We start from the raw sequence: 144,179 nt of genomic DNA on the forward strand, positions 1-144,179 counted from the left end.
GTGTGTGTGTGTGTGTGTGTGTGTGTGTGAGACACATGCATGCTAAACAAATGAGGTTACAGTATGCATATTATTGTAGTTTAGTGACATCACCTCAGTTACATTTGCTCAGTTAGTCAGCTTGTGTTGAAATCACTCAAGGGTAAATGTGGAAGGAATTGGCCCTTGCTAAGTCATAGATCAGTGGTTCTCTTTTATCATGCTTCCTTGTAGAAATACATTTTGATAATTTACATTTATTCACGTCATCCTTTTTTTCCAAAGCTACTTACAAAGGAGGAAAAATGCAATAATCTTACATAAGCCAGCAATATTTGCAGTGCTGTTCTGTCAAAGGCTTCATGTGACAGACAACTTTAGCCATGTTGTTTTCTGAAAAATATCAGTTGCATTATATAAAGTGGCATCTTCAACTATAAATGAACACCCAAAAATGAAAAGATGCTAAAAATGTACTCTCATGCCATGTCAAGTTTGTTTGTTCATCAGAACAGATGTGGACAAATTTTGCATTACATCACTCACTCACCAATGGATCCTCTGCAGTGAATGGGTGCCGTCAGAATGAGAGTCCAAACAGCTAATAAAAACATCACAATAATCCACAAGTAATCCACTGGACAATTGTGATAATTTATAATTTCATTAATAGAAATATTTTAAGGGTTACAAAATTAAATTTTTAACCCTTAAAAACTTTTTATTCATAAAATATAAAAGAAGAAGATGAGCAGGTGGTGATTATGACTTTTAATTTGTTTAAAAAAAACAAACACATAATAATATCATAAAATATATACAAATAGGAATTTGTGGTTTTGTTGAAAGACTCCATGACTGTCATAAAGATGCCCTTTCTTGAATGTTTTCTGGTTAGGAAACAAATGAACTAAATGAGCCTCACGTAACTTTCAAAATCCCCTATGGAGCATGTTAACTACCTGCGGCTAAAGCATAAGACACAATCACCGTGTATAAACAAAGATAACACGATAATCTGCTTAGACAGACTGACCTAATGCACTATTCATATGCAAACATACAGCATGAAAAGGGACATAATCAAGCTTAAGCGATCAGTTGGATAAATAAAATGTATTTACTTGGGTTAGGGGGTTAAAATAAATTATTTATTACATACTCAAAGCAAAGAGTCCAAACACAAACAATACAAAAAAATCATAATAAACAACAACGTTATGGAAAAAGTGTCATAAGCTCACAAGAAAACTCTGTGGATGCTCTTTTAAAGTGGGTTTACGTACCAAATTTGCATTAGATGTAATTTTTATAGTCTCAGAAATAAAAACAGAAAAAAATAAGACTAAAAGTATAATGATATCAAAGGAAAGGAATAGTAACCCCAAAATTAAAAGTTACTGAAAATTTACTCCCCCACTTCATTGTAACATATTTGGACAATTTTTGTATTGCATCACTTGCTCACCAATGGATCCTCTGCAGTGAATGGGTGCCGTCAGAATGAGAGTCCAAACAGCTGCTAAAAACATCACAATAATCCACATGACTCCAGTCCAACAATTAATGTGTGTTGATGGTGGTGTGTGTACGATTGGATGGGTTAAATGCAGAGCACCAATTCTGAGTATGGGTTACCATCAGTGCTTTAAGTGGCCCAAAAGAGGTGCCGGTACTCTATTATAGCCAATTTTTTTTCTTTTCTGTTTTTTTTTTTTTTTTTTTTGATGACTCCCCTCATCCCCTGAGGTAACAACAACTATACTGAAGGGGTTTTATATACAGCAGTCAACAGGCAACCTTAATAATAAATCCTTTTATTAGTTTGTGGATTTGCTTGAGCTAGAAAGAACTACTGAACATAAATAAAATGTGCATAAAGGATTTTGAAAAAATACCCTTTAAAAAAAAAAAAAATACCCTACAGCTACTGCATTACTGCATTCAAACTCCCGAATTGACTCAAACGATTCACGCTCCGACCTCCCAAACTGACTCAAATGATTCGCGAACCCGCTTTGAACTCACGAACTGACTCATATGATTCGTAAACCCGCTACGAACTCCTGAACTGACTCAGATGATTCGCGAACCCGCTACGAATTCCCGTACTGTTTCAAATGATTCGCGATCCCGCTCCGAACTCCCGAACTGTGTAAAATAATAAAATATGTTGTGAAAATGAAACAGACTGATGTATTTGTACAATTGAGAAATAGATATTTCTGAAGATAAATCGCAGACCACGTCTCACGAGGTAAATATTTAATATAAAAATAATAATAATAATGCAAACATTTTCGAGAAATAAGTAATTTGTACATTTACATATTTGGTAAGATAAAATACATTATATAGCTGTGTATACACGCCATGAGTTCAACTTTAATTTCGTGAACAGTAGTGAACATTAGTGTATTTAATTCATTCACCTGACCCAAACATACACAAGTTTCAAATCCACTGGCTCAGTTAACATTTGTAGTATAGTGATAATAGCAGTGTATATCTTATTTGCATATGAAGTGATATTATAAATCCTGTAAACATATAGAAGGTAATATTTGGACTTCTCCAGTTTTCTGCACTGACTTTAAGCACAACCGGAAATATCTACGCACACACTCGCAAGACTGGAAATCCAAGATGGCGGAGATATGCAACTAGCCCATTAGGATGCGTGCATTGTGAAAGGCGCTCTGAAACGCGGCAGCGAAGGCAAAGGATTAAAACCTCTATTAAAACAGATGTCCAAATGAACATACCAGTACGATAAAAGCACGTTCTGGGTGCACGGAGAGGTGGCGGTAAGCTCAAGAGCTATATTTGGAAGTGCATACCAGCCCACTTACAGCACTGGTTACCATACTTGGCAAACGTCACGACTTGAAGCGAAAAGCTACATGTTTGTTAGAAACAATTCCATCAATACATTTTTCATTTCAAACCGTTTGACTCTATTCATATTATTGCTTTCTTCAGTGAAAAAGTTTCCATATCGGAATCAAGATACATAACTGCATTTTGTAATATACCTGCCTACAATTGTCATTTGTATATTGTCATTCACTATCTACTTATTTGTATTTTTTATTCTTTTATTATGTGTTTTATGTTCTGTCGCTGTCATTCTGTTGTACTGCGGAGCTTCTGTCACGAAAACAAATTCCTCGTATGTGTAAACATACCTGGCAATAAAGCTCATTCTTCTTCTTCTTCTGAAGAGAGAAATATGCACAGATCAAGCACAGTTTACAAGAAAAAACAGTCCAGAACCATTCTAAACAACATTTTTTTGTAGATTTTGTTAGGAAAGAACAGCAGGGAATTGACTTTTTCTCACTTTAGGAAGCATGATTATGAATTATGTATTTTGGCCCAAAATAAATGTAATTAAATCAAAACCCAGCATACTTACCCTCATTCAACAGACGACAGTATGTGTATGGCTGGATAATATTCAGGATGCTGAAACATGCTAGACCTGATCAAACATAACACCATATTTAACATATATTTACTTCAAGATGAAAAGCTTTTATTCATGAGTATGCAGACGCTAAGAACATGGTGTTTTTTAAAAGTATAATTGCACTGAACAATTGCATAATTGTGCATACTAAAGTTCTTTACACGATTAGTGCTCTGATCAAACTGAACATAACTGCAATCTCTTTTAATATCTTCATAAAGTTACATTTAGCTTGGTTAAAACTGTTGAGCATCTGGTGAGATTTACTCAAGGTTATCATTGGTACTTTATCATTCAGGACAAATAAGCAAGGCAGGCACCATTTTCATAATTTTCAGTGTAAATTTCCATTTGAATGGTCAACTACTGTCAGGATTTTCAACAGAAAAATCAGAAACAAAGTAGATATTTAAACAAAACAGAACTGATTTATCTCCATGAAGTCTCCACAGCTAAAATAGCAACCTCCCAGCATAAAAATGCTATTACATTTTCAACCATTAAGCATTTAGCATAGTCTTATCACACAGGAAAGTACAAAACTATCTGAAGCAGTCTTGTGTTCCTGTTTATTTCACAAAGGCATTTGAGATGATGAACTGTTGTATAACAGCTGTTAAAAGGTTCATTATGTTCAAATAAGCAATCTCTGTATTAGATTAATAGTGTTTTCTTCCTAATGGACACCGTTCAGCGGTGTGAACAGAACTAGTGTGGGATGACTGATTCATGAGGCCAATGTGTGTCACCATCACTCTTCAAACCGACTGGCTGCTGCAATCATCTAATGCATGCACAAAACACTTAGCAATGTGATGTGATTGAGTTACGCCAGTTTTATCTCATTAGTTTTCTTTTTAGGTATACAAACTGTGTGGCATACTATAAGATAACATTATACAGTATATTAAATAGATATTAATCAATTGTGTGTGTGTGTGTGTGTGTATACATAGATATAACCCTTCCTACAGACATCAGCTCTGCTGTGGTGAATTCTACAGGTAAACATCACAAGACACCTGGTAAAACATTTTCAGTTGCACTGCTACACATCATTGAAGTAATTCTTATCACCTTCTCAGAACTAGATTCTTGTTGCAGAAACCCAAACCTCTGCCCACACCCAAACAGTTTCAAGAGAATGTAAAGCCAAGTTCCTCATATCAGTGAGAGCGTCATTTGAACATCCTGTTTCAAATCGCTTGTTCATTCTCCTCGCGTTATCGCCAATGGCCATTTCTTGCCAAACACCCAGCAGCTCTTTAACAAATGATACGTGTACAAATTAACCCAAGGGGTTTCCGTCCAAATTCAGGACAGACCTTTGACTGAACATAGCCTACTGGATGAGTCCAGATAACTAGAGCCGTGAAATAAATTCAGACACTTTAAATAACAGCTCTTAAACTTAATCTGCTCAGAAAGCTCCATTCTGCGACTCTGATCCTGTAAACACCACCTGAGAGAGAGAGTGATCGTGGACTGCATTTGCTCAGCACAGCTCCCTAATTAACTCACAGCAAGATGCTTCCAGACAATCTCAAGTGATAAGACATTGAAAAGACCATGGAGTGTATGGAGTGTTTTTCATAAATTTAATTCTCAAGACTGAACATAAATAAAATGTGCAAAAATATTTTGAAAAAATACTCTTAGAAAGAGCTACTGCACTATGCATTCAAACTCCCGAAATGACTCAAATGATTCACGCTCCTGAACTGACTCAAATGATTCACGCTCCGAATTCGCAAACTGACTCAAATGATTCACGCTCCGAATTCGCAAACTGACTCAAATGATTCACGCTCCGAACTCCCAAACTGACTCAAATGATTCGCGAACCCCCTTTGAACTCACGAACTGACTCAAATGATTCGCGAACCCGCTACGAACTCCCGAACTGACTCAAATGATTCGCGAACCCGCTACGAATTCCCGAACTGTTTCAAATGATTCGCGATCCCGCTCCAAACTCCCGAACTGACTCAAATGATTTGCGATCCCCAAACTGACTCAAATGATTTGTGAACCCGCTCCGAACTCCCAAACTGACTCAAATGATTCGCGAACCCCCTTTGAACTCACGAACTGACTCAAATGATTCGCGAACCCGCTACGAACTCCCGAACTGACTCAAATGATTCGCGAACCCGCTACGAATTCCTGAACTGTTTCAAATGATTCGCGATCCCGCTCCAAACTCCCGAACTGACTCAAATGATTTGCGATCCCCAAACTGACTCAAATGATTTGTGAACCCGCTCCGAACTCCCAAACTGACTCAAATGATTCGCGAACTCGCTTTGAACTCACGAACTGACTCAAATGATTTGCGAACCCGCTACGAACTCCCGAATTGACTCAAATGATTCGCGAACCCGCTACGAACTCTCAAATTTATTCAAATGATCCGCGAAGCCGCTCCGAACTACCGAACTGATTCAAATAATTTGCGATCCCCAAACTGACTCAAATGATTTGTGAACCCGCTCCGAACTCCCAAACTGACTGAAATGATTCGCGAACCCGCTTTGAACTCACGAACTGACTCAAATGATTTGCGAACCCGCTACGAACTCCCGAATTGACTCAAATGATTCGCGAACCCGCTACGAACTCTCAAATTTATTCAAATGATCCGCGAAGCCGCTCCGAACTACCGAACTGATTCAAATAATTTGCGATCCCCAAACTGACTCAAATGATTTGTGAACCCGCTCCGAACTCCCAAACTGACTCAAATGATAAGACATTGAAAAGACCATGGAGTGTATGGAGTGCTTTTCATAAATTTTATTATGTAAAGCCTGACATATGAAATAATTAGAAATGGAACAGGTTATAAAACCTTTAAAGACAATAATCTAAATGATTTTGTTGAGTAGGCCTATATTTGATATTTAAGCCCTGCATGGCTCATATAGCCTATTATAGTGATTATATGGAGTTTTTGTAAATGAGGAAACACCTCCAATTAATTTCAGAGACCCAAATATCAAAGCAAAAATATCAAATTTAGTGCAGTTGCTGATATTTACAATGGCCAAAACATCATTCTGTGTCTCCCAGTAATATGTCTTTAGTTGATAGTTTATGATGAAAGCTTTTGTAGTTTTTATGGTTGGGGGAAAACTTACAATGCAGTGTCATGGTGGCTGAGAGATGAACAAATAAATGTTGCTCAAAATCCCGATGCATTATATTTTATACATTTTAACGTGAGCATATTTAAAAATAGCAACAACAAAGCAACATGATGTGATAATCAATTAAGTTGCTTTAGTCCATTAAGTGTTCATCTAGAAATAGTGCTAACAGTATACGTATATAGTATCATTGTTATGTGTACTTCATAAAAAAACTAGTAAAGAATTCACAGGAAAAAGACGTGAACCACAGCATTTCTCGAATTATAATAAAAGGAATTTACTTGCTAAAAAAGTATAAACTGTTAATCAGATGAGAGACAGCATGTACAGTATAAGTTGGGATAATTTAGATGCCTTAGAAATGTGCATATCAAATATAAGTAGGCTTTATAATATGATCAAGAACAAAGAACATTTTGAGGACAACTACAAATTATATGTGACCCAGGACCACAAAACCAGTCTTAAGTCACTGGGGTATATTTGTAGCAATAGCCAAGAATTACATTGTATGGGTCAAAACGAAGGATTTTTCTTTTATGTAAAAAAAAAAAAAACTACATCTAGTAAAAGTCATGTTCCATGAAGATATTTTGTCAATTTCCTACTGTAAAAATATCAAAACGTAATTTCTGATTAGTAATATGCATCGCTAAGTATTCATTTGGACAAATTTTCTCAGTATTTCCATACATCAATGGAAAGCTTATCTTGGGGAGTATGTCCTCACTTCTCATAGGTACGGTGAAAAGTAGTCAGACATACGCATGATGTGTGTATGTATATATATATGTATATGTATATATATATATATATATATATATATATATATATATATATATATATATATATATATATATATATATACATATACATATACATATACATATATATATATATATATATATATATATATATATATATATATTTTTTTTTTTTTTTTTTTTTTTTTTGGACAAAGCAGCCCTCATAATCAGCATCTTTGCTTCTTGAAGTCATGTACAAATACATCCCACCTCGACCCGCTTGGCAGCATCTGTTCCTGCTGCTTCAAAAAGAGGAAGGGATACTTGAGATTGCAGAGGGAAGCGCTGCTTCACAATATTAACATACGTCTGGAAGGATGAAAATATGAACCGCTGCAAACAGTAGATTTTGCCCTAGTAACGAAGGGATTCAAAGTATCATAGAGATTCAGATCATTGTGTGTTAGGACCTCAGATGACCTAGGTTTGAATAAGCATTAATACAATGTTGCACTAACAACAACAGAATATCACCATGCATGCATATCTCTCATACATAAAATGTCAAATTTGATAAAGGATGGTTAGTTTTGAGAGCTGTGATCAAGGTCTGTGGTCATGAGAGAAAGTCATCGATCTTAGGAAACCAAATAAAGTAGCAAACAACTTATCGTGGAAACCAAGAGACTTTATAAGGTCACCAAGAACAAAAGAAAAAGAAAAAAAGAAAGAAAAGGAGAAAAAGAAAGAAACAAATTTCAAATATACTTGCAGGCTAAATACAGGTTAGGTGAAAATTTTAGTTTTTAAACAATTACAAATTATATAAAATAGATCAATTCAAAATAATTTTATGTATTTACATTAAAATCCACTGACTGTTAACTGGGCAAAAAACTGCTTAGATAATGCAAGTAAAAAGTACAAAAATAAATAAAATATAAATAAATAATTTAACATTATTGTTATTAATAAATATTTTTTATTTATTTATGTTAAAAAGCCATGTAAATATAAAATAATAGGTAAACGTATTTATTTATTTGTGTAAATACAATTTTAATTGAACTGAAAAAAAAAAACTTGGAAAAAAAAGTGGTAGTGATAGTGCCACATCTATGAATGGATAAAAAAATCATTGAATGTGTGAGCAATATTAAATTACATCCAAATATCTAATGGACACATAAGTGATCAGCTGTGTCCTTTTGCATTAATTGTTCAGATATTAAAAGCAGGGAATGTGCTGTATCAATTATAGCCATTGTTTCTGCATTCCGACTCTTGCATCTGATGAAGATGAAGTGTCTGTAAAATCACCAACAACCTCCAGAAAGCTGGAGTGACGGTCTGACAAAGATGAGCTATTATTTAAGTGATGGGAAAGCAAAAAGTGTGGAGAAAAAGAAAGGAACTGCAAATGATCCCAAGCACACATCCTCATCTGTGAAGCACGCAGGAGATGGTGTCATGGCATGGGCATGCATGGAACAGGCTCTTTTTTTCTTTATTGATGACCTAAAGGATGACGGTGACAGCAGAATGAATGCAGAAGTGTACAAAAACATCTTGGCTACCAATGTTCAAGAAAATGCCACAAGTCTCATCAGAAAGTTCTTCATATTGCAACAGGACAGTGACCCAAAACACCCTCCTAGCCCAGTCGAGGAGTTTATCAGAGCAATGAAATGCAACGTCTTAGATTGGTCAAGTCAGTCTCCCGATTTAAATCCAGTTAAACATGAATTTCACCAGCTGAAGAGGAGACTAAAGACAGAAACTCCTCAAACCAAGCAACAGCTGAATCTGACTAAAAGCTGGGAAAAGCATTGTGATTGCATGCAATCACAACTAAAACTTCTTCATTTGCTTTAACTTCAACTGTCCCAATACTTACACTCACATTAGATTATTAGGGAATGAAACTCTATAAGTGCTGTCCTTTTTATTTGGCAAAACATGTTTATATGTATATATGTTGTGTCTCCTATTCATCTTTTAATAATATTTGTAGATGTCTTGACTCCACAGCAAAGCAATTTTTTCTTTACTGTTCCAAAACATATGGAGGGCACTGTATATATTAATAACCATAACATCATATAAATGAACTATATATATCTGATATTTGAACACAGTCTGCGATGATACATTAGCAACTTCCACACCTGTCGCCGAAAAAGCAAAAGATGCAGATGACTCACATTTTCACAAGTATATTTGCTTTACATCAGCTTGTTTCAACAGGACGCTTAATGGAACCAAATTTGGAGAAGCAGTTTTATTGTCAAAGACATGCTGGAAACAAGCCTAGCCTCACTTATCTGCACTCACACAATCACAGATATCATTAAGAAGCCAAATTAAACTGCACAAGCCTTCTTATGACAGCTCCAAAAATAATACAATCTTATCAAGAGGCATTAATAAATGCACAATTCATTTACTGGGACAGGTTCTGATGACCCAAAGCATCAGCCTGCATACACATCGCATTACTTCTATCAGAACCCATCAAATGAAATGATCACAGAGACCAAGTAGACTCTTATCCAGGAAATGCATACCATTCAGTTGGTTGAAATCTGAAATCCAGCAAGAATGTCAGTCAAAACCATGCTTTTAATCTAAACAGAGGGTGTTCGGATTCCATTTTAAAGCTAGGTAAAACTGTACATCTATGCATTTGCTTTATTCTCTCTCACCCCAGAGAGAGAAACGCCTCTCCTGGGCTTTAAGAGTTCTGGCACTTTCCCACAGACGTGAAGCTCTCGGAAATCTTCTCATATCCAGCTCTGTAATCTCACAATGAAGCGGAGCCAGAGGTGTCTCTGAGAAAGAACCACACGGTCTTTGAAAGTACACTGGAAAGGTCACAACATCCTGGAGGCCAGAGTCTCTGCAGAGACACCGGCACAATCTTACGAGAGTTTGATGTGGCACCTCAGCTGAAGAAACAAAAATGAATAGAATGTGTGCCAATATATCCACTCAGTTCAGGAACTGCTGATTAAAACAAATCATCAAATGCTCAAGAGAATAGTGAATAGCAGTTATTTAAAAGTCTGTACACAGAGGAAACACGATTTTCAGCGATTTTCAGATATGTGTTTATCCTTAAAGAATTTCAAATCCTCTCAAAAAAGTGTCTAGGTCTTTTTTTTTTTTTTTGACATGACAATTAAGGGCAAAAATAAAATAACTAAGCATGCATTTCCAAAACACTGCCTTACAAACACATTTATGAACAAAGGCAATATTGAACATGCAATAACGAACATATATTTACATGAAAAATGGCTGGTTTCTTTGGCAAGAAAAACAAATTATCATATCTGTGCAATTTCCCATCTTCTAATTTATATAGAAAAAGTACAGAAAATTGTGGTGTATTATTATTATTATTATAATCATAAATTCTCAGAAGTAAATATTGCAGAAAACACAATTATGTTCATCTGGGATAAAAGGCAATTTTTATCACGAAAATGTCTCATTAAAATACTGGAGTGAAATTAGCCCTGACAGTTTTTGTAAGCTTCCCCATCGGAAGAAACAAATGTCACTTTATGGTATAAAACTTTTTCTGGGTTGTCCGCTTTCAAAAAGAACAGTCATTATACTTTTTACACAGAATCTTTTTGAAGGCTTTACGAAAGTCCCTGTTAAAGATGGTGTAGATGAGTGGGTTCAGGGCACTGTTGCAGTAGCCAATCCAGAAGAAGAACTTAAAAAGCGGCTTTGGCAGTTCACAAGCCTTTGGACAGATGGCCTGCAAGCTATAGCTAAAGAAGAACGGGAACCAGCAGACGACAAAAACCCCAATAACGACCGCAAGGACGAATGTGAAACGCTTCTCACGGACGATCAGGGTTTTCCTCCTGGCGTTCAGTGTTCCTGTTGGTTTCATGATGGAAGAGGCCAGCTGGCTGCCCTTTGATGTTGCGATGAAGTTGTGGTATGTTTGGGTTGGAGAGGATGTCTGGTAGCCAGGCTCCAGTGCCCTCATGTTAGAGGCTGTCCTGTTAGAATGATGTCCCCCAACTACCCCAACATCAGAGCCAGAGCTCGAACTGTCCTCGTTGTCCTTGCACCTCCTTGAGTGAGACATCTTTTGCCCGCTCTCTCCTGGTGGTTGAAACTGGTTTATGCTGTCAGATCTGGAAGCAGCCGCACTGGGAACATTCGGGACATTTTCAGGGATATCTCCTCTTTGGTTTTTCCCATTCTGCAGCTCCCGTCCCAGAGAATCGCAGCCTGCGCAGTCTTTCCTTGGCTCTCCTGGAGGACATCTACTGTGCCTCTTGGCAATCTGATAGATACGAATGTACACCAGGATCATTATGAGGCACGGGGCGAAGAATGACCCGATGGAGGAGTACAGGATGTACCAGCGGTGCTCATTGAGTTTACACTGCGGCTCGGGCCCATACTCTGACTGCTTGGTCTTGTTCATGGAGACCAGCGGGGGGAAAGAGATGGCTGCAGAGATGAGCCACACCACAAATATGGCCCACTTGATCTTGTAAGGGGTGCGTTGGGATGCATACTTCACCGGCCGGGAGATGGACAGGTAGCGGTCCAGGCTGATGGCGCACAGGTGTATGATGGAAGATGTGCAGAAGAACACATCCAGAGCTAAGATGATGTCACACCAAAAGGCCTCGAAGTACCAGCAGCCCATCAGCTCATTGGCCAAGGAGAAAGGGATGATCAATGTGGCCACCAGGATGTCCGCCGCAGCCAGGGACACCAGAAACAGGTTCTGAGGTCCACGCAAAGAGCGGCATTTCAGGACAGCAATGATCACCAGGATGTTCCCAAAGATGGTGAAGAGCATGATGAGTGTCATCACGGTGGCAAACGCAGCCGTGGCTTCAGAGGAATAAGTAGGACTGGAATTACAAAAGGTTACATCTGAAGGCGGCATCGTAGTCATATTGAAGTTCCAGGTTAGACAGAGAAGAGCAAAGCAGTCTTTGATGTAGACTTAAATCCGAGCGTAATCCTTCATAAACAGTCTTTCTTTTAGAAAATTGTTGAAATTGACATTAATAAAAGGAATCTTTACAGCAACGAATGACATCCTCCTTGTACTTCCTTTGGCAAATCAATAAGTTTCATTTGCTTTTAAAAGAGGTGGCGTGCAGTCAGTCAACTTCACAAGTGAATCATTTGATATCAAGTAAAACGTAACATGCTTAAATACAAAACCGGTCACTATTAATAAAAACGCGGTATTAAATTGTCACAGCATAAGCCAAACAGTTTTTAGTCACTCAAACTAAATAAAAAAGCTCGTTTATCGCTATATCGGTTCAAATATCAGTCCAAAAAAATGAGGTAGCGCGCATTTGCAGTATTGGAACAAACACGCGCTTGGTGCGCAAAGATGCGCAAGGATCCAAATAAAGAAAAGAAAAGAAAACACACCCACACACACTACGTTTATGTAGTAAAATCTATGGAATACATAAATACAAAAATTATTCAAACATGGTAGTTCCGTGGGTATATGCGTTTTTCCAAACAGCTGTGAAATTGTCAAGGTGCGTAAAAAGGCTCAACGTCTCCATGCGCGCACAAGCAAAGCCAAAACTATAGTTTGTCACACTTTGAAGACGACCGATCTTTGCAGAAACAGTTCCTTGTCAGAGAAAGAAAGAAAAAAAATCCAGTAGCTAAGGAAAGCTCCAGTTTTTTTTAAAAAAATAAACTTCCTCAGCATCAATGGAATAAAGAAACTTGGAATGTTTAATCCTTCAGCTCATTTCTCATTTAAGTCTTACACAAACTTGTTTTCCTAGACGTTTCCAAGAACTTTGTGCATCAACCGAAATGAACTGACTCCGGTCTAACCGAGCGCGTCTAGGTCTCCCCGTCATGACGTCACTTCAGAGAAACACTCCTTCTCATGGTCAAGTTTCGAAATTTATATTTCTGCATTTTTTCTACATTCATATGAAAGTGGTTCCAAATGTAACCTCGTCGATCTATGCAAATAAGTAAAAATAAATTAACTTTAAACAGCCACTCGCGTTAAAAAAAAAAAAAAAAAAAAAAAAAAAATCATGGAACTTTAAATGCAAAAAGGTGTCTGGCGAATGAAACTAAACTTACAACCTATCTACTACCTACAAGGCCACAATTAAATGTACTGAAGTATACAATTGACTAGAAATCACCGCTCATATTAAGACTGCTTTTACCAAATTCAATAAGAAAACAATATTTAAAAAAAAAAGAATGATTGTGATTAGCAAGTGCTGGTGGAATTAAACTCAAAACTATTTAAGAATTCAAAAGAGAAACACTACACTACAATGTCATAGAACTGATTAAATTAAATTGTACTGCAAACTTTTTGGCAACATACTCCGTTCACCTTATCCAACTAAAAGTGCACCGTGACTACCACCTACTGGACAAAATATAAAAATGACAATAAGGACCAGAACAGGCGAATGTAGGATCTGTAAATGAATTTCTTTCAAATCAGACAACATTGACAAATTCAGAATGACCCATACATATTTTGATCAGACATTTATTTTTTTCCTCTTAGATTCAGAATTCCTGTCATCAAGCATCCATACCAAAAAAATCCAGTCAGATCAGCTGTGAGGTTGGACAAGATTTAGCTTGATCCTGATTTTGTCTCATCTGAAATGGAGAAAGCACCAATTAAAAAAATTGGTCAAGGTAAAAATAAATAAATAAATAAATATTCACAGAACAATGGTAAAGCACAAATAAAATCAATAAATAGCACTCTCTCCGAAATACCTAATGCAGTTATTGATTTGGGAAGTCGTGGCCTAATGGTTAGAGGGTTGGACTCCCAATCGAAGGGTTGTGGGTTCTAGTCTCGGGCCGGACGGAATTGTGGGTGGGGGTAGTGCATGTACAGTTCTCTCTCCACCTTCAATACCACGACTTAGGTGCCCTTGAGCAAGGCATCGAACCCCCAACTGCTCCCCGGGCGCCGCAGCATAAATGGCTGCCCACTGCTCCGGGTGTGTGCTCACAGTGTGTGTGTGTGTTCACTGCTCTGTGTGTGTGCATTTCGGATGGGTTAAATGCAGAGCACAAATTCTGAGTATGGGTCACCATACTTGGCTGAATGTCACTTCACTTGATTGTTCACTTCCTTTACATAGGGATTTCCATTTTTATACTGCAAATCCTGATTTTTTTGTAGTTTGACATTGGATCAATTTCTCTCTTCATAACGGATTTGGAAAACTGTAGCATTGAATCACTTGCTCACCAGTGGATCCTCTGAAGTGAATGGGTGCCGGCAGAATGAGAGTCCAAACAGTGGATTAAAACATCACAATAATCCACACCACTCCAATCTATCAATTAATGTCATGTGAAGCAAAACATTCTAGAAGTTTAGAATAAATGATGCTTTTAACTTAAATAAGAGTCCATGATATGGCCTTCTCCACTGAAACGTCATGTCTGAATCAGGAGGGAAACAGTTCTAAACATATGTTGGTGGATTTTGATGAGAGGACAGATGTGTTTATAACATGATGGATTTCTTGCAAACACAGCTTTTCACTTCACAAGATTGTAACTGATGGATTCAAGTGGTGTGGTTTACTTGTGGATTATTGTGTTGTTTGGAGTCTCATTCTGACGGCACCCATTCACTGCAGAGGATCCATTGGTGAACAAATGATGGAATGCTACATTTCTCAACCATCTACATCTTGGATGGGTGAATACATTTTCAACAAATGTTCCTTTTTGGATGAAATATTGCTTTAAGTGTATATTTCCTTTAGTTAACAGTTTATTTCAAGTAACAACTATTCTATGGTTTTAGGTCAAACTAACTATAATAACCCTGGTATGACAAGTGCACATGACGTACCACAGTGGTAGAGCTTCCTGATCCTTTGCACATCCAGATCAGACAAGTGAGTCCTCTGGCCAATAGTTATATTGCTCTCTTTGGGCTGAATTGTGGGTTGTCCATTGCGAGAGAAATAGTTACTGCAAAACAGAACAAAAACATAACTCAGGAAATTTGACTTCTTGCACTCAGACAGCCATGCACACTATTCCCATACCTTCCATAATGCAAAATTGAATCCAGGTCATACTTCAGACCAAGTGTGTTTCCCTTTTTCTTCAAAAAATTTCCCTCTTTCCCTGTAAAATAAGAAGTGGACAGTATTACCAGTAACTGATGTACTGATACTCCACAAGCCTTACTGGCTGCCTACTCGATCATATTTGATACTCAAATTTCTAAATTATCAACATGAACAAAACAAGTAAAACTTGTCTACTGCATGTCTGCTGTCGTCTGATTTAGTATCATTGTGAACCCATTCAGGTCATGGTACACACACTTTTGAAGTAAAATCTTTACAGATTTTCATAAAGTAAACAAAATATTTTTTATTTAGTTATCAATATTTTAAGATGAATACTAAAGACTGAATTAAATTATTTGACTTGATCATTCATTGTTTTTTTTGGCATTTGTTTTTTAAATCATGTTTTTTTTTTAATCCCGTTAATTGGGAGTCTCAAACATGATCAAATCAAACTTTTGAGGATGGTTTGTTAATTTCTCACTCCCTGTATTGCACTGCATTATGTTTTCCCCTCCACAATAATAATAATAATAATAATAATAATGAGATCATAAAATGAATTATTTAAATATCTTTCTAAGCCTATATTAGAAGACAATACCTCTTCTTCTGACTATTACAGTATGTGAAAATTATTAATTGTTTTCTAATGGTGCAAAATACCAATATTTCAATAATAGACTAAATTCCAGTTTGAAAGGGAGCGTGCGCATTCTATTCAAGGGCATTAAATTGTGCGAGATGTCAATTTAAGAAGAGAGCAAAAAAACAGTCATGAATTAGAAGTACAAAATAAAGATTTGGAAAGAAAAAATTCAGAGGATTTTGATACAAGTCAAGGGGAGACTGCTCCTTTACTGCAAACAAAACTTGTCTCTATATGATACTAGCATATTGTCACTGGGGCTTATGCTATGCTGAAATGGCACTTTCTCGTATAAAAATGTATGTGGTTTTAAATATGGATATTTAAAAAAGAAAATAAAAAAAATATGTCTGAGTTTTTAAATGATGGATGAATGCACTTTATATTGCTTGAAAATCTCAAGCCCCATTCACTGCCATTATAGGGCTTAGACATTTTTTTTTTCCATATATATGATTCCGAGTGTAATTGTCTGAAAGAAGAAAGTCATATACACCTACAGTACAGTATAGGATACTATACTGGGTGGATACTAATGGAACATCAGTATAATTAGGAACCAACCCCAGTGGGATCGAAAAAGTGACCTTAAAATCAAATAAAATGCTACCAGAAATCTGAGATTCCCATTTGAATTTCAGTGCATCTATAGAATGTGACCTTTAGAGGATCCCACTTTGAGCTCTTTAGTATTACAAATTATGACAGGACTTCCATTAGCAACATGCTGAAAGGCTGAATTAATGTAATAGTATGCATACTGTGATGTACCAGAGACAATGTTTTCATCAAGTACAGTGATATGATCACCACGGTCATAGCGGGAATGCTCATGGTAAAAGCCGAGGGAATGAAAGATCTCGTGGCAGATGTTCCCAACTGTACATTTTGGCCCAGTCAGAAGAGGCTGCTCACCCCTCTACATCCGACATAAGATGCACACCTTTAGGAAACCGCAATCTAGATTAGACGGCACTAGATGGAACATTTTTCAGACATCTTCCAAGACAGAAATATACTGTAAAAGTGTTGTGACAAAGACTGAATTCAAATCTGTGACTCACCCATCTGCATATATAAAGTGCAAATAGTCTGTTTCATTATTATGTGGATGGAATCTGATGCAGGTCTTCTCGGAGATCATATTTAAGGCATCAAGAATGTCTTCAGTCCTGTTTTCTGAAAACCATGCACATTTACAAAAACAAACAAATTCTCTGAATATTAAGTGCATCTTCACCTGTTATCACTTAAACAATTTAAATTGTGTCTATAATACAAGAGCACATTAAAGGGTAATAATCTGCAGGAAACATACCACCAAACACACAGAAAAACTCACCAATAACAGAATCAATTTCATAAGGCACTGACACATTCCCATTCTGCTCGGCCCATAGCGAACTTACTGCGTTCCTGTCAGTCTAAAAGACCAAAAATTACCAGAAGCAACTGTTTTTTGCATAACAAGCGTTCTGAAATGTGACCCTGGAAAAACAAAACTAGTATTAAGTCACTGGGGTATATTTGTAGCAATAGCCAAAAATACATGATATGGGTCCAAATTATTGATTTTTCTGTTATGCTAAAAATAATTAGGATATTAAATTAAAAAAATAAATAAACCTTAATTTTGTATTAGTAATATGCATTGCTAAGAACTTCATTAGGACAACTTTAAAGATGATTTTCTCAGTATTTCGATTTTTTGCACCCTCAGATTCCAGAGTTGCATCTCGATCGAATATTTTCCGATCCTAACAAACCACACATCAATGGAAAGCTTATTTATTCAGCTCTCAGATGATGTATAAACTTCAAGTTTTAAAAATTGACCATCATGACTGGTTTTGTGGTACATGGTCACAAATGTTGTTTAAATCTGCAAATTAGGTATTATGTAAATTAAATAAGCACTGGTGAGTATTTTTGAATGGTCTTTTTACCACTCCGTAAACCAGAAAACACTAGAATATAGATCGGTTTGATGCTACTTAAAGGGATGGTTCATCCAAAAAAATGAAAATTGTGTCATCATTTACCTACCATCCACATAAAGATATTCTAGTGCTGGTAACCAAACACTTCCATATGGTATTTTTTTCCATGCTATGGAAGTCAATGGCTACCATCAATTGTTTGCTTACCAGCACTTTATTTAAATCTCTCTCTTCTTTCATTCTCAACAACACAACTCATACAGGTTTTGAACAACTTGAGTGTGAGAAAATAATCAATTTAATTTTTTAAGTGAACTAACCCTTTATATGTGGATTTTTGGCTCAGCTAATGAGAAAAAAAATTGAGAAAGTGTTAAAGATACATACTGTAATCGAAATTTATAGAAACAAATCAGATAAAGAGTAATAAACACTTAAAATGCATAAATTAGAGGTATTTTGGAATCAAAATAGCCCAAAATTGACCAGTGCATGCGAGGTCAATTGAAATAGCTCTAGTCTCAATTGTGAATGTAAAAAGCATAATTTTGGCTTACTGGTATTATGATATCCCCCTCATTTACAGCATAGTCTCCCTCAAGATCTGTTAAAGTTAGTTATTGAGAGACATTTAATCAGGTCTAAAGTCTCTGATGGGTCAAGCTGTCATGTAGACAAACTTCTTACCCAGCAGTGTTTCACTTGTCTTAACCAGATGAGGTTGTCCAATATTTAAGGAGTATCCTGTGGATAAAATAAAGTGTCATACAAATTTCGTTAAACGTTTAGTTCATTAAAAAAGCAGCCAAGTTTTACCTTCATCATTCTGGATATCAGTGGCGTTCAATGTATCCACAGGAGTTCTCCATGCTTAAACATAAAAACAGCTTTATTTTAATCTAGATGCTATAACTACAGATTTAAACTTAGAATATAATTCATTTCTGACAGATATGTCTGATCAGTGTACCTTCACAAAAAAACGCAACTATTAAAATTAACCCCAGCATTTTAAATATTTGCTAACTTGTGGGAACAGTGACAGTATTAAATGTAACGACTAGACGGACGTGTCCTTTCAAACACGTCCTGGATTCGCTAATTATTTGACCACCTGGGGATCTTGATTAACTTCAACCAGGGCCCGCTGGGAACCAAAACGCTCATGTTGTAATTTCATTCCGGACGGATTTATTGGTGGGACAAAAAAAAAAAAAACACACGTGAACTGCGAACTGTTTTGATGTTGACTGGTGATATTCTTTTGAGGTGAGCGTGTAAAATTAATTTATTAATTATATTTTTTATTACGAGAGATAGATTTCCACTAACCAGAAATGTCTTAAATAGATTTATCTGTCGTATGTTCGCCCATTTTTCTAAAAAAAATGTTTTTGATTATGATTATTCATGCTATCTGCGAAGAAAACATAATCCAAATTAATATACTGAATCTGAAATATCCCTTATGACATGTGGTATAATTTGTTTTCTGCCAAATTACCATAGAATCAAAAGTGATTGTTACTGTAAATTACAAACATTTCGGTTTAAAGATGTATAAGAGTTATGTTCTTTATATATGTATTTCTTTATGTATATGTATTATGTATATGCAGTTCTTTATATATATATATATATATATATATATATATGTATATATGTATGTATATGTGTGTGTGTTTTGTGTTGTAAAATATACTTATTGCTGTATACTATGGTAAAGAATGTTTACCACATTCACCAAAGTATTTCAAAGCACTTTCATGGTATGTTGTCATGGCACTTTAATAGTACATGGATTTTTTGTTAGTATGTGGACTCTGGTATATTGGCAGAAATATGGTTGTAATAGTTTATGTTATAGCATATAGTAAATAAGTTATTTATTTGATAATGAACAACTTCTCTCATTCTAACAGAAGTCAAAATGACGAGGTGGGCCCGAGCGAACAACGTCCATAAACACAAAGCAGCGGACGCCACACCATGGAAGCAGCTGAAGGCGAGCGGGAACGCTGGAGAAGCAGGAGCCAGAGCCGCTGGCCGACACATCCAGCAGGGGCCAGGTGTAAAAAAACACAACCCGAAAAGGAAGAAACGAGAACATGACTGTGATGACGTGAATGGGTTTCTGGAGTATTTAAAGCAGAGCGGTCAGACAACCCCAGACCGGGATCTGAGGGGAGAAGTGGCAACGGCACTGAAGAAAGACGAGAGACGAGAGAACAGACGCATAAAGAGACAAAACAACAAAAAGAACGATATGGTGAGGAAGCGTTTAAAAAAAAATAAAACAGATTGTGGGATAGCCTATATACTCAAAAATTTTATAAATAAACTCAAGAATTGTGAGATATACACTTGCAAACACAAGATAGAAATTCATTATTCTGAGGAAAGTCTGAATTGTGAGAGAAACTCGTGAGAACAGCCAAGGAACAAAAAATTAAGGTTATTGTAACTTTTCATCTCACAATTCTGACCTCTTTTTTTCTACCAGTTTTGTAACAAAATAATCTCATTTGCCTGAAAAACAATCTGAATTATGAGATGGAAAAAGTTGCAATTCAATTATTTACTTTATTATTCCAAAGTGGAAATAAGCTTCCATAGACTTAAAATGAAATATCTGACACGTTTTCTCATATTTTTCCATTTAGATTTGCTTCAACTGCCGGAAGCCTGGTCACGGTCTCGCTGACTGCCCAGAGGCGGATAACGATGAAGAGATGGGCCGCGGGATCTGTTATCGGTGTGGGTCCACTGAACATGAGATCCAGAGATGTCGTGCTAAAGTAGATCCTGCCATGGGTACGAGCTGAATGATACTTTTGGACACTTAAAGTGAAAAAAAAAAACAATGCTATGACTTATCATATTAATGCAGCTCTCTTCTAGGTAATTACCCATATGCCAAGTGTTTTATCTGCGGTCAGACTGGACATCTGTCCAAAGCCTGTCCTGATAACCCGAAGGGACTGTATGCTGCAGGTCAGCGATTTACCTGTTTAAGCACTAAATATCTGAAGAATTTGAACATTCATGTTGTGGTGATTTGCTCCTCTCCTTTAGGCGGTTGCTGTCGGGTTTGTGGTTCAGTGGAACACTTTCAGAAAGATTGTCCAGAACACCAGAACTCAAGTGAGTTGAAGAGTTAATAATGTGACCATGTCCACTGGAAATCTGGTATCTGACATACAAACATCTAAGTTCACTTCTTTTTTGCAGCTAATTCCATCACCCTCGGCCGGCTGTCCAACAGAATCAGCGCCGACCACGAGGACGTCCATGTGCCTGTGAAGAAAGCACAACCCAAAAAAGACAAGGTGGTGGTGTTCTGATCCACAGCTTTTGGAGGGGATAGAAATGGACTATCTTAACCGATCATTGCAATTTAGATTTGCTTTCTGCAGTTATGGACTGAAGTGTTTTTAGAGACAAACTAAAGCAACTCTTCATGTTTTGAGACCATTTACTTGCTATTAAACGTCCTCATGATGAAATTGCCTGAGATGTGTGAACATCACATTTTTGCCTGACTTAGAAATCTAAGTTTTAATTATGAATCCTGTTTGTCTTCATTGATATGCTCAAAAAAGAGAAGATCATTTGAATATGAAAAGCAGCATTTATTTATAAGACACTTTGTACAAATATACTCTATGAAAGAGTGTTGTTAAGTGTGGGGGCCATATTCCTTCATGTAACCTTTGGCCCTTTAGAGGTTAAGAATACAACTGCACGCGTCTTGCAGAAGAACATTATTTTAGTTGTGCTTTGCTGCTGTTCTTCTGCCTGGATTATTTTTTTGGTTGTATTTTTGCTTGCCATATAGTAGGGAAGTATGTGGTTTCAGGTGAAGCCATTGCGTGGAAAACAGTATCCCATAATGCAATGTGCAGGTTTCACAATGATTTGTTGTGAATTTTCTATACAGAAAATACCTGGCCATGCAAATTCCTTTCCTTGCTATATATGCATAAATATGCTAAATATGCTAGTAGGTTTATCAAAAAAATTTTTTACTCATAAATCTTAGTAGATTTAAAAAAAACAACAACTTTTTTTTCAGCTGAACATTGAAATAATTAACATCCATTTAGATTCCTCTTGACTCTACAGAGAATGAACATTTAAAGTGACAGGCACATACCTGGAGCATATGCTTATAATAAATAATTGTATTGTCCACTGGTGTGGATGCTAATATAGATATCATTATAGTTGGCTTTACAGTTATCGTTACTGGCTTTTTGAACAACATGCTATAGCTGAACATTTTTATGATTACTTCATCATGGCAGTTAATTGAAACTTAATATTATAATTGTCCAAATGTTTCAAATCAGAACTGTGTGGTCAGCAAATCTTGCTCTAGAAATGAAATGCAGGACATTGCCGTCTCTTCCATAGATTTGGACCAGCCGGCTATATTTCCCTCCACGTAGGGCAGCACTCCAGAGGTCACCTGGTTGAAGTATGACACCTGGAACAGCAGCCAGAACTGATCAGATTGAGCATGAGCGTGATGCTTTCATTGATTTTCAGATGTTATAGTTGGTACCTTGCAGGTTGAATAGCCTATTTCATGAACCAGGAATCCTGCACATTTAACTTCACTCCGAATAGAGTTCTCCTCCGGTGGAACTGTTGCCATGGTGACGGACCGGAGTGCTATGACATACGGGTCTCTGATGATAAAAATACAGTCTGAGCCTCACATTAAAGCAATAGTTCACTCAAAAAATGTAACATTTGTTAAAAAAGTACTTATCCTCAGGCCATTCAAGATGTAGATGAGTTTGTTTCTTGGAAGAGATTTGGAGAAATGTAACATTCCATCACTCTGGAGTGAATGGGTGCCGTCAGAATGAGAGTCTAAACAGCTGATAAAAACCTCACAATATTTCATAAAGTTCAAGTAATCAATAGGACTCCAGTCCATTGTTGTGTTGTGCAGAATACTTGTGGATTTCTGTAATGTTTTTATCAGCTGTTTGGACTCTCATTCTGACGGCACCCATTCACTACAGAGGATCCATTGGTGAGCAAGTGATGTAATGCTGCATTTCAAATCTCTTCCAATAAGAAACTCATCTACATTCTGGACAGCTTGAGGGTGAGTAAAGTTTATTACAGTTTTTTTCAATCGCTAACAAGCGCTTAACCATACTTCAGATACTTTTTCTAAACTCTTAACACAGACTAACACCTACAAAACACAATTGGCCAAATGGATAATTTTCTTCTCAAAAACACATTTTGTTAAATATATAATAAATCTTCATTTCAAAATAGAACACATCTTTCTCTGCACACACCAACTTTACCAAAACACTGGAAATCTGACTCAAAATTAAATTATTCTGTCAAAGAATAACACTTGTTTTCACCTCACAAGGTACATGCAGTCAATCAAAGTACACCAGGTTTCAAAATACTGGCTATTGTTGACATTACAAAAACTGCATAGACTTTTCAGTCTCAGTTTTACAGGTATTTACATGCAAAACATGCAATTCACTGTTTTACACTAAATTTCTTGGTTAGGAACTGTATGTCCAAATGTACAGTAATGTTCACATTCAAAAGCATTCCAGTAAAAAGCTATTTTTTTCCTTTACTGTTTACTGCAGGAGGTACAGAAGAAACACAGTATGATAGAACAGAAAAGTTTTGACAGTATTGCTTACAGTGAACAAAATATCCATGAAACACATAAGAGCATTCTGAACCAAAAAAAACAAACAACAGCAAAAAGCCCAGATAAAAAGGGAGGGGGGGGGGGGGTAAATAAAAACAATCTCTCACTGCTCCTGCTCCTCTCACTGCATCTCTCACTGCTCCTGCTCCTCTCACTGCTCCTGCTCCTCTCACTGCTCCTGCTCCTCTCACTGCTCCTGCTCCTCTCACTGCTCCTCTCACTGCTCCTCTCACTGCTCCTCTCACTGCATCTCTCACTGTTCCTCTCACTGCTCCTGCTCCTCTCACTGCTCCTGCTCCTCTCACTGCTCCTGCTCCTCTCACTGCTCCTCTCACTGCTCCTGCTTCTCTCACTGCATCTATCACTGCTCCTGCTCCTCTCACTGCTCCTGCTCCTCTCACTGCTCCTGCTCCTCTCACTGCTCCTCTCACTGCTACTGCTCCTCTCACTGCTCATCTCACTGCTCCTGCTCCTCTCACTGCTCCTGCTTCTCTCACTGCTCCTGCTCCTCTCACTGCTCCTCTCACTGCTACTGCTCCTCTCACTGCTCATCTCACTGCTCCTGCTTCTCTCACTGCTCCTCTCACTGCTACTGCTCCTCTCACTGCTCATCTCACTGCTCCTGCTCCTCTCACTGCTCCTCTCACTGCTACTGCTCCTCTCACTGCTCATCTCACTGCTCCTGCTTCTCTCACTGCTCCTGCTCCTCTCACTGCTCCTCTCACTGCTCCTCTCACTGCTCCTCTCACTGCTCCTCTCACTGCTCCTCTCACTGCATCTCTCACTGATCCTCTCACTGCTCCTGCTCCTCTCACTGCTCCTCTCACTGCTCCTGCTTCTCTCACTGCATCTATCACTGCTCCTGCTCCTCTCACTGCTCCTGCTCCTCTCACTGCTCCTGCTCCTCTCACTGCTCCTGCTCCTCTCACTGCTCCTGCATCTCTCACTGCTCCTGCATCTCTCACTGGGCCTGCTTCTCTCACTGGGCCCTCTTCCTCGTCCATACATTACAGTGTTTGTCTTTTTCTGTTTCTGTTTCCAAAAACATCACTCTTCAAAGTCCTCCTTTTATTGTATAAGTGTCAATGTAATAGAAAAAAATAAGCCCTGCCATTGAGTCTAAGCCAGTTAGGAATCAGCTGTGGTTGGCTCAATTTACACAACATAAATCAGCTAAGATATATTGTTTTTGAACTGATATCGTCGCAGAAGCAGAGGTTTTTATACTGTCTCTAAGGTTTGGAACATTGTTTTTGCTATTGTGGGATGTTGTGTGTTAACATTTGTAAATACTACAAAAACGATCCATAATTTTGTTGGGAGGTATAGCTTGTCTGTTCAGAAAATGTAAGCATTGTGGAAATGTATTTAATGACCCCATATTGTGTGAAAACGACATGAAATGTGTGAATGGTATGGCCACAATAGACAGATGCTGTGCTAATTGTGTTTAGAGTTTTGAAAATGAGACAACTGCTCGGACAAATACTTGTTAGCGACTGAAAAAAACTGTAATTTATTTATTTTTAATCATTTTTGGGTGAACTATTCCTTTAATAACATCAAAGATTTGTTTATCCAAAACAGAATCACTCATGTTAGCAGTGAATTCATACCCATCTTTGCAGGATTGCCTTTTAGACAAAAGAACCACGAAGTCCCGACTTTTGCTTCCATTGACAGTGGTGCATTTAATGTGATAAATGGTTTCCTCCTCGTCTGCTTTCTCGACCTCTTCACAACTCCTGGAGGACATATGGAAGGATGTAGATGCTGAAAAACTATTTAATGTAATTGCAAAACTTTTAGCACAATAAATGTAATACAGAGGGATGTAACAAAGCCTTATTAGCCTACAAATAGTTATTGTCCCACTGTGGCCGTAACCGCAGGTCAGCGAGCAGCGAGAAAGCATAAAAAGCCGTAGTTTTGACCTTCATCTCAACTTTTAAACTCAGCTTATCTTCCTCCTCAAGCACGTAGACTCCTACCTGCAGAACACAAGTCAATTCAGCATTCTAGCCACATACTAGACATAATAAATAAATAAAATAAATCAAATGCTGACCTTATCATTGATATTACTGGCCTCCCAGCCTCGCTTCCCAGCTAAGACTGTGAGAGCTGCCACGTTGTTATAGCCCAAGAACACCTGCAGAGGGCAGAGATGTTGTACAATGTTATAACAATGTTTGGAAAAAGCAGTATGTAGTATGCAGCATGTATACTGTTAAGGGAGCTTTCTCTTTTTCTAGAGCACATTGGTTGCATCCAAAATCTCTACTCTAATCTGTACTTTTGAATAAGTAATTCCTTTGCAACCAATCAAGGTTACGATATGGTATGAATGTGTAGTATGAATATAGTCTGGGTGTAAGTGTGACCTTATATTGTCATTTGCGTCGCTTTGAATCACTGACATTCACAAATCCTCTCCTGTGGCCTCATGGGATAGTAAAATGTCCATTATAAGCACACTTCAGAATCTCACAGAAAGTATTAAGTCATCCTGGAACTTCTCGCCTACTGTTTTATGAATACTGTGCATTTGGACACACTATGCTTTTCACATGCTGTTTTTGCATACTATATTTCAGATGCAGCCACTGTGTGAACAACAGTATATTATAATGCAATGCTCTCAACTTAACCGTCCATTTCATGTGACTATTTAACTGGTAATGATATCAATAATGATCTGTAGTCTTTTTCATTTGATCACACTTCTAGAAGAGACATTTTTTGCACAAAATCTACAGTCTCACATTAAACGCCCACTAGTGTTTGAAACAACATTTGAAACATTTATAATTTATAAAACCTCAATATGATTACAAAAACATATTACAAAAACATATTTTTTAAATACGCAAAATTATTCAGTGTATTATTTAAAGTTAATTATTTTAATTGTTTTTAAAATATGAATTTAGGCATTGACTATATATACAAATATATATATATATATATATATATATATATATATATATATATATATATATATATATATATATATATATATATATATATATATATCCTTCTTTTTATGATTATGTTATTTTATTTTTTGTGGTACCTGATTACTTCTGTCCCAAGGCACAGAAATTGGTCCCTCATTTCCTGAGTACAGAATGTGTTTCCTGGAAAGATACATTTGGTATGTTTCTTAAACAATGAGCAATTTTACGATTTTTTGAGATTTTTTTCTACAAAAAGTACCTGGCCATGCGAATTCTCTTCCTGACAATTGAACCAATAAATCGTCTTTCTCCATCCTTAAAATAACAAAATGATACAATTAATGTACTTTAAGTGAGGCTCAGAACGGTTATATACTGTATAATGACTACTCTTGTGTTGTTGGACATGTAAATAACTCACAAGAGTTGTGTAGGTGACTTCAGGAAACGTCTGTCTCTCCCCATCACGTCCCGGGATGTAATAAATCATGGAGGCGCTGTTGATATGTCTTGGTGTTCCCTCATTCCACTCCTCACAGTTATACGCCTCCACCCGAACACCCACCTCCACACTGATGCACAGAATAAGAAAACAATGTATTTATAATATTCCTCAGTTTATTAGATATTAGTATTAAAGTCAATACAAAATCTAAATGTACCCCATTTAAATCCTTAATATATCTACTTGGTGTTATTGTGAGTGACCAAATATGTCATATTACAAATGAATGCTGTATTTAACAGTCCTGACAGTTAATGGTTCTAAAGAAGGTTGTTTTGTTTATGATTGCACATCTATTGTTATATAGCTACTGTACCTGGTCTGAAAGGCATTATTGACCATCGCTTTGAACACTAGTCTGTCACCGACACTGGACGGACCTCGGAATCGAAACATGTCCACAGCTCCGAGAGAAGGATAGCAGCCACACAAACGACTAGGAGACACAGAAACACACAGAAGATGAAATGCAGATTTATTACTTCCAGTAAAAGAACTACAGTACCCATAATCCCAAGGAGCGATCTAGCCTGGATCCACCATGTAGAAATGCTGTTAGACCTAAGAAACATAAAACTGGCAATGCATGAATACGCATGTTTCTGGATCTGGTACCTGGCTGCTACTGTAGCCACGTTCTCCATCCAAGCCATGATTTGTCCTCCAAATGTGTTTCCATGATGATTGGCGTGTGGAGGCAGCACCAGCTCAATGCTCTCGACCCGTGTGAGTTCGGTCGACACCACGGGCGCAATGGGCTTCCTGCTACACAGTCCTGAAATGTCAACAAGTCCTGTTCTGCATGAACTTTATCAGCGGCAGTTTTTTAGATTGATGCTGTCATGAATGTGTGCGCATTGACTCATGACTGGAACTTTTGATTCCACTGCCAAGTTATGGTTGTGGTGGCTCTTGTTAAGTCTCATGTCTGTCCTCTGGCTGACTCCATCATGGGATTCTTTCCACTGGAGACACCGAGTGTGTTTGGAGAATGATTTTAATAGCAAATGTTGCACCATTTGATTTATTGCCAATAAACAACCAATGAAGTTTGTTTCCATGACTCGGTGAAGTTTTTAGAAGTACGATCTCCTGGAGTACACTCAATACACCACCCACCTCAGAACCTCGTAAGCAGACACAAGTACATACTAATTAAATGACAGCGTTTAAGTAAAGTGCTAACCCTTGTCCTGAAGGTTGTAATAGTCCTTCATGAGGTTCTTGAAGGCCTCTTCGTTGTAGAGACGGAGTCGTCGTCTCTCTGAAGCTAGTGAATATTCCAGCATTTCCTCTACCGAGCCGTGAATGTCCAAAGGTTTCAGAGACACCTGCAGAAATCAGTGAATATTTTGGAACAATTATATAATTTTTTATACATAAAGTTAAAGAAAGAGAGAAGTTATATGTCACACGTGTTCCTGTGGCTCAGTGGTAGAGCATTGTATTAGCAGCGCAAAAGGTTGTGGGTTCAATTCCCAGGGAACACATGTTAGTTAAAAAATGTTAGTCTGAATGCACTGTAAGTTGCTTTGGATAAAAGCGTCTGCTAAATGCATAAATTCAATTGAACTGAAATTGATATTTGTCCTGGTATCAAATGTCACTGCTCTCTGATTGTCGTTATAAATTTAGCTGTTTCAGACATCCTACAAAGGTGCTATTTTAATAGTATCCTGCAACTGAAATGTTTAATATTGATCATTAAAATTAATAAGTCTAATGTGCCGTTAAGATTTGTACTTGATATTTTAAAGTAATATTCTGGATTTTAAAGATGGATTTAATGAGTACCTGCTGCCACCATTGCACATGACAGTAATGTTCCTAAAAAAATCATGATTGATATCCATATTACATGAAAATATTGAAACATCTTCTTAAGCCATACATTTTCATTCTCTGTCTGTAATTATAATCAATGCTGGTTGCAGCATTTACATCAAACAACACATATTGGGCTTATATAACCAATATAAACCAAACTGTCTCTTCTGCTCACCAAGGCTGCATTTATTTGATCAAATACAGTAAAACCATTAATATTGTGAAATGTTATTACAATGTAAAATGATTGGTTTCTATTTGAAATATATTTTGAAATGTAGTTTATTCCTGATGACAAAGCTGAATTTTCAGCATCATTCCTCCAGTGTCACATGATCGTTCAGAAATCATTCTGATAGCTGATTTGCTGCTCAAGAAACATCTCATTATTATTATGTTAAAAACAGTCGTGCTGCTTAATATTTATGTGTAAACTGTGATTCCAGGGTTTTTCGATGAATATACATTTCAAAAGGTTGGAATCTATTGGAAATAGAACACTTTTGTTATATTGTAAAAAATTTTTTACAGTCACCTTTGATCAATTTAACACACCCTTGCTCTTAGACCCAAAACTTTTCATCGGTAGTGTACCATTTAGATTTGAGTGGGCTTAATAGAGTAAATGTACCCCAAATTCTAGTGTGCCATCTTGACAGAGATGTTTTCTCACCTTGTGTGTTCCTGTTGGTTTGGCGACAAACGTGGAGAAGGCCACGCAAACCCTCTTCATCACTCCACTGAGCACCTCCTGTACTGTTACATAGATGCCTACCTGATCAAACAGTGACCGGATCAGACAGGGATGCATTATAGTTCTTTTCTCAATATTTAATACTCTAAATCTGTTTGGTCTTGTATTACCTCCATGCTCGTGTTGAAAGCCCTGTTCACTCTGGCTTTGATACTGATAACCTGCCCAACCCTGAAATACAGAGAGATATGATATGATAACACATCAATTTATCACACAACACGGCGTACTCCAGAAGGACTTGATCCAGTATTCGCTACACCTTTTTGCAAAAATTTTACATTCCATCCCTTGCTCACCAATGGATCCTCTGAAGTGAATGGGTGCCGTCAGAATGAGAGTACAAAAAGCTGATAAAAACATCACAATAATCCACACCAAATCATCGGTTAACATGTTACTGCATGCATGTAAACAAAATATATCATGAAGATGTTTTAACCATTGCTTCTGGCCAAAATATGTGTTGTTTGTGTATTATTATAATTTTGTTATCATCTGTTTGGACTCTCATATTGATGGCACCCATTCACTGTAGAGGATCCATTGGTGAGCATGTAATGGAATGCTACATTTCTCCAAATCTGAAAACAAACTCATCTACATCTTGAATAGCAAGACAGTAAACTACTGTGATAAAGGACAGATTCTAGTACCTTACTGTCTCTTCGAACTGGATATCATCCATGGAAGCCGTTACACACGCCATTCCTGCATGTCTTTCAGCTTGAAAGAAGAAATGAAAGAAATAGAGATTTATAGCATGAACTATCAAAGATGGGTACACACTTATTGTTCATATTTGCTTGTCAACGTTATTTATATTTCATGTGTCTAACTGGAGCAGAAACGGGAAGGAGATGGAGCGTCTTCTATCAGAGAGGACACATGTAAATCATTGATGTGTGCCGTCCTCAAGCCTCTTTTCTTCAGTGGCGGAGAATGGATGCTAGTTACCTTCCTCCGTCATAGTCCAAAGGAGACTGCTTATCTGAACCTGCTCTGATGGGCTGATAACACACTAGGTTGTTTTGGAAATAGGACATTTTTACTGCTTCTGCAGGTCAGTCGAGGTTTCTGCGTTCTTGTTTATCACCGTGTCACTGGCAAGACTAAGTAATCATGTAGAAGACTCTTTCATCCAAATGGATTTACAGCATAGGATATTTAAACAATTTATCATTTATGGCTCAATGGTTACATATTTTAATCTTCAGTATGTACAGGATGATGATGCATCATATTAGTTTATTTAACCGAACACTTTTTCATTTGAAATAAATCTTACAAATGTTAATGTGGCAGATGAAAGGTCATGATGTAACCTTTCAATAAATCTGCATCTACTACAGCACAGTCCCACTCACCTGCCAGACAGGCGGTAGTGTCCATCCACTTCAGCAGCTGTCCCGCTCCCAGCTCTCCCTGGGGGTTTGCATGCATGGGCAGGACGGACTGGCACATCTGCACCTCTACCGGACCGGACTCTTTCTTCCGTCCCTTGTCACAGGATCCGTCCATGTCTGATGTTCCTCTTGAACAGTTCTGATCCATGAGGGCTCGCTCAGAGATGTGGAGAGTAGAAATAACGGGAGGTCAGCTCGTTCCTGGACTCTTATCAAGGCAGATGCCAGGTGACCTCAACTCTGGCCAACTTGGACGTTCTGTGGGACCATGTGACGTTCGCCCAACAGCCAAGCTGAATACCTGAACTATACTGCTATAGTTGCAGGACACACACACACACACACACATGTGCTGCAGTTGCTGTTACGACACATGGATTGTGATGTAATTGCTGTGTGTGTTTTATTAACTTGTTTTATGTGAGAGAGCCATAAAGCTGCGGAGTGTTGACGGACGTTGTAAGGTGGCAGAATTGAGGAGTTCTGGTTCATAATTACTGTATTTGCATTACTGTAAGGGTATAGGTTTATGGTTGTGGTAGTTATAGACATTAATAAACCATTACTACTACTACCCTCTATTTAATGGGAGGTTGCAAAATCTGACAGTCCTGCTGAAAAAAAAAAACAGCATATGCTGGTTAGGTATGTTTTGATGCTGGGATACTAGTTTAAACTGGTCCTTGCCAGCACATGTCCAGCATAAACCAGCATCAAAACATACCTCACCAGCATATGCTGTTTTTTCACACAAGGAGGGTAGGCCAAATCTACAGAACACCATCAATATTTTTAGCATCCTGATAAATTCGCCGTGAATGTTTTGGACTTTCGCTATTTAGAGTTAAGGTCTTTTTTTACACCAACACCAAGTGTTATGAAAAAAAGTTATGAAAAGGCTCGTTCACACCAAAGACGATAACTATAAAGATTTAATAATCATTATAATTCTCTGAGAATAGGAAAACTGTAAGGAGAACAACACATAGGAACGATACCGCGATAATCACTTTAACATGAGACTCCACTATTCTCACAGAATAAAAACAATGATCGTAGTGGGTGAGAATGGGCTATTGAGCTATTTCTTTTAACTGAATGGTAGGAGTGAGAGCCTGAACTGATCTAAAATTGTAGGTATGACTAGTAACCAATTAGAAAAAATATATAATACACAAATAAATTCTACCGAACAGATAAAATCAAATCAACAAAATAGCATCAATCACACCAACTTGGTTTCCATTTAACGAAAGTCAAAACATAAGGTGGTGTCTATACAGTAATATATATATATATATATATATATATATATATATATATAATCGAGTTGTCTTTTCACCCAGAAAACAGAGCAGTTAATAGTATTTAAGAGGTCAGCAAACAAAAAGGAGGTTAATTAGTTTCCATAAGGATATCAGTTATTTTAGTGTAAATTGTATTTTATAATATTTCTTATAGATAATTGACTAATAATCTGGCTTACTTGCTAAACCTTAAAGGGATACTCCACCCCAAAATTACATTTTTTTGTCATTAATCGCTTACTCCCATGTTTTTCCAAATCCATACGGTGATATGAAGAGACACAGAGGAGACTGTTGACAAACGAATTGTTGAACAAAGTCGTTATTTCTTTTCTTCGCTTACAAAAAGTATTCTCGTCGCTTCAAAATATTACGGTTGAACCACAGATGGACTATTCTGATGATGTCTTTCATACTTTACCTTAACAGTGTTATTTACTTGGCAGTCTATGGGACAGTCACAAGCCTCCCGGTTTTCATCCAAAATATTTTAAATTGTGTTCTGAAGACGAACAAAGCTTTTACAGGTTTGGAACGACATGGGAGTAAGTGATTAATGACAACATTTTCATTTTGGGGTGGAGTAACCCTTTAATAATTTGCGCATAAATATGATAAAAAGTTAATCTTTAGATTATAAAAGCTAAAATCGGCATATATTTTATCTTGTATCAACAGAAATATTTGTCAATGAACACTAGCTTAGTACATAAAATAATAATAATAAAAAAAAACAAGCAAAATGATTTGACAGTCTGTTAAACAGCAATGAGAAGCTTTATATCAGTATAGTATATCCAAAACTTCTCTGTGTATTTACAAAAGTCAACACAAGGTAGAAAATAAACACTTCACAAAATCAAACATCAAGTAAGTCAAATGAAAATGTTGTACACTCATGGTGGGATCCCTCTCATAGTCAGGAAAAAAAAAATCGGGCAAAAGTTATTACAAATAAACACGAAAACACCTGTTATTGTACAGTATTGTTTTAAATAATTCACAGAGACACAGATGAATCAGATCCCCAAGCTATAAAAAATTCACATATATATTTGAGAAAATCTGCAATAATAATAATAATAATAATTCCACTTGAAAAAAAACTAAAAACTAAAACAAAGCAAATCACAGTTTCTCCGGGTGACACAACAACGGCTGTATAAATAAGTCGATTATTAGAATGACAGATGTACGGAATTATAATTCCTTCCTCTGAATGGACCAGTCTCATTTTTCCATAAAATTTTCCTTCCTTCCCATATTCACATGCAAAGATTTTCACAAAGAAAACGTTGTAATACAAGAGCGGTAAACGCTGTATCCGTGTACGTTACATGATCAGGAGTGTTTTCAAAACATGACAGAAATATTCTACGGTGACTGAAGCTAGTGCGACGATCTCAGTTTCGGGGGACGTTCCTCTGGTGTCGCCCGGTTGGATTTTTTTGAAGCGAACATATGGAATGGCTGTTCTTCGTAGGCATCGTCCTGAAAAATAAATCTCCTTTATATACAAACAAAACCTCCAGAGTGACGATCAGATTGGGCTGCACTTGAGGAGCAAATGATAAATGATAAATCACAGACGTCAGCTGGAATTACGAACACATTTCTGTTAGTGACAACTCTACTCTGTTTCAATAAAATATGACTCAAACTCTCTCGTCGTAATTTATTTTTTAGCATTGCGATTATGTCATTTTACCAACTTGACCCCCTCCCCCCCTTGCATCTTAATAAATGTTTCCTGCAATAAATCGGTTTACATAGATCTGTCGATTTACAAAATATGATTTTTGTTTTCGTTAAAAACAGTTCAAGTCCATCGTCTTTCGTTCTAGGATCAATATATGTCCTTTCATACACATGCACATGTAACTTTGAATGTACACCCACATATATACACAAAGATATACGTAAATATAGACAGGTTGTTGAATCGTCGTTCTCGCCCCAACGTGGTTCAGCTTGGTCTCTCGGTGTGACGCGGCCGAGGAGGTGAAAGAATGATGTTGGAAGAAAAAAGGAAATGAAGGAATGAGAGAGAAAGGGGAGGCTTGGACCCATATTCTTCAGAGAGCAGAAGAGGGCTGGCTACAGCGCGCTTGCACAAGTTCCATGTCACGTGGTGGATTTCCAAATGAGGTCTTCACACACTCATGGTCATGTTTGGAGAATACTGTTAGGACATAAGAGTTTTTGAGAACTTTAGAGGAATTATCCACCCTAGAGTTTAAAGTGGCTGAAAACAGACTCACTCTCAGGCCATCTTTATAAGATATAGGTGAGTTTGTTTCTTCATAATGTCCGGAGAAATGTAGAATTGCATCACTTGCTCACCAATGGTTCCTCTGCAGTGAATGGGTGCCGTCAGATTGAGAGTTTAAACAGCTGATAAAAACATCACAATAATCCACAAGTAATCTACACCACTTCTGTCCATCAGTTAATGTCTTGTGAAGCGGAAAGCTGCGTGTTTGTAAGAAACAAATCCATCGTTAAAGCATTTTTAACTTCAAACGACAGACATATTTGTTTAGAACCGTTTTCACTTTTAAATGGTGCTTAATCTGTTCATATTTCTCTCCTGATTCACAAGAGAAGACTTTTCACTGTAGAAAGTAATATTATGGATAGAAGACTTAGAAACAATGATGAACAAGACATTAACTGACGGACTGGAGTGGTGTGGATTATTGTGATGTTTTTAGCAGCTGTTTGGACTTACATTCTGACGGCACCCATTCACTGCAGAGGATCCGTTGTTGAGCAAGTGAAGGAATGCTACATTTCTTCAAATCTGTTCTGATGAAGAAACAAAATCTACATCCTGGAAGGCCTTAGGGTGAGTAATTTTTTTTGGAAATTGTCATCTTTTAGTGTATATGAAAATATGCATTTAAATTAATCATGCACACTTATTTTTTTATATAAAATGTTATTTTTATAATTTAAATATACACAAAAAAATTACAAATACATAAAACGATCATTAAATAAACTATTTGATGGATGAGTGGGCTCTAGTCAAAGTGAAATCACAAATGCACTGGCAGACAGGAAATGACATACACTCTCATTCTGGAAAGGGTTGAGAAAATTCCCGCCAATTTCTCCATCATCTCGAGGAGTCCCAGGCTGGTTGCTCATGCTTAGGTTACCAGGAGAGTTCTGTACAGACAGATAGTTTGATTGTTCAGTCCAATAAGGTTTGTGGATGACTCAACTTGTGTATGAAGATTAAGGCTGTCAGTTTACCCATTTATATAATAATAATTATAATAAAAGCTGAACTTTTTCAAAAATGCCCATCTTTCACCATGTAATGAATTTGATTAAAATATTTAATAAACTGACAGTCCTACTTATAATCTGAAAAAGCAACCCTTACCTTAGACATACTGTCCATGTCAGCTGACCCTAAGGAAATAAAAATACAGATTTCTGATATTAAATTATGTTGTAGATGTAGGCCTATAGCTGCAAAGGTAGAACTTTTACAATGCGTGATTAATGACCACAATGACCACAAGGTGGCATAATCATGCAAGGCAAAAAAATGACAACTCAATAAATCAAGCATGAATGCTGCAATTTCACATTGAATTATGACATGCTTTGATACTGTCCAAGTAAAGTAAGTAGACAGCACTCGAAGATGTCCAAGAGTACGTTCTAAAGTGCTTGTTTGTATTAGAGACGCTCTTACCTAATGATCCATTCATGTGATGAGGCTCCATTCCTGCCATGCTGCCCATTGGACCATCTCCACCCGGACCAATAGGGAACTGTCAGACACACACACACATGGCTCATATAATGTTATTATAAAAACTACAGAGCAGAAAGTTTTGTCAATAAATACAGAATGAAGAAATGCACCTCATTGTGAACCGAGATGCATGTGTAAATATTTTAAGCTCATCATGCTCTCTTACATTTTGTCTGTTTCCTCCGGGCGGCACTGTGTTGATCATAGTGTAAATATTTTCTCCCGAGTTTGTGGAGTCTGTAGAGGAAGAGCCAAACACACAAGCTCATCAAACACATTTTAGCTAATGCTCAGCTGATATGGTTGGAAAAAGCATTTGGAATAATAAAATATTTCTAAATCTTAAAAATAAAAATGATCAAAATAAATTAAATAAAATAAACAACATTATACACAAATATAAATAAATCAAATCCTTAAAAATATTTTAAATACAAAAACATTTATTGTTATAATAGAAAATGTAATATTTTTAAAGTAAAATAATATGTCAACGGTATCTTTTAAAAATACATTATATTTAAATAAATATAAATTAACATCTAACACTTTAACATTATTTAAATATGAGAATTGTTATAAATTACTAATTATAAAAAAATGTAATTATATACATGTATATAAAAAAAAATGATATTGTAAAAATTCTAAAATCTGTGTGTGGGTGTGTTATTTTTTTAATGAGATATAATTTTATTTTATTTTTTCATCTCAATATATCTGTTCATAATTAAATTTAACTATGTATGAAAAACCATCTTCTGCGGTTCTACCTGCAGGGCTAGGCATGATGGGAGTCCCCGGGGGCCCTCCTCCTCCGGGTGGACCCTGAGAAAGAGAAAAGAAAAATATTGTTCTGAATCTTATGTAACACACAGTAATTAGTTATATTTGCATGCACTTGTGCTACGTACAGGTGTAAATGAGAGGACAGTCCTGTGTGTGTGTGTGGTTCATGACAGAGGCCCGAGGCCCTTGCTGTGGTCAGCACTGGGCATATCTGCTCCATCCTCCCTCTTCCCAAATCTAATTATCTCTCCTCCTCTCTGCTGACTCGGCTCTGCTTTCCCGAGCAGCTCGTCTTGTCTGGCTGCTTTCAGTAAGCTAGCACAGCTTCCCTTCCACAAATCATCTCAGCAGGGAGTTACTGACAGCGGTTTAACAGAATATCTTGTGTAAATGTCTTAAAATGACGTGTTTGATTACACTGGGTATCTCACATGTGCTTCCGTGTGTCTGGCAGTGTCTAGTTGTGTGAAGGACTTTCATTTGATATTTCACCAGATATTAAGACATCTTTCTACAAGCTATATGCCTTATTTAAGCATATATATATTACATAATATACTCATATATCAAGTACAAATATCTAAATAATTCTTAAATCAAAAAACTTTTGCTATAAAAGCAAAATTACTTAAGATATTAAATCTTGTTTTTTGAGGAATCTATCAAAATTAAGTTTAAAAAAGTTTAAGCTTAAAAAAAAAAAGAATTCAAAGAGGATTTTTTTTTCAGATCTCACTGGCAGATAATTATTCTTGTTTTAAGCAAAACTTCACTTACGACAATCAAATGTCATTTTGCAGCTCATATAAATTGATCGACAAAATACTATTCCAGTCTTCCGACTAAAATCATAATAATGAATGTTTCTTGAACAGCAGCAGATCAGCATATTAGTATGATTTCTGAAAGATCATGTGAAAAATCAGCTTTGATCACAGGAATAAACTATATTTCAAAATATATTACAATAGAAAACAGCTCTTCTAAATTGCAATAATATTTCACGATTTTACTCTTTTGACTGTAGTTTTGGTCAAATAGATGAGGTCTTAGCGAGCAGAAAAGCCTTCTTTCAATAATAAAAAATCTTCATTATACCAAACTTTTGAAAGTACAGTATTTAATATGTTCTAGTAATGACTAGTAACAACATTAATTGGGTTCCACTGCGATTTGCTGCGTGTCTAACAGCTGGACGTGAGCATTCATTGCTGTTGTAAATGAAGAAGGTCAGGACACTTACCACATAACTCCCTGGAGATGCCGAGGAGTACGGGATCTTAAATGCCACGTGGATCCGGTCAGACAGAAAAAAACAGAGAATGTCAACAAATCAGATGCTCTTCAAGTGCAAACATTTACCTACAGATGTAGTGGCTGACATTTCACAACGACTGATTGGAGAAATGACTCACCGAGTTGGAATTTGGTGGATTTGCCCACGGCCTCCCTCCGGGACCCCTATATTAGGATGAGACGTGTTGTACTCATTGATTATTTTAAGGCTATAATAGGAAATAATCTTTTTCTTAGGCAAATACTTAGAAAAAGTACATACATGTTCATCCCAGGCATCCCAGGTCCTCCAAGAGCATTGAGTGGTGGTCTCATGCCTCCTCCATATGCCTGAAACCATAGAAAGAAATGTAGTAAAAAGTGTCCGTGCGAACAGTTTAGATGAGCCATCCAAACATACGGGTGTGATGGGCTTACCTGTGGCCCAAGAGGTACCATCCCTCGGGGCGGAGTCATTCTCTGCATAGCCCCGCCCATATTTGGATGACCTAACCAATCAAATGATCAAATAGAAATTAGTGGTAAAAGCATTAGGTGAATCTCATGAAAATGGTCAAGAAATTAAAAAAATAATATAATATTTCACCCCCTCCAAAAATAATATATGGTACCAAACAATTTTTTATTAAAATATAGTTTGAAATAATAATAATAATGTAAATTTAATATGGAAATATTATTATTATTATTATTATTATTATAGTAATATACATATTAGAATAATAAAAGTGTATCTTTAACATGATAGTATAAATGACCAATTTTTATTTAGGCTCATGATGTTTTCATGACAATTAACCAGCAATTAATTGTTATCATTACTATAAAATGAAAAATATACATTAAAACGCATTTAAACAGCATGGAAATATTTAATTCATTATGAAAAAAAATATGTGTCTAGACTTGATTTTCATTACTGAATTACCATAATGAGAATGAGATTTGTTTTCCATTTTGATAATTAGAATTCTGGGGGAAAAGTGCTTAAATGTTATGAAAAGAATGTCATCATGAAAAAAATGGTCCTAAAATAGGCTTCATTTTCTCTTTTCAAATTCAAAATATCATTTATTTTTCATTTTCATTCAGGTGATAAATATAACCCAAACATTTTTTTGCAAAGTTCCCATTATAAGAGGGTTTCATTAATTATTTGCAAGCAAACCTTGTTGTCTCGATGGGTCCATGCCACTGGGTAACATCGGCTGGTTTCCAGGGACTCCACCTAACGCCTGAACCAGTAACATACAGTACAAATGAACAAATGAATTTACTCTTGTCAACATCTTCCTAGCACGAGCAGATGAGGCCCATTAGGTTCCCATTAGATCAGGACCCAAAATACCACATTTATGTGACTGAGACAGTCTGACTGGAAATAAAAGTTGTGTAGTCTTAAGCCGACAGGAATGGGGGAAAAAAACATTATTCAAAGGAAATATTAGCCTTGGCTGAAAAGTCTTAGCATGACTCAGCAAGTTAATTAGACAAGACTAAAATAAAACATTTCAAGCTCTAATCACTCCATTAAGAGTTTGTATTTCTGCCTTGAGATGTCATTGTGCATTAAAACAAAACTGAAATGGAAAAAGCACCTGGTTGGGTATTCTGAGAGGAGGTCTGGGGCCGCCAGGATAACGTGATGACATGAAAGGCTAAAAAAAAGAAGAGATATCACATGAAATCAGCAACTCTCTCCTCTCAAGTCAACATCAAATCAAAACTGAGTAACATTCCTCTAACAGTGACTAAAGCAGCATCTAGATAGCCAGCAGTGACCATCTAGACTGACCTGCAGTCTTTTTTAAGATCAGTACACACAGTGAACTAGCTTTACTTCAGCTCTGAGGGTTATATACTTAAAGCTCGAGCAAATCAATAGCGCAGAGAAAGTCTCGGGAGAACAGAAAACAATTATTTCCAAGCATCCAACCGAACGAGGCCCATTTCCACCTCCACGTCTTAGGTAAGATTTAGAAAAAACCCTTGATGACAAAATAAACATAATACATGGATCTAAGACGAGAAGGCTCTAGAAAACATCCCTATTTACACCACAGATCAAATGCTCAGGTCTGTGAGATGTTTCAATGCTTTTGAAGGAAATCTCTTATGCAAACATACAGTAAAACAGAAATACTGTGAAATATTAATACAATTCTGATGTGATCTTTTTGCAAGCACACACCGAGCACAGGTGAGTTACTCGTCTTATCAGCAAAACATATTGACATCATTTTACATATCGGGCCAATGCCGATATTTGAATTTTAAGCTTTTTTCTGTCTATATATATATTTATATGCATGTATGCACTGTATGTAGTAATACATCCCTATAGTCATAAGTCCCTTCTATAAATAAATGAAGAGTTAAAAGGTATCTATTGATCAGTTCACAAGGCTTGGTGATAACGTCTCATTTCAGAGATCAAAGCTCAGACGAGTGGCCAACATCTATCAATAATTAAGAGCAATAAGAGGTTCATTCAGAGTCCGTTATTATGAAGAGAAAATGAGATGTCTTCACTCAGTTTTCATGAAAATGCAGCTCTTTGTTCATCAAAGGTAACGTAGACGTGAAGAGAAGATGCCCTGAACTCGACACATACATGATGCATTTTCAGCCACATTTCTGTGTGTGTGTGTGTGTGTGTGCGTCTCTTATAAAATACAGTCTGAATTACAGAAGCTCTGAAGTCCAAACAACACGTTGAGGGTCTTCAAAAGCAGACGCTCAACAGATTTAGTTCTGCGTAAGGAACATCTCAACAAACACAAAAGTAAGAGTAAGTTCAGTTTCAGAGTGTGAGTCGTGATCGCCTAAGGAAGTAACCATAGCAACAGCAGGCTGCTGGAGTACTTTCCACGAGGATCCATATCACACTGGTAAAACATAAATACTCTCATTTTATATTACTTTATTAGATTTAAATTTCACATGTATTCAGGGATCTCACACTGTTTGACCAATACACTTTCTACTATAATCATCTGTGATAATGTTTAAAGCCATTCGATTCAAATCAATTCACTATTGAATCATTCAGGCTGTTCTGAACAATTTTACTGAACTGGTTCAAAAGTTTAGTTTACACAAGATCAATATCTACATGAATTATATATACTAGATCAGGACATAAATACTATATTACAATAAATGCAATATAATGCAATAAAACTTTCGAAATTATCAAGTATGCAAATTGTACAATGGATTAATACACACACACACACACACACACACACACACATATATATATATATATATATATATATATTTTAAGCCTTTTTACAGTTTGCAAACTTGTAAACTTGTAAAGTTTATTGCTCACAAGAATTATTGGAGTATTAAGTTTCATTTGTGGACATCTCAACATGGTCTCAGACACACACCGTGTGATTATAGCTCCATAATATTCAAGTTGACTCTATAGTCTTCTTGAAGAATTGTTTTTTTTGAGTGTTTGAGATCTCTGACTGTCGACTGCTGAAGCCTGGATCATGATGTACCTACTGTAGACTAGAAAGAGTAAGTGGCTGGGTTGCTCAGCGTTGTCTGACATGCTCACTGTGTTCCTGCACACCTCAGTCACTGATTAATTATGGACCGAGGTGAGAGGCCTGCATTTGTCCTCTTTAATAATAGATGAGTGAGGTCTGTGGACTTCACCGAGGTGAACACAAAGGTCTCCTTACAGGTAGAACCAGCAGACAGTACATTCTCAGTCCCGGTTTACTACCCTCAGGTTACAAGCCATGCTGATCAACAACCAAATCCCTCAGTGTAGTGTATATATACTTTATACACATATATACTGTGTGTGATGTTTTATGAATACCTGCCCAGGTCTAATATCTAAAAGCCAGAATAAAACCGAACAGGCCATTCATCTAATCTAATATCTGTCCACTGCATAATTCATGGCTTAAGCTTTCTAAAAATAACACACCGGCACAATCATTCATCTCTCTAACAGGTTTTGGCAAAAAAGGCACAAAGAAGGTGATCCGGCTTAAGGCTGGAATTTTGAGCGTGTCTGTACGTGCCTGTGGACTTTCCTATTTTTACAACTTATTAATGTAAAAAGCGAACATCAGAGAACCATATCAAGAATGCATTGACATGCTATAGAAATTAGGCAGAAATGTAATTAATTTGTATTGTGACCAATAACTGATAATTGATATTGTAAATCTGTACAAGTGTGTTCGTGTTTCAAAGCTTCATTTCAGTCTTCAACTGCACATGGTTCAAGACATCATTTTATGTATATAATATAATATGAATAAATAAATAATTATATATATATATATATATATATATATATATATATATATATATATATATATATATATATTTTTTTTTTTTTTTTTTTTTTTTTTTTTTTATTGGCATAGTCAGACTAATATCAATCATTTGTAAAATGATAATGCATGATATATTTTTAGCATACAAAGTATTTATTTTATTTTGTATTGTGTATTATTATATATTTTTTAAACATTGTAATATAAATATACAATACCAGCCTTTTTTATTGGAAATAAAAAATTCTATTAAATAAAACAAGAAAATAAAAAATATCAACATATCAATTACTCCTTAAATATAATTTTTGCAAAACAGAAAAAAAAAAAAGTGATTATTTATTAATGATAAAGAATGAATGAGTGAACATGACATCAAAAACTGTCAGGATACCCAAACCCAAACTCTAATGTGTTGCCTCGATGGGTAGATAAGGAATAAAGACGTCAGGATGATGTGTACATGTGTGAGAGTTCTGCCCCAGTGACAAGCTTTTAGACCCAGCGCGTCCTCTGAAAACACGATTCTGTCTACAGGTTTGGAACGTCATTGCTTAGCTCCTGCAGAAACCTACGGATAAAGACCGAGAACTCCAGAGCAAGTTGAAGCATCCCCAGGGTAAATCATCTCCATTAGTCTGGTGGAAGAGCAGTATCTCACACTCGGAGCAGAGTAATACCCAGCATGCTTCACTCTGACTCTAATCAGCAGGACGTGGATCTCCAAGGCCTTCAGCCCTGCTGCAGTACCATCTTCCCCTGTTATCAAGTTACATCAACTTACACACATGAAATATTAAGTGTTGGACACTGCTCCATAGAAGGCAAAGAGACAAATCACTGATATCCAAAGAGTACAAGGTGATGCAAAAATGTATTAAGACACTTAACAGGATAGTTCACCCAAAAATTAGAATTCCGTCTTTAATTCCTCATCCTCATGTTGTTACAAACGATGAGTTTCTTTCTTATTTTCACCAAAAAAGAAGATATGTTCAAGAACATGGGTAACCAAAGAGTTGACGGTAGCCACTGACTTCCACCTGTTTGGTTACCCACGTTCTTCAAAATCTTCTTTTGGGTTCAGCAGAAGAAAGAAACTCATACTAGTTTGGAACAATATGCGAGTGAATACACAAAGACAGAATTAATCATCTTTGGGTGAACTCTCTCTTTAAATTTCATGAATGTTACATTAGATTTCAATTTTTTCAAGCTAACAATGTTTGAAATGATAAAACTATGGATATAATGTCCAAAATTAAGAAAATGTATTGTTGTAACATGCTCATAGTGATGAACGGACTTCATATATCCACTAAAACAAATCACCAAAACACCAGCTGATTAAAATACATTGAGCCAAAATGATTTAGATAGGTGAAATGACAGTGTTATGTGGCTTTGGGGTCTTTGGGGGGCACTGTTACACTAAAGTTCTGTTGGAAATCAGACAAAGGCTGTTGCAGAGGCTGATTCACTAAGACAAAGACAGAACAAATGCTAACTTTACTTGAAACGCTTATCACCGTGTTCTCTGCTGATCATATTTTCCATCATTAAAACCTCAACAATGCTAAACGCTAACGGCATCACAGATCTAGTCTCATCATCACAGATGTCCTGGATGTAGAACATTGTGAATATATATATATAAACATGTATATATTTCTGCATTAACATACACATTCTGATTGTGTTAGCTGATTTAACACAAATGAAACAGATGGCACTTTAAAGTCTCAATACTTTAGGATCAGAATAAAGTTTATGAATTGGATGATATAATGATTTCCAGCACAGGCAGATGTGCCGCAGTAGAGGACAGTAGAGTCGCAGAACACCTGACTGACAAACCATCTGCCGGAATTCCTGAAACTTCCACCCACCTCCACAGACATCTGAGAAGCAGATCTCATATATATGCTCATATATAACAGCCTGCATTCACTTCACAAGCCTGATGCATCTGTGGATTTTTTCACACCGAGCTTAAAGATTAAAGGCTTGTCCTCGTCTGACCACATGGTACGGGGGACGCGTTTGTTACAGCCCAGCGGTGCTCGGGAAGCTGCGTTCAAACTACAAGATCCTCAATACTGTCTCTATTAAAACATGATAACTTGCTCAGCCTTTGAAACAAATCAAGTTTTCACGATCCAATCAATTCCTGATGATCGAAACTTGTTTCTTTCAGAAATACATGCATCACATGAAAGCAAAAAATTGTGATGTCATGACATGGTGAATTTGAAATACGGTTAAGCTGTCCTTTAAAAAAAAATTAGCTTTTTTATTTTAGTAGCTTGTATATTGTATAATGAATCTAATTAGGAGGGTTATATGTATTTACACACACACACACACACACACACACACACACACACACACACACACACACACACACATATATATATATACACTCACATACATTATATATGTAACTTTTTTTAAACTCCTACTAAATACAAACACATGACAATGATACAGATGATTTTTGTAATTATATTTATTTCTTTTTTGCTTTTTGCTTTTTTCGATTTTTCATTTATGTATATATATATATATATATATATATATATATATATATATATATATATAAATTCTCTCTCTCTCTCTCACACACACACACACACACATATATATAAAATAGCTAAATTAAGAGAATAAAACTTTACTGTCCCTTTGCAGAATCAATAAGTCAATATGAACAAATTTACTAAAATATAAATTTTTTATTTTTTTAATACAATATGATACAATTTTAATACAAATGATATCCAAACCCACTGTATGAGTGAAAGTGAGATGATATTTTTGTAGTATGTTTACTATCTCATTCATACCTCATAAAATTGATAAATAAAGCCTAATATTTTGCCACGCTACACCGCTATTTGATGCAAACTATAGCTAATCATTACTGCCGAGCTACAATGATGTTAACACAAATAGAGCATCCATTGCTTGACTTTGCTTAACTATTGCTTGAATTTATATTTCACCATATAATTCTTATGCCGAGGCTCATCTGAAACACTACAGCACTCCGCTAAAGCATGGCCTATGTCCATATATATATATATATGCTATATAAATAATATTCCATCTTTAATACTTAATATATACTGTTGGCAAGTGAAAAGTCACATTAGGTCATGCCATCAGTGACAGGGCACTGGAGGGCAAGGGGCAGCTGGGAATTAGGTGTTGCTTTGAGAACACATTTAAAGGGCAGCACAGAACGTCTCGGGAGACAATAGAATCTTTGAGTGAGGAATGATACACCTCAGTGTTCTTAGAGAGGAGAGAGTGGGAGTGTAGAGAAAGTTAAAGAGGAGATACTGGAGTGGAGTGGAATGCGGATGCAGTGCCTTTAATAATGCAACTGCTGCTCTTCTGCTCTCGCTCCACCGGAATCATCCTGACTTCAACATCCTCCAGCTTGTTCTGCGCATGTGTGGTCCCAGAGCCCTCCCGCTGGCCTGAAGCTCATCTGAAACACTACAGCACTCCGCTAAAGCATGGCCTATGTCCATTTAATGGTTAGTTCACCAAAAAAAGAAAAGAAGAAATGAGGATTCTGTCATCATTAACTCACCCTTATGTCGTACCAAACCCATATGATTTTCTTTCTTCTGTTGAACTTTTTATTTTTATTTTTTTGGAGCTTGATAACCTCCATTATGGATAAGAGCACTCAGTCTGGAGGTTCTGCAATAGATCTTCATTTGTGTTCCACAGAAGAAAGAAAGTCAAACAGTGTAAATGACAAAAAAAAAAATCCATTTTGGGGTGAACTATTCCCATAATATACAATATATATTGTTATATTAGTATCACTGATTATACTATTATAGTTTTTTTTATATATTTATATTTTCAATACTTAATACTCAATACTTTTTTATTAGTTTCATTTTTAAATATGCCTATATAGTATTATTGTTTTATGATATTTCTAATATAAATTTTCATATAATTTAGTTATTTATTTTAGTGCTTAAACTAAAAGTGTGCTTTTTTTTGTTTTAAATTTAGATAATAATAATATAACCTGTGATATTTTTTTTTAACATTTTAAAAAACTAATTTGGAAGATGTTTGATAAATAATAATCAAAACATAACTATAAATTATCGGAGCCTCCCTACCGATTGTCTGTATGTGGGAGGTGACCCAACGACTTCATAATAATAAAACAACTGCGTTAACGGCCATAAAATTGTCAGGTTAATTAATGTGTTAAATAATAATGCGTCGTTGTTTCCCAGTATTTATTTCAGTTAACTTTTAAGCAACAAAGTTTTATTTTTTTTAGTTTAAACTATAATAACCCTGATACAATTGTGCATTGGTGTACACAGTGTTTTATATTTTTTCAACATTCTAAAACAATTTTTTGCAAGAATTTGATGCAAATAATATGAAACGAAATTATATATAAAATTAATGTAAATGCAATTTTGATTAGCAACTAGCTTAAATAAAATAAATACAATTTGTTTATATATTTTCTTTTATTGCAGTTAACATTTTTATGTATTTAGTTAACAATAACCCAACAACAATCTTGCAACTTAGAACACAAAGCAAAATTCAAATGTTTATATATATATATATATATAATATAATATATATATATATATATATATATATATATATATATACACACATTTTTGTCTTGCAACTAGCTGAAATAAAACAAATAGAAAAGCTTTATTTTCAGTTAATTTAAAATTTTTATAGTTTTTATTTTTTTATTTTAGTTAACAATAACAACCTCGCAAAATCAAAACTTTCTTTACAATTTTTCTAATGTTTTTGCATTTCATTGGTTTCCTAAATAATACATAAAAAAATATCCAATAATTTGTTACAAATAATACAAAGGAATTATACAGAAATGTATGTAATTGGCCTGGCCTCTATCTGAAATAAAATACGTTTTAAGTTTTTAAATATTTTATTTCAGTTAATGTTTATTTTATTATATATTTATTATTTTTAATAATGAATTCTCTTTTTTGCTGTAGTTTTAGTTAACCCTTCGACTGTATACACGCAACAAATTCAAATGTTGATAACCAAGTCAGACTGTTCCCGTCAGAAACCGCAGGAGGCAGATGAGCTTTTGTTGAGCCACTTTAGAAAGATGATTTGATCTTCTTATCTTATCGTTCTATTAGACGAGCACCATTAGCGATCTGCAGGGGATTCCTGCGCCCCCCACCCCAAGCTTGGAGATCTGTTTCAGTCTGTCAGGCTGCTGGAATCCTGTCGCTCTTAATCAAACCAATTACAACAAACTGGGCATCAAATACCACAGCTCCTTAGGATAGCGAGGTTACGCACAAAGACGGCTGATTCATGAGCGCTCTTTAAGCTGACGGGGCCCATCTGCCACTTTTTTCAACTCTTTTTCTTAAGCAGTGCCTCACAGGTGTTGAGTTAAACAAACATACATACTAGAGGATGTTTCTGTTCTTTTTTGATAATGACTTTTCTATGCATCTGGGTCACATCGCATCTGCACATCTTTCCTTCAAACCGGTGATTCGAGACCAAAACAGCCACACCAGATCAAAATGAAAACATGCCAACCTTTATTTGGGAGTCACTAAGGTCAAAGGTCATGCTTGTGAAAGAGAAAACTTTTCTTTTAAGTATCCAGACCACAGTCATTTTGTCTGAAGTGGATTTTACAATCACACAGTAAGCAAAACTGTTCAGCCGTTCAGAAATAAGCCACAGGTGCGTGTTCTTTCGTCTCTGCCTTTGTTAAATGTTTGAGGAATTTTAATACTTTGTTATGGCTCACGGAGACAGAAATAATAGGATTCAAAGACACCTTAGCCCTAAAATCCAGTGAAAGATCAAGATGGACTAGATCCAGTTAAAATCAAAGGTCTAAGCGAAGAAGAGTTGACTGAAGAGATGTGACGTGAGTGTGCACACATGAGTTATTTTAAGTCACTCTGAACCTGTGCATCCAAAAAAAAAATATATATATATATATATAAATTATATAAAATATATATAATTTATACAATTTCTATAGAATTATTCGAATAGTATTAGAGAAATATGATTGTGTCACTCACTTACACACACATTATCTGTGAGCAATTTTGCAGTATACTACCTCGAAGACTTAATGGAAGCATATTCCCACAATTCAGTGCAGTCAACTCGACCATCCATAGTAAAAAGTATGCAGTAGTACACAGTAAGCAGTCTGATAGTAATTTTTTTTACTTAATATATTGGCTATGCAGCATATGCATGTGTGTGTACCTGAAAGAAGCCCGGAGGAACGGGGCCGACCGGCATCCCCTCTCCTGGGGGCATGTTTCCAAGGACAGGACTCGGAGCTGCTGCTGCACTCTGCAATCACAAACACACACACAATTCCAGTGAAACACACATATACAGCTACCAGCGCTTCCCCAAACACTGTACTGTGATGGTCATTCACCACTCAAGGACAAACACACACACACACCCATAAACACACAGTGACTGAAAGCCTAAATCTACATGTCTTAGGGGCCGTTCACATATCGCGCCTAAAAACGCGTTTTTCCTTCTTTCCAAAGCACTCGGGCAGAAGCGCTCCTGAGGCGTCTGCCTTTGCTAAGCAACCATGACCTGCTCTCTCCATGAAGACACGGAAATTTCAGCAAAGGATAAATGGATTTGCAACACTAAAAATCGCTCGCAGTAGCTCTGCTTCTAAATTTATTTCAAAATAGCAATCCATATACAGCTATGAACAGCTGTTCCTTCATCTTGGCTGAGTTTTCAACGTTGTTAGGGAAAAGGATGAAGCTAATTGGTTAGTTCTTGTCACATGACCCGCGTTGCGCTAGCGGCATTCTGCAAAGTTGAGATGTTTTTAAAACATGGAAAAAACGGGCGCATCGCGACTGCGTCGTTTCCATTATGAGCGCGCATGGCGCGTGCCTACATTGGAAATAACGAACTTGCGCGGTGGTGTAGTCAATCTAATCAATCAAATATTATTTATTAGTACATTTTCTGATGTATTTTCATTTTCCTCTTCTTCTTAAAAAATAAATTGTTATTAATGATAGTATTATCAATAATATTAGCAATAGCAATAGTAATAAATATAATATTATATATACATATGTAAATTGTATTTATTAAAATTACTTTAATATATTTACCTTACATACACATCTAAATATATATAAATAATTATGTTAAACATTATTATATAAATGTTATTTATATTTAACAATGAATAATCACAATAATGCAAATAATGTGGGTGCACACTAAATTTATGTTATTTAAAAATGATTACAAAAATAATATTTATTTATTTATTTACTCAAAACCTCTAAAACAAAAATTGTATATATACATATATATATATATATATATATATATATATATATATATATATATATATTATAAATTACAATACATATTGTATACATTATTATTAACATTATTATTATTTATAATTAATGAAAAATCATAACACACATAATGTATATATTATTTAAATATCATTACAAAAATATGATTTGTATTATTTGCCCACTTTATTAAAATGTATTTATATATTTATTCAAAACCTTCTATCAATCTCTATCTATCTATCTATCTATCTATCATTTTTTATATATTTTATTATTATTATTACAATTATATTTATGAAAATGTTATATACTTATGAAACCTATAAATAAATATGATGAATGTAATAAAAATATCAGCTAAAACACATTGATTTATATAACAGAGTTAAACACAGTGATGAACAGCGGCATTTTACTAAATATTTTGCTACAAAACAGAATCCTTTTTTAAGCAGTTCTCACTGGAAAAAGTACTAGAAAAGCTCCATTGTTTTGTAAAAACATGAGCCGCAGTCACGCTACTGAAAAATGTAGTTAAGTTCGTAGAGTTGCTGCTTTTAGTTACAGTTAACACTGTACATGAGGACTAGATGAGATGTACAGTAATGACGAAAATCTTTGTTTTGCCATCCAACAACAGCCATCAAGTGACAAACCGGCTGGGACTGAATGTTTCATCTAGCACTTGGGCTCCAGGCAGGATTGGCACACCAACATAGCCGCAGCACCAAGACAAACTGTGCCGCAATGACTACAGACTGTGTGTGTGTGTGTGTGTGTGTGGACTTTACTGACATGCAAAGAGAGACACACACACACACTTAGACACAACAGTCTGATTACCCTCGGCACACAAGGAAATGAGCAGGGGAAATGCACTCACATCCGCCCAGTAATAACAAAGAAGTTGCTGGCAAACTGAAGGTGGAGAAATACACGACTTGGAGCGTTTTCTAATGCTAGACGATGAAAACAGCTACTGAACTTTTAGCTACAGTTCATCTACATCAACAAGACGACATAAAAATCCCAACTGAGAGAGTCGTGCGAACATCCGTGGTGTTTTATTGACGGCGAAGCCATCTTTTGTGGAGGTAAATAAGATCCCGCTGTGAGGGGCTGAATATTGTGTTTTCCTGCAGTAATGCTGAAGTCTCATCTCCTGATAGCAGCGGCACAATAATGAGCCTAATGCCCTCCGTGCTGAGCAAGCACTCTATCAAAACTACCAACAAAGATAAACTAACGTCCCTCGGCTCTTCAGGGTCCACAGTCAGTCATAAAACCCTCGCTGCCGAGGGCACAGCAATAAAATCTGGCCTCTGATTAGAGTAACTTTCATTTAGCATGCATCCCAATCAGGGGAAACCAAACGGGCTCTAATGTAATAAGCAAAGATGTCCGACTGTCTTAAAAGCGAGCTGTTAGAAGTGTTAATGGTGATGTGTTTAAGCTTTTGGTTGATGTTGATTTGCAGCGGGTGTTTGTAATACAATTGAATACTAAACGCTGTGTACAAGATGTGACGAAAATGAGTTGAAAACCTAGAGATTCACTGACGCTTTTGTTGCACAATCAAAGGGATTGTTCACCCAAAAACACACTCATCCTTAAATCATATGAATTTCAGTTTCAGTGGCAAAATAACCTAAATTGGAAGACTCTGTCAGGATGAAATGTATTAATAAAAATAAATAAATTAAATTAATTATTTGCAATTAATAAAATATATTTATATATAAATTGTAAAATATCTTTTTAGATAAAACCCAATCATAAAATATACATGATGAAACAAACAAACACACACATTTATATATATGTATATATATAAATATATAAATATATAAATATATATATATATATATATATATATATATATATAAATGTAATAAATAGCAATATTTTGTGTACTACGTTTTCATAGAAATCAAAACATTATATGTATATTTCAAGCAATAAATAATATGAATATACACATTATTATAATTATTAATATACAATATAATTATTCATATAATTATAGTTACATACACACACATATATATTAGTAATATTACTAATATTAATATCAAAAATGTGTGTGTGTGTCTCTGTATCTACAGTATATCTATCTATCTATCTATCATGATAACAAATTTTTTAATTAATTTTAATTTGGTTTTAACTATTTTATTTAAAGAGAAAGATAGTAAATAATGGAACAATTATTATTCATTCATTTTCAGGGGAACTTTCCATTAGAATTAAGCATACACATTAAAATGACTTCTTAAAAATGTAACCCTCACAAACAATCGATGTAAACAGCAGTAAACAAGAACTTAAGACGGGTGGAAATAACACACGCCCCACCGATTGTAAACCTACCACCTTTTGGCAAAGGCATTTGTATTATTAAATATTCAGCGGTTACTTTTCAGTGACTACAGTTACCGTTTGGCTCGGTGGCACCTGGGGTTTAATTTGGTTCTGAAGCGGCCGTTTCACTTGAGTGTAATGGACCTGGGAGCTTTACGTTCATGTGACAGAAAGCTTGAAGCGCCGAGTGTAATAATGCCATTCTTGGAATTGTGAGGGAACTGATAAAACGCACATCCTGCTGGGAGTTTATGTAAGAGAAGAGGGAAAAGGATTAAAACAGCGTGGCTTGTCGCATATTGAGCAGGCAGGGTATAGCGTAATGGCTATTTAAGCACAGGTTTTGCTCTAAAACCTTTCAACAGCAGCACAGAGCACGTTGGTAAATGCTGTTAAGCAGAAAAGTTCTGGGTAAATCGTTTGAGCTTGTCCCCGTGTGCCAGACCCTTGCCATCACCTGGCAGGTCCGTCCTCCTGTGTGCAGTCTGCTAATGTTAATTAAAGGACTTCTGACAACTCAACAGGCTTCTGCGGGACTCCCTCCACCTGTGCTGCCCACTTGATTCCTGGTGCTTACAGAGCGTGTTCCTGATTAACACTGATTCATGAGATCAATGACCTGTGACAGCGAGCAGGAATGAGTGACTGGAGAGCGCTGGACTTCTAACAGACAGCCCACTATATAATAACAATATCAGTGACTCTGGAGTTACTCGTTTGTTATAAAAACTAATTAACTGAAATAAACATATTTTTAAGTAATGTAATATTACTAATAATGGCATTATTATTATTTGTATTATTAGTATTAACAACATTAAGATCCTTTACACATTTACATTCTGAAAATAGTAGTATTATTATAGAATCATAATATTGTTCTAGTATCATAGTATCTTTTGTAATTTTATAATTCTAATGATACAAAATATTTGTAAATATTATAAGGTGGATTCACTAAAACAGGGAATAATAATGATAAAAAATTATTAACAAAATAATTTAAAATAATAATTAAATCAATTATTTAGTACATTATTATTATTATTATTAAAGTATCATTTAAAAATTAAAACCAATGTATCATTAAATAATGTAATACTACTAATAATAACTGAATTAATAATTTAGTTAAAATAAATGTATTATACAAAAGACACAAAAAAGTAATCTAAAACAGAGGGGAAAAAAAAACCCTATTTATTTCAGCAATTGAAATTATATTTAGTGTGCGTTTATCCTTTTTTAGATTTCTGTGTCAGATTAATATAATGTAAATATTTAATTTAAATAATATATTTAAAAATGTTTAGCTAAATCTAAATAACTTTTAACTAAATATTTAAATAAATATTTTCATAATTAAAAACACAAAAGCACCAAAGATAAATCTAAATCTTAGAATCATAATATTGTTCTAGTATCATAGTATGTTTTGTCATTTTATAATTCAAATGTTACAAATAATTTGTAAATATTACAAGGTGGATTCACTAAAACAGGAAATAATAATGATACAAATTTATTAACAAAATAATTAAAATAATGTACTAAATTGTTTATTATTATTGCTATTATTATTATATTTTTTTATTATTATAAATTTAAGTATTATGACTTTAATTAAAACCAATGTATCATTAAATAATGTAATATCAATAATAAGAACTGAATTAATAATTTAATTAAGATAAGCGTATTATAATAACAATCTATTATTACATTATTTAATGATATGTTTTATTAAGTTCTTAATAAAAATAATAATTCATTTGCTGTTATTATTATTAAATTATTACATAAATTATTGACAAATTATTATTATTTCCCCCTTCTTTTTTTTTTGCATGGATCCAAGTTTGAAAACCCCTGAACTAAACCATCTCGGAAAACATTATTATATTAATAGTAAATATAGTTTTATTTCCAAGAGATATAAGAGTCTGTGCACAGTTTCTAGTGATCATGGCTTTTCTTGTGATTTTGACCTTTACATGGCCACAATGTATACTGCGCTTATAAAATAACTAAAAAAGCTTTTAACCAGAATTGACCAGAAAAGCTTTGTAAAGTATTGTTGTGCCATCACAGAATCTAATTTCGACAAATGTACATTTTCATATACAATAATGTTCAATAACTCAATTTTAATGCTTCCAGTCTTTGCCTGGAGAAAGGATAATCCGTGATGCAACAAAAATCACTAAATACAACTCACAAGCAGAATCTTCCCAAGAGGACATGAAGGTAGCAATAGATCACAAAAACTGAGTGTCTTCTACCTACAAATACCTTCTTACAGACGGTGTTACAAGAGAAGATCGATTCAGTATCCTGCTTTAATGAAGCTTTATCCAGCCTTGATATACAGTAGAGGCCAAACAACAGTGTGTCAACCTTTCACACAAGCAATCACAACAGAACAAATTCACCCTCTGAGTGGAAAAAAGGTTAATGGGTCTCAACATTCGTGATTCTTCAGCAGAATTGTTTTGATGCACAATAGCAGCATTATCAGTCCCCGAGTACGACATTAGAATATGTTCAACAAAAACTCTTGTCAAACAGAGAATAAAGTTAAATCAGATGCGTTTTAGTAATGTTTACAGTATTCCCCAAACAAGCAGCTGCCATCAACATTTCTGAGAAATATCCCTAAAAGCAAAAATGACCTATAATGTTTGTCAACACTGGGAACTGTACCCAAATTACAATTTTACAATTACAACAATAAAAATTTTTTTTGTTTTATTAATAAATTCACAATACAACAAACAACTAAAAAAGAAGTAGCTAACTACAAAACAAGCTACTAAAAAGTTAGCTGAATAAATTAAAGACAAAACGGCAAAAATAAATCTAAAAAAAGGAAAAAAAAATTCTGTTACTATTTTCGCAATCGGAGTACTATTAATGTGACATAAAAAAAAATGTTGACAGCAATCATTTGTCTAAATCAAGATAAATATACATTAAATATAAATATCAGTTTAATTTAAATAATACAGCATTTAAATAACCTGAGCTAAATCTGAACAGCAACTTTTAACAAAATATTTCAATAAAAAAAAGAAAAGACTTCTGTGCAGGGACACAGCTACTAAAATCTAGCTAAATACATATTTAGAAATATTTTGTAGAAAAATGTATAAATACAAAAAAAAAAAAAAAAAAAAAAAAAAAAAAAAAAAAAAAACTAAAACAGAGGGAAACAAGAAAACATTATTTATTTTAGCAATCGAAGCAATAATAAAGATAAATGCATATTTAATATTACGTAAATATTTAAGTAACAATCATTTAAAAAAAAAACTTCAAATAAATACTTATAAATATTTTCGTAATTAAAAGACAAAAGCACCACAGATAAATCTAAAAAAGAGAAAATAGAGAAAATATTTATAATGCAATATAATGTAAATATTTCATTTAAATAATTTTTGCTAAATTTAATCAGCGACTTTTAAACTAAGTATTTCAATAAAACAGAAAGTGAAAGTGACTTATGAGCAAGGACTCAAACAAATCAATTACTTTTTCTGGAACTAGTTCATTGAAATAAACCATCAGAACGATTTGATTCACTAAAATTAATCTTAGGAAGAATGTGACATGAAAAAAGCAAAGTAGTATTTTGTGACACTGTGTTTTCTAGAAAATTGAGTTGTATATGCTAGCAAAATGAGCTGAGGTCTCGCTTCTGAAAAAAAAAGTGGTAGCATCACTATTTAAGATAGTGATAATATTGTAATACTGTAATATTGTGTGAGAAAAGCAAAATAACAAATGTTATGGAAACAGTCAAAGTGTGGCGATTCAGGAAAATCCAGCCAAGAAATTTGGATATAAAGTAATTAATTAAAAACACTTTTCCTCTCATTACTGTTCCCATTTAGTAATTTGAGAACATTGGACGCAGTCTGCTATGAACATCCATCTGTTACCACATAAAACGGCAAATCACAATATATTAGCTACTGAGTTGCTTGTAGAAGTGACTAACATGAAGAACGAACACAAATACCGCCCATGATGCACCTGGGCTCATTTTGGGGTCTACTCTGCAATCCTCAAACCATGCCTCTTAAATGGGATAGCACACAGTCTGGGTCACCAGCATGGGGTCCCGGGATGGGATGGAGGGGCTAATGGTTACCACACTGCACTTCCCCAGAAGGCAAATCCGCAACAGGGAATGGTAATGAGGATCCCGTTCTGGCGGCCAGCTTCAGTGCCAGCTCTGCTGTATGAATGGACAAACATTTGGACTGGAAATTTCTCCTGGGAAGCTGACAATACTGCTGGCCTGAAGTCTGTTCCGTCTTTGTTTTGGCAGGAGCGCTTGACGCACATTTGTCAACACTCTGCGATGCCTTTGCAGTGGCGATTAACGGCTCAGATCGGAATAAAGATGCGATTACTGAGAGAACTCCTCCTACTGTTCTCTGTTGACACTGTATCTGCTCTAAGATTCATTCAGCTGAATGTATAGAGTTCACCTAAGCTCATATTCACATAGAGAAGAAGGTAAAGATAGAGGTAAAAAACAACAACAAAAAAACATAACATAACATAACAACATAAATATATTCAGAGCTCAATCATGTCACTTGCCTTATTGTTCCAGCACTTTATCTATATTATAATTATTATTATTGTATCATGTTAATGCATTTTTATGCTTTGCAAAGTAAAAGTCTTGGTTTTCTGTGACATATGATAGTGAATTTTGCTTGCCAACTTTTTAAACTTTTTAAAGGGGTCCAATTATGCTCTTTTAGAAAGTCTTGATTTTGTTTGGGGGTGTGCTAGAACAGGCTCACATACTAGGTTGAATTGTATTATATTTAACGCCATAAAAAGCCTTAAATTGTATAAGAAAGCCTTAATTATGATTTCAAGAGGTCTTAAATTTGGGAATGGAAAGACAAGAATTGCGATATGGCTTAATGTGACGATTTATTTTCAAAAGGCAATGATCTTGTTGAACAAGCGCAAGGTTGTGGGTTCGATTCCCCAGGAACATAGATAGGTAAAAATTGATAGCCTGAATGCACTGTAAGTTGCTTTGGATAAAAGCGTCTGCTAAATACATTAATTTAATTTAAATATTTGTACATGTTCATGTTAAAAGTATTAATTTTAGGTACATTTAGCACAGGTAAAAATGTGTGATTAAGTTACGAGTTAACTTATGACAATCATGCAATTAATTGCGATCAAATATGTGAATAAACATGCGATTAAATGTTCCTGCGGCTCAGTGGTAGAGCATTGCGTTAGCAGCGCAAGGTTGTGGGTTCGATTCCCAGGGAGCACATGTTAGGTAAATAACATTACAAAATGTTAGCCTGAATGCACTGTAAGTCGCTTTGGATAAAAGCATCTGCCAAATGCATAAATGTAAATCGACTGATAGCCCTAATAATAACATTTTGTCAGGAGAATGTCTTAAAACTCTAATCAAGGAAATATACCCTCTGTTGTCATCATTTTAAGAATGTCAGAAGTCCAGCTTGAAACATTTTTGAGTTTGTATGCAGCTTTTTACAATATTAAGTTCTGATTGTTTGTATTGTTGATTGTTTGATTTCTTTTGCATGATATGCTTTACACAACATTATTAAACTAAAGGGGATGGTAGGGTGGGATGGTGGTTTTACAGTGGATGCTTTTTGCCATTTTTATCAACAAAGTGGATGCCATTTCCCTGCATCCCCCCTCAAATCGAGCCCTGAGCATCAGCAAAGAATGTTAAGAATTCTGCAATCCTCAAATCAAGCCTCTTAAATGGGATAGCAGACAGTCTGGGTCACCAGCATGGGGTCCCGGGATGGGATGAAGGGGCTAATGGTTACCACACTGCACTTCCCCAGATGCCATTTCCCTGCATCCCCCCTCAATTCGTGCCCTGAGCATCAGTAAAGAATGTTACGATTTTTTTTTTGCCATTTTGTAAATTACCATATTTTGCCATGAATTCCATTATCTTCCTGCAAAAGGGTTTATGAATTTATTTCTTTATAAGTATAGTTGTATGATTTTCAGCAATTGCGAATTATAGTTTCAAACTGGTCTTGTAAAGCAATCTATCTTTATAAAATTATTTTTGAATGCATATTTTATTTTTGTATCAATTCTTAACATTTACTATTCAGGTATTTTCAAAAACCCACGAATTTCAATATTTCTCAGATGATCACAATGTTTCATTCTGTAGAATTCATTTGCTGAAAAAAAAAATGCTGGTGCAAAACTGTTTTGATGTGTTTTGACTGATATTTGGCCTGTTGCTAAGTGGTTGCCAGGGTGTTCTACACCTTAAATATGACTCAGGTCCAGTCTGTGGGAAATGTTTGTCTTTTTAATCAATAGTAAAAGTAATGCTTGCTTGAAATTGATTGCTAGTGACTGTAGATGATGATAGCACTTGAAAATATAATCATGCACTTCACGTAAACTACAATCAATCAATAAAAATGATTGCAAGTGCCATTAAAAACATACGTTCAAATAACCAATACAGTCGCATCATAATGTGGATTCCCAACAAAACTGAATAAATCTATTATGAATCCAAACCCCTTACATAAGCATATTTCCTATTGACGGCGTGCTAATGTGTGTCCGTCAAATGATATGTCAGTTATGGGAATCAGTGATGTCATGTTGTTTCAGGGAAGTGAAGGCTAAGACAGAGCCACATACTCAATGGCACAAGCCCAAGCTGCTAACAATCACATCAGGTCCTCATTTCAAAACCCTGATGAAAAAAAAAGGTTGCCTAGGAAACGGCTCTAGTGCACTGCACCTCCCTGGAGGTCCACCAATGCTAGACAAGGAACGAGATCCGAGCGCTCACCCGGAATAAACCACACTGTGTCGAAACTCCTCCATCCGAATAGAGCAATTACAGTGAGCTATTACAGTATCATCTGCAAGGCTATACGTACTTGTTGACACGTCACACACGTGACCACAACAAAGCCACCGTGTGGTTTCTGACAACACCAGCCGCTTGTCATTGCTTTCATCACAATAACTTTGTGGTCGGTAGAAGGTTGGTAAAGGGAGAACTCTGAGAATCAACACAGAAAATAAAAATCACAAACTTTTTTTTTATCTCAAATGCTTTTTCCTGAATGAAATGGAGAGCATACGGAGACTCTCAGATGTTTTCTTGAGGACAAAGATCTCAATAATCCTCTGGAGTTTTAATAGATGTCTCAATAATATCTCATTCTGTGCTCAGATATCTCAATTTGAGGTCCAATTTTTCTCTTTAGAGACCCAAACAAAAGCCCTCCTGCTTCTCAGATGTTTCTCCTGAGAAAGATTTCTCAATAATTTACCACTTGCATCCTTTAGGGCTTCATATGCATTGTAGGTTTCAATACAGTCACACTAAAAATCAACAGAAAAGAAAAGTAGATCTATTTAAAAACCGTTTCTTCAAATGGAAAAAAGACAGCAGATTGAGATGCTTCTCAGATGTTTCTTCTGAAAGAAAAAGACCACAAGTTTCATTAACCACTTTGTGAAAAACAAAAAAAATGATGTCTTCAATTAAAAAAAAATGTCTTCAAGACATTAGTGAGACACAAACAGAGTCCCTCTTCCTTTCTCTTCTCTTCTCTTCTCTTCTCTTCTCTTCTCTTCTCTTCTCTTCTCTTCTCTTCTCTTCTCTTCTCTTGAGGGTGAAATATTTCCTCCAGTAATGATGAATTAATAATATGACCTTCAATATGCATGAACAACTGTCTAATTTATGTGCTTGTATCTCTTTTAGGACAAACATCTGAGATAAGAGTGATACTTTAGGGTGTGACTGAAGGGTGGTGACCTCTGGCACCGACTACAACAGAGGCCATGAGGGGTGACAGCAGGGTGGTTCCTTTGGGTGGGGACGGATTGGGCTCAACTGAAAATGTTGTGCTCTTCATTTTAACAGTTCAGAATCTGACCTGACTTCAGGGCTCAAGAAGCGAGGTATTCAGTCTCACAGATGCCCCGTAAACCTGGTTCTCCCACACTTTTCTCCAGTTCATCTCAGCAAATGGGCCCGTCCCGTTCTCTGCATTATGAGCTCATGGTGCTGTTGTGGCTTGTGGGTCTGGCCACGTCTGCATGGCAGGGATGTGTCATCTCCGGCGCCAGTGTGAATGCGCTCTCCAGTGTTTTATCAGTTCATCAGAGGTCTGGATGCCGCTCAAGGCTACTGGACTGCCTTACCGCTGGCGGCCTGTAAAACTGCTCCCGTAAAAACCATTAACTCTTAGATATACCTCCTCCTTCTCAGTTTATACATTTGAGTGTGAGTAAAGCAGAACCCAGTAGAAAGCTTTATTGCTCAGAGACTGCTTTTTCATAGCTTAGGAGATTTTACAGATTTATTATGTTACTTTTATTCAACAGAATTTTGAGGAGTAATAAAGGTAAACACAAATTAGGCAATTGCTTACATACAGTACCAATTTACAGCTATAAAATTAACACAGGCTGAATAAATTCAATTATTAATCTTAGAATAATTAGAAATATTAGAGTTTATATTGAGTTCTCTGATTATAGAAAATCTCAGCCAATAATAACTAGGAAGCTTAGGAAAAGGTCTCCATTTGCTCTTCATTTACATCTCATTTCTGTCACGGAGAAACAATTAATGCATTATATGAAGGAGATCTCATTTATGTTTTTTCTTGCCATGGTACATTCTCATTTTTCTAAATGAGGTCTGACCAAACCATTAAACAGCATACTAAAAGTAAAATGAAATGATTGTAAGAGTTTATTTTCTGTAGCGGGAAAAACAGAGTTGCAATTGTGTTACTGAAAAAGTACAGAAGTCTAGACAGAACTGCTCATTTTCAGGGTGCATGCTGCAGGAATGGAGTATTGACTGGAATTGTATCTGTGACAGAATGCTAGATTACCTAGATTGTAGATTAGAAGTAAATGGGTGCAGCTGGGAAAAAGACTGTTTCTAATGTGAACACAAACTACAACACCTGCCAACAGCCCATCTTTACCAGTGAACACAGCAGCGCTGCGACGGCCAGAAACGCCAACTTCAGCTAACCACAGCGATACTGCAATTAATGCCAAATTTCCTTACGAGTTCAGCAGAGATGCATTGCAATTACTATTACTCATAACTCTCTAGAAACCACACAGTACACCCTAGAAACCGCAAAGAAATGCACTATAAACCACCAAACGAATATTGCAACCACCTACAATGCAATGTCAAAAAAATACTGAATAATGAATATGTCTGATTTATTATATTATTGGTTGCACTTTAATTTACAGTACGTGTACAAAAAAAAAAAAAGGTCAATAAAGGGATGTTTCTTATAAAAGCTTGTTTCCACCACAGGTCGCAAGATGTCTTTTTTCAATTCCAAATCTAAATCTTGCAATTCTGTTTTTTCATTTCCGCCATGGACTAAATAATAATAATAAAAAAAAGTAATTGTAACTTTTTATCTCATAATTCTGACTGTTTTCTAGCAATTAAAGGTTTATATCTCACTATTTACACTTTTTTTTCTCAGAATTACAAAATATTTTTTTCTCAGAATTGTGAGTTTATATTTGGCAATTATTAGTTTTTTTCCCCTGAATTGTTAAAGCAAGTCTGAATTGTGAGATTGAAACTCAAATTGCATGATAAAAAGTTTCAATTACTTTTTTATTCATTTATTTTTATTCCGTGCTGGAAACAGGCTTCCGCAGTAGTTTCAGAATGACTGATTGAATACCTTTCAAATAACCAGACACGTTTTACTCTCAGAGGATGCTTGCGAGGAAAAAGGGAAGAAAGAAATCGCTGTGTCACTGGCCTGAGATTCAGACAGACCGATTTATCGAAGAGGGTACAGCCTCAGAAATACACAATCATTACATCCATGTCCCTCCCAATCCCTCCCATGAGGCTCTGCTGATCCGAGGTGTATCCGACAGACTTTGTAATAAACCTGGCACGGTGGAGAAAGAGAGACAGAGAAAGGCCAGACCCAGCCAAAGGTGACATTTACACAAGAGAGTGCATAAAAATATGAACATACCCAAACATGCACAAATCCGACAACAGACACATAGTATTGTGTGTAACAAACACAGGCACACACAGTTGGATCGTCATATAAAGGTGCGTAAAAATGATTTGTCAGCAAATTTTCTGCATTACGGTGGATGATGTGCATCCCTATCATGCTGAGGAGAGAATGACAAGTCAGACCTGAAACTTGACAAATGCACACTATTAAAAAACAAAAAAATACAATAAATAAATACTATACATTTCCATTAAAAATGCTAATATTACTTTAAAAACAATATATATACAAAAAAAAATAAAGATATAACTTAAAAAATAAAAATAAAAATAATTCTATACATAAATACAGAAACAAAACATAAAATTTAATTTAAAGATAAGGAAAAAAATAAAAACTAAACACAAATAATACATAAAAATAAGAATCTAATTTATAATAAAATAAATGTTAAATAAAAATGTATACAATACATAAATAATACAAAAATAGAAAATATTTTTAGAATAAATCAATCAATCAATCAATTAATCAATCAATCAATGCAAAATATAGTTTCAAGTAGGGATGTCAACGATTATTTGATGATCGATTAATTGTCGATAAGAGATGCAATCAATTAAAGCTATTGAAGGTCAGTCAACCGATTTAATATTGAGCTGCGTGTGGCTCATGCACAGAACACATGTGAGCGGCGACCTTATATGAATGTGTCGTCATTCATTCATAATGTACAAATTAAGCTTTTAATGTGATTTAAACCTTAAAAGTACATTAAAATGCAAACCACACAAAGTTCTTCCACATGGAAAGCAATAGAAATGTAGTAATTTCAGCAGATAATTATATCTGACTTAAATATATCTGATGTCAACCAAACATAAAAGGTTACACTGGTCAGTTTAAATAGACCTTAGTACCAATCCAATCTGCTGTTATGCCAAGGGTGTTTTGCTCATGAGAAGAGGATGATCTTTTCCGTCTACATGCGAATGCGTGTAAAGTACAAGCCTAATAGTTTAAATTATAAATAACAGTTTAACATTCAAATACATTGTGAGTATGGGAACATTTGGATTTGTGGTGAATGAGACGTGAGCAATAACCTCCAAATCCATCTAGGCAAACCCGCGCTCGCTCCGTCCTCGTCTGCACGCATGCACGGTCACGATCTAATGTACTGCAATGCCAGATTTTTAACAACAAATAGGCCTACCGGGACGCAAAAATGTAACATTTTCCGGAAGTGTCAAGATATCTAAAAATTATTTATTACTGGTGTTTTCTCTCTTGACCTGCTACTGCTATTGGCAGAAGTAGCAAACAGCTAATTTTAGACCATGCATACAAACCAGCACAACAAGCACAAATTACAACAATAAACACCTGAATTAATCATTTGACTAAAATAAGCATCAGTGACGCAGACTTAGTAAATGCATGTCATTAAGGCAGCAGTTGTGGATTGTTTTAAGGCTTTTTTGTGCCTGTGCGTCATGCTACGACTCCTGCGACTCACTGCGCACAGAGTGCCATGACGTTCTGATGTCATTATGAACATTAATATCACAATCATAACACTCATCAATGGAAATCTGTTCAGTGTCATATCCTGCTTTGATTAATATGCAGAATCTCACTAATTGGATGCCTAATTAATTCAGCAGGGCATCCTGGAGATGTTTTGGGGCGACGCACAAAAGATGCCTTAAATAGCAAGTCAGATGCACCGTCATTGATGCACCGTCATTGAATCCCAGATAGCCGAAGGGTACAAAAGTCATTTCTAACATACAAATTCAAGACCTTAAGTGTTGAATGAATACTTGATATGCTTTTAAAAAAAAAAAGGATTTTAAGAGTAAATGGTGTTTTCAGGGTTTATTCATATCTCTTACCCTAAGTATGAGCAAACATGTCTAACAAGTACTAAATAACTCTTAAAACTGCCTTTTGGTTTTAAGGACTGTATCATATTGAAGGTATTCAATTATGGAAAGTGAGTCTTAGATGAACCAATGATATTATTGGATGCAAATTTATTCAAAGCATATGCAAAACTATGAACTCCCAAATATCAGAATCTCATCTCTCTATTCCACTTCAGCTCACATCAGGAGGTGTAGCCGAAGAAGACTCAGTGAAGTGGGGATTTTATTTTATATATTTTGCCTTAATTCTCCATTTCTGGGGGAGAAACATTAAAAATAAATCTTCTTCACCACTGAAATAAAAAAAAAAAAAAAAAAAAAAATTGAGAGCGAAGAAAACACCACCTGCATCTCCCAAATCCCATTCGGCATCCCTATCCTGCATTATGAAGGAGCTTGTCAGGCAGCTAGTGGCCGCCTGCCTCCTCTTCCTCAGCCTGCCGACTCGATGCTCATTCATCATTTACTCAGGCAGAGGCAGCTGAAGCTCAAATACTGACTCGCTGCCTCGTACCGCCAACCGACACGACTCGAACAGCACTTCAGCAAATGTTTCACAACCATTTCAGCCCACAAAACTTTACAGCAACAACCTTAAACTCCAAAAAAAACCTTTAATTCAAAATATATCAAATACAAGTAGGGTTGTCACCATTCTAAATACGAATCTGGATACCACAATGTAATCTAATATAAACATAAAGTAGTGTTGTTATCGTTAACTAAACAAAAATAAAATAAATAATAATAATAATATTAATTGGTCAAATTAAATTAAATATTAGATTTAAAAAAATAAGATTAGATATGCCAAAATAAGTTTACATTGAAATACGAAAATTACTAAATATAAAATAAAAATAAATATTAACTCATAAAAATGTCAAAAACATAAAATTACTAAAACTAAAATTGAAATGAAAATGTAAACACTCCAAATGAAAACTAAAATACAAGCATACAAAATATTTTAATTCAAAACTAATTCACCATACTGTATATACTATAAATAAATAATTACTAAATAGTACTATAGATAAATAATACTAAAATGACTGATTTACACACTCATTTTTTAAAAGTAATTTGTATACATAACATCAATATATTAATAAAATGTATTATATTTTATATTTTCACCAAAGTATCCATTAATTTTTATATACAAGCTTTTGTGGCATAGTTTTAGCAACATTTAAGCCATTTAGCAGTCACCCTTTTTCATAAAGCTGAGCATATGCTGCATTTCAGAGTGTGCGTTCAGACATAAAGTCGAAATGCATATCTGAGATCGTGTGTGACAAACGCATCTGATGCATAATGCCAAGAGAGGAAGAACATTTGTAAAGCAGAACGCATTTAAACAACAATCAAAAGAAAGTGAGGCCATTTGGAAATTGTATTACAAGGGTGGCCGTGCACTCAAAGCAAATGTGTCCGAAACGCATGGCTCAGAACAAGCCTTTTTTTGCATCTTAATCCAGTTAAAATCACGGCAACATGAGCCCGACAGGAAACCGGGAGCAATTCAATCTTCAATTCTCCTGCTTATTAGGAAGCTGAGTGCTGGCTAGCACAGAGCTTTGTGCTGCACCAGAGAACAGGGCCGTGCAAACAGCTGAACCCAGAGATGGCAGGCCGAATGCTGGGTAAACAACGACGACGCACAGCCTCCATCACAAAGCTCCAGACTGGAGGTGTGGAAAGAGAAAACGAGAAAAAGCTTATCCCAAAGTCTCGTCTGTCCCTTTCCCAAAGAAGGCAGCCGTGAAAACAGTGGAGGACGATCTTCCTGCCAGACTTTAATCCATGGAGAAAAATCCCAAATGAGGATGCTTGGGGCAAAGAGGCAGCACGTCGACTTTGATCTGTGCAGAAATTGACTTTATTGTGGGGTTTTTGAAAGCTTGCTGTCTCTCTGCGGTTTGAGCAGCCAGCTGTTTAAGACGAGAAGAAACCTCCCAGAATCTAAACTCAAACTGAGTGATTGTGCCGATCCAAACCATATATGATTTACATACTTCAAAAGCAGATTGTAGGAGGTTTAACACACACTCTATTCGTCCAAATCCAGACACAGTCTGCTTAAATGTATGACAAGCATCAAATCCCCATGGCTTGCACACTCCTGACACTTGTGGGCACTTTTTATCTACAGAACAGAAGAATGAGGACAGAAAATAATAGGAAACCAAAAAGAGGATTTCCCTCATGAGCACCACAGCTCAATGTGTCCTGAACTGTTAGGCCACGGATCTAACAACCTTTTGGCGCTGGTAGTATAAACCACATACAGTGTCTGGGAAAAGGAAATATATGGATGGATATTACATCCCATTCGGTTAAAGGGATGAAAAATGATTACTTGCAGAAACTAAACATTTGGATGAAATGTATTTATACTTTTATAGATTATTTTAAATACAGTTCTTGAATTTTTATTTAATTTAAACTGAGGTAGCAAACAAGATGCAAACTTGAAAACTGAATTTGAATTTAAAAAGGGATAGTTAACCCCCCAAAAAATGTCATCATGATCAGTCATCATTTCCTTAACCTCAAGGTGTTCTTTCTTCTGTTGAACACAAAAGATGATATTTTTGAGGAATTTTGGTAGCCAAACAGTTGACAGTAGCCACTGACTTCCACAGTTTTTCTTCCATACTACGCAAGTAAGTGGCTACTTACGTAGGATTTAAAAAGAAATTCCATATGTAATAAGTGTCAATTTTAACTATATATATATATATATATATATATATATATATATATATATATATATATATATATATATATATATATATATATACACACACACACACACACACACACACACACACAGACAGACACACAGACACATTTTTTTAAACATTTGTGTTTAATATGGATACATTCTTTATATTCAATACATTTATGGATTTATTTAACCATAATTTCACAGAATGCGATTTCCAATTTTTTTCTTAATTGTAAGTAAGTAATTGTAAGTTACTTCCTATTCAAATTTTCTGTGTGTTGTGGCCATTTCAAATCAAATTCAAATTCCAACTCATGAATTAAACATTTAAAAAGGAACTCAATTTATAAATATAAATTTTATTTATTTACTTTTTTTTTAATGCAAACTATTTTCTGTGATAAATCATGTTAGGTTGCCCATGGGCGCAATTATAAATAAAATAAAAAAATATTAATTATATATAAATAAATATATATTATATATAAATTAATTTTAAATAAAATAAAAATATATATAAAATAAAAAAAATACATTAAATAAAATAAAATGTAAAAACAGTGATCAGTCAGAATTTATAAATGTTGTGCTGCTCATAGTGCATGTGCACATGTAATACTATTGTCACAGAATGTGGGGGGAAATCACACAAATAACACGGTACGAATATGTAACTCCAGATATTTTTATACATTTACAAATACTCTTCGGTCAGTTATCTGTACTGCTGCAACAGCAGCGACACGATGTTAAGCAATGCCACTAGAAAGCTTTTAGTGGCCGTCATGTCATAAACACTTGAGATGATCCACCGTCGCTTAAGAAATGAGCTCCCCTATCGTTTATATGATTGTGGTTAATCAATGGAAAAGCAAATTAGGTTTCCAAAGATCACATTTTGTTGGGGTTGGAAGTAAAAACCGTTTCCATTTTGAGCATTAGCAAGTTCATGTTACATATCCCAATCGACTTTGTTTTCATGAGGTAACCATGAGAATGGACACCAGCATGAATATAGGTTATATTAATGTGCTAATAATGAAAAAAACTGTGGACGCCGGGCTCATTTGCTCTCTGGGTTGGCCTTGGCATATGACATATCTTCTGCTAGCTCTTGTGACGCACTTCCACAAGCATCAACAGTATCAGGAGCATCCCAGAGCCTGTTTCTAGATATGACAACCACACACTTGGCTCTTATCGCTGAAAGGAAACCAGCGCCAGCATCCTTATAGGACATTAGTCTTGAGCAGATCGCATTAAATCCTTATCTGCCCAAGGATCAATTAGCATGGCATTCAACACCACTCGCAGGGCCCTTGGAGTGCATTAGAACTCCCCGACAGCCCAAACGAACACAGTGACACGGTGTAATGAGGGAGAACAGACTAGGCTGCCATGTCTGTGTATGGTTTTATACTAACTCCATTAACGTGACCACCGACAGAGAAGTCATTATGCCAAAAATGGACTGATGCAAGGCAGGATCAGGCCGGGTCAAGGACCGCAGCATTGGAGGGAGACATCCGAGGGCAAAAAACTGAAGTTACAGTGTGAGAAAACAAAACATTCCATTTTCAAAATGCCATAACACCATACTACTCAGACTAGTTTTTCTGTGTAATTATGAAGTTATAAATTTTAACAACAAAAAAAAAAACAACTACGAATGAACATATATATATATATATATATATATATATATATACGCCTATGAAAATCATATTGATCATATTGATTTGGAATGACAAAATAGTTTATAAAATATACATGGTCGCGTTTCAAACTAAATGATTACATATATGTATATTTTATGTATATGTATGTGTATGTGTATGTGTATATATATATATATATATATATATATATATATATATATACAGTACACACACATACATACGTTACATAATATATATATATATATATGTGTGTGTGTGTGTGTGAAAGTTTCAATAAAAAATGATGATGGTCCCTAAATTATGTCAAAATGTAGAATTATTTTATGCAAAATTGCTTAAAAAATAATTAAAAAAACATAAAAATGTAAAATAATATATACAAAATGTAAAAAAATAAATATTTATTTCTGAACTATATGGACAGCAATCTGCTTGGTAATCTATTACAAAACTTTGCTGTAGTTTATACAGCATGGCGCTGGCAACCTCAAGATCATGGGTTCAATTCCCAGAGAAAGCAAGTACTGATAAAATGCAAATGTGTTCCTTGAATGCCAAGTCACTTCAGATAAAAGCGTTTGTCAAATGAATAAATGCAAAGGATCAGTAGGCAGCACACAGTACACGCTTCCCAAATAGTAGTTTGCTAGTATGCCACTGAAAACACAACAGCCGGAGGGAGAACCATCCCATCACACTTATGGAGAGAGGTGACATTTTGACCTTGTCTTGGAAAGTGACCTCTAGGAGCTCCCTTTAGACGTGTTCTCACTCCCTGAGGGAGGATGAGGGGAGGTGAGAGGGAAGAGAGGAGGGCTTTATTCCCTCTTGCCGTGGCTTTTATTCTTGGCACAAAAGCCACCGCACGGACTCTGGCACGTAGGATGGCACTGCATGTCTGCCTGAGCCTGATATCCTCCAAATCAGGATGCAAACAACTCCCCCGTGCAACTTTATTAGATTGCCAGAAAAACAAACCGTTTGTAAGCAACATCTGTAAGTCGACGTGAAACGTCATTTTTTTCCATAATTATATATTTTTGAGTGAAATACAATATTTAATCAGGAATTGTTTTTTTCTTTTGAGGACTGAGAATTACACTACTGTTCCAAAGTTCGGGGGCAGTAATAATATTTTTTTGAAATATATTAATACTTTTATTCAGCAAGGATGCATTAAATTGATCAAAAGTGACAGTAAAGACATTTATAATGTTACAAATTATTTCTATTTTAAATAAATGCTGTTTTTTTTAACTTTCTATTCATTGAAAAAGGAACAACAGTTTCCATAAATTCTTAAATATTTTAAACATTGGTAATAATAATAAATAGATCAGCATAATAAATGAGCAGCAAATAAGCATATCAGAATGATTTCTGAATGATCATGTGACACTAAAGTACTAATGTTAAAAATTCAGCTTTGAATCCCAGGAATAAATTACATTTTAAAATATATTCAAATAGAAAGGTTATTTTAAATTACAATAATATTTCACAATATTACTGTTTTTATATATAAATAATATTTCACAATATTAATGTTTATATATATATATATATTTTTTTTTCTTTTTACAATGGAGTCAAAACTTTTCAAAGGTAGTGTATGTGGATTGTAAAAAAGTCCATTAAGTATCATAACAGAGTATAGAGCCAGACAATGGATTTGTAACCATACGAAGTCATTTCACTTTGACAAAAAAAATTGTGTATCAATGATGAACCATTAAAAATAAGAAACAGAAATGCTAATTTATAAAGCAAACTTCATCAATTTGGAGTTTTTAAAACCACAGTCATGTGATATGGTGCATAATAGCTGTAAAGTGCATTTGCTGTTGACTGTACATTGGCAATTAGTCACAGAAAGCAGGCGATGTATTGGACAGAGATGTTCTCGTTTAAGAATCTAGAGCTCTCTGTAATTACTCCTGTTGTGCCTACACTCCAGACGCTCTCAGAGGAAATTCAGCTAATTGGTGCTGAAAAGAGAAATGAGTTTGGGGCCAAACCAGTGATCATCGGCATTGCTGCGCTCTTCGCTCGTCTTCTAAACTGCGCTTTTGAGGTGCACACAACAGCAGACAGCGCATTTGGGTGAACGTAGTCGGATCTATAATTGAACATTTACATCATCCGGCAAGTTGAAACGAGGTAAACCTGAGCTTGTCTGCGCTCTTGTTTTATGAGAGTTAAGGTGACCAGCAGCCCGGGGAACACAGGAAATAGAATCACGCTTCCTTCCTGTAAGTCCTAGCAGCTTTTGATCTTACTCAGAGCACAGCACTGCAAAGAATGAAGCCACAACATCACTGCGCTGATGCACTGTAGCCACATGGGACATACTCATTAAATGAACTGATAAACATCCGCTTTGTCAAGGTTCATCTATCTTTCTAGCATCCATCTTCTAGTGTTCTATCTTTCTAACGTTTTATCCATCTATCCTTCCATCTTTCGAACATTCCATCCATCTGTCCATCCATCTTCATAGCTTTCCATCATCTATACATCAATCCATCTTTCTAGTGTTCTATCTTTCTAGTAGGGATGTAACAATTCACTCAAGTCACGATTTGATTCAATTCACGATTTTGATTTCACGATTCACTTTGATTTGATTAATTATTTTTTTAACAAAATGAGATTTAAAGGTCACATTTTTCGCGTTTTTTTGAAGCTTTGATTGTGTTTAGTGTGCAATATAACATGTGTTCATGTTTCGCGTGTAAAAAAAGTATTTTTCACACACTTCACTTATCTCTATTCCGCTGTTTTCACTGTCATAAAAACGGGCTGATGACTTCCTTGTTCTATGAAGTCCCTCCTTCAGAAATACGTAACGAATTTTTAAATTATTTAAACATCGACACCATCGTGTCAATTGATTAATATGCGCGAGGGAGAGAGAGAGCAAGACGCTCGTGTTGTTTGAAGACAGTGAGCATGCGGCCGGGGCTCGCTCACTCTCTCTCTCTCTCGCACACTCTCTCTCTCCCTCGCGCTCTCTTGCGCTCTCTCGCCTCCTCTCTCTCTCGCGTGCACGCGTCTCACGATCAACTACGACAGCCTACATCGCACATCCTGCGATGTGACTATCGTGGATTCGTACATCGTGATATCGATGCTTAAACGACACATTGTGCAGCCCTAATTGAAATATAACACTATAATAATATAGTCATATAGCACTTGCATATTATTGCTCTTTTGTTGGTTTTGATTGCTTCTATTGTCCTCATTTGTAAGTCGCTTTGGATAAAAGTGTTTGCTAAATGACAACATTTGAATATAATGTAAATATAAAACAAACAAGCCCCAAATCAAATAAATAACACAAATAAAATAAATCTCTTCATATAAACTAAATAAGGCTTTGTCTGTGCTCTTTCAATTTCAATTAGAGGCAACCACTGCCTTTTGATCATGATCCAGACAAAGATGCTGCATATATGCATCATGGGCAGATTTTAATCTAAATTAGATTGTATAATTTAGAAATCTGAAGCAAAAACAGAATGATTTGACTACAGTTTTGTGAAACTATACATAAAAATATCTGCATTAAACAGAAACAGCGGACGAGCTGAACGAAACGCAGATTCACTCTCTGCCAGCAGGCGGCGCTTAAAGTGTTTCCTTGATATCTGCTGTAAACAAAGCAGCACTGCACTTATGAACTTTAATATGCATTATACAGAGGCACGATGAAAAGAAAAAATACTACATAAACTATTCTAAAGACAGTAAGTTCCCCTTTCATATAAGCTCCTACCCCTAATTGAATCACGATTTATTTTTAGCATCTCAACCAATTTGAATCGTCACATATTTTAATAAATTTTCAATCGGCTTATGGTTAATTCTATCGATATATCTACGCATCTATCATTCATCCAACTATCTTTGTAGCATTTTATCGATTCATCATCATTCGAACTTTCTAGTGTTCTGTCTTTCTCATGCTCTATTCAACTATCCAGCCATCCATCATTCATTCATTCTTCTAGAATTCCAACTATCCATCCATCCATTCATCTTTCTTTTGTCTACCCATCCATCATCTATCCATGTATCTTTCTGTCTAACATTCAAACTTACTAGCATTGCATTCACGCATCTGTACGCTACACCATTCATCCATCCATGCACTTTGAGAGTAACTTACATAGTCGTGGAATGCCTTTGCTTCGCTGGAATGCTCACAGGTTTCTCTCCTTTCAGGTGCCGCACAATATAAATCCCAGAATACACTGCAAACCACACAGGGATGCATGAAGCAGTTGGCATGAACAACACATCAGCACATGAGAAACATTTAACAATGCGGATCTTACCACCACCATGAATGTAAGAATCCTGGAGGTTCTCCTAATGTTATGTTCTTCTCCCATCTTATCTGGAGAGAAAGGTGAGAAATACATTGTAAGACTTGTTTCACAGTAAGACTACTTTCTTTTCATTAAATGCCCACCAGCATGTTTTTTTCTAGTCAGCCAAGCTAATTAACTGGTCAATATTTGGCGAGTCCACTTTACAGAGGATGAGATTCCTGCTTGTATCAGTTATAAAATACAAAGACATCTTTGTTAACTGATAATGCACATCAGTTTTCAAATGTAATTTTTGAGTAAATATGTATGTATGTATGATTTGTCAAATATGTTTAATTTAAGCAACAAAGCGGAGTCCAAAGGTATACCATCTCAGGTCAAATTTAATACAAATTATATTATCAGCTATAATAAAAAAGAAAAAAAAATCAATAAAAATTAATTAATGAATACAATAAAAAACCTTTAATTGATTAGTAACCTAGATATAGTCCAGTATATTAACTATTTATTCTTATTTTTAAGTCATAACTTTTCTTGGTTTGAGATCTTTCAAAATCCCAAGACTTAGTTCATTTCCAGGTTTAAAAGGGATTTTTATTTCTAGATTTTTTACACAAAATACTGTTCAGAAGTCTCTTATGCTGATCAAACCTGCATTTTTTTTAATCAAAAATACAGTAAAAAAAGTAATATTGTAAAATATTTGTAAAAATATTAATAACTTCCTTCTATTTTAATGCATTTAAATATGTAATTTTTTCGTGATGCAAAGCTGACATGATCATTCAGAAACAAACATTTCTTATTATTATCAATCAACATTTATGCTGCTTAATATGTTTGTGGAAGCTTTGATACTTTTTTGAGGATTCTTTGATGAATAAAAAATTTGAAACAGTATTTATTTGAAATTTACTGTCACTTTCAGTCAATTCAATGCATCCTTTCTGAATAAATATATGAATTTCAATCAGATTCAACCACTAGCACTTAACTAGTTTAAGTGTATGTTTTACAATATTTGTAGTATATTTAAACTGGACCAAACCTGCTGTTTTGTTTTGTGCTTTAAACACACTTCTCTCTTCCGTAGTAGCTGACTTAAAATATTCTAGTCTGAGACATGTGGACAAGTTAACCTACCAAATCTGAATAAATCGGGCGACTTAAAGTGCTTGCCATTTGTCCTGATTGGCAGAGCTTTAGAATTAGAATGACAATCAGAAATGGTGCACTAAATGTGTATTATTGTGTTTTCTCAGATGGCTTGTACTCTTAAGTGTGTATGACTCATATGCAAATAAGGGTGAGACTATAAATATCGAAGCGGTGCTGTCATAGTTTCCTTCACATAGATCAATCCCACAATGCCTCAGTCAAACTAAAAGGAGCTCATTCAGGCATAAATGATTGTGATCTTCCTTAAAAGCACTACATGGCAAATAAAACACAGGATCAAGAGCAGCTGATATAACAAAGCAAAGATGTGCTTTTCTTCATAGAAAGTGGAATGAGGTGATAATAAACAAGCCAGCACCAATCCAGCATTTCTGCTGAAACAATTTAGTTAGTTCGTTTTTCCAGCGATGCACTGACTCTCCTCCAATCCCATTAAGTGGACACCAAACATCTAATGTGTCCTGCTTGCTCAGCATATCATCTGCGTGTAATTAAATTAGCTGGAGCCCCAGGGGGGCGGGCCGATGCTTACGTGGCCGTGTGCCTGGATGGCACATCGATAAGCGAGAGCTTAAATAAAACCCTGACTGGCTCACCTCTGACAGGAAGGTCTGTGCCGACTTCTGGGCTCCAACATGTAACAAGTACTCGTACACGTAGAGTGCTAGCCTGAGAAACAGACAGAAAAACACACGAACACAGTCTCATTAATATATAAGGTGTATATATATATATATAAGTGCTGGGCGGTATATCAGTTCATACCGAAAAGCGATGTATTTAATTACTCAACGGTCGGAACGAAAGTTATGTTGTGCCGCGGCTGCGCGACACTGTTTCAGACGGACCCTTTACAATGTTGCACTTCTAAGCAGCGACTGCGAGGTATGGTGAGGGTAAACACAGCAGTCCTCTGGTGTTACGTTATAACGCCTGTTTCACACATACTCCGTCTGCAGTGAAAAAACTGTGATATACATTTTTGTTCAAACCGATCAGCACTAATATATAATATATATATATCACTATGCTCTTTTCTATTCAGATACAGGAAAATAATGCTAATGTACCTGAAGAGTTTTAAAGGCTACATATTTTGGACGTCAAGTCTTACATTTACTGATTAAACCTTGTCACTGTTCAAAAGCAAGTATAACAATATCTGAAATCTAATGTAGAATAATATGTTTATAAATACAAATATTATATATGTTATTAGGTCTGTGAATAAAATAATTAATAATTTTAATTAACAATTAAACTCAGTTTTCACAAACCCCAAATTAATGATTCAACATAAAATAATTATTTAATTGCTAACATAATAATAATAATAATAAAAATAATAATAATAATTAGAAATAATCTGCAATTAAGAAACTTAATTTTTCTTATACTGATTTCTGTAATTTTCTTATTAAGCACATTATAAATAAAATGCGTGGTGATAATAATTATTATTATTATTTAAAATGGTTATTAGTACTATTATCATTGTTGTTGTTATATAAATTATTAATTAAAAGTTAGCCACAAAAAAGTGAGAAACACATTAAGAAAAGAAATGTCTAATATTTTATATAGTGCAAATACTAAATTATTTTTTGATTTAAAGGTAAAATCAAGCATGCAATTTTAATAATCTGAGTTACATGTAAAATTTCCATAAAATCTGATCTATTAACAATTTATTTCAATAAACTGAAGCGGCCGGTTGAAATTGACCAATCATAATTTTTTTAAGTTATAAACAGCTTTACATGATTTAAGGTATAATCCATGGCTGAAGCGCAGATAATGGGGGACTAGCTCAAGTTAATCCACATAAGATAGTCTCATCTATTCAGATATTACAAAATCCATGATCCATTACCAGTGTTTGGAATAACGGCGTTTAAAAGAACAACGTTAGGTAACGACGTTATTTTTCAGTAACGGGGTAACCTAACTAATTACTTTTCCCGTCGTTACAACGCCGTTACCATTACTGAAAGTTAAATGCGGTGCGTTACTATGCATTGATTTAATAAACTATGCAATCCGAATGCACCCCTGGCTCACACAGCGAGTGTGGGTTTAAAACAAGATAAGCGATTATGATTGGCTAAGGCAGAGGCATGTGTTTCATGGTAGCCAAATCAGAGCAAGTGTTTTTACACACATGCCGGCACACGCGCCAGCACCAGCGGCGCCAAACACACACACACGCGACGCAACAGCTGAACAGAGATTCGCAGCAGCAGCAGAAATGGCGAGTCAGGAGCAATCCGATGAAAAGTGGGCATTTTCAAGGTGGAGACATAAGCGCTACTTCAAATTCATTGTGGTCAAAGGCAAGAACGTGCATGTAATGTGTACATGTAATGTGTGACGCACACATCTATAAAGCTAGTGGCCCAAAATACTTTTCTTACAAAGATAATACTTGAAGTGCAGGATTAAACTCTTGCTGTCTTTTGACGTGCAATAAATATCGAAAGTTATGTACGAACACCTGTCTGTTCTACTCATTTCAACTGACTTGTGAAAACTGAAAAAAAAAAAAAAAAAAAAAAATTCTTTGACATATAGCAACTTTTTTTTTTTACAGTAACGCAAATAGTTACTTACCCTGGTAACGAGTCACTTTTATTATAGAGTAATTCAGTTACTAACTACTTACTTTTTGGAACAAGTAGTGAGTAACTATAACTAATTACTTTTTTAAAGTAACGTTCCCAACAGTGTCCATTACCATATACGATAGTGGCCAAAATTAGAACTGACAAATATTCAGTGTGATTTTTGCTCTTCACAGTGTCATCCAAAAAAAAAAAAAAAATGTGAGGAGGGAAATAATTTGGACCAAACAGACTGAAGTATGAATCAAAGTTTCCAAAATCAACAAATGGCAAGTTTTACCCCTGAAGAATGTATAAAAAATGAAGAAACCGGTGTTGAAAAGGTCAGGCAAGAGATTGCACCCGAACGGTGAGCACCACAGAAAGACAATCTTTAGATGCAGATCAACTTTCCTGATGCCGAACGATCGATCAAACAAAATGAAACATCAGAGGCATCACTTGTGCCTGTCAGCATATTGTGACGATCGGGACCCAGTGAAAAACAGGGAAAGAGAGATCCAATTGCAGTATGGTTTATTGAGGGTAATCCAAATCGTAATCCAACAAGCAGGGGTCAAAACCAGAATATCATCCAAATAAACAAACAAACAAACAAACAGGATCAGGAAGGGAACAGGAACGGAAACAGGAACTCAGAATGCGAGGAACTCGGAAGAACTAGAAGACTGGGTACGGAAGGAAATGGAAGGAAAGGACTCCATGCAGACAACAGGAAAAGACTGGTAAATTTAGGGTGGCTAACGACTAATAAGTGAAGGCACCTAGTGCAATTAACCGGAGTGCAATTACTGTGATGAAGGGTCAAGGCTTTGTGGGAATTGTAGTGTCTATGGTGAGGTGCCTAAGGGGAAGTGAGACCATTAGTGGACACCCAGGGAAACAGAGACCAGACAGCGTGACACATAGGCCAAAAACTACCATTTCCTTTGAATGATGAACATGGTAACAGAGAAGCGAGGCATCCACATTCATTCATCTTTCTGCATTTTCAGATTTGATCACTTGACTCGGTTCATTAAGACCGGTTCATTTGAGGACACCGCAGCTCTGTGCCTCAATACCAAATATTCCCACACATCCTAAACCTCAGAGTGACATCTGTATTTAGCACTGGTTGAGAATTAATATTAATAAACAGCTAAAGCAGGCCAGGTGGTTGCTAAAGTCTGTTTGGTTGCTATGAGGTTGCTAGGGTGGTTATTGACAGGTCCAAGTCAAATGAGCTCATTCAAAGTCTCTATGATCCAACGATGTGACTTGGGCCCCTCCTTCAATGTAAATCTATGGGACCTTTCATAGATTTCATAGCACAGCATGGCAAGATTTGAGATGTAATTCATGGTTGAAGCATCCATAATGGGTTACTAGTTCAAGTTAATACACATTAGATGCTCTAAAAGCATTCTGGGCTGGTCTAGTCTATTCAGATATTAGAAAAAATAATGCAAATATAGCAGAATAGCTTCAAATTACTTTAGATTTGCAGTCTTAAATCTACAAACTAACATTAAAACTTGTCAATGTTCAAAAACAAATATCACAATATTTGAGGCCTAATGTAGAACAGTAAGTTTAAAAATATATATAAAATGTTATAATAATATATATAATATATTATTATAATATTAGGATCATGAATAAAGATTAAATTAATCTTTTAAAAATGTATCTGTAATTAACGGCAGTATCTGCACAGTAAGAAGCCTTCATTTAATACAAACATAGATGGTACAGACATCAGCTTTTAGCTTTCGTTTTTTAATTGGGTTGAAACTACAGAGAACTGGCCTTAAATGAAAAGATTAACTGTAACCATGTGAAATTAAAGGCAACAACTGCATAGTTCTACAATCCAACCACCACAATCAACACACATTCAACACACATGGGGAAGTTGTGGCCTAACGGTTAGCATGTTGGACTTCAAGGGTTGTGCAATCGAAGGGTTGTGAGTTCGAGTCTCGGGCTGGCAGGAATTGTAGGTGGGGAGAGTGAATGTACAGCGCTCTCTCTCCACCCTCAATACCACGACTGAGGTGCCCTTGAGCAAGGCACTGAACCCCCAACTGCTCCCCAGGCGCCGCAGCATAAATGGCTGCCCACTGCTCCGGGTGTGTGTTCACGGTTTGTGTGTGTGTTCACTGCTGTGTGTGTGTGCACTTTGGATGGGTTAAACGCAGAGCAACAATTCCGAGTATGGGTCACCATACAGTTTAGTCCGTTTCGTTTCTCATCCAACACTCGAGAGGTTGAGCTGAACATCCCTTCACAGGGCACGGACAGGTACAGTATATGCTCGCGCAGCTTCAGTGCACAGGAAAGGCTCTTATTTGTGCTGCAGTACACCAACGGCTGATCGCTTCCTGCTATCTGTGTCTCAGACATGTAGCTCGGCATTTCCAGTGCTGAACGGCTGCCCGTGTCCTGCACACAGATGACAGTGAATGATTACAATGTAGTCTGTGCACGCGAGTGCACTTCTGGAAAAAAGACCAAAAACCAGCTGATTGCCGATCGCATATTTTAAGCAAAATTTGGCCGGTTCCGATTTATGGCCGGTCAACCGGTGCATCCCTAGTTATTGTTTTCAATAGCCAAAAGCAAGTTTGGCCTATTAAATACCAAATAAATATCTTGTTCATGCACACTTTCCTTCTTTCTTGTTTGATGCTTAAAGAAAAAAAAAAAAAAAGAAAAATCAGAAATCTGTATTGGAATAGGCCAATTTGTTTGTAAAAAAATCTGTATCAGAATCGGCCATGAAAAGTCATGATCACGCATCTCTAGTACAAATGCAATTGAGTTTCATAAGCATTTTGCCTTTTCTGTCATTACCAGAGCCTCGTACACAGAGTAGCTGTCCGTAATATGCCACCAAACAGGACAGAGCTTACACCAAGAGATATGCTTCCACTTAGCTGCACCTATTTAAGAGCATGTGAAATGTGGTCAATCAGAGGTAGAGAAATGAATGAAGGGAGAAGGAATATCAGAGGAACAAAGGAGCACGAGCAGGACTATGTGGTGAGGATAAAAACTACGGATACTGACGCAAACAGCAGTGAAGATGAAAGGAGCTGGGTGGGAGGAAAAGTGGGGGGCAATTAATACTCCAGAGGTCTAGAAACTTTGTTAATGTCATGGTGATGGGAATGACGGGGGGAGAAGCGCAGTGAAAATACCCCCTAGCAGGGCTGCAGAATGAACTCAACAGAAAACTCAATGTCCCCCTGCAAGATACTGAACAGAGAAGCTCACAGAATGTTAATCATCAAATAGACATGCCTGTTTCTCTATATTCCTCTTAATATTAGAAATATGATTGGATGAGCCACATATGTTTTCATATATATACTGTATACAGATATATACATATAAATATGAATACATTGTTCTCCACACATGGTTTTTGGCACACACTTGCACCGCATACACTTTCTGACTTCTCAATACATTACAAAAACAGTGAACAGTGAAAAAACATGGTGACTCCAAATACGTGCTACAAAACCAAACCTTGAGAAATTGTATCCATTACTTATACACATTATGCATGGACATTAGTATATATATATATATATATATATATATATATATATATATATATATATATATATATATATATATATATATATATAGCACAATTTTTTTTATTTTAATTTTTTTTAACAAACCTAATAAGTTAAGGAATTAAACTTTGGCAAGTTGATCATAATTAAAATTATTTTAATTATTGATTTAGCCCCCCATTATAAAATTATGCAGCACATAAAAAATGATAAAAAATAATAATCATTATTATTATTATTATATAAATTCAAAATATTTATAGAAAATATTTTTTGAAAAATAATAAAATAAAATCTATTTAGGGCTACATGAAATATAAAAACCACCATAATAAAATATTGAGGGTTTAACATCTGAAGATGTTAAAATGTACAAAAAATGTTTTTAAAGCACTGTCTAAAAAAAGTACTAATCATTTTATTTTATTATTTATTTTATACTACAACAGTATTGTTAGTTACAAGGCTATTATTTTTATGTAATCATAATAATAATAATAATTATTATTATTATTATATTGAATAAGTCAAAAATAGTGGGCATATGAAAACTCAAGTGAAAAGGGTTTTAAAATCTGTTCACTTTATGGTTACTGAAAGATTCTTGAAAAGAATTAAGTGTGAACATTAGCATCAGAGTGTGAGGAAAAAGGTATTGTGGTGTGTTCCCAAAGTTGGGAAGTGTGCAAAAAATTCAACATAGCATATTGATGAGCAATGCTTAGATGCTTCCTGATGCAACTCAAGACAAACACAACAAACAGAGAGAAATGTGATTTCTATAGGTCATTCCATCAGTGGAGCATCCACTGCATCTGTGCAAACGGCTGTTTTTCTGTCAGTGTTTGAGTAAACCTGTGCTTTCATCTGTATTTCTCTTCCCCCTTGAGATGAAACACTGACAGGAGGTGGTGGTAGGGGGTGTAGAGGACTATTAATGTTTCATAACAGTGAGGCGGTCCAGATTAGGACAGGAGATGAAAGGAGTGTTTGGGTGAATGGAGTAATGAGAGAAACGAGGAAAACATTGGTGACCTTTCTGCTCCGAGACGATCAGCAGCCAAACAAAGACGGCCGACTTTCTCCATCAGGTCACTCGAGGATGAAGGCATGTGTGTGACAATCTTCCACAAACACATCATGTACAATTCTCATGAGGAATCCTTCTTTACAGGTGCTGTTGGTGATTTTTGTTGGTGACCGAGACAACTTAAAGTAAAGCATTCATAGGTGGATTTCCCCAAAGAGTCTAAACACTGTGGCACTTCCACACTGCCCTGTTTGAAATGCCCAACACCTCAGTGCTCAACCAATAGATTGAAACTAACCATTTGTCCATACAATGATGCTTAAACCACACCATTTGGTGAATATTGGTGATACTGCACCACAGCTATTTTTTACATTTGGCAAATTCAAAGTAACAGAACGTCTTAACAATGTCGTGGCACCCATCCAGAACACCCTGGCATGACGACTACTTTTGCATGGAAACAACCACTCATATCTTCTTCACAAAAAGTACAAATCAAAAGTGTGTCCTTAGGAGTTTCAATGTAGGATTATGGGACTTGCGCATTATTTTATCAATTCTAGAATGTTTATTAAATCTGCGTTTGTATTGTTGGTATTCATTAAAGTTTATAGGTTGAATGAGTGTATTAATCCACACAGATTATCAGATCAAATCAGCATTTTGAAAACTTCGTGAAACTTTAATTTCACAAACGGCACTGAGTGATTCAGCGCTACTGCATCTTCCCTTTTCAAGAGAACTGTGCACTCACACCCGAAACACGCACAGAGTTGCCCCCTGACAACTTGCAAGTACAGAATTGAGTTATTTTTCACTGTTACTGTTGTGCTTAAACGGTCAAATGCATACATAATGATGTCAAAATGCAGATCTTAGCGAGTATCCACCATAAAACATTCGGTTATGTCTTAAGTGAATGCAAACAGTTGAGAAAGTAAACACATAGGTAACATCATAGTAGCTCTGTGTGTTCTGTCTTAAAGTGACAGCAGCCTAATTTACATGATGTTGTTTGTGTTAAACAAAAACAAAACACAAAAATCACTCACTGCTCTTGACTGAATAACTTTTGTAACTTTAACTATAAAGAGTGAAGACTCTCCAGTGTTTTTATATTTGGTTAATTTATTCAATTTCAAGTATTTCTGTACTTTTCATTTGTACATTTATTCTGTTGTATTAATTTGTACTATACCTTGTAATTTGTTTATTTGTTCTTATTTTATTACTGACTGATAATTTCTTTTTTTAAATGAATTCAATTAAAAGATTGAAAATAAGTTTGCTTGTGTAAGCTATTGAGCAATAAAAATTACAACATGAACACCATTTGAAGGTCTGCTTGCAGATATTTTGCATCTTCCTAACAATATAAATAGAAGTCAACACACAATTCTCCCTCAAAAAAAAAAAAAAAAATCCCCCCTATAAGAGTCACCTAAGGGGGGATTTTTCCAAAGCGAAAAAGTATTCATATCGAGACAAGCGTGTTACCTTTAACTAAAACTAAAACAATATAAACCCATTTATTACTCAAATCAAAATAAATTATAACAATTAAAATCTAATTCTAAATATTTACAAAAACTATAATAGTATATCAGTGATACTAAAATAACACTTTCTTGTTCCATAAATACCACGTGTCAACAAGTGACATTTTAAACATTTTGAATCATATACTCTACTGATTCCAGAAAAAAAATTTCATCCTTTAGTAAAATGTGTCTACAAATCTACTACGAGACTTCAAAAAGAGTGAGACAAACAAGATGTTTCATTCATTTAGTTCATTCACAAACAAGATGACTCATTCAGTGCCGCTCCAAATCATACTCATTTAGTATGAAATGCTTATTTAAAATATGCAATCAGATAATATGCAAAGCACTCCCATACATAACATCAAACACATCAAACAACATTCAATGCATGGAAGTTAACAAGACTGATCCATTCACTTAAAAGATTCATTCAAAAAACTTGGACCTCTTATGTAGTACACAAGTTTGCTGTCTCGGACAGATTCAGCCGAGCAAACCAGATCAATCTGGCAACCCGGTTTACTGCCTATCAAGCTTCGTCATGAACACAGATAATAGCCCTAGAGACAGAAATAAGGAAATAAACTGACGTTGCTTGGCAATACTGGTAAAATATTAAACAAGTTAAACACACCAGCGCCAAAAGAAGTTGTGAGACTGTGTTGGGAGTTCAGGGACCTTAGCAGCACTGCGTTTAGGAAGCACGAGATGTCTGGAAGAATTCGGCTGAGTCACACCTGCGCAGAGAAGGAAAAGCTTATGCCAGTTTGCCATTATCTTCTGCAGCCAGACTCTGCCAGTCTCCCCGAGGGAGCAGGGCAAGGGGCCATCCTGAAAACCCACTGACGTGGCTCTTGGAGGGCCTTTCGTCTCAGCAGAAAGGAGCAGAGAAGAAGAGACAGAACGTTCTGAGGACACCGCTGACATACAGGCAAAAACAAACAGTTTCATCAACGTGTCCCCCGAGGCCGGATTCAGGGAAGTGTCTCCCACAACCTCATCCAACAGAATGCTTTTGAAAGCGAGAACATGTGTCTGCTGCTTCAGAGTGGGATTCTTTAAATTCAAGTGGTGCTTCATTATTAATTGACATCAAGCAACCAGGAGGGATGCTTGTATGTCTAGTCAAACCGCTCGCTAAAGTTCCTAACGTATGCACTTTTGCACGCACTGAATTAAAAACTATAACAGATCCATTCATAAGGTGGAGCACTAATAAACAGAGTGAAAGATCGTTCACATCAAGACTGATACAACAAATTAGGCTGAATTTTACATAATTTATTTTAATTATAATTTATAACAATATAAAAAAATAATTACAAAAATTTTTTAAAATATTAGTTATTATTCTACCATATAAATATATATTTATAAACACTTCAAAAGTATGATTTTTTATAATAAAGAAATTATTTGGCAAGAATGCACTAAATTGATAATAAGAAAAAACATTAATAATGTTAGTAAAGATTTCTATTTCAAACAAATGCGTTTGAAATTTCTACTCCAAAAAATCTTTCAATATTTTTTTTTTTTTACTTTTTTTTTTCTACAAAATATTATGCAGCACAACTGTTTTTAACATAGATAATAATAAGAAATGTTTCTTGAGCAAATAAGCATATTAAAATGAATTCTGAAGAAACACTGAAGACCGGAGTGATGATGCTGAAAATTCAGTTGCGCATCACAGAAAACATTACATAAAAAAATTAGGCAAAATATCACTGTGCCTATAGACGGTGTACTATGTGGCGTCCCATGACCACTACAGCCCATCATGTGTCATGAGCAGACATTCCTGACACTTCACTTTTGATTAAGCACAACATACTCAGGCCTTGCCATCTGGCTTATTCTGAAAGTTACAATTCATAAACATAACAGGAAGTTGAACTGATGGACAATGCAGACAAAATGACTTAAAACCATTGATCTTTTCCTACAATGAAAGGGCTAGGAAAACCATCAAAAAACAAAAGGCGGTTTTCCTCAATCATGCCTGTTTGAGAAAACAATAACTCAAAACAATAATTCTTCTTGATGGGATAAAAGGAAACATCCTAATGATTTTGTTTGTTAAAATTAAAATAAGAGAGGAAGAGCAGAAGTTTTAAGCATCCTGTTTCACATAGTGTAGAAGGTGGTCGAAACTTGACCACATGAGATACGCTTTGATCTTTATCCGGGAAGAAAGACTGACAATGCCATGACATTTGATGATAAGCAAAAGTCTTGTACTACAGCAGAAAAATGACCTTTCATACACCGAGCCGAGCCAGATAATGAACAAACGATTGACTCGTTCTCGAGTCAAGAACCGTTTCGGTCAGACGCGTCCGATTCGAGAACCGAGGAGCTGATGATACTGCGCATGTGTGATTCAGCGTGAAGCAGACCGACACACAGGGCGTCTGAATCGAACTGATTCTTTTGGTGATTGATTCTGAATTGATTCTGTGCAAACCGAAGGCTTGGATCAAGGGCAATCATCGCCAATGACGCCATTACATTGGGCGCAAAAGAACCGGTGAACCATTTTCTTCAACCGGTTTATTGAATCGAACGGTCCGAAAGAACAACTGGTGATCCAAAAACCGATGCAACCAGTTCTTGACTTGAGAACGAGTCAATGTTTTGTTCATTATCTGGCTCGGCTCTGTGTTCATCTTCAGTTCTCTCTTCACTGCAGTTCAGTCAGAGTACTGTTTGAGTACATGAATTACTCTTGGATATTGGTTTGTTTGAACTCAGAGGGAGTGTCAGCCACATTAAATAAGTTAACAGCTTAAGTCATTTGTGGATTAATGCTTATTGGAGACGAGAACCGTTTAAAACGATTCAGTTCCATTTGGTGAACTGGTTCAAAAAGATCTGGTTACATCGAATGATTCGTTCGTGAACCGGATATCACTAAATGGCATGTGTTTTGAAATCTCACTACAAGCTGGAAGAGAAGACAATGCTGAATAAAGTCGTAGTTTTTGCTATTTTTGGACCAAAATGTATTTTCGATGCTTCAAAAAATTCTAACTGACCCTCTGATGTCAAATGGAATACTCTGATGATGATTTTATTACCTTTCTGGACATGGGACAGTAGACCGTACACACAGTTTCAATAGAGGGACTGAGAGCTCTCGGACTAAATCTAAAATATCTTAAACTGTGTTCTGAAGATGAACGGAGGTCTTACGGGTTTGAAACGACATGAGGGTGAGTTATTAATGACATAATTTTGATTATTGGGTGAACTAACCCTTTAAGCTTCACTGAAAACATATAATATTATGTAATATAAAGTCTTTATATAATATTACACAAAATTATATAATATATAAATAAAATCAATATGTAGTTGTTCACATTGCTAGGTGCAAAGGACTCTCAGGCTGAACCTGTGCAAAAAAAAAAAAAAAAGAAAAAAATTTTTTTTACATACAATTTGCACTCTCCTGTGACAGCAGGTCAGTTCACTAGCCTGTCTCCATGATGAAAAGATAACATGTCACAGGCCAGCACCCTCACCATGCAATAGACTCCCATAATGAACAGGCAGTGACAGGGAGGAGAGAAACAAAGTTCCCCAGCAGTTTCTGTGGTGCCTCCTCTCTCCTCTCGTCACGCATGCTTAACCTTGTGCCGCTGCGTGGACCACACTGTTTGCATATTAATGCGTGGAGATATTAGAGAGGTCTGCTCTCCAGAGAATCAGCAGAGGAGAGAGAAACGCAAAACCAAAAACAGATACACAAACACTAACAAACTCAGTAATATACCCACAGCAGGCAGACAAACTGTGAAACCACAAACAGCATTCTGAAACACACCTGGATGTTTCCAGAACTCACAGATTCAAAGACTGGAAATACAAATGCTGTACATAACGTTTGAGTCAGAAAGTATTTATCTGGCTGCACAATTAATCAAAATAAAAGCGTGGCACTATGTCCTTTTACATATGGCTGTCGCGGTGAAGGAATTTCCCTTGGGGTAATTTTATGCAGTATTATCGCCATATAGCCTCTCTCTCTCTCTCTCTATAAATATATATATATATATATATGTGTGTGTGTGTGTGTGTGTGTGTGTTTTACGATATAACAAGGTTATGTAAAAAAATTAAACCGAAACCAAATGGCATTGAAACAGGAAGCGAAGTAAACAGAAGAGAATGACAAAATAATGATCCACATAACAGAACATAAACCTGACAATACGATTGTTAGGCTACTGTTAGCCAATATGTATAACAGTTCGTTCTGATCCTCGAATCCGACCGGACAAGAAACTGTTCAAGAAGGGCTGCCAGTCAGTGCAGTTAGATTGTTGCTCATCAAGGTGGCAGCAAGGGACTGTCTTTGAGTGAGTCTTTAAATCATTCATTCAACTAGGCCTACGCATTCAAAAAATGATTGGGGCATAACAATAAGAAAACATGCAAAAATCATCGTAGCTGCAGTTCTTTCATTCCTCTGCATTTTGCTCGTCAATAGCACGGTATTGCGATATTGCAGTTATCGCTTTTACACGCGAGCTGCTCATGATCTGTGGTTTCCAGTGTCTCAGAATATCTCGGTCTGTAGTAAACACAGCTGCACACAAACTTATCTCTCTATGTTTTGCGAGTTTGAGTCACTTATGACGTACATTTGGGAATGCAATATGCCTTAAACTTATCTTAAATGCGCTTAAAAGTACTTATAAACAGGGGTGCACTTAAGTGGTCCACAGGTCCACATCCACGACCAAAATAAAAAATGCACTGTATAAATAAGTTCTCACAGCGCATTTGCATACCAACATGGTTGACAGCTGTAAAAGCACAGTTTCCATTTGAGATTTACCATTTTACCATTTTTATCGATATTTTCGGACACCCCTACTAAAAACTTTGTCAACTGGTAATCCATTTTCAATTCTGTTTTGCAGATTTTTTGACTAAAATCAAATGATCTTATTTAATATATTTTCATCTTATCTCATTTAAATGTATTGTGTGTAAATCACCATAATAATAGACATAAAAAATGTACTGTCTGAGCTATTAGACTGGATTCAGGTAGTTATGTAGCTATAAACATGTGTTTAACATGCCCAGTAGTATTATCTTCCAACTGTTGCTTTGCTATCATACTAGTTGACATGAAATAAAATCCAAAACATAGAAGATGAAAATTTACCTCACGTCGTTATAGTGCCTGTTGCATAATGAAAATGCACCATTGTGTGAAATTAAGCTTGCGCTGAGTCCATGTGGTATGTTTCAGTACTAAGGCCCAATCGCAATTCTACCCCTTAGGCCTTCCCCTTTCCCCTACCCCTCTGTTTTACTCTTTAAAGGAGTAGGCATGTCTTGATTCTCTTTTGGTTTGAGGGGTAGGGGTAGGGGAAGGGCTAGATAGCCCTTCAAATTAAGATTTTTCGAGACCACACTTCAAAGGGGTATGAATTATCTCGGCATCATGGCTACCTTTTTGCAAAAAATGTGTAAGTTGCGTTATTTCTGATATGTGTTTGTATGTGTGTATCAGTAAGCATATGTGTTTATTGTGGGAGCTAGACAACGTATGATGACGTGTGACGGCATAGTAGCGGTGTCCCAATCCTTAGGGGAATGTATTCACCCCTACCCCTTGACACTCTGTTTCAAGGGACAAGGGGAAGAGGTAGGCGGAGGGGTAGGGGAAGGGCTATCAAATAGAATTGGGATTGGGCCTAAATGTGTTCATTGACAGGGTTAAGTTTATGGTAATCACCAAACTAAAAACAAAGCCTAACTTCCATCAATGACAGAACAGATTCATTCTGTGGTATGCATGCATTTCAAGCCACCAGGACATAAGCTTTGAGGTTTTCATTTTTTTTCCCTTCCTCACATCACACAAACCATCCTCCTTGACAGTTAACAACTTGTCCACTTTTCTTTCAAGAGAGGAGATAAAAGGTACTGTGATCTTCTCAAAGTCGTCACCTCTTTAAACCTGCCGGTGCTACAACACCATGCAGTCTAGCGGTTGTCGAATTCAAACAGCTTAAGTGTTAAAACAAAACTGACTGATTCTGCACGTCCTCCTATCAACTAAAAGATTATGTCAAAAGCTTCTTTTGTTACTAAATGACATCACACTTTTATCCATTTGATGCTGAGATTTGCTTTGCAAAAAGACTCTATCAGATAATTAAAACCAGCTTGTGATCTCTGAAAACAATCAACTAAATACAGTCTGTCTACTAAATATCGATTTAATCCGTGTATTACAGGTAAAGCTTTTCATTCACACTGAATGTGCAATTAAAAATGTCATACAGCATGAGTCAAACTTCCATAGGGATTTCATCTTTCCATTCCCACACTTTCAGCCAATGTATAAAATGACTGACCATTCATAAAAAAGAACACATGCTATTGTGTCCATTCATAGCACAATTATCAATACAGGTTTCCCACACTTTTTGACCAATAACTGATGTGGCTTTAAGACGCTTTTAATGGATTTTTGCATAAGGATTTTGAGCACAAATAACAATTTCTAGGCAATTAAACATTTTAAATCCGAACATAACTAAAGAAGTACATATTTCTCAAAAAAGATTACAAGATGTCGTAAAGACCTTATTTTGTTAATATTCACAAGCTTTCTAGGCCTGGAAATCCCCCGGATTCTCAGATTTCTAAGGCTATGGGAGCCCTACATATGCATATTTTACACTTGGATTTTAGATGAAGTTTTTAGTCAAGAACAACAGAAATGAATGACAATGTAGGAGCCATAGTGCAGCTGTTAGCATGTGCTTTGACATGCTCATATGGGAGATTATACCATTCCTTCACTCTCTTCCCAAGATTTTTTTGTCTATTCTACACTGTCCCTTTAAAAAAAGTGGCAAAACCCCAAAATATAAAAAAACAAATAAAAAAAAAAAACTGTGAGAATTAACAAAGTTACACAACAGTGATTATTTTTTAAATCTTGAAGCATTCCCAGCACAAGTAAAGAACCCCAAATGACAGAAAAAATCATTTAGAAAGAGCGAGAAGCAGTATGAAAATCTCCTAACCAGCAAAACTGCTTTCTCAAGCTCAAATAATGCTTGAGAGTTTTCATCGAAAAATCACAAGCCCACACATGTCCCACAAGACACTGGCCTGAATGAAACTGCAATAATTACTAATTACTTCAAGACAAGACCTCACTGCATGAAGACAAAACTCTGTGTGTTCAAGCTGACAACAAAGGCGTTATGAATATACTAATTCGGTTTTAGACCACAGGAAATCATCGGGTGAGGTGACACTTTCTGATTGACTGACACTTGTCAAATAAGTCTCATCTCAGCAGTGTTAACACTCTATATTCATGATGAAGGTCTTTTTGGAGACTCCTAGCACATATTCTTATCAGAATGGTTTAAAGGATTAGTTCACTTCCAGAATGAAAATTCTGTAATAATCGACAAACCCTCCACTTGTTCCAAACCTAGTATGAGTTTCTTTCTTCTGTTGAACACACAAGTTATTCTAAAAATTTTGGTATCTGAACAGTTAATGAGCACCGTTGGCTTCCATAGTATATATTTTTGTCTTACTATGGAAGTCAGTGGTGTTCGGATACCAACACTTTTCAGAATTTTTTTCTTTTTTGTGTATTCAACAGAAGAAAGAAACTCATACAGGTTTGGAACAAGTAGAGGGTGAGTAAATGATGACAGAATTTTCATTCTGGGTGTACGGTTCCCGGGAGGTGACATGATCGTTTCACTTTCATTTTGTCGACGTAACAACATCCTTATGCCGTGGCCTCAAGATGCTATGTTGAGGGAATGACATCCATTTCTCATGGCCATGACTTCTTATGTTGCGGGAACGACATATTTTCTTGTGGTCACATGTTTAATGCGTAAACAAACCTGTGTGACCATAGCATCCCGGGATTATAAGAGATGTATTCATTAATATTTAGTTTTGAATTAAGAAATTATTATATTATTTATTACAGAAATTATTACATTATTAATTTATTATATTAACCATAGTCCTTGGCTACTGGATTGTGTTACATGCAACAGTCAGCAATCAAATTAAGTTAATCATGAATAAATGTTACATCAAGTGCATTATATTTCATAGGCCTACAAGAAAACATTTTTGTCCATTCTACAGTCTTGTAAGTCCATTAACTGGTTGTCTTTTTCCCGTAATATCTGGATATTATTATTATTATTATTATTGGTTATATTTCTACATTTGTATACATTCATTTTTTCCTTTAATTTTGATCTCTTAACATTATGAATACTTTCTGTAAATATCAGCCTACTGTAAATGCTTGACATGCCAATAAAGCTTTGATTATGCTGACTGCAGTTTTTGCCGGAATGCAGTTTAAATGTAACATATCTCATTTTATTTTCAGCTAAGTAATAGTAATTATAAATACTATAGTGTTTTGTTGAGGACTTAATAATTCACGTCTTTTCATTTGTAAATGAAAACACAACATGCTCATTTATCATCACACATTTGCATAAATACAATCAAAAAGTCTAAACTTTATTGGAATAATTGCCAGACGTATCTTTGCAAAATATTTGATGGACTAGAAAATACTAGCATAATTATACAAAACGTTAACAAGTTACACACGTTGACAGGGGAAAATAAGCATAAAACAATAAATATAAAAATACAGCTTTAATAATGTAGTAACATAATAAATGTAGTTTAGTAATAATGTAATGTAGTAATAAAATTAATAATAATATACAAATATTAAATGTTTAGGGTTAATAAAAAATTTTTATCCATCTCTGATAATCCTGGGATGCTATGGTCATGCAGGTTTGTTTACACATTAAACCAGCAAAAACTCGTGGCTACAAGAAACAATATGTAATTCCCTCAACTTAAGTTGTGGCCAAGAGATAAGGATGGTTTGTCTCAACAAAACGATCTCGTGGTCACGTCATATAATATGACGTTCCCACGAGTTATTATGTGGTTGCCTCAACGAAACTAAGTGAACCGAACATGTCACCTCCTGGGCACCTTACTGGAAATGAACAACTCCTGTAAGGTATGGTAGGCATCCTTCTAGGATACTCTAAAATCTCCACATTAGGCCAAACACACTTCAATATACCATATTTCTAACATTTATAACTAAATCGGCAATATATTAATTATAAAGGTCTTTTGGAAGCTCTTAAATAGAGATATTCCATCATTAGACCGTGGTAAGTGTGACGGACATCATTTAAAGATCACTCATCAAACTCTATATTTCCCTATTTAGCGCGTTTCTACGTTTCAGACACCATCAAACGAAATAAGCATGCCCAAAAATAAAATGTCATTTTAAAATGAATTAAATATTTTCCTCAGGTCGACGGACCCCTCGTGGTACAACCACCATCTTCACTGAGATTCGCGCGCAGCCAAAATCCTTATATAACAGCGAAAAAAAAAATAACCGCCACAAACAAGAATTCTCTCTTGCGCTGTATAACTTTTCATGCTGACATGTCAATCATATTCTTGCGCTGTACTGCTCTCGCTCGTGCGCTGGAACTTTAGACAACACCAATCATACTCTCTCCCGCGAGCGCACGGACTAACGTTCCAGCAACAGCGTTCGTTCTTTTGATTACTATTATGGTATTATTATTTTTTCAGCTTACCTTACTGTTAGCTGAAATCGGTTACGTACCATATTTTAACATACACTTTTCCTTTAAAGCCAAACAAACTTGTGTACTCACCTTAATTCCAATTCAAAAATGAGATGTAGAAATCCTTAAAATTAAATACAATTAAAATAAATACATATTTTACTGATGCAGAAATGTACTCTTTTTATCGATAGTCCACATATGAAGCTAAGACTTAACTTCTGCGAGTGATATAAGTTTACTAAAGGCGGCACGTCGCGTTAATTAAACGCAAGAAATTCTGATAACAACTTTCTTGCACGAACTACAAGCGCTGTCAGAGACAACACAGCATCCGAGGAAAAGAACGTATCCGCCGCTTTCTAAAAGTCTATCCGCGCGCTGTCTTCATTATAGAGTTTCCCCCCTCATAAATAAAACTTACTTTTCCCTCGCTTGGCTGTCGGACGGTACGTTGTTACTCTTGCCTTTGGCGTACATGCTTGCAGAGAGCTCCGATTGTCACGCACCTGTCAACCCATCACAGCCTCCCCGGACACAACCCCGTCACCATGGTGACTACAGGAGCGATGGCTCTCATTGGACCGAGTGCCGAGAAGGAACGCCCATTTTGTTGGGTAACTCGCGTGAGTGACAGTTACTCGGCCCCGCCCCGACAGAAACACAACCCCTTTCTTATCTCCAGCGTTCTGTCTGTGGAACACACACACACACACACACACACACACACACACACACACGCACGCGCTCACTTCGACTTACCCGGCACTGAGGGGAATTTGAAACCGTTCTGAGAGGGATTTTAAACAACTGGCTGTTCCCCTCATAAGCAATCACACCCTCGACTGTCACTGGCCAAATTTAAAGTGATATGGCAAATGTGGAGCGGATTCTTCAGCTTCTGCTCGTACAGATGATTAAAGTAAGATTATTTGGGTCGTACAAAAAAATTACACATCTCTTCATGAAGTACATGAAACATATGAATGGCACTTCAGCAGTTTAGACATCAATATACTACTTAGAAATGGTTAAATGACGGATAATAAACATGCTTTTAATGCAAAATAATTATTGATCCGATTACTTAGGTTACTGAGATATTTCCAGAAGAATGGGTTTTACACAATGTCAAACTAAATGAGCTTAATTACTTTAAGCACATTCTTGCTAAATATTTTAAAACAGTATGTAACATAAATTTGTTTGAGATTTCAAATAAAAGAAATGTATGAATCAAAATTCATATTTTGATTTTTAGAAACTGTAATACTGGCTTAATGTTCTTATTGCAATTTGGTTGTTGTTTACACAAAGCTGACAAAATAATATTCTTGTGCTTGTAAACAGTCAATTGGACAGTCAACATCAAAGCAAAATGGACTGTTTACTTTTACCTATTTATTTCCTAATGCACTTTCTTGGTCTTATTGCGAATGATCGATCAGTTGCATGATATTGCAAAGAAAATAAAATGTTTGTCTTCATAAACTGATCAAAATACAATACACATGCTATTGGATAATGTTAACAAATAGCGCAATAGCTACTCCGCCATTGGCTGATTTTGCATAACATATGGCAGAAATAGTACAAGTAACTATGCTAGTATGCAGTTCAGCCATTGTTTTACCAAACTATTTTGAGTCCTGGTAACAGACACTTTTCACCACTTAATCAATTCCCTGTTTCACTCAGGAATACATACAATTATGGAAGTAAAATGGGTTCAAAACACTGACTTAATTCTTTTAAAGGGGTCATATGATGTTGCTAAAAAGAACATTATGTTGTGTATATGTTGTAATGCATTGTGTTTATGCAGTTTCAGGTAAAAAAACACACACATTATTTTCTACATACTGTACATTTTTGTTGCTCCTCTATAGACCAATGCTACTTTTGCGTCATCGAAGGTTAACGCCCCTTTTTGGGGGAAAACAATTCCCCTGATACAGAACTCGCTCTAATTTCTTGATAGCAAAAATGGCCGAGGACCGTGAGAGGTATTTAATGAAGCTACTGGATATGGTGTTTACAGAGGTTTCCCTTTGAAATTGTCGAAAACTGGATTAATAACCCCACGCAGTGGCCAAATATGGACATCTAACGTTACCATTATCTCGTGGAATCACCAAGTAGCCTATTTTTGTCATTAACATACTCACAGTATGATAAACTAGACGATGAGGCCATGTCAAGAGGAGTCGGTTGTTTACTTGGATCATATTTCACTTGATTTAAGCTATTGACAGTTTTGTTGTAGTTAGCTACTAGTAGCTACGTGATTAACGTTAGCTCTCATTAGGCATGCTACCTTGGCTGTTAACTGATTTTAAGTTTCAAATATTCGCAGGCTAGGACTAAACAATATAAATATTATACAATATCTGTTTGTAATTGTGTCTGACAGGCCTGTACACATCAGAAACAATGAAAAACAAAAGGTCCCTGGAGCAAGTTCTGTATCAGGAATCCGTTTGTTTTCCCCCAAAAAGAGGAGTTAACCTTCGATGACGCCAAAGTAGTGTTGGTCTATACCCCACAAGGCTCATCATTCTGAAAAGCGAGATGTGCTCTGATTGGCCACCTATCCAGTACGCTGTGATTGACCGAATACCTGAAGTGTGTGACAGGAATGTTTCACCCCTTAACATACTGTGATGCCGCATCCCGGCACAACCAGACAAAAACAATAAAACCCATTATAAACCAGGCACTTGTTGCATCCAGTGGGGACATAATTACTGAATATAATGACTTATATTGTCTTTTTACACATTGCGTATCACACCTCGTAAACATAAAACCATTTGTCTGCAATTTGTTGTGATAGGAGAAGTGACGAACATCAAGCGCTACTCTACACTGTTCAAAACTCACATTTGAATCATCAGTGGCACATTCTTTAGATATAAAAATCATACTTATAGGTTGTGAGTCAAAACAGCCAGCATTGTAGGTTCAGGAAAGAGTCCTCTGTTAAATATTTTGCACACACAAATATTTGGTTTGAACTGTTCTGGAAATGTGTTGTAAATACAACTTAACTACTGATTTCTAGTTGTGCACTCTTTTGGAAGGCCAAACAAAGTAGTTTCACTTTCACAATGAAACACACAGCGTCTCCATATCAAATGGCAGCGGCAGCAACAATACTACAGTGAGAATCAAAGTCACTCCTTTCTTTGCATAAACATTTGGGCGGTGTTATGCAAATCTTCCCACACAGTGATGTAGACATGTGGGGGCGTGTTTAAACTAGATGTTTTAGGAGAGTGTGGACAAGTGTTAACTTTTATAAAGCATATCTCTTTGTGTTTGAGACTTTAGTCTTTGCAATTTAGGGATCTTATCTATGCAAGAACAGTTTGTAACACTTCAAAGAGTAAGGAAAACTTGAAATTGCATTATATGACCTCTTTAATCTCGACTAGATGGTTGGTGAGATCATTCCCTTCTATACAGATTTTACATTTATTTTTTAATGTATAAAATCATATGAAAGTACAGCCTACATATTTTTCAGATAACAACAATTTAGTTAAATATTGTAAATAATACAAGTAACCCCCTCTTAAGTCCTAGACCATAATTTTGTTGTTAACATGCTACTGTAATATTTAACCTGTTATATTTTAGGCTAATATCATATAAGGACACTGGAAGACTCTCAAGGGTCATTGTTTTATTCTCTGTCCTCTTACTAAACGTATTTATAAATACACTATGAATCGAAATGTGAATTCACTGTTTTGGTCATAAAAATTAGCATTTAAAAATGCAGTGGCTACTAAAATGCGTCAAATCATTAGTTGGGTGGAAAGTCCCTCTTTGTGTACGCTGATCTGTTCTCTTTTCGGTTGTGTATATTATTTTACTGAGTGTTTTAACTGCTCTCTGTCCTCTAATGTCTGCGTTGTGCCTTTTTTCCGGAAAGTGGGCGGCTTGAAACCGCCTGTGCTGAATAACATTGGCTGTTCCGTTTTACCCCCTCCGCGCTCAGGATCCCGGAAGTAGCCCTGTGAGATCATGGTAAGACAGCGGTACAGCACTTTGCGCTGTTGTGGATGTTCTTCTGACAGCTCCGAGTTATGCAGCAGCATTGTAAAATGTCAGGCAGTCGGCGTTTTAGAAATTAGAACGTCAAAAAACATTCAATGCAGTTACTAAAGCAACGTTGTTGCTTAATTTATAAATACTTGCTCTCCATTGCTGCACGGTTGAAGCGTCACGAGAGCTGATGCTCAAACGGTTGTTCCGTCCTTTATGTTGATCTGCGCTGTAGTTTCGTAGTTCCAAGACGCCATATAACGCTTTATATAACGTCAATATCAGTAAAGGGTGTACCTTGAAAGCATGTTTAACATACTCGCTATCTGATACAGGGCTTTAAATTTTCAGGAGGCTGTCTTCATAACTTAGATGGCAATACAATGAAATATTAATATTTGTAAGTTTAATGTGATTTGCGTTTTTAGATTTTAAAATAATTCCTATCAACATTTCAAAACCAGAGATAACTGCATATTAAAATAAACGTTTATATGTAAATCATTGATAGGTTAAATAATGGAAATACTATAATTTAATTAGGCTCTACATTGTTTGACCAGGCCAAACAAGTGTTGGGCCCTGCAGGACTCAACCAATGGCGTGAGTTCGGGGCGGGACTATCTGTCTGACCAATGGCAGCTGGTGCATGTATGTGGGGGAAAACCTGTGTGAAAACAGTCAGTGTCTTAGGGGGGGTTTATGCGACACCATTTTCAGCTAAAAATAAAAATTTTGTTTGTGGGTTTCAAAATGCAAACTTTTGAAAACAAACTTGTTTCAAAGTGGAACTTTTTGATAACACTGTTTATCTCTGTGGCTACATTCATACTGCAAACATTAGTGCTCAGTTGCGATTTATTGCTGATTTATTTTAATTTTTTTGCATGGCTATTCACATTATCATTTTCAAATGTGGCCAATATCAGAAGCCAGTGTGAACGAAAGACGGTCCTGAACTGAACCACTTGTGCAAAAGGACGATAACAAGACGACATGAAGCTCTCTGTCATACTGACGCAGAAACGAGATGTACTGTATGCATATACATATGAAAACAATGCAATCATCAACAATAAACAGCATTTAAATGAAAACTGCCTAATGTTACCGAGTGAAGTGGCTAAGGTCTGTGCAAGCTTTGGGGGTGAATTCCGTTTTGGTTGTTCAGACTGCGGTCATGTAGCAAAGTTATGAGCTTAATTAGATTTAATTCACACTGTGATGAAACTAAATTATCGGAGTCAAATATGAGCAAAAAAAAAAAGATTTGGATCACATTTTCAGAGTGAACATTTCTGAGAGTCCAATTCTGTAGTAAGTACTAATTGTTATTTAAAGAATTTCCCCACGTCAGAATTGGACTATAGCTAGACACACAGACACTGCTGATCCATTCAAGAGTGTGCACATTTTGTTTATTGCTTCATACACTGTAATTAATCAAGCCATGTTGAGTCCATTTAGTCTGGAGTTGTAGATGCTCACTAAACCGACTGATCAGTGAAGATGCAAATATACCAGTTTGTTTGATGTTTCTCATTTCTGCTTGTTCATGCAGAGGGGGTGAAAGAGGCATGAGCAGGAAAGGGCCACTTAGCGAATCAACCGTTTCCTCTTGAGTAATTGAAGCCAGAGCCACTGCTGCGATCAAGCAGCCTAAAGTTGTGATGGAATTTGGATTTCAACGACTCCAAATGTGCATGTGGATTTGTTGAGAGATCTTGGTCAGCAACAGAACTGTCCCAATTTGCTTTCTTAATACAGATTTCTGGTGTAATTGTGCATGTTTCATTTGCGTGTTATTCCAATGATCTTGTCTTCATGGTGCAATCAACTCCTGATGGACAAAATGACGTTGTATTACCTCATATTTTTTTCTTACACTGGAAATCACATTACAGAAGTAAAATTGGTTGGGAGTGGTATTTCATTTTGACTTGACAATGTTCATGTCGACAGTGATGTTCTGAAGCATGATGTTGAAGGGATCTTCAGTTATTATCCATTTAAATGTTCTTCATCTTACCCTCAGATGGCAGCTGAGAGAAACCCTGTGTCATGTTACCTGGATGAAAGGACCTTCCGGCTTTGCTGTCAGCTCTTTCTCCAACACTCTGAGACCATCAAGGATGGCTGGAGCTGGGAGCAGATCAAGGTGAAGTGAATGTTTGAGTAACTCCACAAAGACTGGGCCTACTTGTTCTCCTTAGAAGATCATTATGAAAGAAATAACCTGAAGTGTGAATCTCACAGAAGATTTGGTATTTTGACATTAATTTAATGTCATTCCAATGACATTCCCTGCTGATGTTCTCCCTAATTTTTAGTTTGTCACTGCAGTAATGTTTAAAAGGACTGTAATACAACTTTGTTTACATTACATTTATGTCTTTAGAAGATGCTTTATCCAGAGTGAATTGAGGAACATAAAAATAGGCATTGTTTAAAGGAATAGTTCACCCAAATATGAACATTTACTCACACTGTACTCACCCTCAGCCCATCCAAAATGTAGATGAGATTGTTTCTTCATCAGAACAGATTTGGAGAAATGTAGAATTACATCACTTGCTCACTAATGGATCAACAGCAGTGAATGGGTGCCGTCAGAATGAGAGTCCAAACAGCTGATAAAAACATAACAATAATCCACACCACTAGAATCAGTCAATCATCTTATGAAGTGAAAAGCTGTATGTTCATAATTCATCTTTAAGTAATTTTAACTTTAAAATTTTGCTTTTGACAAAATATGTCCTTTATTCATAATAATTCTTTCTCCTGTGAAAAAGTCAAAATTTAGAACAGTTTTGGACTGTTTTTGTGTGTAAATTGTGCTTAATCTGTGCATATTTCTCTCCTGATTCAGACAAGATACATTTTTCACAGGAGAAAGCAATATTATGGATAGAGAAATCTTAGTTTCTTGCAAACACATATTTTCTCAGCTTTTTGGACTCTCATTCTGACGGCACCCATTCACTGCAGAGGATCCATTGGTGAGCAAGTGATGGAATGCTACATTTCTCCAAATCTGTTCTGATGAAGAAAAATAAATCTAAATCTCGGATGGCCGGAGGAAGAGTAAATTTTCAGCAAAATTGCAATTTTGAGTAAAATATTTCTTTATAATGTATATAATAAATAAAAAAAACATTTTTATACATTGGATTTTTGACAGGTTTTCTGCTTTGTTCTAGGGCACTGATGAAGGCTTCATGAAGAAGACTCTTCTCATCCCTGTAAAATCCAGTGTTTTGCATGAACAACCTGAGAGTTCCGTGCAGGATGAAGACATGGTGACGGATAACATCCAGGTTAGACAAGTATCACTATTTTCTATTACTAATACTTAGGATTAGTGATTTGAAGAGACCACTGAAACCAAATATTAACCTTTGACGAGCAAGTTAACCCACAGCACTTTGTCTTACCCATTTTGTTCTTAAAAGTGTACTGTCTCTGAACCATGGGTTGTTCTTGGGTAGAATGAGCCCGTAAAAACCCTTAACAAAATGGGCCACCGTTGCTCAAATGAAGACTTGACCTAAGTGTTTCCCCACATACTGAATCAATTACCTGAAGGAAACACTTTAACTAAATCCTGGGCTTTATAACCGTCCTGGGTTTAGTTTTGGAAAAACTTGCTAACGTTGGCATACGGTTTCATGTGACTGTTAAGATGTTTTTTCGCTCTTTTGTCCATCAGGGTGTTAAACACATGATTGTTTAATATTGTCTGCACACTTCATGCATTCTCCATTTGGAGAAAATGGTTGTGTGTGACATATTTCAACTTTAAAAAGTATTTCTTTGAATCAGGTAGTATCAGCAAAATATTTTCGTATACTGGTCTAAATGACTCCAAAATGGGGGTTGTGCCTTGTGGCTGATTTTTCTTTACCTCCACTCTCAGCCCATTTCATTAGTAAGCCCTTCCGGCTGATTGCAAATGACTCGACTTTGCTTATTTAGATTCAGCTCACACACTCTAGGGAAGACTCGACACCTTCTCCTTTCATGAAGGAGATTTTGCCATATTTCATTGCTATTGAAGCAAGCAGTTTTTGTTTTTATTAAGTAACTGATTATAATGCAATCCAGTCTGATATTCTGTGGTTAAGGCTGGTCCATTGCGCTAATTATTAATGCTTTTCACTACATATCTTTATATATGTACAGTATTTGCTCTGAAATAGTATTTGTTTTGAGCAACTTCCATAGGCAAACTAACAAACTTGCTTGGTCTAAGATATACAGTAAATAGTATTATAGTAAAATTATATCATGTATATTACTATTTGTAGATATATGAAGAAAAAATTAATTTAATATACAGTCTCTTTTGTGCTAAAATAAATAGTACTTTATTTCTAAGTATATTATGTAAAGTATATATTCATCGTGGAAGTCATTGTTGTGTATTTTCAGTAAAACAAACAATTTTACTGTAAAATTTCCCACTGCATTATGGTTATGGGAATTTGGATGGGAATATGTGCTAAAAGAAATAATGTAAAAAGAAATAATATAATTTTTAAAGTATTTTTTCATCATGGTACTATTAGTTGTATATTTTAAGTACAAAAAACAACAGTAAAATGTCCCAGTTCATTACAGTAATGAGATTTTCAATGGGAAAATATACTTATATCTCAAGCTAAAAATATAATTGTTGTAAAGTACCAAGAAATAGTATAGTGTATTATATAAACTGTAAACTGTTTATTCATCTAGGTAGTATTTTTTTATATAGTACAAAACAACAACTTTATTCATTATGAAAGGAAAAATGTGCTTAAATCTCAAGCAAAAAGTATAATTTGTTGAAATATGAAAAGAAATAGTATATGAAAAACAATGTAAAGTTATTTATACATCATTGTAGTGTTTGTGTATTATAAGGTTAAAAAACAACTTGGCAGTAAAATGTCCTAATGCATTATAATAAGAAGAATTTAGAAGGAAAAATATGCTTAAATCTCAACCAGAAAATCTTGACGAACCAAAATATTCGTAATGTTTTTTTTTTTTTTTCAGTCTTTTTGCTGTTGAGGTGAAATGCATGTGAGATTTATTAATTTCTGATGAATTACTGATTCACCAAAAAGGCCAGTATTGTCTGCAGTGATACCAACTCAACATCAGCATCTCCTTTGTTCACTCATAACATTCAAGTCTTGCGTGCAGTCGTGCCACAGCGCACGTCACCTGACATGCTCTGCATAAAAGAATATTTAGAAAACTTGACCTTGGTAAAGACTGTTCGCCAGCAAGCAGTAGCTTGCAGGCTCCAAGAAAGCCTCTTTTTTTCCCCATTGTTGAGGAAAGGAAGAAAACAACTCCAAAAAAGATCTGTGGAAGATTAGAGAAGCCAGGACCATTTTTTTCTTCTTTCTTTCTTTTTTGTGGCATCCTGTTTTGAGTGTTGGAATTCTTTTAGGGAGTGAATAAATGCCTCACTCAACAAAAATCTATCAGGGTTAACCTTTTCAGTGCCACTCACCTGACGTCTGTGGAGCTGTGCTCAATGTTACTCTTTGTCTCTGAGCACCTGTACATGAAGGGTTCATTTCTTCAGTAAAAAAGAATACCCGTCATTATAGTGTCTTCTTTATGTTCGTAGGCAGCAGAATGTGCTTCTCAACTGCTTCCAATTATTACAGTTATTTATTGTACAAAATGTAACCAAAATGTCACTGAAAATAATTAATGTTTATTCGTATACAGGTGCATCTCAATAAATTAGAATGTCGTGGAAAAGAATTCAACTCAATTCTGAAACTCGTGTATTAAATAAATTGAACGCACACAGACTGAAGTCTTAGGTTCCTTTAATTGTCTCGGGGTGCAGTGTCATCTGCTGTTGTTGCTCCACTGTGTTTTAAAACTGTGTTTTTAAAACCGAAGTCATTGCACCCATTTACCAAGAAACTTTGGAGCACTTCATACTTCCTTCTGCTGACCAGCTTTTTGAAGATGCTGATTTCATTTTCCAGCAGGATTTGGCACCTGCCCACACTGCCAAAAGTTTGTTAAATGACCATGGTGTTGGTATGCTTGACTGGCCAGCCAACTCACCAGACCTGAACCCCAGAGAGAATCTATGGGGTATTGTCAAGAGGAAGATGAGAAACAAGAGACCAAAAAATGCAGATGATCTGAAGGTCACTGTCAAAGAAACCTGGGCTTTTATACCACCTCAGCAGTGCCACAAACTGATCACCTCTATGCCACGCCAATTTTGAGACCAATTTGATATATATATATATATATTTGTGTGTGTGTGTGTGTATATACATGTAAACGTATATATTCAGCCAATAATTCAGCATTGAGAAGTTTTTTACTTTTTTTTTTGTAAGTGTCTCACTCACTAGAGTCTCTGGTAGCTGCTTTATAACCACATTTAAGAAAAAGCAATCTATAATTGTTCCTCAAGAGATGCATGCAGAAGCAATAGGTATTTTAATCCTTTAAGTGCGAAGAATGTAAACGGAATTACTAGGATAATTAAACCCATAATTAAGGCTTATTTAGGTTAATGAAAGAGCCCATCCTTCATCATCCTCTGAAATTACCCAGCCAAGCTCTGGTATTCAGGTAAGCGAGGGGAACATCTTCTACTCTGCTGTTGCACGTCTAGTATTGATCTTCCTTTTGACAGTGAAAAATGGAGTGCATATAAAGTGTATACCTGAGCTCATGGCTCTGTTAGTTCTCTTTAGATGATGCTATTTAAAGTGTCTGCTGCAACATGCCATGCAGACCTTTGATTTGCTTGCATGTTTGTGGAGTTGAACAGGTGCCGTCGTTTAGCGATTACACCGTTACGTCTGTACACCTGCGTGAAAGTAAACACAGCAGCGTTTGAATGACAGCAAACTGCGGCGGATGCCAGAAGTTGTTGCTAGAAACACATTTCAAAGTTAATAAACGGCCCTTTTTGAACTTGACCTTTTGAAAATTTTAAGCGGTGCACAAACAGCAGCTGAACTTTTGTCCTTTATTTGAATTCCAAATGCAGTCGAAGAGTCAGTTATGCAAAGGTTGAATGTGAGCTTTGAATATTCGTTTTGCTAAATGAGTTCCTGCCACGGCGGACCCGAAATTGAATGCGTTTTCTGCTTGCTTGTGTGCGCTCTGTTTTTATAACTCATCGTCCCAAACATTATTTTACAGCCTCTGGGGGAGATATTTTATCTAGAAGTGCAGGTACTGTTTGGATAAAACATGAAGTCATTGTTTATTTGACCAGCCTTCCCTCTTTCCAAACCCTTTCATTCCTGACAGACGTCGGATGTGAAACAGTAGTAGTGTGTCTCTCAAGACTGCACTTGTATGGGAGGGAGGAGATGTTATCAGTGGAGGCATGGATGCATGAACAATCCTTGCGTCTGCAATGAAGCTGCCAGGGATCCAGCCCCCTCCGCTGCTGATCCATCTTGTCGCTCAGACACTATAGCTAATTAAACCTGCATGTATCAATGTGGACCGCAAAGGCCTGATGTCATAACATCTCAAAGCCACCTACTTTGTAAGAAAACACGTCACAGGTGCCATTTAGGAGTGCAAAAAAGCATTTGTAATGTAAAGACTTAATTACAATAAAATTGTATTATGTCTATTACAATCAAGCTATTGTTTTGTAAGGTGAAAGCCTACAAATCAATAACAAAAGTAGATGCATTTAAAGGATCTATTATAGATAGTTGAATCTTTATCTTTTTTTATTTACAAATAAAAAATGGTATTTATAAATTTATATAAATATAAAAATACGATGATTATAATGTTAATAATTTATTTCAAAAATAGAAAGAAAACATGCTGACCTAGGCTTTTGAGTGGTAGTGTATATTGTTACAAAAGATTTCTATTTTAAGTAAATGCTGTTGTTTTTTAACTTTGTATTCATCAGAATCTTGAAAAAAGTATCACAGGTTGCAAAAAAAACATTGATAATAAATTTGCATATTAGAATGATTTCTAAAGGATCATGTGACAATGAGGTCTGGAGTAATGGCTGATGAAAATTCAGCTTTGCATCACAGAAAGTATTTTAACAAGTCATTTTAAATTGCAATAATATTTCACAATTTTAATGTTAAAGAATTTACAATTTTACAATTTTAACAATTTTAAAAGTTTAAGAGCATAAGAAAAATTCTTATCGATCCCAAACTTATGTACATATATGTATGTGTGTGTATACATACATATTTGATAAAGATAACAATTAGTATTTCTTTAATATTATTCAAGGTCAAATTCATTAAAAATAATGGTAATACTTTAGAATAAGGTTCCATTAGTTAATGTTAGTTAACTACTTTCGTTAACATGACCTAAGCAAGAACAATCCTTCTACAGCATTTATAAGTCTTAGTTCATGTTAATTTCAACATTTACTAATGCATTATTTAAATCAAAAGTTGTACTTGTTAACATTAGTTAATGCACTGTGAATTACCATGAACTAACAATGAATAACTGTATTTTCATTAACTAACATTAACGAAGATGAATAAATACAGTAATAAATGTATTATTCATTGTTTGTTCATGTTAATCAATACATTAACTAACATTAACTAATGGAACCTTATTCTAAAGTGTTACCAAAATAACTAACTTCACCAAATGTTAGGGATGCTCCGATCGGCCGATCGTTAATGCGCTGAAAATTAACGTGATCTTCTCTATTAACAACGGCTCTGTGTAGTAACAGCTGCTCTATGTGAAATCACGCACCTGATGGAATTAACCGCTGATTAGAAAACCGGCTTTACGGACGAGATGCGCGTAACGATCGGCCGATCGTGATCGGAGCACCCCTACCAAATGTATAACTAACTAAATAAATACAACTGGTAAATACAAAGGGTTTCTTGCAAAATGCTGCAGAGCCTCGAATCATTGAATCACTTCTTTTTCATTTGGTTGTGTCACATTGCCTTTACAACTATCCAATTTAACTGATTTACTAAAACAATTCTGACTTTCCAAATTGTTACATGAAACAGCCACATAGCCTTTTGTTGTGTTACATCGCTACTCGTCCATAAAAGTAGCTTGTTACCGGTGAAGCTATGCTGTGATGTAGTCTCTGATGTCTACAAGATGTGGTTACAGTAAGCTAGTTGCGTCACTGTTTTTTAGTTCTAGTTATTCCCCATTAATGATTGTGAACTCCACCCAAGTATGACGGCATCCCTTCCTGTTTATCTGTGTTTGTGCAAGTTACAGCGCCCTAAACCTTTATTCCACATTCTGACAGCCAATTAATCACTAGGGGTTGCAGGTCGAGAAAGAGCGGGAAAATCCAGTGCGCACCACCCGAAAGAGAGGTAACCTTGGTAAACAGTCTGCACAACATTTGTGCATGCAGACTCGCTCGAGGGTCCTGTGCATGAGACCATTACTCATGTTCCGCAACACAAAGGGTGGAGTGTACAAACTCCCTCAACATGTCAACAACATCCAAAGAATGAAGGATGCAAGAGGAAAGCAAAAAGGTAAACACATGTTGTTGCTCACACAGACTGCTGAGGAAGCCTTATTTTCATCAGTCAAGTTAGAATGAAGTCACATGTTAGTCGAAGAATCACTCGCGTATGTCACTGGCTTTGGGTTTGGTATCACAGCTCAAAGTTAATGGCAAGTCTGCACATGTACCATGGATCAGATATGCGATATGGCGCCATACATGACTTCTTGCACGAGGAACGTCAGTACATTTTCTTGCAGAAGATCATTGAAGTGAGGTTAACAGAATTAGCATTTATGTGGCAAGGTTTCATATCTGTTGTAAATCAATATAATGAAAATGTATCCATTCACATGTGCACCCTCAACCTGTTTGATTTCTTTTGGAGCAGAAAAGGAGATGTTTAGGAGAATGTGCTGGCTGCTCTTGTGTGGACTCTGAAAATGAACACAGATGCATGTTGTTGACCTCCAAACACTGTTAGAAACAACTTTAATCAACTATTAAGTTTAGCCCACAAGTTGTAAATAAAGATTATTGAAGTATGTTTTACTGCAATATGCAATTTCAGTCTATCTTCTTCAAAATTCCATGTTTAATGTATTAATTGCCATTTCTTTGTTTTGTTTTTTTTATATATATATATATATAAGAAGTTATTCATGCTGTAGCTCATATTTGCACGCATGTAGATTTAAAAGACTAAATGTTGGTCTGTTCCTCACTCAAATCTATTGTTTAACTTCAGTAAACTTTGAATATAGGATTTAGTTCATATTGGCCACTTTTAATGTTTTTTTTTTTTTGTTTTTTTAAGAGCTTAAATTACTCATTAAAAAGTTTGGGGTCTCTAATGCTCACTTAGGCTACACTTGCTGCAAAAATACAGTAAAAACAGTGTGAATATTAGTATAATATAACAATTTCGAATTACTGTTTTCTATTTCAAAGCTGAATTTTCAGCATCATTACTCCAGTCTTCATATCACATGATCCTTCAGAAATCATTCAAAGATGCTGATTTGCTGCTAAAAAAACATTTCCTAATATTAAGATATTCTTATTATTTATATATGCACTTTGTTTGAGGAATTTTTGATGACTGTAAAGTTCAAAGGAACAGCACTTATTTCAAATATAATGTTAATCTTTTTTTAAAACATTATTAATATCTTTATTGTCACTTTTTCCAAATATAATGAATACAATGTGTAATTCTTAAAAAAAAAAATCTTAATGACCCCAAACTTTGTGTACAACAATTCTGTAAACATTATAATACATTTATAATTTATTTTGTATTCTATGGATAGAAATATACATATGAGTTTATAACAACAAGATTGTGATTGAACTAATGGTTAAATTTAGTACGATGTCTCAGAATTTGATTTGATATTCATTTATAGAAGTTGCCATTCTTTTTTGTTGTTGTTGTCACATTAATGTTTTTATATTTGTCATTGAATGGCATGAGTCTGTCTCTCTCACTTTCTACCCGTTTCTCTCTGTCTTGTTTTCTAGGCAAACGTTGAGGATGAAACGGCTGGAGTTCAGGCAGTATGTGAAATTCACGCTGTGCTGCGCTATGAATACCACGTTCTGTATTCTTTCAGCTATCAGATCCCTGTCCTCTATTTCAGAGCCTCCGCGTTAGGTACACGACATTCTCGCTCTCACTCCATTTCTATCATTAAACTGCACAGTCTTGTTTATATGCTGTTTGCTTCCCTTATCAGTGTGTGTATTTCAGAACCCTCTGCGTTCTGCTTTCTCAGTGTCTGGTTTTATGTGTGCTCCAAAAACAGACTCAACATATACACTGAGATCCCATTTCGACGGGGGTGTTTAGTTTTTACAAAGCAGGCAGCACGGTGACTCACGTCTGTGCTCAACAAAGTTTGACTTTGTGCTGTAAATACATTAATAGCTGCCATGTAAACATTTTTGGAACTGTTATTGAGAAAGTTAACAAATACACACACGCAAGCGTGATCCATTTGAAAGTGATCACTCATATTGTCTGTAAAAAAAAAAAAAAAAAAGGTCATTCTCTGTTGCAGATGGGCAACCCCTGTCTCTTGAGGAGGTGTGGAGGAATGTTCATCTGAACTATAGACAGAGACTACAGCAGGGACCCTGGGACACGCTGACCCAACAGGTAACCTGTGTGACATCAAGAGTGGACTGAATTTGTTGAAGAGTCTTCACGAAGACACATTTTGCAGGTGGCAGTTGCTTTCACATTATTATTCTTTCTGAAGACTGGAGGAATGATGCTGAAAATTCAGCTTTGTATCACTGGAAGAAATTCCAATTTTAAAATATGTTCAAATAGAAAATAGTTATTTGAAAATCTTTTTTTTTTTTAAATAAATTTTATAAAAAAAAAGCTTTGGTGAGAGTTAAAGACTTCCTTTCAAGAACATTAAATTATATGCACACAATTGTAATAAATTGTGTGTGTGTGTGTGCATGTGTGTGTGTTTGGTAGAAGAAAAAAAAAAGTACTGAAAGAATGAAGTTGCTAAGCAGAATTGCAATTGGAAAAATATATCTTACATTTTTACTATATCCATGAGTTGTACACATTTCCAGTCATTTCCATATCGTCTGTACAACCGTTTATGGAGACTTTTGTGTTGTTTGAATAACCTTTCTTATTTTTTCAGTTTATTATTGTCAAATCACTGATTTCAGATTTACTCTGAATGGAAAATCAACATCAGGACTAGCCTTTTTAATGTGTTTTCTTATGCAGTTGACATACCTGTTAGTTTCACGTGTTTATGCGAAAATCTTGTGCATCAATTCATGCAGCCTTTGATTGATCAGTTTACATGTCAATCAGAAACCCGTTCCTGTCTTAGTGGGCAGTTCTTGCTGAGAATAAGCTGCGATGTAGATCAAACTTCATGCTGATAGTTGGCATTTCCTTCTTGTAGATCTCTTGGAGCATTTGGAAAACCCTACTCCGGCTGTTTGGTACTGCTCTGCTTTAGGCTGCCAGGGATGCAGAGCAGTAGGCATGATTACAGCGAGATATTGAATGGATGGAGAGAGTGGAAAAATAGATGCGAAAAAGGCTGATTAGAGGCAGTGTAGGATATTAGAGGAGAGGGATGGCAGTAATAGCAAAGGGAGAGATTCGGGAAGGGTTGAGGGTCTCGAGGATGGAACACTGACGCAGGTAAACATGAATGACTCACATCGAGGCCTTATGAGCAGTGACGCCAGTGGACTCTCTCTCTCTTTATCTCCTGCTCGGTCTCTCGTTTCCTCTGTTTTTGCCCTCTTATATCTCTCAGTGTTCTCTTTATCTGCCCAATTTTCTCAAACCCAAATCGCATTCTTAGCATAACCAATAATGGAGGTACCAAAGTAGATTAGGAAGACACAGAACACTTCACTCTTGAGGATGCAATAAGGCCCCTAATGTCGAATGTGAACATGTAGTCTGAGACTGTACACTCTCAAAAATAAAGTATGTAAGGCCGTTTCTGCCACAGAAGAGATGTAGAAATTGTAAGGAAAAAGGTCAGAATTCTGTTTGTTTCTCTCAAAAATTGTGAGGTATAATGTCTGAATTGCGAAGATAAACATTAAATTGCAAATCTAAGAAGAAAAGTCATGTTAATTCTCAAGTGCATTGACTAATGTTAACAAGCAGGACTTTTGATTTTAATAATGCATTAGTAAATGTTGAATTTAACATTACAGAAGTCCCTATTTCAACAGAACAAGACTCCGAATAAAGTGTTTAGTGTCCATGTTCACAGCAGTTTGGTGTGTGTAGTGATTTGGTCTGTTCTCCCATGAGGCCTGTAGATGAAGTCATGATAATTGACTAACAGAGCTGGAGTCGTGCCGCAGTATAGGAGCACGATGGCACTGCTATTCACAAATAACCTGAAAAAGCCCAACTCTATACCGCTGATGCTAACAGTGAGGGGCTGTCGGGGGAATTTGAAGAGTCAGCACGTCTTTGGTGCTTGAACAGTAACGGAGCAATGCATCCAGACAGTTGATGTTGTGAATTTTAATGCGGGTGGTGACAGAGCATTGAGCTTGTTTTTATTTGCAGAGTAGAGGAGATTTTTATTTATTTATTTTCGGAGGTTTTGGATGACTGGATTTAAACGGTGCTTATTGACATCTCACTAGAGTTGGTGCTCAAATTGTGGATCTGCAAACCTTTTTTTCAAAATGGCTTTCCTTAAGTCTATTTGGATGTTAAAATATATACTTAGAAGAATGTTTTCAACACAAATTAAATGCGCAATCACACATATGTAATGAGCATATCTGCTCCTCTCTCTGTACAGTATCTTCTGCTCTCAGTTCAGCTCTTTTTATTTATTTATTTGTATTTAATTCCAAAAAAAATTCTTGATGTATATTTCAGATTAGATCAGTTTACAGATGTTAAATTGATTGTAGATTTTGTTCCTTGATGATTCGAGATGAAAGCTCTGTTCAGATTGTTCCTCTGCCTTTGTTCCAAACGTCTTCCTAAGTATGACTTCTTCAGATGCTCCATAATAATCTCTCTGTGTGATGGTGTAGTGCAGGTCTCTCTGCTGTGGCATTATGGGATAGATAATTCCTCCATCTCTGCTGTGCATGAGTGCCCTCCAGTGTGTGAGACTCACTCCAGAGCGGCTCAGCAGGGTGCCAATGAAGCCCATGTGTCGCATGGCAGATTTGCTTAAATCTGCCTCGTAATTTTCTTTTTAATTTAGCCGAAGCTTTGAGCGTAATTGAATTCAGGTAGTGAAAAGTATCGTGTGACTAGTTAACACTAAGTTAAAATGGAAAAACACATGTTTCGGCATCGTTTTAATGGCTGCGTTACAGCGTGTGGCAGTGAGAACCTGTTTCTAATAAAAAATGAGGTCAGAATAGACATTAAAAAAAAGCTGAACGATCTCTCTCTCTCTCTCTCTCTCTCTCTCTCTCTCTCTCTCTCTCTCTCTCTCTCTCTGTGTGTGTGTGTAGGAACATCCTTTACTGGGCCAACCGTTTTTCATGCTTCATCCATGTCGCACCGAGGAGTTTATGAAACCTGCTCTGGATTTGGCACAAGCTGAAAACAAGTGAGTTTCTCGCTGCTGCAGCTTTAGTCGTCTTGCGTTACAGTATGTGAAATGATGACTATTCTGGGTTCAGTGCATGTTCACATTTACAGAAGTATTCCTTTTAACATTTTAAAGTGTTATTATATTATCTCATAGTGTTACATCTGTGTCAAGTCACCTTTATTTATATAAAGTTCTATATAATACAGATTGCGTCAAAGCAGCTTTAAAGTAATAAACAGGAAAAACGCGTGCTGATAATGCAAGAGGATGATAGAAAACAGTAATTTTATTAATTAAAGTCAGTTCATTGTTGAGTCAGGGATGTCATCGTCCATTGACTAATTATTAGATCTGGCATGTCCATCTATTATGTTAGTTAGATATGAGAAGATATAATCATTTCTTAATTTGCAGCATTGTAATATGGGTAGATGCTCTGATTATCTCATCTGTTTTCAGGAGGGTGAACTATATCGTAACTTGGCTCAGTGTTGTTGGACCCGTCATCAGGCTGGACGTCCCTTTGAGCTACAGCACCGAGGTGTCCGCTCCAGACTGAAGCGCTTCTGCTTTGACCTGCTCTGATCTTCCTGTCTGTCTCAAACTCCACAGACCCAGAGGACGTGCAGAGCACATGCACAGTGTCTCAAAGTGGCCAAGAAGTCTTGTTAGAAGTGCTTGAACATTCAAGACGCCAAGTCTTTAAGTTCATAAGTTAGCCCAAGGATACTCTTAATGTTTAACGAAATTGTACTAAATTCATATACTGCTATTCAAATGTTTGGGGTCAGTAAGATTTCTTGTTTATCAAGGAAACATTAAAGGGGTCGTATGATGCGATTTTCAATTTTTCCTTTCTCTTTGGAGTGTTACAAGCTCTTGGTGCATAAAGAAGATCTGTAAAGTTACAATAAATTAAAATATAATTTTTTTTATTTTAAATTATAATATTTCGCTGTATGTTTTACTGTATTTTTTATCAAATAAATTCAGCCTTGGTGAACATAAGAGACTTTAAAAATCATTAAAGAATCTTAGTGTAGTGTATACAAAGTGAAAGGTACTTTTGCTCCATATTATGTGATAGATGTCACTGAAATGCTTTGAGAACGATCTGTTAGAATTCCCATTCAACCCAGCTGCATGTGTTCAGAGGATGCATGTACACAACCTGCACTGCTGCCATCCTTGTTCATGGGAAAATCATTTAAATACAGGGATTTGTTCAGAAAATGAACAGTATGTGACACTGTCATTAAATTAAAAAGGCAAACAATAGTTTTCTCTGCTGCTATTTTTTTTTTTTTTTTTTTGCATTTTGGAAGCATTGTACAAATCCTGTAAGAGTAGCTGTGTGTGCAGGCATACGAAGGATTGCTATTCAAACATTAGTCTGGAAGTCTCTCTTCAGCTGCGTAGGTGTGTGTGTGTGTGTGTGTGACTCAATATATTTTCCCTCACTGGTCAGGTATTGTGAAGCATACAGATGCGTTTTAGCCTATTTTTGGCATTTCAGAGCACTGGAATTGAAGTACATAATGATTTGTATAATCTTGCATCTAATAAGCAAAGTAAATAGTCTAATATATTTTTTGTTGTGTCTCCCTGTAGTCTGACATTTCTCTACATTACGCAGCCAAGTAGTATGCTGTGCCAGGACATGGTTTAAAAGTTGAATGGAATCAAATCCCCCTGAAATTGTGAGCATCTGAAACGGAGGAGATGAGTTTAGAGTCCGGAGTTTGAGAGAAGACGGTGAAAGTCCTCAGTCAGCATGTCTAAATGGGGCGCGCGTCTCTCAGGGGACTGTATCAGTGTTGGTAAGGAGGTCAGCCTCCTACCCGGAGCATCTCGCTCTAATGGACAGACAGGAATGATGGAGGGGAGAGAGAGAAATACATAGATGAAGCACGGAAGAGAAATGTTACCTGCTTCATAAACAGAGCAATTCTTAAAGATTTAGGTCACCCAGAAATTAAGGGCTGTCAAGCTCCATTATAGTCTTCAAATCTTTTCAAATCTGTGTATTTGAAATTGAAATGTCCAATTGATGTTTGGTTTCATTTGTGTCTTGAATTCATTTCTCACACAGAGCTACAAGTCACATATGGACTGATTTTATCCCATCTAATAAAAATATGTTCTTTGAACGTTTTGTTAATGTTAGTTATTAAATTACAAAAACGTTCTCTGACATTTTTCCTTTTTATCGGGCAGAAACATTACAGGAACATTCCCTTTTATCATTATGGGAACACTTTTGAATGTTCTCAGAATATATTAACAGTAAAACCTTCCATGGTCCATGAACGATGTATAAATAACATTTTTGTACTGGAATTTTGAGAAAGTGGGTTAAAGACCAGATAACTTTGAATAAATGTTCTATAAACTTTCTGTAATGTTGAGACAATGTTAGAAAAAACATTAAGGGAACGTTATTTTTGAATGCTGGTAACTTTTTTTTTTTTTTTAAGACTAGACGAAGATCAAACTAAAGTTTCAATTTACATGAATGATGTTTGTTTTTGTGCTGACATTTTGAGAATGTTAACTAAAGACCAGATAACTTTGAATGACCATTGTATTAACATTAAAGCAATTACATTTCAGCATTAGGGGAATAGGCTACTTTTTAATGTTTTCTGAACATTCCAAAATAACTATTAATTAGTAACATTTAAGTTAGTCGAACCTTTAGCATTTCTGGATGAGAGACATGAGAGTGATTAAATGGTAACTAAATAATTGATTGGAATAGTAAAAAAAAAACAAAAAAGCCTACTTTTTGTCATGTTCTCACCATTGTTGTGTTTCGAAACCACATAATGTCCTATGTTTTTATTGAATAAACTGCCACAATTAAAATGAATAGCGACTGTGAATCTCCAAATATGAAAAAAGAGGGCAATAAAGTAATCTTGATGAAATATGAGGTGTGATTCAAGTCTTCTAAAGCCCTACCATAGCTTGGTGTGAAGAACGGGGGCAAAATGTAAGTCATTATTCACTTAGATTTCAAATGTCATTCAAGTTTGCCTTCATATCCAGTAATTTTGCAGCTCAACAATTTCACTGTATTGAAAAGAACAGCGCAAAGCATCATTATTTATTCTCCGCAGAATGCTAATGACTAGCATAAACGAGCTAGCATGCTCCAAAGCGCATGATGTTGAGTAAATTATGACAACATTTTCATTTTTTGGTGAACTCTTCCAGTCACATTTGCTATTGACTGTGTGCAGAACGTCTAATTGACGGACGTAGTAAGTTTTAAACATACCTCAATATTATTATTATATCTGGAGGAGTTGTTACATTAGAGGAAAGGAAATTAGAATTGCCTTAGAAACAAATATCCATTTATTTTACATGCTTCACTGGAGGTATTGCTTAATGGAGTTTGATCGCTCCTAATGGAGTTGGGGAATTAAATTTGTGAAATGCCACCCTGAGCCTGAACGAGTCGCTGCTGACATCTGTTGGTCAGTGTGTGCTGTTGTTGTATTTTACACGACTGTCCACTAGGGGCCGCCATTGACCGAACAGCAAATTATTCAACACTGCAGCGACTCCACAAAAAGTTTTCGTCCCTTTAGCCACGCTTAAAATCATTTGATTGAATTAGATTACAAAATATAATGTCAAGTAGCATTTATTATAAAGGCATATAGCACAAGCTCACCTTTCAAGCATGTTTCTCAGGAAATTAAACAATATATTTTTGAACATTTAGGACAAGCAGACACTTGGTTGGAGATCTTGTTATCTTATACCGGTGTTATTGTACCATTATTTATATACTATTAGAGTATTTATAAATATCTGAATTAGCTTTTATTTTTATATTTTCATTTTACAACTTAATTTAAGATTGAATAATTTTGTTACATATTGTAATTTTAATTGTTCTTTTTCTATGTGGCATTCTTTCATTTACTTTTATTTAATTTAGTAATTTATTTCAATAATAAATAACATATTTCAGTTAGTTGATTAGAGGTTTTCTAATCTAATATTATATATATATATATATATATATATATATATATATATATATATATATATATATATATATTATAAATATTAATAATAATAACAATAATATTGCAATGACATTCAGGTGTTTTAAGTCTGAATTTATACATTATTTTCAGCTGAATTATGCATTTGTTAGTTTTATGTGTAGGCCTACTTTACAAATGCTGTTTTAATATTATTTATTAGCAGATGCTGTTATCCAAAAGGACTTGCACATGAGGAATACATAGGTGTTTATACATAATACATAGGAGGAATACATACCATGTTTTTTGGACACAAGCATGACGGAAATACCATGGCAGGTCTTTAGAGTACTTCACAGCAGTGTTATATTAGTTTTATTATACTCTTATAGTTGTAATATTTTGAATGAGCTTTTATTTTTATATTTTCTATTTTAATTTTATATCATTATTTAGTTTATCTTTATTATTACTTTGTATTTTAGCTTTAATTCAGTGACTAAAAACATTTTTTAAATAGTTTTCATTTTAGTTAACAACAGCAACAGCACCCTGACATATGAATATGATTATCAAGCTGTACTCACTGTGCAGAGCTAAGTAGAATGAAAAAAGCCAACAAACAAGGTTTAACTGTATTATTGGTTATGTTAACAATTACATTTTTTTCCCTGAGAATGTTTTATCTGGCAGTGATATTCCAGACAAGGAAGACCCCTTTCCTGCCCAAATAATCCAGACATCATCTTGGCTTCCTGCATGATTCGTATAATGATCAAACCCATCAGAACCAATCTCTTGCTTGTCTACACCAGACTTTCCAAAAGCAAGTAAAAATGGGTCAGATCTTCTTTCTGGATCAAACCATCTGCATTCGGTTTCCTCTTACATATGAGAATGGGGTCAGTTTGTCTGTAATATGTTACAGTGAGAGTCAAACTAGTGCATCCATGTTAGTTGCTTTAAAAAACTTTTGGGTTGCAATTTCCAAGCCTCTGTAGAGCACTAGAGTTTATTTATAATTAAATAAACCCTTAATTGGGGGTTTATTGGACCTTACACTTCAGTCAATGCCTGAAGCGTGAGTCTAGACTTGTTGTAAATGCTTGACTTATCTGACGTATTTACAACTGTATCATGCTATTGTAAACTATAATGCAGCCAGCATGAGGTATTATTATAAAGTAAAGGCATTACTGAGGTAGTAAATGTGATTTAATAGGAAAATTAGCTGCTGGAAACGCTCCAAACGATCTGCTCCGACTGATACGGGATGGTGCGACAGCCGCTGTTTGTTTTCCCACACACACACACACACACACACACACACACACATGAACACAGATGCAAATATATGTCCACTGAGACCTAAGTACGTAACCTTTGTGGAAAAAGCTACCGTTTCTGATTATGTCCTCTAAAAGACATCAGTGTTTACAAGGTTTCACTGATGCCAGCGGTGAATAAACAAAAACATATGGTTGTTTAATGTACCAATTATTATGCTAAGTCAGATTTGACCTTGTCTGAAATGAGAGAGAGAGACTAAAATAAACGTTCGATTAAAAAGTTGCTTGATTGCTTGACTGAAACCATAAAATAATCATACCTAAAACATAAGTAAAATAATAAAATCTCTCTATATAATATTTTAATTTAATATAAATCGACATTCAGTCTTTATGTATACTGTACAGCAGTTTGAAATTAGTATTATTGAGACACTATTATAGTTTTTATTAGTATTTTGAATCAGTTTTTATTTTTCTATTTCAGTTAAAGTTTTAGTAATTTTGTTGTGTGTTATTTTTGTAGTTTTTTTTATGTCTATAGAGTTTTATTAATTTAACTTTCAGTTTTAGTTATTTTAATACATAAAGTTAAGCTAAATTAAAAATGAGAAATGTAGCTGTGTCTATTTATTAATGTGTCTGTGTAAATGTATATATATATATATATATATATATATATATATATATATATGAACAATAAATAAGGCTGCATATATGAAAAAAAAAAATACAAATTAGATTTGTAATCAGCTTTATTGCAGTGATGTTTAATAGATTGGCAAAGTCAGTAAAACAACTAGAAATCAGTTTCTCATTAACCATTCTCAGTATCTCACAAACACTGACTTGTGTTGGAGTCTAGTCACTGTGCTGGATTTGTTGAGAAAAGGGCCTTTTGTTTCCTTCAGTATGAGCCTTTAATCACATTCTGGCTCTTTCTCATATACTGCCTGAGGAGTTTTGGCCAGTGTCATTGTTTCCAAGTTAAACAGAGTTTTCTGGGAAAGAACCAAAGATCTGTGAGCTCCAGGACCAATAGATGGCCTCATATCACATGGCACAAGGAAACTTCAAAGTAAATTGGACTCTGCTTATGGTTCTCTGAGCACTTATAGTCCATTCTTAGCAGTGCTTGCTAAGGCTATGCTTGAACAGAAACTTAACCCTAAGTGTTTAAACTTTGATGTGTAACTTGTCTTGCACCATTTGTGCAATGATATATCAGATTGTGTGGCCTTTTGAGAAAAATGTGCTATTATTATTTTATTGATGATTATTATTTTCAGACATACAGTTTTCACTTGGTAAATGAAAAATTCCCAGAGATTTAGATTGACGTAGGAACCCAAGCCGTGACTAGAGCCCAGAAATATCATAATCCAGACTTGGAGGTGAGCTCTTTTAACTTGGGCCTGTAAGTAATTACCTAGCAAGCACTAGCCTGCTAAACCTACTCAGAACTCATTAGCTTCGGCAAAAAAACATGCTAAAACAATTCAGCTCATATTAGCAACCACATAGCAAGCTAAAACCATGCAGAATACTGTAATAAATACATAACAACATGATTAGCCAATTGGAATACATGAGTAAATACTAAACAGGCAGAAAACAACTCAGAACATCCTAGCAAAGTTGCAGATGCTAGTGTGTTTTAAGTGGTTTCTATGCTAAAACCACTCAGAGCACCCTACCAACTGCTAAGCAACAAGCTAAAACCATACAGAAAACTTAAAATACCACATAATAACATGCTAAAACCACTCAGAACACCCTAGAAACCACATGACAACAGGCTTAAACAATTCAGAACATCCTAGCAACCACATGACAAACTTTTAAATTTCAATTTTAAAACATTCAACATAAAAACATTTTGTTAATGGAAAATGTAGCCTAATTTATGTACTAATGTTATTGTCACTTCTATCTCTTTCTTCAGGGGGACGTCACATTTAAAAATTTGTTTAGCTCCTCGCTAAGACATGCTAACCCATGCTAACCCATTGACAGCTGTGCTAAATCATCTGCTCTAAAAACATCAGTTTTCAGACTGGGTAGGATCACACAGGGAATTAGTAAAGCATTTAATGTCACAGTGGATGCACGTCTGAGAGCCCACCTTTTTATGCCAGTGGTGCTTTGTTTTTCCCAGCCTCCTCCTTCCTAAACTCTCTTTTCACTCCATACATGTGCATCTGAACTCTAAAAGCACAGCTAAGGGTTTTTAATGTACCTGCTGAACGATGTTACATCCAGAGAAACCAAAGAGAAAATCTGTAATAATGAGTTCTGTAATACCTGGAGAAAGCTTACTGTTAGCATTGCTATTCTTCAGCTAGCATATTTAGCCCTGAAAGTACACTCTATTGTCTATTGTATAGCAGCTTGGCAACAATGCAGAACTATTTTGATATTTGTTAATACTGGATTGGTTCTAAATGTAAAGTGAGTGAAATTTTACGCTAATATATCTGCCTCAATTCTCCTCAACACTGTGTCCCATGTTGTATGCTGGTTCTGATAAAATGCCCCCTCAGGTTTGGATCACAGTACAGGGAAATAGACCCATATGGAGGGAATCAGGCACTAGCGGAGCTGACATAAAACCAGATTTTCCAAGTACTTTGGAGAAGTGCACATGAAGGACAGCTCAGTTGCAACTGGAAGAAAGGTTATAAATGTTTCTATGTTGATTCATGGGTAAATCATAAAAGACTCTAAATTCTAATTGGATGGCCCACATTCAGTGTAATAGAAAATACTGTCAAAGCAGTTTTAAATTAATTGTCTATTAAAATGAAAATTAAATTAATTGTCAAGTTACCATGTTGCCTTTTGCAAGTGGCAACCATAAACAACCCACAGTATGCACAGTATGAACCAGGGGCGGCGTTAGGGGTGGGCTAAGGGCTGGAGCCCCGAATGTTTTCAGTAAAGCCCCGAATGTTTTTATTACCACCATGCCATCAATGAGTTTTCATGCCCAATAAAGTAATTTATATTAGAATTTAAATAAATAAATAAATATCTCTCGACTCAAGTCCACAGTGTCTGTAAATTTACCCAAGTAAGTACGCGTTTTATTCACATCCGACGAAAACCGCCCACTGGGTCTAGTGCTTTTAACTGACATGTAAACTGGCCAACCATCGATGAGCGTCTGTACGATCCAGCCAATGAAGTGAGATCTTTTGGAGGCAGGCGGTTTGTTGGCGTGTAGTATTTTACTAGATCAATTTATTCGAAAATTAAAATGGATATTTCAAAATTAATCTTCTTCTTAAAAAAGGAAGTAAAACCCCCCAGCCAAAACACTTGAATGCCAAGATACAACAGCTTACTTCAGGTATCTGTAACTTTTATATTTATTTTTCGGTTTTAAATTGTGTCTGATTTAGCGTCACATTTTGAACATCGAACAGTTAACGGTTGCGCAGCACAGTCTGTAGGGGACACACACACACACACTTTTTTTTTCTGAATGAATCATCCGTTTCTAACGAATCCATTGATTAAATGACTGACCGACTCACTCATTAAGGCAGTGGCATGCCGCCACCTAGTGGCAAAGTACCATTCTAATTTTTTTTTTTTCATAATTTCATATTTCTGTAGCCTATTCCAAATTGTATATTTGATACATTAACCTTCTTATGATTATTTATGCAATTTGTAAGTGCTGTGTAAGTCCTCCTTCAAAAATATAAGTGTATAGAGCCCTGCGTTTATAATTATACTTGGCTTTAAACACAGAGATAAAGTCCTTTGACCGGTATATCTTTATAGAGTAAGAGTATGTCAGTGCACTGCTTCATGTTTGCTTCTAATGCCTGTTCTACCAGGACGAGTGTAGCCAGTCAGGCTTGATTGGAAAATAAAATAAAACAGAGACAGAGACAAAAAAAAAAAAAAAAAAAAAAGTGAGATAGAGACACAACATCAGCATATGTGTCAGGACAAGGGATAAACTTTAAATAAAATGTTTTACATTTGTTTTTATTGTTTTTGTATATTTTAAACTAGGTAAATCTTTCTGATTTATTAAAATAAAAAGTCACATACATGGATCTCCACTCACCCTAGAACCAACCCTGCTTATGACAACAAACTGTTAGAAGAAAGGGATCATTGGGGTTCTATATAGAACCATAGGGTTCTTTACTCAACTCCAAAGAACCTTTCATGCTAAAAAGGTTCTATAATAACAAGAAAGAACCCTTTTGGCACAAAGGGTTCAGATCTTGAATTTTGTGATCATTCACATGCATTCATAAATTCATTTGAATACACCGAATAATGCAGTGAAAGAACGCGCTCAAAATGCACACGCGCACTAGTATGACTTCATCATGTAACTTTATATTAGCCTAGATGCATGCACTTTTTAGGCACGATTTGTTTAGTTTTTGAATATACTTGATACTGTTAAAAGGCACATAATTAAAACAAAAAATAGAGTTCACATTTCACACCTAAACAAGCGTGGAAAATGTAAATAACTAGCTACTAAATTAGTTACAAATGCCTATCCATATACAGCTATGATTTACGAACCCAAACTGACTCAAATGATTCGCGATCCCGCTATGAACTCCCGAACTGATTCAAATGATTCGCGATCCTCAAACTGACTCAAATGATTCGCGATCCCGCTACGAACTCCCGAACTGACTCAAATGATTCGCGATCCCGCTCCAACTCCCAAACTGGAGTCAGATGACTCAAATGATTCGCGATCCCGCTACGCACTCCCGAACTGTTTCAAATAATTTGCGATCCCCAAACTGACTCAAATGATTCGCGATCCCGCTACGAACTCCCGAACTTATTCAAATGATTCCCAATCCCCAAATTGACTCAAATGATTCGCGATCCCACTACGAACTCCCGAACTTATTCAAATGATTCGCGATCCCCAAATTGACTCAAATGATTCGCGATCCCGCTACGAACTCCCGAACTTATTCAAATGATTCCCAATCCCCAAATTGACTCAAATGATTCGCGATCCCGCTACGAACTCCCGAACTTATTCAAATGATTCGCGATCCCCAAATTGACTCAAATGATTCGCGATCCCGCTACGAACTCCCGAACTTATTCAAATGAATCGCGATCCCGCTAAGAACTCCCGAACTGACTCAAATGATTCGCGAACCCGCTACGAACTCCCGAACTGACTCAAATGATTTGCGATCCCAATACACATAATGCTATAAAAGTGTGCACATGGAGAGAAATAAACAGCAGATGTTCATGTTAACAACTTCTTTAACTTGAGCAAACGCTGCTAATACACATACATGTTAATAAAGTAAATAAAACAAAAAATGAATGTTTTAATGCTACTGAATAAAAATAAACGATCCAGTCGAAAGTCTCTGCTCATCATGACAGGACCTGGATCAGTGAGCTGCATCTCGGGCCGATGACGTCACTTCCATGGAGGCATGTTGTACACGCCCCGTCCATTGACTCCGCCCCCACGTCAAAAACGGTGCCACAAAGAGTGACGTGCAGAAAAGTGAAGCGCAAAGGAAAAATGGTATTGCAAGCTCAAACTAGACTCACACACAAAATAAAAGCAGCGTTGCAAATAAATTAATAGATATGACCATGGAAAATATGTATTGCAAAATCATTGCTTTCGCGCTGTTTCATTTGTTTTGCAATTCTTAATTTTTGTTTGCAAAAAGCAAATGTATTTTCCTCAATACTTTAAATAAAATGTTTTAAATTTGTTTTTGTTTTTATTGTTTTTGTATATTTTAAATAAGGTAAATCTTTCTGATTTATTAAAATAAAAAGTCACATACATGGATTTTTCTGGGCTAAGCCCCGGATCTTCACTCACCCTAGAACCACCCCTGGTATGAACTATTTATTCTTATGCTTTTTCTGATTAATAAATCAAACTGATAGTTCTGATTCTAATTTCTGATTGGAAGAAGCGGTTGTAACTGCACATATTGGTTTGTTCAAGTCCTCCTGAAGTTTAAATTAACTGGTTGGGAAGTCAATTATGAAATCTAGTGCGTTCCAATAAGTTTGGTCGGACCAAGATGGCAATGTACCTTTTCAACAACAACAAAAAAAATTACAGGATTAAAAAAAAAAAGACATATACAAAAATGATTAGTTAAAGAATGGACATTAAAGAACTACATCAAATTGTAGTCTGTTACTGATTCCAAACTACATCACAAAAAAACGTAGTTTACATGTAATCATTTACAAACTAGCACTGGCATCAAGTGTGTTCATGCTATTTATGTTTTTATTCAATGCCGTAATGGAAATTTTTATATATTGTCATATTTTGTACATGCAACTTTAGTTTACTTGTAAAAAATAAATAAAACTAATAATTATAATAATTTCAACAAATTTACCGTAAATGTATGAATGCCTTTTCTTTTGATGAACCATGTTTTCTCACTGACACAAAACTCTGGGCTTAAAGAAAATCCCAAGTTTCCCACTCGTAATTACAACATCTACAACATTACGCAACCGTAAACAACCTAAAATTAGGATAATTCACTGTATTCATAACAGAGTGGAAAAATGTGTTTATTCTGAATCTTTTATTGTTTTGTATCTACTAATAGTTGATCTGCTAAAAATAACAGATTTAATTCATTGGATGTATTGAAATATATGGCTCTGTAGTTTGGTTTTCGTTTGTCTCTGTAATGACTCTCACATTCAGCTGCTTCCCATTGGATAGCTGGATATTGTGCTCGCTTCCTTGAAACGTAAGATGCCAGTGGTTAAAGTTTATAGGCAGTTTCAAAGACCCCCTCCTCACTACAACCCCTGATGCTCAAAAGATGAGTCAGTTAAAAACAAGTATGTGCGTATGGTCATGTGTGCGTCACGCTACGCTTAGCATGTGACTTAGCAAGCTTAGTTACACAAAATCTGCTCTGATTGATTAGCTGGCCCAGTGTTGTGATTGGTCAGCCACTTAGAGCATGTTCCAGAAATGACATGCCCCTTCCATAACAACAAGTTTCATCTGCTCGAGAGTAAATATTAACAATGGCCTCAATTTTACCATACCAATTAGAGCCGGATTCAGATCCAAAAAATGTTTATGAACAAGAGGATCATACAGAACCTTTGCTAGCATGGATTTTACAGGACATGATACTTTTAAAGAGTCGATGGTCTCTAGCACAACTCAACCAGGCTTCTCCCCCTTTTTTGTGTATTTCGTAGGCGGGATTATTTAAATGAGTGACATTTTGACATTGTTCACAATATCCAGAAATATAGCACCGTCGTGTAGTCCAAATGAGCCGTTTGTTGTAGTTCTTGAAAAATGTTTTCTGTTAAAGAGAATATCTCCCATTTTAGTGAACTTTGAGCTATGTAACCTTGCAGAACTTTTTTTATTCTCAAACAGCAGCATTACACTTTAACTAAAGTTGAAAAAGTATAAAAGCATAATAACAAAAATAAAGTATTACGCTAATAATTTGTGTAGATTTGCCACAAGCTAATATTTTCTCATGTAGATGAATTTGTAGAATATTGTCTGACACATTTCTTATATATTTTTACCACATCTTGGTCACAAATAAAAAAATAAAAATGGTGGCGAGCCAATAAGTAATACCCTAGTAACCACCCAGAAAACAACATGTTGGTAACCACCTACAAAGTCAGTGAGTTTTACATCAGAAAACACCACCAAACATGCACGTTATTCGTAATTTTCCTAACAAAATACTGGTGCGAGGTAAATTAAATGTTCTAGGATACGACTGCAGAGACCCTACTGAAATTTATGTATTTTCCTCTGTTACAATAACCCCACAGGGAGAAAGAAAATGTCCACTCTGACGCTCTGCCACAGCTGTTGCCTTTTAAAATGCTCATTGAGTAAGAGGATATACAACAACTGAAACACATCCAATGATAACATGCTGGAAAAGTGTGCTGTGGTCACATCCACTGTCAGAGGGAGATTTATCTGAAGGCCAATAACAACATGGCTGTGTTGCGTTAAGTAATGCCCTGTTAAACAGTTATTGAAGATATACTGTCTACCCATTTCTTTTAGAGCTCAATTCAAGTATTAGGCAACACAGAAAATACTGTGTGATTGTGGAACATCGCTGGTAGTTCTTATGAAGGATGCTGGTGCGAGACATTCGTCTAGTGGCTCAAATCTGTGGCACAACAACACTTGTTGATAAACTAGACAGACATTCTCTAAAGTAAAATTAAGTACATTTTAAACTTGGTGCTAAAGTGTTTTTTGAGTGTACGTGTACGAGTGTACTGTACGTGATTGCCAGGTATTGCTAATGTGTTCTCATTGATCATAATCACGCTTTTAAATATGCGTTTGCTAGGTCTTTTGGGGTTGTTTCCAGGACGTTGCTGTTCCTTAGGTGTTCTGAATGGTTATTATCACATTGCTATGCGGTTGCCGGGGTGTTGTTCTTTCTAATGTGTTATGGGGCCGGTTTCACAAAGCTATTCAGACCGGTCTATAGTGTTAGACAAGTCTAAAATTTACTCATAGACTAGTCTAATGCAAGTTAGACTGTTTCACAAAGATAAAGACTGACTTAATTTAGACCAAAAAAATTAGACACCTTACCCCCAGGCTAACTTAGGTCTAAGACTCTGTTACCTTGGCAACCAGCAGAAACAAACAGCCAAGAGAAAAGGGGAAAATGGCTCATAATTTGTGGTTTGCTGACAACGTTATGGAGAGAGCTATGAGAAGGGAAAGGGTTTTTAGGGACCGCAGTAACCTACTGGAAATGTATAATAATGAGGACTTCATCAGTCGGTTTCGTTTGCCCAAAGAAGTTATACTGAGTCTGACAGATGAATTAGCTGAAGTACTGAGCTCTGTCACTTCAAGGAGCCACAGTATCCCAGCATTGCTACAGGTTTGCACTGCTTTGAGATTTTATGCTACAGGAAGTTTTCTGAATACTGTTGGTGACACAGTGGGTTTCAGCAAAGCTTCTGTGTCACAGGTGGTATACAGGGTATCAAGGGCACTTTCAAATAAGCTCCCTCAGTTCCCAAACCAAATGGCTGAGCTGAACAAACTCAAAAGAGGGTTCTTCAGCATAGCAAGATTTCCCAATGTTGTTGGAGCAATTGATGGGACACATGTCAGAATCCAGGCTCCACCTGCTCATGAACATTTGCCTAAACATTCAGGCTGTTTGTGATTCTGATCTCCGGTTCCTCAACTGTGTGGCCCGCTGGCCTGGATCCCTTCATGACTCTCGAATTCTGCAAAATTCTCAACTCTGTCTAGCATTTGAGCAAGGCATTATCGATGGGGTCCTGTTGGGGGACTCGGGCTACCCTCTAAAACCTTGGCTCCTTACTCCCTTCCTGAATCCTACTACACTTGCACAGAGAAACTTCAACACAGCACACTGTTCAACTCGTAACACTGTAGAGCGGGCATTTGGTGTACTGAAGAGGCGTTTTCATTGCCTACATGGGGAATTGCGAATGGCACCTGACAGAGTGTGTAACATCATCTGTGCAACTGTTGTGCTGCATAACATAGCGAGGTAGGCCTACCTGAAAACAAAATCCACATTGCCATCCATTTTCAATAGGCCTAATTGAATTACTATTTACCACATGCTTCAACTATAATCAAAATTATTTATTTCATTAATCATTAGGGATCTCCGGCTACCTGAGCCTGAAGGTGAGGATATCAGAGATGACAATCTCAATGAACTGGAGGATAGAGAAGATTTAGAGGAGCAGAATGGAACTGGTCGATATGTGCGTCAGATGTACATTGACAGGATTTTCAATGTCTGAAACATTGAAAAAATCATGTTGCCTGTCTTTACCTATTAGGCTTAAATGAGTAGCAAACAACTTAATAAATATAAAAATTTATTTTTTAAGGTTTCTCAAGTGACATACTGTTCATTCAATAAATTATTCTATAAATTACATTCAAGTTTCATTTCATTCATATCAAAATCTTCAAGGTTATTAAAAGTACAACTTACTATACAAACTGGAAAACTATTTACTCACAAAACAAGTGATATACTGTTCGTTCAATAAATTATTAAATAAATTAGTAGGCTACTCAAAGATATTCAGGACTCCAGCGACTGTTTGTGAAGCTCTAATTTTAATTTATCTCTCTGAAGCTGTAAAACTTCAATCTCTAGCAGCAATTTCCTCTCTTCCAGTTGAAGATTCCTGTATTGTTTGTCTAGCACCATTGACATGGTTGTTCCTCTGAACACCGTTGTGCAACCCATGGGACCAGGAGCTGTAGCTGTAGCTGTAGCTGATGCTGATGCTGATGCTGACGCTGACTCAGACTCTTCATCTCCTGTCCCCTCACGTCTCTCAGCCGGCTCCTCCACCACTGCCTCGCTTCGGTCCCAATTCAAAGACAGGGTCACTAAAAAAAATAAGAACATAACATTTTATTACTTGTAGGTTCCTTCTATTATAGGCTGAGTCATTACGTTGTTCACATGATTTGCTGGATAGCAAGCTTACCGGTTCACATTAGCATACATTATTACCGGTTCATATTAGCATACATCATCAACTTGACTTTATAAGCATCAAATCGAAGGCAATAAAGCAAAAGGAAAAACCAAACTGATTTATTTATAACAATCACCCGCTGTTACCTGTATTCTCATCTTGACTGTCTGGCTCTTCCTCTTGATGTGGCAGCGGGGTGCTGCTGTCAGTGGCTGAGGGAACTCCGCCGGTTACGTCAGTGTTGACGGCGCCACACACTCCACTTTCCCGTCCTCCGCTTATCCCCCAGAACATCGGCGACTGTCCACCATATATATTCATCACCATTTCAGTGGTGTCTTTAAGTTTCTCTTGGGGTCCTCCTCCCGTTTTTGGGTATTTCCTCTTAAATATTTCCTTTTTGGCATCTTGCACCATGTTTTTATATCTTTTCTGTACGTCTTTAACGCTGCGCTCAACGGTCGGATTAATGCTGTTTACTGTCGCGGAAATCTTTTTCCAAATTAAACATTTCTTCTTGTTACTACATTCTCCTCCGCTAAATTTCCCTAGTAAAATGTCCTTGTAACTATTATACTCCTCCAACAAACACATATTTTCTGCTGGGGTAAACTGAACTGACCGGTTAAATGCGCTTACTCGATCCGCCATGTTTTTTGTTTTGAAAAGTGTCTTATTTTACCCAGAATGCACTGCAGTGTAGTCCTACTTGAGATAGTCAGAGTCTTAAGTGCTTTGTGCAATGGTCTGAATTAGATGTCTATCTGAAGTCTGACTATCAACTATATCTAAGTCATAGTCAAAGTCTATCTTTGTGAAACCGGCCCCTGAGTGTTTTTTAACATGTTGCTGTGCAGTTGCTAGGGTATTTTGGGTGACTGTCAGGGCATTTCTAAAGTGTTCTGAGTGTTTTTGAAATGTTGCCAGGGTGTTGTTAAGGTGTTCCTGGTTTGTTGTTTAGTGGGTTGCTACTGTATGTGGTTACCAGGGAGTTAACATCCCTAAGGTGTTCTGATTGGTTGTGAACATGCTTCTATGTGTGTGGATGATAGGATTTTTTGGGTGGTTACCAGGATGTTGTTGTTGGTGGTCTGAGTGGTTTTTATCATGCTGCTGATATGTGGTTGCTAGGGCATTCTAAGTAGTTGCCAGAGTGTTGCTATTTCCAAAATGTTCTGAGTTAATTTTAACATTCTGTTGTGTAGCTGCTAGGGTTTTTTGAGTGATTGTTAGGGTGTTTCTAAGGTGTTTTGAGGGCCAGGGCATTGCTATTTTTAAAGTGTTCTGAATATTTTTATTTATTTTTGAATGTGCCGCTGTGCAGCTGCTAGGGTATTTTGAGTGATTATCACATTGTTTCTACAGTGTTCTTAGTGTTTTAGCATCTAAGGTGTTCTGGGTGGATTTGGTGTGTTGCCATGTGGTTGCCAGGGAGTTATCATTGCTAAGGTGCTCTGATCGGTTATAATAATGCATCTACAAATGTGGTTGCTAGGTTTTTTTAGGCGGTTTCTAAGACCTTGTTGTTGTGCATGTTGTTGTCCAGATGCTAAGGTATTTTGAATGATTGTCAGGGTGTTTCTAAGGTGACACTTTCTTTCCCTTATCTATCCCTGTCTATTTATGCAATCTTAAATACAAATGGGTTTTACAGCCTAATGTCAAGCGTTTTTGCGTTTCAAAGCCATGTTTAAACCCAGGGGGAGACTTTGAAGCCATGTTGGACCTATAATGAAGCTATAATGCCACATCAAACAATTTAATAATCTCCAAAACATCATATATGAACCCTATATAAAATAGAAATTAAGAGTCTTTATTGGCAACACATGGTATTTACTCTGGGATTACAGTGATTTAATGTTTGCATGTGCTCTATGCAATCTACTGTACAAAAAAAGCATTTTGTTCTCTTTCCTTAGTAATTGATGTTTTGTACTTTGTAATGTTTGTACTATAAGTCCATATTAAGCAAAGAGAGCAAGGGTTGATTGGCTTTTCTGTAAATGGGGAGCCATGGGTCACATACACCAGCTTGAAATTGTTTTCCAGAAACACTTAACATGCCCAGTGGTGGACAGTAACGGAGTAGCTTTACTTCGTTACTGTACTTAAGTACATTTTTCAAGTATCTGAACTTTACTGGAGTAGTTTTATTTTGAGTAACTTTTACTTTTACTTCACTACATTCCAAAGCATAAGATCGTACTTTTAACTTCACTACATTTCATAAAACATATCGTTACTCCCTATAATATATCACGTGCTCCGACACGCAGAAGCGGTGTCTGATTCATCATGAATGAACTGAGTCTTTTCAAAATAAACTTTACTCAGATCGCGAATCGCACTAAACGATTCGTTTACGAATTAGAATGATCCGATTGCAGCTGTTCTGGAGTCGACCCCTTTACTGATTCATATGAACCGTTTAGTGTGAGTCTCTTGAAGTAAGAACAGGCAGATCTTGTGAGCGTGCGTGCGTCTGAAGTTGCTAAAAGTAAGTTATTAATGTCGAAATTTAGGATTAATTATTGTAACTGAAAATCATATTTAGGCCAAAATTGTCAGTTGTTTGGGAACTAAATCCGCTGTAAATAGAGAACTATTTAAGCTCACTGAAATGCTCCAGTGCAAAGCAGACACATCTATCAGCGTCTCCGTGTATTAGGTTAAAAAATTAAATAAAGTAACCTTAAACTAACACAGATTAAATAAAATAACGCATGCTTGTCCAAATTCCCCGCAACCGTAATATTAACAGTTTGGAAATGGAGTTATTTCTTACATTCTTTGGTCGAAGTTTTCAGATCGGCAATTCGGAGCCTGTTCGCGACTCGGTTGATTCAGATCGGCACTTCGGAGCCTGTTCGCGACTCGGTTGATTCAGATCGGGACTTCGGAGCCTGTTCGCGACTCGGTTGATTCAGATCGGCACTTCGGAGCCTGTTCGCGACTCGGTTGATTCAGATCGGCAATTCGGAGCCTGTTCGCGACTCCGTTGATTCAGATCGGCACTTCGGAGCCTGTTCGCGACTCCGTTGATTCAGATCGGTACTTCGGAGCCTGTTCGCGACTCGGTTGATTCAGATCGACACTTCGGAGCCTGTTCGCGACTCGGTTGATTCAGATCGGTACTTCGGAGCCTGTTCGCGACTCGGTTGATTCAGATCGGCACTTCGGAGCCTGTTCGCGACTCGGTTGATTCAGATCGGCAATTCGGAGCCTGTTCGCGACTCCGTTGATTCAGATCGGCACTTCGGAGCCTGTTCGCGACTCGGTTGATTCAGATCGACACTTCGGAGCCTGTTCGCGACTCGGTTGATTCAGATCGGGACTTCGGAGCCTGTTCGCGACTCGGTTGATTCAGATCGGCACTTCGGAGCCTGTTCGCGACTCGGTTGATTCAGATCGGGACTTCGGAGCCTGTTCGCGACTCGGTTGATTCTGATCGGGATATCGGAGCATGTTTGAGATTTTTTTTTATTCAGATCTGGACATCTAAGCAAGTTTGTCAAACGGTTAATTGGTGATAAATGAATATTTGGACTTGAGGCTTTTTTTACCTGTCGATTCAGCATGTACATGGACCCACACACAAAGGTGGACACATTCTAGACTTAACGTTATCATCAGTAAAGCTCTAACTTTTTCATCCATTGTTATTAAGGACGTTATTCATAACCGCACTGAAAATAAGCAAATATTGTTAGCTGATGCTAACTGTCTAGCTAACAAGCTTCCTGGTGCTAACTTGAGGTAATTTTTATAAATAATGTCCAAATATTTTTATTCAACCACCTATATGTAGGTGGCGTAGTCCATATCAACGTAGTCCATATCAACAACAAAATATATCTTCACTCCATATAGTGGTTATTTTGGAAAACATCCCAGGTATTTTGATCAGTAGGATTATAAAAAAAAAGTGCTAATATAAAATTAAATTAGCCTATATAAAATTGCAAACATCTATCTTTCAGTACTTTTTTACTTAAGTACATAAAAAATTTAGTACTTTTTTACTTTCACTTGAGTAAAATTGAAAAAGGAGTACTTTTACTTTTACTGGAGTAATATTTTATTATACGTATCTGTACTTTTACTCAAGTACTTGATTTGTGTACTTCGTCCACCACTGAACATGCCCCACAGTCTTCAAATGGTTAGACCACTGATGGGCCAAATGCACCGCTCACCAAAGGTGTGCCTGCATGCTCAGTAGGCCACTGTACCAATGATGATGTGTGCCCAGCATGTCTTCCCATAGAGAGGGTGAATGCTGCCCCAGAGGCCCAGCTGACATTTCCAGTCCAGATCTGCTCATGTGTTGTGTATTATTCAATTATAACCATTTCATCTGTAGGGGGTTGAGTTATATAACAATACACAGAGAATCTATTCATGAGAACTCGCTCTGTAAAGCTCCTGTTTCCAATTTAACACAACAAGGGGGTTAACAACTTGTACTAGCCTAAATTTATTGTTTTTTTTTCCCCGGAGGTTTCTTGGAGTGCTTTAAGAATGGTTTAGTACTGTATGTGTCTATATTAAAAAACAAAGGACAATAATGTGGCAAAACTAGTATGCACTTGCTGTGTAAACAGCTACACTTGTAATAAAGGTTCTTTACTGACATCTATGGTTCCATGAAGAATATCCATGGAACCTTTGCATTGCACAAATGTTTCTTTATAATGGAAAAAATCCCATTGACATTTTTTTTCCACACTAAGAAAAAAATAAACTTTTAAGAACTTTTCACAAGGTTCTTTGTGGAACCCAGAATGGTTCTTCTATGGCATCACTGTGAAAAAGTTTAGTCCTTTTTCTGTTATACTTTCTGAAACATGTATCTAATCATGTAGTCATGTTCCAAAGAACAAATAATATCTTTACTAGTCAAACAATATTTAACACAAAATGTGATGTGTTGTGGCAGTTGATCTTCTTATAAATCACTTGGCCTCTTCCATTGCTCTTTACAGGGATATTGGGTTTCATCCTGTTTTCAGTCAAAAACCTCTCCAATGGATGGCAGGAACAATGAATGCAGTCATTCTCCTTCATCTGATCTCAGTCCATGATCACTGTAGGTAGATCAGAGGGCCTCAGCAGAGTCAAGGTGGTAATATAAGAAAGCCCTAGTATAATCTAGTAATATATGTAAAAAAAAAAAAAAGCTATTTTATTCTATTTTTTTAAACTAGAATGTTTGTCGCATCATCAGTAAGCTGTGCATTTATAAACTCTACTAGAAAAGTTATGCTCTAATTCTAATGATTCTATCTGAGATGGATGGAATGCTAGATAGATAGATAGATAGATAGATAGATAGATAGATAGATAGATAGATAGACAACCCCAAGTGATCACTTTCAACATCAACTAACACTTATGAGTGGGCTTAGAAGAAAAAAAGCCACCTGTAGCTCTGAAGTCTGCTTTTAAAGAGGATCGCAGAGTTAGAGTCTCTTCCCCTCTGATGCACGCGCATCTGAACCCTGTCGAGAAGAGCATTTACACTGACTGCTGCAGGAATATGGGTTGAACACCTCATGGCAGGCCCTTGTAGTCATTTGACTGGATCCATAAATGTTTAGTTCTTGTTAAAAGCAGATAAAATACTTTTCTGCTCTGTGTGAGGAGGACACCAAAGGTAAAGGTCCAAGATATGAGTCAGAGACATTATTTTTAACAGATGGAGCTGATAGTTTCGACAAAATTAAGTTTCTTTATTGGCTTCCATGAAGAACCTTTAACATTCATGAAAACTTTCCACACTTTTAAGAATAAAGATTCTTTATTGGTATCTATGGTGCCATTAAAAGCCTTTAACATCCACCTTTCTTTTCCACAAAAGATTCTTCATGGTGTAAAAGGTTCTTTAGATTTTTACAATTTTCTTCATATAAGAAAAAAAAGGTTATTCTTAAGAACTGTTCAAAGAAAGTTTTGATGAACCCTTTTGGAACTTTTATTTTTTAAGGTGCCAATGAGATCTTTGACGAATCGTATTATTTAAGGTTTGTTCTTCTAGCACGAATGACAGTTTTTCCAGGTCTAACAATCAAAATATCACTAGAAATAAATGCTGCAACAATATTATCTCAACGCCTTATCTTGCAAAACCTGAAAATATTGTGATCCAAAGAGATCAGAGGAGCTACAAAGATCTTGAGGGTTAAATTAGTCTTTTTTTGTGGTCTGTCTTGAAATTGAAAAGTTTTTTCAGACAAAATCCTCACACTTTGATGAGTGATTTATATATTTTGCTCAGATTGATAGCTCTTTACTATCATGCACAGTTGAGGTTTTACAGATTTGTGATCTAAAACACTGCCAGATAAAACAATCCTCCTAATAACATCTTCAGTATCTCCTGTGTGAAATGACCCCCTAAAAAGTCATATCAGGTTGATATCCGCTCCCATTTTTAATGACTTGACCATTGTAAGCTTAGCGTTTTATGAAGCAAATACACTGTTTGCTGGCTGGGATAAAACTAAACTTGCCAGCAGGGCGGATCTACCAGGGTGGCATAGGCAAATGCCACCCTAAAAGAAAGCCTTGCCACCCCTGCTGCTACGCCAGTTGGCAGCAATGAATTAAAGGTTATGGCCAATTAGAAAATTTACTAGCACAAATCTTTCGTGAATATTTTTTACATATTTATTAAACCTGTCATTATGTCCTGACAGTAGAATATGAGACAGATAATCTGTGAAAAAAATCAAACTCCTCTCGCTCCTCCCAGTGGTCCTATTGCCATTTGCAGAAACTCCGTCGCTCCAGGTAAAAAATAACCAATCAGAGCTGCGGTCCGTAACTTTGTTTGTGTTCAAAATGTAGAAAAATGTATATAATAAGCGAGTACACCATGAATCCATTTTCCAAACCGTGTTTTGGCTTGTCTTGAATCACTAGGGTAGACCTATAATAAGTGTTTATAATCGGACTATTTTAGATTGCTCCGGGGATATCGCGGCGGAGTAACCCAGTACCTTTGTGATTCTTCATAGACATAAACAGAGAGAAGTAGTTCCGGCTACGATGTTCTTCCGCAAGACGCAAGCAGTTCTGTTTATTAACCGCTAGAGCGTCAAAAGTTCCCTACCGCAGCTTTAAAAGATTTGCGATCCCCAAACTGACTCAAATGATTCGCGAACCCGCTACGAACTCCCGAACTGATTCAAATGATTCGTGATCCCGCTCCGAACTCCCGAACTGATTCAAATGATTTGCGATCCCCAAACTGACTCAAATGATTCGCGAACCCGCTATGAACTCCCGAACTGACTCAAATAATTCGCGAACCCGCTACGAACTCCCAAACTGATTCAAATAATTTGTGATCCCGCTCCGAACTCCCAAACTGATTCAAATGATTCGCCATCCCCGAACTGACTCAAATGATTCGCGAACCCGCTCCGAACTCTCGAATTGATTCAAATGTTCCGCGAAGCCGCTCTGAACTCCCGAACTGATTCAAATGATTTGCTATCCCCGTGTGCATATATTTATCATCAAACTGTGATAACTCAGACTAAATTCAGTATATATACGTCTGCCATATGTTGCCACCCCTCAAAAATTCCTGCTCCCTTCTCACCACCCCATCAATATTTTTCTAGATCCGCCCCTGCTTGCCAGTTTAAATAATGGAGCCTGAGGGGATCATTTTTGGTATATACTCTTGGCATTTTGCACACTAGACTATTTTTTAACTCTCTTTGTGTTCGATCGATAGATAGACAGACAGACAGACAGATAGAATTTAGCTCTGATATAGTTTTTTGAATAAACAAAATGGTTGAAAACTATTTAATAAAAAAAATAAGTCCATGGATTTTCGTTATTGAACATTTAAATTGCTCATATTTCCACAAAAACAAATAATAAAAAACAGTCTAATTATATTATTATAAAATGTTACCCGATTATTATTATTATCAAGGGATGTACAATATGCAGATTTTTGTTTTGTCATTGCACTTATTTATAATTACCTCTATATTTGCAAAAAATAAATAAAATTCAATCAATAAAAATTCAATAATTTAAAAAATGGATTAATATAATTTAGAAATGCACAACAAATATGTTACTTTTTATACTTTTATAAAAAAAGGCTGTACTTTTAGATTACCTATATATCTTAAAAAAAATAAGTAAATAAAAAAACTATATTATCATTATTATTAAAAACCTGAATATAAAATTCTTCACTAATAATAATATTTTGCTAATTGTTGATTTGTTTTGTCTTATATTGGAAGCAGATCAAGCATATTTGTCCAATGCAATTTTCCTTTTCTTAACTCAAACTTTTACCATGTCATAAAAATATATTCTGCACATAAATTGTTTTGATGCCTGGTTTTCACCTAAAATCGAAACCAAAAAATTCTACTGTATTGGTTTATAATATCAATCTTCATATCAGCTTTAAACAATGGCCAATATGTATATATTGTTGATCTTTAATATTATTCTACTACAGACATGTAACAAAATTAACATTTGAGAGAAAAAAGATTTCTGTAATAAATTCATGTTTTAATGCAAACTTCACTACGTCTCCATGTAAAGTCAACAGATTCAATCAAACAATTTAACAAGCATGATATCAAGCACATCCAAGTGCATCAAATTTATCCTCAGTGTCCCATATTAAAATTGTCATTGACGAGCATTTTGGATCCAACAACAAACATGTTACATCTGATCAGCTTTGGGTGCATGGGTCAGTGACAACTGGAGCAATACCATGGAGACCAACAGTTAATTGTATTTACAAAAATAGGTCTGGAAGGCTGAGAAATGCTCAAGCTGTATTCGGAGAGCACTCCACATGCATCACCAGAAGCCAGTTCTGACCGAGAGAGTCTGAATGTCGCCCAATTACACATCTTGTTCCCTGCTGTAGAATCTTGTAGCTGCTCCAGATCTACATTCTTCTGCTGCTACTCCGAAAATAAAATCGTGAAGGCCATGATGATGCAGCAACACGCCACGTAAGGGCTTTTGCGCTCACCTGTAAGGTAAAAAAATAATTAAAAAAATAGCAGAATAAATCATATAGAAAAAAAAGAAGATGCATACGTGACATAGCTTTTATGATATTACTCACCTATTCTTGCACATTTCCAGAAAATTCCAAGGAATCTGTGGGCAAAAAGAAAGGGTTTATGGTTAACGCTTGAACAGATATAAAACAATTAAAACTGTGGACTGAAATAATAAAAAGCAGCTTTGGGAACCTCCACTGAATTAGCTAGCTAGCTATATATATATATATATATATATATATATATATATATAGCTACTCACAAGGCTCTTTTGCTCAAAGCTTGTACATTTAACAAAATTATTAAAACATTTCTTGTATGCACATGAACAAACCTTTTGCCCATGTTTAAGATAAAATGCATATTATTATTATTAAAAATATTACTGATTTACTCATATTTCTTTCTCTTTTTTTCTTTAAATGTTTGGATGTTTTTTTTTTTTAAATCCATAAAGAAACCATAATTCACAACAAAATATAATCTTTACTGCAGTTGGTATTACCACTATAAAACAATGAATGAATTCAAAAGCTCAGGATCGGGAAGATTTTAAGTTTTTGAAAGAAGTCTCTTTTCCTCACCAAGGTTGCATAATATTGTCGAATATTAATACAATTCAAAAGATACTATTTTAATATCTGTTAAATGTAATTTATTCCTTTGATCAAAGCTGTATTTTCTGCATCATTCCTCCAGTCTTCAGTGTCACATGATCCTTCAGAATATACTGATTTGCTGCTGATGAAACATTTTTATTATTATCAATGTTGAAAACAGTTGTGCTGATTAATATTTTGTGGAAGCCATGATACTTTTTTTTCATTATATTTACTATAGCTCTTTGCAAAAAATGTCTTTACTGTCACTTCTGACAAATTTAATGAGAATAAAAGTATGGATTACTTTTTAACGGTAGTGTACATATATTTGTTTCTCTGGAAAAGAAAGACTGTAATTGTGTATGTCTGTTAAATGTTGATTTGGAAGTACTAAAATTAGGCTTTGATGCCATGGTTTAAGATAACATTTGACTGAAAGACAAAGTCTTATTTCTGTCGACTGCTCGTCTAGGAAGCGTGAAGCAGATTACAGAGGGCAGAACTATGGATGACTGATGAGCTTCACGGGGCCTGAAATGTCACAACAGACGCCTGAGAGCAGAGATCTATGAGCAGACGGGCATCTGTGCTGAACAGAAACAACAAACAGGTCAGCAACAACATGCTCTGTCAACAGCCGGCGCAGCCTCTGTTTCTCCACGTCAAACAAAGCTTTAACACATTTCTCCAGGAAACGCTCTTTAGGTCTCACAATCTTGGCATTTGCTACAGTCTTCCAAACACGACCTTAGATATTTGATGTCTTTTCACACGATCATTTACTTTGTGACATGAAGTTTCTGCCCATGAATACTTTGCAGTAATTCACAATGCCAAAATGGACATCCTGGAAGTACGTCACAGTTACTGGTAGCAATCAAGGCTCGGTTGTATGGCACTTGAGGGGGTGTGAAAACCATTACTTTAATTTGTAGCAACTCCTTTTTTTGCGATCAGATCACTGGTTGTGAATTATCTCCTTCATTTCCTGCTCCTGTCATGTGAGGTCTAAACATGTGGCGAACATCTTGTTGCTCACTTCACAGACACATCCCCAAAACAAACACTGACCAATGACACTCAGATCAAATAAATGAAGAATGTAAATAAAGATTTTGTACTATTAACAGAAAATATGACTGGCTGTGAGAAAAATATCTTGGAAACATTTGACTGATTCTGGGAATTAACAAAAGATTGTTCTGTTGAAGTGTTTGTATAAAACCAAAAACCAAATCCAGGCCTGTTTGGAGAACATCTTAAACATTTAAATCACCAGTCTTTCGGTGCATCAAGGAATAGTGCAGCCAACTCGACCTCAGGCCATCCAAGATGTAGATGAGTTTCTTCATCAGAACAGATTTAGAGAAATGTAGCATTATATCATTTGCTCACCAATGGATCCTCTGCAGTGAATGGGTGCCGTCAGAATAAGAGTCCGAACAGCTGATAAAAACAGAAATCCTCAAGCAATGCACAATAATGCTTCCTCTTGTGAAAAAGCCCATCTCCTGTTGTCCTCTAACATCAAAATCCACTGACACATTTGTTTAGAACTGTTTTCTCCCTTTCTCCCTTTTAATGACCACTGGAGAAAGTAATTTTATGGAAAGAGGACGGTTTGAAGTTAAAATCATCTTAGTGCTTTTTGTTTGATTTGTTCTTACAAACACGCAGCTTTTCACTTCACAAGAAATTAATTGATGGAGTGGTGTGGATTACTTGTGGATTATTGTGACGTTTTTAGCAGCTGTTTGGACTCATTCTGACGGCACCCATCCACTGCAGAGGATCCATTGGTGAGAAAGTGATGGAATGCTACATTTCTCCAAATCTGGTCTGATGAAGAAACAAACTCATCTATACCTTGGATGGCCTGAGGTTGAGTACTTTTTCAGCAAATTTTTCATTTTTTTTAATGATAAGAATGTTTACTATAGAAATATCTGGATGGCAGTAAGCATACCCTGTTTTGTTCTTATCCAGCAGGTTGGGAGTGAGAGCTCGTATATACGTGCAGGTGCAGATGAGCAGTAAAATGACCGTCAACAGACTCTGGAAATTAAATATGGCAGACTGCAAGAGAAAGAAAGAGGAAATGAGTAATGAATCACTTATTAATAAACAACTATAATTATAAAGTACTGTAACCCCTGGTTTAATTTAATTGATTCTTTATTAAACTGATTGAAGAAACAGTAATTTGTGTGGGCAAAACCATAACATTAGTTTTGAAATAACAACCTATTATTTATTCACACTAGGGTCAGTGTTGTTGAGTACTTGGTAATTTAAAGTAGTTTTTTATTTTTAATAAATATTAAAAACTACAGTGATAGTGATATGCATAGTAGTACGCAGACAAAAAAAAGTAAATTTTTTTATGACTATGTAATGACATTTTGTGCATGATTTATTTAAACGATGTGCATGATTTGCATCACAGGAAAAAAATTATATTTTAAAGTTTATTAAAATAGAAAACCATTATTTTATAACATAATATTAATATTGTAAAATAAATGTAACAAAAAACTTTTGAACAGCTGTGCATTTTGGTGAAACAAGCAGTCTTCAGTTTAAGGCCCTGTTCTTCCTGCCACATCACACTCGCTGCACTGAATACTGTCAGATGATGTGTTCAGCTGAAGTCAAGAGTGACAGTGCAGAACAGACCTATGCTGACAGAGATCTCGGCTTCACTGCATTGATCCACACGGTCAGCTGCTCTCGGTTGTTTATGCTCTTGCATCACTGCAGCAGCAAACAGCACGCTGAACTTCTGACAGCTGTTTCACTTTCACTGCACCGTGGACGGATTTGCCGCCACGCCAGACAGCACGCGTCGACATTCAGCGAGCTATATTAAATTGACTGCTCGTTTCTACTTCACTTCTATAAACGTCTTCAAAATAACAGTTTTTTTACTTACCATTTCGATATCCCCAACCAGCCAACTCACACTTCCGGTGTAGGATGGAAATTACGTCACCGGTACGGCAGCCTTGAAGCGCGAACCGTTGAAAAGCCGGATGAGAGAGAGAAATTAAATCTCGAGAAGTGTGTTTTGGTTTGAATTAAAACTCATTTAACACACAGCATCCGCGATGAGGTGAGATTTCGCATGTGTAGAGCGCAATGTGGTCGTGATATGAGGGAAAGGCGCCTGTTGGGGACAAATAGGATGCTGTTTGAGTTCTTTGTGGAAATGCTGATTAGTTTCCTGTCATAAACAAAACACAAACGAATATTTCTACGTTAGTCATAAAAATACGCACCTAAAAGATACAAATAATCAAAAAACAAGGAAACATGAGAGTTGATAATTGTATTTGTCATATTTAGAAGAAATATAGCAGCAGCACTGAAATGGGTTTTGTTGTCAACATGTTACTGACCTTGAAATCTAGTGTTTGTTTTGGTTCCTCACAGAAAGTCTACATCTGTTTTTACAAAAAGTAAAACATTTTATCTTGATGAAAAATATTTGTTCTTATACACACACACACACACTGCTGTTCAAAAGCGGGACCAGTAAGATTTATAATGTTTTTTAAAGAAGTCTCTTCTGCTCATCAAGCCTGCATTTAATATTGTGAAATATTATTGCAATTTAAAGTAATGGTTTTCTATTTTAATATACTTTAAAATATAATTTATTATGGTTATTTGATTAATAAATTAAAAAAGAACTGTATTTATTCAAAATAGAAATCTTTTTTCTATTTTCTAAAATCTTTATTATCACTTTTTATCCATTTAACACATCCTTGCAGAATAAAAGCATTTAAGATTTCTTTTTTGAATAAAGGCTGTTCTTTTTTTTTTACTCTTTATTATTTAAAAATCCTAAAAAAAAGAACATATTACACACATATTTTAAAAACATATTAAGCAGCAAAACTGTTTCCAGCATTGATAATAAATCAGCATATTGTAATGATTTTTTATGTGACCCTAAAGACTCGAGTAATGATGCTGAAAGTTTAGCTTTGCACGACAGGAATACATTTTATTTAAAGTATTCAACTAGAAAACCACTATTTTAAATTGTAATAATATTTCACAGAATTCGTTTTTTTTCTGTATTTCTGATCAAATAAATGCAGTCTTGATGAGCAGAAGAGACTTAAAAATAAAACACATCTTACTGATCCCTTATTTATATATATATATATATATATATATATATATATATATATATATATATATATATATATATATATGTATATATGTATATATATGATGAGGTTTCTTTTCATTTACAGTGATGTTTGAAGTATTTTACCTGATTTTTTTGTGGTCAGTGTCTCTGTGATGTCATCTCATTGGGCAGTAGCTAAAGTTGGCCGTCTGCTATCACTGAGGCTTTTGTTACAGAACTGACTGTCTACTTGTCAGTGATGCTCTCTGCAATCTAAATGCACTCTAAAACTGTTTATGGACGTACCCAGACATTTCTTCCTGATTTTAACCACTGAGGAACCCCATTCTGTTTCCATCGCTGTGCAGGAAAGAAGAGGGTTTTTTTTTCAGGGTTACTTGTGCATGTTTTGTTACCTTCCTGAAAGAAATTGTCATTTATGCAGAATGTCGGTCTTGTTTAGACAAGACTGTTTTGTTGAGATGGTCGAGACCATCTGTGGACCTCGACCATCAGTGGAATGTGTCTTAATTACACCTCAGTCAGTGTCGTTCAATAGCTCTCACATATATTATTAAGCAACCAATAATCTCTCATGACTGCTAGTGTTAGTATGACTAAGGCCTTCATAATTATAAATCCCTTCTGTCAAGTTTTGTTCAATTTAAAATGGTACAGGTTTAAATACTTCACAATATTACAGATTTTTTGATCAAATAATTGCAGCCTTGTGGAGCAGAAGAGACTTCTTTCAAAAACATTAAAATATGTTACAGACTTCAAACCTTTGAACGCCAATCTATCATTATTCTTCCATAAAGCCACTAGATAGAGCTGCACGATAATGGTTTAATGGTTAATCACAAATATTGCTCTGATTGGAGGATTTAAATTCTTAAAATCTGGCAACCGCAAACATGAAAGCGTGTAGAGGCTTGTTACTAATGCATAACGCAAATGCCATATTAAAATGAAACGTTTTTTGGATAAATAACCAGCGGGCAAATATGGCAGACAATTATGGTAAATAAATTGAGAGAAGCAGAAATCGTGATCACAATTAAATTCTGATTCTTTGTTCAGCAACCCAAGCAGGTTTCTTTTTTTTTTTTTTTTTTCATGTTATCACGATTCCCCTATCCGAGTCCCTTATCCCCTCTCATCTCCCAATCCCATATATAGAACATGACTTGGGACCCCCTTGTATACTTCACCACCTTTTAAGAACAGCTTTCTCTCATCCCCCGTTACCCAGGCCAGACAGATGCCGCTGGAAAGATAGCAGCCATAGTCACACATTCTGGATGGGAACGTGGCACTTAAATCTTGTTTGGATAAAACAGGACCATGGATAAATGTTTGGGAAGTTCATCTTGAGGAGCGAGCCACATCCAACTTTCCGACCCGACCCCTTCTTGGCTTCCCAGCCAAATCTTCAGAGAATTCTTTGTCTTATTTGTCAAAGCCGCCTTCTTGTATTCCTATAGGCTTTTCTGCATCTGTCATTACAGAGGGCGAAGAATCACCTCTGTGCAGATGTTACTGTGACTAATGAATGGCTGTCCTGTTCCCTCAGAGCGCTTAGAGAGCAGTCGTTGGTAACAACGACCCCGCTGTAAATTTAAGCCACGGTTTGCACAAAAGTCATGTCAAGAATAGCAACAATTGGTTGTGATGCACGACGGGAGGGGAAACAGATGTGAACTGTTCGCTGAGGGTTTTGGACACTGATTATCAGTTTGACAAGCGAGTTAAAGTCAGTCGACTCAAATGTTTCGCATGTTGTCCTTCACCTTTCCCCTCTCCACTGCACATCGTCAGCTCTGACCTGAGAGGTCAGCCGTTTCTCACACATCACTCTGGATTTTCTGACTCGGGTGAGGTCTGCAACCATTTGAAATCCATTCCACAGATTTACATACATTTTCCACAGTACTGAAAATAAGTAGATGTAGCCCTGGCCTATAGTACAAGTACTTTATATTTATAACAAGGCATCATTGGTTTTTTAAATTAATTAATTATAATGTCATTTTTATTGAGATAAAACAATTAAATGAAATATATATTGACAAATATATAATATTATTAATTTTAAAATTATATATAAAATTATATAAATAATTATAGATATGTAAATTAAATTTAAAAATTAAATAAAATTTATGAATTAAGCAGACACTTTAAGCAACATACAGTCATATCAAATGTTCCCGGGGAATCGAACCCCCTTGACAATGCAATGCTCTACCACTTGAGCTACAGGAACACTGTATAAACATATGTGTTTGTGTATTAGTAATATTTCCTAAATTAATAAAATATCTAGTTTTTTAATTAATTGTAAATTATATAATTTATTTATAATATCTTATATTATAGTTTTTCAAATTATGTTTATATTTTATTTGAAATAATATTATTTATAATAATGCAAATATTAAATTAATATAATATATATTATTATAAAATTATACTAATATATATTAGGTACAAATTGTTGAAATTAAAGGGATAGTTCACCCAAAAATGAAAATTCTGTCATCATTTAGTCACCCTCATGTCGTTCCAAACCTGTTTGAGTTGCTTTCCTATGTTGAACATAGAAGATATTTTGAAGATTTCTGGTAATCAGACAGTTGGTGGTTGCCATTGACTTCCATAGTAGGAAAAAAAAAATACTATGTCAATACTATGTCAATGGCAAACACTAACTGTCTGATTACCAGCATTCTTTAAAATATCTTATACAGGTTTGGAACAACATGAAGGTGAGTAAATGATGACAGAATTTACATTTTTGGATGCACTATCCCTTTAAGCGTCTGTTTCATCCATATGTATTTATAAGTATTAGTGCAGATACTTTTGAAGTTTTTTGAATCCGTTTGTTCATTCTTACAGATGTAATAGAACGCAGTGTATTGTGTGGTCATTTTCTTTGTTTTAGCTGTGTGTGATGTTATGATTTATTATTTTGGTTTTTTTTGCAGCTGTTGCAGCACTAGCGTGCGTCAGATCTCCATTGCCTCTGAGCCTCATCACACGTTTTTTCTCAAGCTAGAGTGGGCTGAGGATCTTGGTTCTGGCTT

General features: G+C 35.9%; 9 protein-coding genes across 13 annotated transcripts in view; 3 read left to right on the plus strand and 6 right to left on the minus strand.

Moving 5' to 3' along the window:
- Window positions 1–10,853: 10,853 nt before the first annotated feature.
- Window positions 10,854–12,594, minus strand: LOC113054586 (alpha-2B adrenergic receptor-like). Its single transcript, XM_026220235.1, has one exon. It carries the CDS (start codon window positions 12,286–12,288, stop codon window positions 10,951–10,953), a length of 1,338 nt encoding a protein of 445 aa, XP_026076020.1. The 5' UTR covers window positions 12,289–12,594; the 3' UTR covers window positions 10,854–10,950.
- Window positions 12,595–13,735: 1,141 nt separating this feature from the next.
- On the minus strand, window positions 13,736–19,142 carry LOC113053929 (low choriolytic enzyme-like). The gene is made up of 11 exons (XM_026219093.1): window positions 19,023–19,142; window positions 18,869–18,922; window positions 18,740–18,796; window positions 18,610–18,656; window positions 17,455–17,536; window positions 17,177–17,291; window positions 17,028–17,055; window positions 16,884–16,941; window positions 15,434–15,515; window positions 15,235–15,356; window positions 13,736–13,767 (listed from the first exon to the last, which is right to left on the minus strand). The coding sequence occupies exons 1-11, from the start codon at window positions 19,060–19,062 to the stop codon at window positions 13,736–13,738; spliced, it is 717 nt and encodes a 238-aa protein (XP_026074878.1). The 5' UTR covers window positions 19,063–19,142.
- Window positions 19,143–19,213: 71 nt separating this feature from the next.
- Window positions 19,214–21,562, plus strand: LOC113054588 (zinc finger CCHC domain-containing protein 9-like). The gene is made up of 6 exons (XM_026220236.1): window positions 19,214–19,321; window positions 19,975–20,321; window positions 20,716–20,866; window positions 20,954–21,046; window positions 21,128–21,196; window positions 21,284–21,562. Exons 2-6 carry the CDS (start codon window positions 19,983–19,985, stop codon window positions 21,394–21,396), a joined length of 765 nt encoding a protein of 254 aa, XP_026076021.1. The 5' UTR covers window positions 19,214–19,321; window positions 19,975–19,982; the 3' UTR covers window positions 21,397–21,562.
- Window positions 21,563–22,132: 570 nt separating this feature from the next.
- acot12 (acyl-CoA thioesterase 12) lies at window positions 22,133–31,733 on the minus strand. Its single transcript, XM_026220237.1, has 15 exons — window positions 31,173–31,733; window positions 30,462–30,531; window positions 29,916–29,976; window positions 29,725–29,826; window positions 28,411–28,555; window positions 27,840–27,999; window positions 27,541–27,660; window positions 27,141–27,291; window positions 26,979–27,034; window positions 26,836–26,899; window positions 25,828–25,911; window positions 25,617–25,750; window positions 25,376–25,504; window positions 22,620–22,746; window positions 22,133–22,541 (listed from the first exon to the last, which is right to left on the minus strand). Exons 1-15 carry the CDS (start codon window positions 31,357–31,359, stop codon window positions 22,401–22,403), a joined length of 1,731 nt encoding a protein of 576 aa, XP_026076022.1. The 5' UTR covers window positions 31,360–31,733; the 3' UTR covers window positions 22,133–22,400.
- Window positions 31,734–33,261: 1,528 nt separating this feature from the next.
- LOC113054590 (single-stranded DNA-binding protein 2) lies at window positions 33,262–93,405 on the minus strand. 2 transcript variants are annotated; one of them, XM_026220240.1, is made up of 17 exons: window positions 93,248–93,404; window positions 74,973–75,045; window positions 73,198–73,259; window positions 73,029–73,113; window positions 48,989–49,078; window positions 39,977–40,036; window positions 39,547–39,613; window positions 38,796–38,866; window positions 38,641–38,708; window positions 38,498–38,543; window positions 38,326–38,361; window positions 37,067–37,121; window positions 36,460–36,530; window positions 36,231–36,309; window positions 35,913–35,941; window positions 35,594–35,692; window positions 34,671–34,700 (listed from the first exon to the last, which is right to left on the minus strand). In XM_026220240.1, exons 1-17 carry the CDS (start codon window positions 93,301–93,303, stop codon window positions 34,671–34,673), a joined length of 1,077 nt encoding a protein of 358 aa, XP_026076025.1. In that variant the 5' UTR covers window positions 93,304–93,404. The 2 variants fall into 2 exon arrangements, with proteins under 2 accessions (XP_026076023.1, XP_026076025.1); XM_026220238.1 differs by having other exon boundaries at window positions 33,262–34,700; window positions 38,641–38,866; window positions 93,248–93,405.
- A 3,354-nt stretch (window positions 93,406–96,759) lies between these two features.
- Window positions 96,760–114,322, plus strand: LOC113054591 (ubiquitin-like-conjugating enzyme ATG10). Of its 4 annotated transcripts, XM_026220243.1 has the most exons (9): window positions 97,365–97,908; window positions 98,438–98,603; window positions 98,912–99,034; window positions 100,080–100,196; window positions 107,894–108,026; window positions 108,433–108,530; window positions 111,368–111,465; window positions 111,910–111,991; window positions 113,062–114,322. In XM_026220243.1, the coding sequence occupies exons 3-9, from the start codon at window positions 98,912–98,914 to the stop codon at window positions 113,092–113,094; spliced, it is 684 nt and encodes a 227-aa protein (XP_026076028.1). In that variant the 5' UTR covers window positions 97,365–97,908; window positions 98,438–98,603; the 3' UTR covers window positions 113,095–114,322. The 4 variants fall into 4 exon arrangements, with proteins under 4 accessions (XP_026076026.1, XP_026076029.1, XP_026076028.1 ...); XM_026220241.1 differs by lacking the exons at window positions 97,365–97,908; window positions 98,438–98,603 and adding an exon at window positions 96,760–96,858; XM_026220242.1 differs by having other exon boundaries at window positions 97,365–98,603.
- A 12,346-nt stretch (window positions 114,323–126,668) lies between these two features.
- On the minus strand, window positions 126,669–128,337 carry LOC113054602 (uncharacterized). Its single transcript, XM_026220261.1, has 2 exons — window positions 127,417–128,337; window positions 126,669–127,178 (listed from the first exon to the last, which is right to left on the minus strand). Exons 1-2 carry the CDS (start codon window positions 127,919–127,921, stop codon window positions 126,865–126,867), a joined length of 819 nt encoding a protein of 272 aa, XP_026076046.1. The 5' UTR covers window positions 127,922–128,337; the 3' UTR covers window positions 126,669–126,864.
- A 7,471-nt stretch (window positions 128,338–135,808) lies between these two features.
- On the minus strand, window positions 135,809–140,014 carry LOC113054607 (protein kish-A-like). The gene is made up of 4 exons (XM_026220267.1): window positions 139,876–140,014; window positions 138,910–139,019; window positions 136,404–136,438; window positions 135,809–136,307 (listed from the first exon to the last, which is right to left on the minus strand). Exons 1-4 carry the CDS (start codon window positions 139,876–139,878, stop codon window positions 136,237–136,239), a joined length of 219 nt encoding a protein of 72 aa, XP_026076052.1. The 5' UTR covers window positions 139,879–140,014; the 3' UTR covers window positions 135,809–136,236.
- LOC113054600 (DNA repair protein XRCC4-like) overlaps window positions 139,922–144,179 on the plus strand; it is a 19,061-nt gene continuing 14,803 nt past the window's right edge. Inside the window, exons 1-2 of the mRNA XM_026220260.1 lie at window positions 139,922–140,055; window positions 144,081–144,179. The exon at window positions 144,081–144,179 is cut by the window's right edge and continues 44 nt beyond it. Coding sequence (XP_026076045.1) covers window positions 140,051–140,055; window positions 144,081–144,179 — 104 coding nt within the window. The 5' untranslated portion in view covers window positions 139,922–140,050. The remainder of the gene's footprint in view (window positions 140,056–144,080) is intronic.

The sequence above is a fragment of the Carassius auratus genome, chromosome 35 (genome assembly GCF_003368295.1).
Source record: "Carassius auratus strain Wakin chromosome 35, ASM336829v1, whole genome shotgun sequence".
NCBI classification, from domain to species: Eukaryota; Metazoa; Chordata; class Actinopteri; order Cypriniformes; family Cyprinidae; genus Carassius; species Carassius auratus.

Excerpts from the sequence above, each read along its gene's own strand:
- LOC113054586 (XM_026220235.1), bottom strand. The coding sequence starts at position 12,288 with ATGACTACGATGCCGCCTTCAGATGTAACCTTTTGTAATTCCAGTCCT.
- LOC113053929 (XM_026219093.1), bottom strand. The coding sequence starts at position 19,062 with ATGCTGGGGTTAATTTTAATAGTTGCGTTTTTTTGTGAAG. Across the intron at positions 18,923-19,022 it reads AGTTGCGTTTTTTTGTGAAG|CATGGAGAACTCCTGTGGAT; the intron begins GTACACTGATCA and ends TTTATGTTTAAG. Across the intron at positions 18,797-18,868 it reads TGATATCCAGAATGATGAAG|GATACTCCTTAAATATTGGA; the intron begins GTAAAACTTGGC and ends TTTTATCCACAG.
- LOC113054588 (XM_026220236.1), top strand. The coding sequence starts at position 19,983 with ATGACGAGGTGGGCCCGAGCGAACAACGTCCATAAACACAAAGCAGCG. Across the intron at positions 20,867-20,953 it reads TAAAGTAGATCCTGCCATGG|GTAATTACCCATATGCCAAG; the intron begins GTACGAGCTGAA and ends GCTCTCTTCTAG. Across the intron at positions 21,047-21,127 it reads GAAGGGACTGTATGCTGCAG|GCGGTTGCTGTCGGGTTTGT; the intron begins GTCAGCGATTTA and ends CCTCTCCTTTAG.
- acot12 (XM_026220237.1), bottom strand. The coding sequence starts at position 31,359 with ATGGATCAGAACTGTTCAAGAGGAACATCAGACATGGACGGATCCTGT. Across the intron at positions 28,000-28,410 it reads TTACAACCTTCAGGACAAGG|GACTGTGTAGCAGGAAGCCC; the intron begins GTTAGCACTTTA and ends TTGACATTTCAG. Across the intron at positions 27,661-27,839 it reads GTGGCTACAGTAGCAGCCAG|TCGTTTGTGTGGCTGCTATC; the intron begins GTACCAGATCCA and ends TGTGTCTCCTAG.
- LOC113054590 (XM_026220238.1), bottom strand. The coding sequence starts at position 93,303 with ATGTACGCCAAAGGCAAGAGTAACAACGTACCGTCCGACAGCCAAGCG. Across the intron at positions 49,079-73,028 it reads CAAAGGCATTCCACGACTAT|AGTGCAGCAGCAGCTCCGAG; the intron begins GTAAGTTACTCT and ends TTGTGATTGCAG. Across the intron at positions 36,310-36,459 it reads CCGGAGGAAACAGACAAAAT|TTCCCTATTGGTCCGGGTGG; the intron begins GTAAGAGAGCAT and ends TGTGTCTGACAG.
- LOC113054591 (XM_026220241.1), top strand. Across the intron at positions 99,035-100,079 it reads GGAGCTGGGAGCAGATCAAG|GGCACTGATGAAGGCTTCAT; the intron begins GTGAAGTGAATG and ends GCTTTGTTCTAG. Across the intron at positions 100,197-107,893 it reads TGGTGACGGATAACATCCAG|GCAAACGTTGAGGATGAAAC; the intron begins GTTAGACAAGTA and ends CTTGTTTTCTAG.
- LOC113054602 (XM_026220261.1), bottom strand. The coding sequence starts at position 127,921 with ATGGCGGATCGAGTAAGCGCATTTAACCGGTCAGTTCAGTTTACCCCA. Across the intron at positions 127,179-127,416 it reads CAGTCAAGATGAGAATACAG|TGACCCTGTCTTTGAATTGG; the intron begins GTAACAGCGGGT and ends TATTTTTTTTAG.
- LOC113054607 (XM_026220267.1), bottom strand. Across the intron at positions 136,439-138,909 it reads CTGGATAAGAACAAAACAGG|ATTCCTTGGAATTTTCTGGA; the intron begins GTATGCTTACTG and ends TTTTGCCCACAG. Across the intron at positions 136,308-136,403 it reads CTGGAAATGTGCAAGAATAG|GTGAGCGCAAAAGCCCTTAC; the intron begins GTGAGTAATATC and ends TTTACCTTACAG.